General features: G+C 40.8%; 3 protein-coding genes across 5 annotated transcripts in view; all 3 read left to right on the top strand.

The window, feature by feature from the left end:
• The first annotated feature begins 6,773 nt into the window (after positions 1-6,773).
• Positions 6,774-21,368, top strand: stard10 (StAR related lipid transfer domain containing 10). The gene is made up of 6 exons (XM_083914610.1): positions 6,774-7,618; positions 15,643-15,790; positions 15,930-16,033; positions 19,045-19,165; positions 19,728-19,780; positions 20,371-21,368. Exons 1-6 carry the CDS (start codon positions 7,460-7,462, stop codon positions 20,575-20,577), a joined length of 792 nt encoding a protein of 263 aa, XP_083770736.1. The 5' UTR covers positions 6,774-7,459; the 3' UTR covers positions 20,578-21,368.
• A 3,113-nt stretch (positions 21,369-24,481) lies between these two features.
• On the top strand, positions 24,482-78,249 carry arap1 (ArfGAP with RhoGAP domain, ankyrin repeat and PH domain 1). Of its 3 annotated transcripts, none has more exons than XM_083913472.1 (34): positions 24,482-24,592; positions 35,902-37,055; positions 42,100-42,269; positions 43,867-43,955; positions 44,040-44,122; positions 45,660-45,788; positions 46,199-46,268; positions 46,702-46,822; positions 46,997-47,181; positions 47,536-47,642; positions 48,536-48,735; positions 49,602-49,687; positions 49,923-50,105; positions 57,621-57,795; positions 58,331-58,465; positions 58,972-59,107; positions 59,269-59,371; positions 60,179-60,371; positions 61,001-61,046; positions 61,372-61,535; positions 63,587-63,799; positions 64,981-65,086; positions 65,300-65,447; positions 65,993-66,076; positions 66,238-66,315; positions 66,509-66,626; positions 67,874-67,987; positions 68,069-68,214; positions 68,326-68,408; positions 69,291-69,350; positions 73,227-73,290; positions 73,556-73,631; positions 75,311-75,348; positions 76,337-78,249. In XM_083913472.1, the coding sequence occupies exons 2-33, from the start codon at positions 35,965-35,967 to the stop codon at positions 75,316-75,318; spliced, it is 4,764 nt and encodes a 1,587-aa protein (XP_083769598.1). In that variant the 5' UTR covers positions 24,482-24,592; positions 35,902-35,964; the 3' UTR covers positions 75,319-75,348; positions 76,337-78,249. The 3 variants fall into 3 exon arrangements, with proteins under 3 accessions (XP_083769598.1, XP_083769597.1, XP_083769596.1); XM_083913471.1 differs by having other exon boundaries at positions 76,332-78,249; XM_083913470.1 differs by having other exon boundaries at positions 73,556-73,714; positions 76,332-78,249.
• A 24,361-nt stretch (positions 78,250-102,610) lies between these two features.
• The window catches only part of pde2a (phosphodiesterase 2A), a 150,781-nt gene continuing 134,123 nt past the window's right edge, over positions 102,611-119,268 (top strand). The window contains exon 1 of the mRNA XM_083914479.1: positions 102,611-102,715. Within this exon, the coding sequence (XP_083770605.1) occupies positions 102,657-102,715 (59 nt within the window). The 5' untranslated portion in view covers positions 102,611-102,656. The remainder of the gene's footprint in view (positions 102,716-119,268) is intronic.

Below are 119,268 nucleotides of genomic sequence, written 5' to 3'. Positions count from 1 at the left end.
TTAAAATCTGAATCTGAATCTGAAGGAGGGTAGTTAAGCCAAACCATTGTATGGATATGGTATTTGGCTTAGATAATGATCGCGCAAATCAAGTATACAAGGTATTCACGACAGATATTTTTTTTTAAGTTGAATCCAGCTTGTTGTTGAAACTCTTTTGCGCATGCGTGATGTTGCCAAGCGCAATTTGTTCTTTTCCCTTTATCTAAAATATCCGCTGATCTACAGGATAACCGTCCTGCGTCTGATCTAAAGTATCTGGTTTCACACCGCGAGCACGTTATTGAGTCTCCTATATCGGGCAGGACAGAGCTGTTTTGGATTTCTGGTCCTTTCCCATATTGTAGGTTAAGTGAAAGGACCTCAGAATAACAGAGCACCGACTGGGACATTTGATGACACAAGCAGTTGCTTTGTCCGTGTCCTTGTTCTTAGATAGTTCATCATGGCCGCCAGATGGCATCAAAGCACAATGCTGCAGGATTACAAAGGCCATTGCAGGCCAATGTCATCATCATCATCATCATCATCAAAAGTCTTCAGTTTCTGGGATAAAAGAATGACTTGATAAAGTGGTTGGTCTCATTTAATCAGGAAAATAACAATTATACACTTATATACATATATGTGCACAGCTTTTTACATTTTAAGAGTAGACATTGCAACACAAATGCTGCTGTAATCATGTTTGTTTAGGTTCATTTTCTCAATTGCCATAAAATGATAGTTTGACTATTTTGAAGTGGGGTTGTGTGAGGTAGGCTGCTCGTCCATAGTCAGTGTGTTACCTTTAGTAGATGAGGAGCACAGCACTAGTTTGGAGAAGCAGACAGGAGGAGGCTTTTTTACTGTTGCATTCATGACTGCAGTATTACCACACACCATGCTCTAATTTAATAATTGGCTGTATATTATCCTACAGTGATGGTGCAGTTAATCCCTCAGTGCAGTATTTCCCTTGAACACATGCTCTATTCTGTGCACTTTTTATATTTTTACATTTTTGTATATATACTGTAGATATTTGTGTACTCATAGTGTTTCTGTATTGTGTGCTTTTATCTGTTTCGTGGTATCTCAGGTTTGCTCCAAACTACATTTTGTTGTACTTGTGTGCAGTGACAAATAACGTATCTATTTATCTATCTGCTAACTGAAGCTAAGCAATGTACTGCTGTGGACTGGGACAGCACTCTTAACATATTTAGTCACATAAGAAACGCACACTTACAAAACCTATATCAGTTTAAATACATGCTATAGATAGAATATGTCCACTGCGTTACCTTGTCTGAAGGCAAGGTAAAGCAGTGAAAGGTAAGATGACACCTATTAAAGGGACTATGCCTTAAAGGCCCAGTCTCATCAGAAATACTGTGCTGTCATTACAATATCAAACAATGAAATAATAATCAGTTCCTATCCTATATATATATATATATATATATATATATATGTCACACTGTAGGAAAGGAACTGATTATTATTTTATTGTTTTATATTGTAATGACAGCACAGTATTTCTGATGAGACTTGGCCTTTAAGGGATAGTGCCTTTAATAGGTGTCATCTTACCTTTCACTGCTTTACCTTGCCTTCAGACAAGGTAACGCAGTGGACATATTCTATCTATAGCATGTATTTAAACTGATATAGGTTTTGTAAGTGTGCGTTTCTTATTTGACTAAAATATGTTAAGAGTGCTATCTCGGTCCACAGCAGTACATTGCTTAGCTTCAGTTAGCAGATAGATAAATAGATACGTTATTTGTCACTTATTAAAGGGGTAGTCCCTTTAAAAGGTGTCATCTACCTTTTAAACACCAAAGTATCTGGTTTATATATATATATATCATCAAAACTGTCTGATTGTCTTTAAAATGGCAATGACACTACATTGTTAGAGAATCATGCTTCCTTAGGTCTCTGTAAGTCTCCCTGTTGGAACATGATGCTGCAGCAGATGTTAATGCAGAAAGCAATTTTAAAGCAAAGATATATCAGTTAATGAAAGAAAGACCCTTTCATCTAGTGGCAGGAACGGTGCAGACAGATTGTTTCCAGTTCTGATGAAGTTAGCACTATAGATACGGTTCCAGGGAAAAAGTAACAATATTGTTGAAATAGCCGTTTTCTTGTGACTGAAATACAATGCAAGCCAATCCATTCTGACATCTACAAGAGTGGGCTGCAATTTATTAGGCGTGAATGTTGTGTGCTGGCAATAGGCTCCCTGCGGCTCAACCAGTCATGAATCATAGAGGACATCGTGCTCTGCCATCATAAATCTACTGGCACCTTTACCGGCAGTCCCATCTAAATGTCAGTGTAGGTTTGCTTTTGTATACACCTGGCAGTGCATCCATTCTCTCCAGCAAATACAGCTGAAGTTACCCACTCTAACCTGTCGATATGTTTCTAAAGCTTTTGTAAAACTCACTTTCAGTATGGATCTCAACGACAATGGTATACTGTGATAGCTGATAATTGTGTCTTGAGACAGTGAGGTGCACAGTTGCAGGGACCAGAATGGTTTCGATTGACTCTGTTCTAGTAAGACTCCCGGAGTACCATTTTTGTAAAAAAAAAACAAAAAACAGGTAAACTAAAGTAGACAACTTTAATTGTGTTGAAATAATGCCTTGAAAGTAAGATGGGCTTCTTCATAATTTGCATTTAACTGACATTCTGCCTATTTTGCACTTTACATATTGTTTTGCTTTCTGAATAAATATTATTAACCTCAATTATCAGAGTATGGAGGCCTATTCCTGCCACTGTAGTCTTGTCATGATAATGAGAAACATTCATGACTCAGTATCTCATAATAATGACTCAGTATCTCATAATAATGACTTAGTATCTCAAATAATGACTCAGTATCTCAGAAAAATGACTCAGTATCTCATAATAGTGACTTAGTATCTCATAATAATGACTTAGTATCTCAAATAATGACTCAGTATCTCAGAATAATGACTCAGTATCTCATAATAATGACTCAGTATCTCATAATAATGACTTAGTATCTCATAATAATGACTCAGTATCTCATAATAATGACTCAGTATCTCATAATAATGACTTAGTATCTCATAATAATGACTCAGTATCTCATAATAATGACTCAGTATCTCATAATAATGACTTAGTATCTCATAATAATGACTCAGTATCTCCTAATAATGACTTAGTATCTCATAATAATGACTTAGTATCTCATAATAATGACTCAGTATCTCCTAATAATGACTTAGTATCTCATAATAATGACTTAGTACCTCAAATAATGACTCAGTATCTCATAATAATGACTTAGTATCTCATAATAATGACTCAGTATCTCAGAAGAATGACTCAGTATCTCATAATAATGACTTAGTATCTCAGAATAGTGACTCAGTATCTCATAATAATGACTTAGTACCTCATAATAATGACTTAGTATCTCATAATAATGACTTAGTACCTCAAATAATGATTCAGTATCTCATAATAATGACTTAGTATCTCATAATAATGACTTAGTATCTCATAATAATGACTCAGTATCTCAGAATAATGACTTAGTATCTCAGAATAATGACTTAGTATCTCATAATAATGACTCAGTGTTTCATAATAATGACAGTATCTCAGAATAATGACTTAATATCTCATAATAATGACTCAGTATCTCATAATAATGACTCAGTATCTCATAATAATGACTCAGTATCTCATAATAATGACTCAGTGTTTCATAATAATGACAGTATCTCAGAATAATGACTTAATATCTCATAATAATGACTCAGTATCTCATAATAATGACTCAGTGTTTCATAATAATGACTTAATATCTCATAATAATGACTCAGTATCTCAGAAAAATGACTCAGTATCTCATAATAATGACTCAGTATCTCAGAATAATGACTCAGTGTCTCAGAATAGTGACTCAGTATCTCATAATAATGACTCAGTATCTCAGAATAATGACTCAGTATCTCATAATAATGACTCAGTATCTCATAATAATGACTCAGTGTTTCATAATAATGACTTAATATCTCATAATAATGACTCAGTATCTCAGAAAAATGACTCAGTATCTCATAATAATGACTCAGTATCTCAGAATAATGACTCAGTGTCTCAGAATAGTGACTCAGTATCTCATAATAATGACTCAGTATCTCAGAATAATGACTCAGTATCTCATAATAATGACTCAGTATCTCATAATAATGACTCAGTATCTCATAATAATGACTCAGTATCTCATAATAATGACTTAGTATCTCATAATAATGACTTAGTATCTCATAATAATGACTCAGTATCTCAGAATAATGACTTAGTATCTCATAATAATGACTCAGTATCTCAGAATAATGACTCAGTATCTCATAATAATGACTTAGTATCTCATAATAATGACTTAGTATCTCATAATAATGACTTAGTATCTCATAATAATGACTCAGTGTCTCATAATAATGACTTAGTATCTCATAATAATGACTCAGTATCTCATAATAATGACTCAGTATCTCATAATAATGACTCAGTATCTCATAATGATGACTCAGTATCTCCTAATAATGACAGTATCTCATAATAATGACTTTGTATATCATAATAATGACAGTATCTCATAATAATGACTCAGTATCTCATAATAATGACTCAGTATCTCATAATAATGACTCAGTATCTCATAATAATGACTCAGTATCTCCTTATAATGACAGTATCTCATAATAATGACTTTGTATATCATAATAATGACTTAGTATCTCATAATAATGACTCAGTATCTCATAATAATGACTCAGTATCTCATAATAATGACTTAGCATCTCAAAATAAAGAGAAACGTCACATCAAAATAATTAAGTATTTCAAAATACTTAAACATCTTGTGAGAACACCCACAGATCAAATTGAGTATGATGGGTTTACACACTCCAAAATGAAAGGAGGGAGAGAGCGATGAAAATGTCACGACATAAAATGAATGAAAAATAGATGGGGACAGCAGGCAAGCAGAGTGAGGGACAACACATTAAAGGACATTTAAATAGTAGCCTTTACTGCCCCCAGTACGTGAGTTAGTTCAGGCTGCCTTGTTTTAACTGAAAACTCCAAAAGTGTATAAGGAAGCACAACAGAAGAGTCCCAGGCTGCCTTACACTTTTACACGTCAGCCAACAGGAGCCAGGCGCGCCCCCGCTGCTCCGTGAACTAACTAGTTTGCAGAAAAGGTTCGCGTGTACGGTGTGATAGCGCGGGTTGCGTTCAAGTGCTGTCGGTAATATGACAACGATAAGCAAAACACTAGCCATACAGGAGTTACCTGGGTGTTTAAACTGTTAGGGGAAACAACCAGCTTGTTATTATTGAATCATTCATAAAGTGCCTTTGAAAATAGAGTTTAAAGTCACTGTTAACATCGGCATTTCTCCCTTCATGGATGACATGCAATTCTAAAAGGCCATTTTTTTTACATTCAAAAATGTACCAAATGTGAGTCTGTTGCTAAACTTTCAATACAGATCTGCTTACAAAGTTTGATCTAGCCAGCACAACTGGCAGAATCAGTAAAGAAAGAAAGAAATGTTGTCTAAAAACAGTTGTGTACTCATAACTGGATAGATTTTAGACACCAATGTCTCATGACTGTTGGTACAACCTACATTATTTTGTCCCCTTTAACAAAATAGGCTTAGCAAACTAAGCCCAAAATGTTGTCTACAGCAGAAGTGTTAAGGGGATGACAGCTATAGTTAGCCAGCAGTTAGCTTTAAGTTTTATTCACATTCTGCAGTTTCACACAACGTTAAATTCATAGCTGTACTTTGGTGTGTAACGCTGTCAATGGAAAACAGTAGATAGGCGAACAGTCTATAAGATATGCTGACACTACCGTATGAAAAGCAATAATTGGCTAACGAGTTAAAGCTAAAAAATAATAGCTAAATATCTTGTTAATATGACATATTAAGGAGACTTTTTTTATGTTCTCAGCAATGTTTTTCCCTCAGTAAAACGTTCAGTGCATGTTTCCACGGGTCAAATGATGTTACACTGCATGAAACTTACACCCTCAAATTTGTGGGCGAGACTGTTAAGACCGTTCACTATAAATACAATTTAATTGAACTGATATATCCACAGTGGCTCAACATATTTTCACCATTAAAACTGCATTTGAAATGTCTATATCCCTTTGTTTATTCGCAATTGTAATTTTGAAACCAGCCTTTATCAACCCCTTACAATGTTAGAATATATCAGGAGAGACAGAACACAAGAATGACCCTGTTAAAAACTATAGGTCTACCTTTAAAGTGTATTCATGAGAGTCAGGTCCAACAACAACGTAAATACTTCTAAATGATAAGTGAAACAAGCAAGGACTGTAAAAAAAACCCAACATGTTTATCCAATTTAAGACGCAGGTTACAGCACAGCCAAATATGGCATGTGATGTCTTTGTTGTAACGCCCAGCAGTTTTAAATATATTTCAGCTCTGGTGTCTTTTAAATGAGCTAAATGAACTTAATTACATCAAATACGTATAGAAGCCCATTTACCTACAAGTTTTATTTATATTTAATGTGACAAATGAAGTTAAACAAAACAAAACAATTTTTCAGGCTGAGGTGAGAGATTTACAAGGCGCACCTAAAGGCAGCACGGAGAGGCGTTTCAAATGTAGCCGTCCATGCGTCGCCTGCCTGTTCAGCCTGATTTCTCCACCTCTCCCTTTTTATTTCTCACCGCATCTCCTCCACCACCACCACCACCTGCCACCGAAGCAGCGACGGAGAGCCGCTGCGAATGATTATAAGATCATAAAAAAAACACAATTGAGTGAGAGGAGGAAGAAAGACATAAAAGAGGGTGAAGACGGATAAAAAGGGAGACAGAAAAATAGAGAGAGAAAGGGAGAGATACGAGCGGAAGCCTAAACATATGGTTTGTCAGAAGAGCGGCTGTTTCTGAGGACTGCTGAACCGGGCTGAAACTTATCCAACCACCGTGATCAACTTAAAGGCACATTTGATTCGTTCATCTTATTTGATTATTATCATTTTTTACACTTGTTTGCCTTATTTTTTGCGTGCTCTCACCTGTGTGCGGCTGCGCTTGTGCACCTCTGTCTCATTAGTTTGTGCGGGGTGGATTGCGGCTGTTGCCTCCCCTGAACGCGCGCACTACACACGCACGCCGGTCATCACATCACAAGACGCGGTGCAGCCTCCAAACGCTTCTTGCAAAGGAGGAAATTGAATTAGACAAGTTGCGTTCCCACGGAAGAGGAGAGAACAAGATTGGCTGGCTCTCTCTGCGTCCCTTCATTTGTACCCCCCCACCGGCTCACTGTGTCTCCTCCGGGCCCAACAGGAGTCCCTCTGTTCTCACCACCTCTCTCTATCTCCCCCTCCCACACCCCGCCGGTAACAAGCCATGTCTGGACAGACTGTGACCATCCCAGACGACCGGGCTTTTGCCAGCTTCAAGGCGGAGTGTCTGTGCGAGGAAGGCTGGACAGTGACCCACAACAAGGGGGGCATCACGGTGTGGTCCCAGCAGCTAGATGAGGGGCAGACCATCCACAAAATTAAGGTGAGTGTTTAAGCTCCGCAGGTATGACACAGAAGAGGGCTAGAGTATATCAAAAATCCAACCAAGTATACATGTAATCTACTCACTTTCTATGGGAGGAAAAAAGGCACACTGCTGTATCATCCAGTTAACAAGGAAGTGCTTTTTTTTTTCTAAATTCCCATATGACTCAAACTGCTGACATGCTTTAACTGCTGCTTTTTGCTGCATGGTAGTTGCAGATGCTAACAGGGTTTAGTAGTTAATAGTCCCAGTATGATGCTCACAGTGTAATTGTTAAACCTGCAGTTTTTTATAGCACTTTTTAGTGAACACACTATGTGTTAGATTCACTCGTCTATTTAAAAATGTGCACAGTGGGGATGTAAATGTATGTTGCACCGCACACTATAAGACTGTAGAGAAGTGAGAGCCTCATGGAGGCAGGTTTGCCATTCTCACCACCATTATCCTCTGCCGGTGGAACTATTTTCAAGTGGAAGTGTTGAGTATAATACGTCAGCCTACTTCTACGGAGTTGGTGTTGCATACAGTTTTGTTATCCAGTTAACAGCACATGGAAGTGAACAAAAGCTGAAATAGTATTATAGACAATAGAACTGACAGTGGCTTCAGTTGTTCATTGGAGTTTTGTTATTGAGTGGTTACGGCTTCTGACCTTGTAGGATTTGCTGCCTTTCCTGGTTTTATACTCTAAATTGCATATGTACTTTGAATTTAATGACAAAAATATGCTGGTTAAAAACATTATTTGTAGATATTTTATTCACTTAATGATTAACCAGGCTTGGAACTGAAGTTTGACATTAATGCAGTAACACAAGGTGCGGTAGGTGGAGAGGGAGAAGAAAGGTTGTAATTCCGGATCATTGTTTAGGTAAGGTATTGATGTTACAGGCATGTGAAAGAACTTGATGAGCAAACTTTCTTTTCTAGTCAAAGCGCAGTCTTGGCAGTGTGACACAAATGTGAATGTTTGTCTTGGGAGTCGAGGCGGAGACTTTATCAATCAGGACTTTAAGGCCCCTTTAAGCCATGGGAAAAACTGCTGCATGTTAACACAGTATATTTGACCACACTCGTTATTACAGCTTTGTTAGTGTTCCAGGACAGAGTGCAAGAGGAAAAAAACGAATTCAGGCTTCACTTTAGGGGTCGGACTGATGACTGTTACGGACTGATTTTCTTGAGCCGATAGTAATTTTGCTCCATCAATTTACATCATAAAAAATACACAATGATGATAACAAATGTTACAAGTCTCAATTAAAAAAAAAAAGAACATTTATTGACCTTAAAAAAGGCGTCTCCAGCAACACGAAGCTGCCTGCTGCCTGTCTGTAAATAATGACAGGAAAAACAGCAGCCCGCATCGGCCAATGCCAAGACATGTAAATGCAAATATCAGCTGGGGGATGTATCGATCTATCACTACTTCAATTCATATTTGTTGCAAAAACATGGAGTAGTTTAGTAAGAGTAGTTTGACTTTGAACTTGTTAAAACACAAACTGAAGGTTTCGTACAACTTCTAGCTCCTTTTAAGAACATAATTTAAATCATCAATTATTTGATGTTGTTTGTTGGCTCAGGTGATCTGTCTTACCCTTGATTGCCTTTTAATATATGAAATGTGTATAATACCTACAGAACATCAATATATGCTCAGGTCAAGTATAAATACTTGAATAAATGGTGAAAGATGGTGCAGACAATGTGGACAGTGTGACATGTTCTGCGTCAGCCACCACGCGACACAAGAGGTGACTGCTCGTTCAAAACAACAATGGCGGCTCCTAAAGAGGTTTGTGTAGATGCTGCAGTAGCATCATCTTTATCAGAATTGGAGAGAATGTCATTGAAGGCTTTTTTGTGACAAAAAAAGTAGTTTTCTCTCTTCTCCTGATGGATGGTTCTGTGTAACAAACCATTTGACAAGTCACAGTTTTAGGGAGGTTGCTTCCACTTTGCCAACCTTTACTTTCTGATCTGACCTGACGTAAAATGTGATGACTGTAATTTACTCTGGGATCCAATGTATTGAAATGAAGCACTGTGTAAATCTGTGTGCATGTGTACTTTCCTGTTGGTGTATCCGGGTCTGAGGAGCATCAGTAAGCCACCAGGTGTTTACTTTGTTAAATAAAGTAGTGTGTATGCATGCATAGGCGTGTGTCTGTTTGGGTAGGTGTGTGCAGGGGCCACAACAGCTGCAGCAGAGGGATTTTCCCAGCTCCCCGTTGTATCTGTGTACCTGTGAAGCAGGGTCTTTGTGTGTTTGGTGTGTTTGTGTGTGTAGCAAAAGGACCAATCATCATTGTGCAAATCAGCCTCATTTGCCTGTGTGATTCCTCAAGGTATGCCCTGTGTGTGCAGAAGGAGAGGTCTATCATGTCTGCATCAGCTGTGTGTGTGTGTGTGTGCGCGCGCGTGCGCATGTGTGTGCGCGCGCGCGCGCGTGTGTGTGTGTGTGCACGTGTGTGTGTGTGTGTGTGTGTGTGCGTGTGTTTGAGAGGGGACAGGTGTGTTTCCTCAGGACAGCTCTGCAAACACAAAGAAGTAGAAAGTGCACACAGACACACATTTGGAGTCCGTGTGGGGCTCCTATCTCTACCTGCCACTTTATCTTTATGTAAATACGACAGTTACAGGAGCGTTATTTTGCATGATGCATTATTCTCTGTCTTTCCTTTTCTTTCAGTCTCACACACAGTAAATCTGCCACTCATTTCCTCCAAAGACAATAAAAAAGAACGAATTCCTGAATTTGTAGCTTGGAAAAAATTACATTTTTTCACTCTGTTATCATATTTAACACACAGAGGCACCGAATACACACATGCACAAATTCAATTCTATTCAATTCAGTACATGCATTGAATGGAGAGATATCAACGCAAGTGGGCTGCCCCATGGAAAAGAGTCTGAGGCAGCACCTCTCCAGCTATCGGTTCACACTCCATCCTTCGTCCGTACGGGGACTGGAACTGCCGACTTATCGGTTCCCAAGTCCTGAGTCCCATGTACTCAACTCTGAATGGTACAATCTTATTTTTTACCTTTTCAGAAAAAATGCTGACATCATTAGTTGTACTTTTGTAGGAATGTGTCGGTAGTACAGCTCTTCTACTTATAGACGAAATAAAAGCATGCGCCTTTGCTGATGCATGTTGAATGATAAACGAGAGACACTTCCTCTCTTCTTGTTTCCCTCTTCACTATAGCATTAATAGCAGTAAGTGATATATCCAAATCAGAGAGGGAGAGAGAGAGAACAGACTGGCAATCATCATTATCATTAGTGGCCTGATTATCATCAACCCCATTATTGTCGTAATCTTTGCCACTGCCGTATTCATCAATAATGACTTTAGTATCACACTGTAATCACAGCTGTAACCATCATCATCATCATCAACATCACATCATTTGTGAGCACATGACTCCGCACAATGCACAGTGTGTGTCAGTGTGTGTAGGTAGTTTGTGTTTACTCTAATAGTTTGACAAACTGTCAGATTTCCTGCACACGCACATACCTGAGTTTGCTTTCTCCCCTGCTGACACACAGGGAAGCCCGGTTTTGAATCACGCACACGCATCATGTATCGGCAGCACCCAGGGGGGCAGATGATGAGAGTTGACAGGTTGGAGGGACCGAGGGAGGAAAGGAAGGAAGAGAGTGGCAGGGAGAAAAGAAGAGTGGGTGGGAAAGGGAATAAGCGAGAAAATGATTAGTGGGTGGAGAGGGCTGGATGTGAAGGGGTCAGAGGTCATCAGTGGGTGCAGTGTGGACTCAGGCTCACCAAAACACACACACACACACACACACACACACACACACACACGCACACACACACACGCACACACACACACATACGCACCTTTTTGTCTCCCTCCATCTCTGCTTTGTCTCTCTGAACCCTCTCTCACCCGCCTCTCTCTATCTCCGTCTCCTTGCTTCATCTGTTGACTTCACTGAATTAGAGTGTAATAGAATTACGCACACATGTACTTACATGGCTGTATGTCTTCATTCTGCACTTGACGTCTTTTTCTCCCTACAGTTCTCTTCTGTCGCCTTTTCATTTGGTTTGCCTTCTTCCTCCTAATCTTGTTTCAGTTAGCCTGTGGATACAACACATTAATTATTGTCCTTGGTCTTTTCTGACCTACAGGTCCTCTGCCAATCTGTCTACTTCTGCACACACGGATATCAAATAAAAAGAGACCTTTCTGGTGCACTCTCATTGTTTACTTATGGTTGCCTTTCGTAGATATAGCACGTTTAACCTTTGCAGTTTCTGTTGAGGTACATCAACAAATATGATTTTGGTGCAGTAAACTTACACTTTATTCTGAAAGTCCTATTCTATTTTAAGTTTGGACTGTTCCAGTGTGGAGAGTTAATATTGAAGGGTCTTGATAGGTTAAAATGTTTTTGTATAGTTGCACTGTCGTTATTTGCTGCTCTGTGTGCCCTGAATTGCCCCCCGGGGACAAATAAAGTTTTTTGAATTGAATTGAATTGAAACAAGCCTTTCATTTTTATTTTTTTCACCAGGAATCATCATGCATTCCCTGTAATGTCAATATGCACCTCACAAACTTTCTCTTAACGCTCACAGAATCATTTCTGGGTGATAACAGAATATTTGTAAGAATTTAAACTATTGTTTTGGATAGAGTGACATTGCATTAGTAAAGGCAGAGCAGTATCAGATGACTCTAATCACATTTCAACTCTATTTGGGCCTCCTCGTGTTCTGGTTTCTTACTCAAAGTGCTGGAAACTTTACTTGCAGCCTGTAGTTAATTAGAAGTAGTTGTGCCACAAAGTCCTGCATTCAAAATGATACTTAAGTAAAGTATAGTATAATTAACAACAACATAATAATTTTAATGGATTCAGTTAAATTATACTGTATGTTTTAGAATTGAGGTCACAGTTAGCCATAGTGTTAGTGGACTGCATTATATTCTGCTCCTCTCTTGTATTTAAATGGACTATAAACACCCCTCAATATAAGGTAGTCCAGTACAACGCCACCTTTGACAAGACACCACTAATAATCACCTTGTGCAGTGCAAGGCCCAAGACTTCGGAAGGAAGTTGAATGCCAGAGCCCTCAGTGCGCACAGCACAAGCTGACCTTGAGGCTCCTGGTTGATTATAGCATGAGCTAATCACTAGGGCCCCCAAACCACTAGGGACCCCAAACTCCTTGGCATTTAAAGAGTGAGCTGACCACTAGGGCCCCCCAGGGCACCTGCAGTGTGAGGGTCCCTACGGTAAATTTGCATAAAGCAGAATACAAAGACAACATCAACAACACAAAAACGCAATAAAAATACAATGAATCACAGAGCTTGTGCAGGGAAATGGAAATTCTGAAGCATATTGCCTACAAGAGTGCAAATGTGCAGATTTGCAAATGAGTAAGGGAAGTGCAAGGAATGCAACCAGAGTGTTATTTGCTATTTAGCATAACAACGGCACTTGGGATGAAAGAGACATGGGACTTCTTCTCCTAACAGCCACCCTGAAGCAGCGTCCTGAGGGAAAAGGTTTACACTCCTCAGGGAGAGGATGGTTCTGGCAGTCCAATATAGAATGAGCCCTGCTTCGACCTGTCTGCCTATGTGCTTTTGTTTTCAGCATTCAGTCTGTATTTACCCGCTCTCTGCACCCAATCTACACTGCCTTGTTCTCAGTGAGTGTCTGTGTTTTGGGGGCGGGGGGGTGGGGGGTGTCATTTTTGATTTAGCACTCTCAGTTTTGTTCTTAAGTGTAGCTGGTTTGCGAAGCCCTGTGAGATTGTGGCTACGTCTAAGGCCATAAATTTAAATTATTTAAACAGCAGCAACGAGTGAGCATAGCCGTCACATAGTGATATTGTTCTACATTGATGTCCAGGTTGGATTTAAAGACGGTACAAATTTCTTGTAGTGGGTTTTGAAGCCAAAATGGGACATTGAGAGTTATAATGATATCTGGTCCCAGGACAATTAACTTCACTTAATCAGGGTCTTTCTTAGTTGGTGATCTCTTGGTGTGTCTGTTGCTCTCAACAATAAGCAAATGTTATTAAGGTGGTGTTGTAAATATTACATCAGCTAAACAACGCCAGGTTAGCATACAAACACTGAGCTGCTAGCATGATCCTCTGCCCTGTTATTTAACTCTTTCACTTGACAGAATCATTGACGAGTAAAGTATTTTTGCAGATCCACATCTGAACGAGCACTTTAGATATCAAAACAAAATGGCAAGTGGCTATTTTGTGGTGTTACACCAAAGAGAGCTATACGGCCAAATGTAGAGTGAAGTTGGTGGTCATTTTCAGAAATGTAGCCCTTGGGGAATGAAGGAGAGAAGATGGTGCAGATTGAGTATTTAACCCTCCTGGAGTGATTTGTAATGGGAGTTAAGATCATCTGGTACTAACAAACCACCCTCGCTCCATTTCTTTTTCATTTACTCTTCTTCTCTTGCTCTGTTTTTCTCTCAGCCTCTCTTTAGGCCTCTCACTTGCTCTTAGCGTCTCTCTTTTGGTCTCTCGTCCTCCATTGCTCTGTCTTTCTTTGTTGTTGTTATTATTACGACTACAGTCATTCCCCTTGGCAGTTGTAACTGTAGTAACAGCTTTGCTCAAGGGCTGCAGACCTCTCTTTACATGGTGTGTTTTCAGTGCCACCTACTCCAAAGATGGCAGGAGTCCCTATGGTTTCATTAATAAGCCGTGAAACACTACATCGTACTTGTTCCACATCAACAGTTGTTATTAGATTCTGCCTTGAAATGTATCCCTCGTATTTATCAGAAGGTTTTTTTAAAGTAGATTCTAGGACGTGTCGGTCTGTCTGTCTCTGTCCTGTCCTCCTCATTGTGTTGTTTTCCATAGGGCTCAGGTTTAGTAATGACTCATCTGTGGTCAGTGGCCTGTCTCTTCATTCTCTCCTAATTTTCTTTCTCTATCTCACTCACAAACATAAACACACACACACACACACACACATACACACTTTCTCTTTCTCTGCTCTCTGACACTGATACTCTGTGACCATCTGCTGTCTAATCGTTTACACGTCAGTTGTATGTGTGTGTGTGTGTTTGTTTGTGTGTGTGTGTGTGTGTGTGTGTGTGTGTGTGTGTGTGTGTTTGTGTGTGTGTTTGTGTGTGTGTGTGTGTGTGTGTGTGTGTGTGTGTGTGTGTGTGTGTGTGTGTGTGTGTGTGTGTGTGTGTGTGTGTGTGTGTGTGTGTGTGTGTGTGTTCTTTCAAACTGAACGTGTGCAGGATCCCTCAAAATATGTGTTTATACACATCCTCTTAATCTATTTGTTCTGTTTGCGTACATATAGATGTTGAATTTTGTGCTCCGGGGTTGGTTTTTGTCACACCCACCTTTGTCTGCGTGAATAGCAACAAACTGCAGCTCTCCTCAACAACAGCACAGTACTTTCCTGTTTGTTTGTTTGTTTTTTCATTACAAAGCTAATGGATTTTCTTACTTCATAGCTTACATTGGCTAGCCCGGAAACAAGGCAAATCTACCAAACTTATGTTTCATTTGTTCTGGCAGATAGGTCTGGCCACTCTCCCATACAGAGAGATTTCCAGCCGACCCAGTCCTGTGTGGACCAATCACAACCGTTTATTTCATGTGGGGCAGGTTTAGTCTGGAGGTCCCTTCAGCGCAGTTTCTCATGAAACTCCGATCAAACTGTTGCTGTTTTGTTGCTGTAATTATTTGTAGGTTTATCCAATTGGGTCCACAAGCATTTTGCTCTGCACCGTGGATACCACCCCTTGGAAATTGAAAAAGAACTGAGAGGGCCCACACTAATACACTTTTGCAATTGCAGTCTGGTGACTGGATAGAGCTCTGAACTGTTTTGCATAGTAGCATAGTAGTAGTTTTGCATCGCAGTCCAATAGCATGAGCTCAATAGATCTGGTTTTAGTCTTTGATTCAGTTTGTCTTTATTGTCTTAAAAATGAACAACCTGTCTCTCTTTCTCAGTGTCGGATGGTGTGCAAGGATGTGTCAGCTGAGACCATGTACGACGTTCTCCATGACATTGAATACAGAAGGAAATGGGACACAAACGTCAGTGAGACCTTCGATATCGGGAAGCTTACGGTCAATGCGGATGTCGGTTACTACTCATGTATGTTACACACTCCTGTGTAATCAAGTGTTCATTTGTCACTAATATGATTTGGGTCTGTGAAGGGAAGCAGAGACAAAGTGCACATTTATTTACAGTACAATGTTTTGTTCATCAGATTTGTCTTGTGTGTTAACAGGGAATTGTCCACATCCTCTTCGAAACCGCGACGTCATCACACTTCGCTCCTGGCTGCCAATGGGGAAAGATTACATCATCATGAACTACTCTGTCAAACATGCTGTGAGTACACACATACATACATTGTGGGTGTATACATGCTCAGCTGGGGTCCTGCTCATTCACCGTTTTAGAGATCTGTGCATATGTGTTCAAATGTTTGTGTGAAACAAATGGCCTGTTTGAAATGAGTGCACATTTGGTGAGCCAACATGAATGTTGATCCAGTTTAGCAAGATTAGAGGCGTTGTGCTGTAGGAAAAGCAATCCATAAATATTTGTGGTAAGGCTGCAATACAAAGCTGTGTGTGTGTGTGTCAGTCATTTAAAACAACAACTGCATACAGGAAGTACGGACAGTTTGGTACCCTTCCAAAGAGAGAGCACCCCCATACCTGCTGACCTTGATGCTTTTTCCTGGAAGAATAATTACTGTGAGCTGCCACTGCTTCAGTTTTAGTATAGGGTAGTTCATTTAATTCTGTTGAACACATTTAGTTTTTAGTTCATCTTCTAGTCATGCTTTTTAACTAGAGTAGTTTAAAATTGCCAGTAAACCAAACGGACTGATTAGAGAACGCTGAGACCACGTGAGTGGCTTTCCGTTTGGAATCAGGCCTGAAACCTCAGCCTTCACTTTTGCTGTGTTTCTGTGTTTCTTGTTCAACAGGAAGAAGGGAACAAGAAATATCCCATGTACACTTGTACTCATCACCCCTCTCCAGGGGTGCAACAGCAACAGATTAGTTTCATAATCGATTTATCTGCCACTTATTGTCCTGATTGTAAAATGTCAGAAAAAGTGCAATGTTCTAAACAGCTTGTTCCATCTGACAGACTAAAACCAAAATATATTCAGTTTACTATCACATTACATGAAGAAAAGCAGCAAATCTTCAAAATTTAGAAGCTGGAATTAGATCGTGTATAGGAATAAAAGAGACTTATTTTTTTAAAAATGTTTTTTATTAAATTTGCTGACAAGTACACAAGAAAAAGCATTACAGCCGTACAGTGTGTCTGCTTTAAATTGAAAAAAGAACAGAGACAAAAAACAACACGAATCCCACCATCTCTCCCCAAAAGAGACTTATTTGATAAATCGATTGTCACAATAGTTGCAGTTTTTGTCGATGCTCAACTAGTCAATTAACCAATTAACTGTTTCAGTTGTACCTCTCTCGATCTGTCTTTCCGTTTCGTTTTCTTTTTCTTCGTTGATTTTTTTGCTTTTCTGTCTGTCTTTTCAGTCTGTCTGTCTGTCTTTTCAGTCTCTTTGTCCCTCACTGTTTCTGTTTCTCAGTTTCACTCACTAATATAATGTTTACAAAAGGATAAGCACTATCATGTGACTTCCGCCTTCCCTTCCGCATTCCTGCCTTAAAAAGTGGTTACGAACATAATAGACGTTATGTGGGGGCTTGTGTGTGTGTGTGTGTGTGTGTGTGCGTGTGTGTGTGTGTGTTTGTGTGTGTGTGTGTGTGTGTGTGATTGCATAACTAACTGTGTTTGACTAGCCAAGGTCACTCTGTATAATCAGTAGAATTTGAAAGCTTCACTTGTGGAGTGCAACTCAAGGGGATCCTCAGTGGAGTGCTGAGTTCACACATCTGCCACCAAGAGTCAGTGCACTTTTACTGTATTTGACACAACGCTCATCTGCGATCTTTCCCATGATTGATAACAACTGCTGAGATCCAGCTGCCACTGAATAGTAAATGCTAACTTGTTCTTGCAAGAGAGGCCTTTATATTTATATTGGGGCTACAGCTAATGATTACTAATAGCTATCACTTGATCTTTTGAGCAATAGCCGCAATGACAGCATAGCTCCAGTGATGGCAGTGCTATTATTGGATGGTTGAAAATGTGTACTAACATCCATTGTTTTCATTGGATGGAGCGCCCTGACTTTGGTGATACCTTGACTTGGTGATTTTTTAGAAATACCTGCAAATCTGATGACATTCCCATCGGCCTCAGCTGTACTTTGTTAGTACTAATTAGTAAATGTTAGAATCCTAACACGCTAAACTAAGACGGTGAATATGGTAAATATTGTACTTGCTACACATCAGCAAGTTTGCATTGCAAGCATGTTAGCATGCTGACTTTAGCATTTAGCTCAAAGCACCGCTCTTACAGTGAGAGCAGCCTCACAGTAATCGTTTAATATATGAAATGATGAAATGAGAACAAAAGCCAGCTGTGAGAATCCAGATCCCAAAGTTATGACTTAAAAAGCTTGTTTTGTTTGACCAACAAACCCAAAAAACCACAAAGCTAGGTAAAAGTTCTGTCGATCTACTAATTGATTGATCAAGACTCCAAAGAGACACCTCAATGGTGACTAATGCTTCAAAATGTCTATAGTCTCTCCAAATAAAACTCAGACCATTATAATTACATTTCCCAGAAACCTGCAGATGTAATGTTTTATGAAAGCTGTCATCATACAGTCATCAGAAGTTCCTACAATGGAGCTTACTATTAGAGAAATGCAGGCACCAAAAATACGAGTCAAACGGTAGGGAAAATGTTAAAGCAGATTATTTGAAGTTCAGCTGACTGCTGCTCTGTGCGCTTCTTAAATGCCCCACAATGTCCCTGTCCCAATTAGTACAGGCTAACTAGTGCTGTACTTTATCATTACGAATAATAATCTTATATACAGTATATATAGTCAAAGGAGCCAGCAGTGAGAAGTGGGTCTTTATTGCTGTTAGTCACAGAGTATTGTGGACTGGATTTTCACACGAAAGAGGACTGTGAAGCAGAAAATCAGATTGATTGGCACCAGGACAACACAATACAGAAAAACATAATCCCAATGCTTACTCTGCACAAAGTATGTCCGGCGCTCGACAGATGGACACAAAGAACTGAAGAAAAAAAAAGTGTTCCAAGTCTTCTCTGCTTGTGGTGCAAATGAATTAAATCTGAAGCTACCGAAAATTAATGAAGATTTCATTTAAACTGGCTCCTTGTTGGTACATGCACTGAATAAGGATGTTAATACCAATGAGAATTTCTGTGTGTTTGTTTGTGTTCACATACGTGTATTGTCACTACAGAAATACCCACCTAAAAAGGACAAGGTGCGAGCTGTGTCCATTCAGACTGGCTACTTGGTCCAGAGCCAGGGTCCACCCAACCACTGTACTCTCACTTACATGGCCCAAGTAGATCCACGAGGTAACTAAAACACACACGCACACATGCAGACACACACACACACACATGCACAGAAAGGCAACAGTCCAAACACACAAGGACAAACACATGCAGCCTAAATAGAAGTACACTGAAGCACACAGGTACACACACACACACGCACAGGTGCTTCACCCATGCTCGTAGTTCTAATGAATGATTCATTCTCCTGCTTTTATGTCAAAAGGAGTCGCCATAGTTACCATATGAAGGACAGTCTATTTCACTCTGCCGCCTCGCTCTTTCCCTCTTCTCTCTCTCAGTTCTGTCTTTTTATATTCATTAATCCGTTTCATTAATTCACTTCTTTGCTGTTGCAAGTGTCTGAATGTCTTTAATCACTGTGTGTTGCAATGAATAGCAGGTTACAAACCTCCACTTTGATCCTGGATGACATGAGATGTAGTAAAGCAAACTTTAATTCCCTCTTTTATATCTTCTCTCACTCTCCTTTCCCCTCTCAATTCCATACATACATACATACTCATTCTCACACTTTTCTCCGTCTCCCTCTGTTCACTCTCTCTCTCTCTCTCTCTTGCAGGTTCGTTACCCAAGTGGGTTGTCAACAAGTCTTCCCACTACCTTGCTCCTCGCGTAAGTCTTTTTCAGAGTAACACAAATTCTGTGAGTGTGTTTTGTGTTTGGCGACATGTTAATCCACAGGTACTTCTATAATACATTTATAATATCACCTACACATTCCAGAAACATACTGTTTTCAGTATTTTTCTGTTTGAGGGTGTTTGTGCACTCGCTGAAAAATGGCAAAGATTCTCAGGAGAACAGCCTGGGATGGAGGCATCCCTTGATGATTGTCAAAAATAGCAGCTCGGTCAGATGCACAAATCCCACTGCAAATAACCAGATGTCTACAACACAATAAATACAAATAGAAAGTTCTGTTGGCTTTTATCAATTTGAAGTTATCAGGATTCATTTAAAAATCAAAGTATAGTACACACTGTAGATACATACAAATATCGCCATTTGAATGAGGATTTTTTTTTTTTTAATTCTACACACTATAGTTCATCCCTGTTGAGTTAGGTCCACTCTGCTTTATCTGAGCATTGGCATTGCATTCTAGTACAATCATTTCCTTTCTGCTAGCTGATCCATACAGATCCAAAACAAATAAAAGATGTTGCCATACTTGTGCCGTTCAGCTATTTTGTTCTTTTTAGGCAATGAAGAAGATACACAAAGCCTGTTTGAAGTATTCAGAGTGGAAGCAGAGACACAACCCTGGCTTCAAGCCATGGCTCTACCCTGAACAGACTACATTACCCAGCATCCCCCTCTCTGAGCTCAGCATCCAGCATGCAGAGAGCCTGGAGAATATTGATGAGAGTGCCCTGGCTGAGACCCAGGGGAGAGAAGACAGCGACTAACGCATATGCACACACTCACACAGTCATGTATTCATACACACACACACACACAAACAGAAATGCAGGGTTACATGCATGCCTGATACACATCCATAATTACACTTGTGTATATGTGATTCTATATGTAAGTATGTGTGTATGCACATGCAGTTGGATATGCAGGCATACGAACAGGCACATGTACATAAGCATTCGTGCACACAGACAAATTCATACTGTACCACCTCATACTCTAAGTAGTGTATGAACACACACACACACACACAGGCACCGAATACTACTTATTTTTTACATATTGATTGTAATCAGTAAAGCGGCTGTTAATTTGATTTTTCATGCCTCTTCAAGGGATATCAAACTTTTCTAATCGGGACCTATGCAGCTTATTATTGCAAAATATATTTTCAGTAAGATTTACTGTTGAAATGTTTACAGACTGACAGTGGACATCCAGCTCTCACTTAACCTATAAACAATGAGTTTCAAAATTATACTCATTTATCTATGAGTTGTAAAAATACATCATATAATTATGAACCTGTGTAACACATATGCATATGTACACACTCTCAGTTTGTATCCGGGGTCTCTCTCTCTTTCACTCCTTGTGTGTGTCCATTTTGTAGGAACATAATAAATATGCAGGTGTGCAGAAGGCAGCTGGAACCCCCAACCTGCAACCCTTTCACATGAACACACACAGAAACACATATACAGATTTAACACACGTACCGTCTGCTCCTCTAATTGAGAGATGTATGAATGTATGTAGAGTTTAAAAATTAAATACATATTCCTACAAAGGTTTTCAAATTTCAACCAGTGAGCCGAGTCTTTTATTTTCCTTTCTGTATGTGTGTGTCTTACATGCGTCAGTGCCTTTGCTCGAGTTGATGTCTGATGCTGTAGGTTTGCATGGTTGTGCTGATGCTTAAATAGGTATTTGGTTGATCTGCTGTAATTCACGCGTTCTTTCAGTGACACGAACCTACAAAACCGTTCCTTTTAAAACTGCACGGCCATGATTAGAACAGGGAAACACCATGACATGCAAAAAAATGATTTTCACTGTCTGGATAAAGTGTGCAAGTGTGTTTGTTTGGGTTGTGTGCACCCCTGCGCTCACATGTGTAGCATATGTGTGTACTGTGGCCTAGATCTGAATTAGGAATCCCCAATATGTTGGCATGGCAACTCTGAAATCAACTCAAAGGGAGACAGAAAGAGACAAGAGCTTGCCTGTCACAGAGGAAGTGACTTATTACAGGGTGTCCACCCCTTCTTCACTATGTAAGATTAGCCTACAAGAGCATGTATACTGTCAATGCACCACATCTACAACTGGCACAATTTGATTTCCCATGGTGGGTTGATTAACTCGATGACATGACACTTTGTAACATGCTCTCAAACACAGTATCATGGCTAAAAAAACGTGTTAAGCATATCGGATATGATACAATTATTTGAAAGTCTATGAAGCTATCCGTCTGTGCCCAAGAAAGAGGAACATACTGCACATGTAAATGTCATGCCTCAAATCTTTTTTTCTTAGCACGTCATCCTCTCTCACTCTTCCCTCTTTACAACATCCGCCTCTGCATATGCACCACCTAATAAATTATGAATGATGAAGGAAAGACGATGTGAGAGATGCAAAAAAAAAAGCACAAGGTGTAGACAGCTCTGCTGTGTTCTTTCCTACAGCTGCATTGACTGTTTATCCCTCTGCCCCTAACCATCCATCCATCCTCAGAGTCTTAATGAGGGCTTGCGCTCAGCCGTCATCATTATGTGCATGTCAGAGGAAAAAAGGGGGCTGCATGTGCACAAGTGTGTGAACTGCTCGTCTCAGTGGCATCCCTGTATTGTCTTCCCCCCGCCTCCGCAGCAGGAGGAGACGTATAAGCAGCACGATGGCCGGCATCCCTGTGTGTGTGTGGTTCTGCATATGTGTCACACCGCCACCCCCACAGCAACCCGGCCCACCAGGGCTGATAGCCTGGTGATGACTCATCACCACCCCACCTCCTCATCTCTGCTTCCTTCACCTCTTGTATTCTCCCCCTACTCCCTTCTTCATTGTCCCCCCTTTTCTGTTTCTTTTCCCTTCCTTTCATCCGCTTCCCATCCTGGCCTCTCCATCTTTGATCCTATTTTCTTCAGTTCTTTCCTCTCCTCTTCCCCTCATCTCCGTCTTTCCTCTTCCTCTTTTCCTCTCCCCCTTTTTACATTTTCTCAATTCAAGCCATTCGTTCCCCTCCATTTATTCCCACCCTGTGTCCTCCACAGTCTCCAGCGTGTACATATGTTACTCGTTTTTCTTTTCCCTTTTCTGCTCTTCTCACCTCCCTCTCATTCATCTTTAACTTTTAAACCGTGTTCTCTCCCTTTCTGCCACTACTCCCCTTTTCTCACCTTTTTCTTCTGTCATCTTATCTCCTCTACCTTCTTCAATCCCCTTCATCCCTGGCTAATCTTTCTGGCACAGTCCTGTGATCTTTACCCCAAGTTGGAAGTAAAATGGGTAACACGCTCCTAACATATTGCAGAATCAGTGTATTGTATCCAGGCTCCTAAAAGCTAAAATATTACCCTTTTACTCAATAGGTCTTTAGACTGACTGTAACATGAGGAAACTCAATATTGAATCACATATAGGACACACACAGAATCACACAGGCGGAAAATTATAGGCATATCTCCCCTTAAGCCATCTAAAAACATGTTTGACAGAGCATGCTTTTATTCCTGTGAACTCAGTGGAAGTGGAATATAATTAATGAATACATGTTTTATGTTTGGTGTATCATGAGGTACAGAGTGACTGAAGTTATCGGTTCCAATTTGGCCTTTTATTTCCTGCCAGCATCCTCCCTCGCCCTCAGTCGCTTTCATTTTGCTGACTCTTCACTGTGGCTGGAATGCAATCAAAGGATTCCTCTTTAATAATTTAAGGTCAATTTACATTCAACATTCTCTTTCTACGATAAATTCAGTTATTATTTTGTGCTTTTTTTTGAACATGATGCCTCTTTGAAATTCTCTCTCCATCCACGAGGCTCAATAATATCTCAATGGTGAGTGGTTGCCCTCTTCTGGTTCCTTTGGGAGCCTACAAGTAAACGAATCAACAGCCTGTCTGATTTATTATTGATCTCAATGCCACATCACCGCCACCTCCATAAAAATATCTTTTTAGTGCTGACAGTGCTGTTCACAGTGCAAACTCCATTATACCTGTTCATACCACCTGCTGGGCTCATGGACTGGAGTTGAATCTATGCAATAACATATCACACAGTTCACTGATTTTGTTAAAAGTATGTAAATCTACAAGTGGATCCAATCAAGAAATTTTTTTTTCTATTTCTATTTATTATTATTTAATTGTGTTCTTTTATCAAATTAATTAGCAAAAGGCATTGCTGCCCAAGTGTGTTTCCTGTATCTAACCTGTAGCCTACTATTTGTTCTGTCATGTAGTGTCCTAGTCAATAGTGAGTTCATTATTTATCTGATTTATTTGACAGTATTTTAATATTTTTGTAATAGAGGAATTTAAATATCTACTTTTGTGAAGTGTAATTCTTGTTACTGAGAAGGAAGCGGGATAATATCTAGTTAAAGGGCATTTTGCATTAAAACAGACTGGGCTGTCCAGTGTTTTTCAGTGGTCACATGACGGCCCTACGGAAGTTTTTGCAATTTTTTGCTGCGTCAAGTTAGCCATAATTAGCCAGAGGGACACCACAAACACATAGTTCCTAGCCTTCAAAATAAAACTCAGCTCAATTGAACGTCGACGTGTATATTTTATTTTGAAATTGTTCACCCCTTTTTTAGCTTTAGCTTGACACCGTCTGTGAGTTGTTGCTACTGCTGCTGCTTTTCATCCGTGTGAAAAATGTTATCCGCTACTCGGCGTCGCAGTCGTGGACGCTAATTTCACCGCAAAAGCGAAACGCGAGAAACATTTTCACTGGAGTTGAACACTCGCAAAGACTTGAAAAAGGTAAGTGAATGGCAGGAATTGAATTTATTTTTTTTAAGAGAAACTTTCCCACAGCAGCTGAAAAGAATAGACGCCTATTTGACAGCATAAAAAACCCACAAACACCGGAGTGGTTCAAACAGAAAATGTGTTGTCTAGGTTACAGTCGTGCACTGACCGTTAGCTTTGGTCTGCCGCGGGAAAAAAGAACGTTTCCTAAGCTGACGTTAAGCGAAATACATTCACCATAGCAACTTACTCCTGCTTAATGAAGTGATGCTAATAAGTATCGACTTCAGTTGGTTAGTGTTGTTTTGTTAGATGTTGTGTTGTGTTTTTCAGCATACTTCACTCTTACTGTGGTCAAAGCAGAGAGGAAATGGGGACTGCCCACGACGGGGTTGTTTATCCCCAGTGGAATGCATCATTAAGATGGTTACATGGGTTTATTGTCTTCTAAATAGTTTTTTTTTTTTTTTAGACAAAACATAAAGATGTTATAATTTGGTTCCCGTCTGTGGGAATATAGTTTATCATATGCTTTTAGCCCACATCATAATTTGGGAATCTGTTAGCAGGTGGACTTGTGACAGGTGGATCCAGGCCTAACATCTTTAGACCTAATGGGGATTTTTACATTCTTTAAAAAAAAAACCGCTTTATTCTAGGAAACATATTATAACATACAGAATTAAGAGATCCAGTGTTTCCATTCATAACAAATCATGCTTAAAAAGACATAAATACACCATAACAACCCCACTCCAGGAAAAAAACTAAACATAACCTCAACCCATACACCCACCCCCCGGATATACCTTATACAAAGTCAAGTAAAACTTAGTATAACTGTTACAGTTGCATTGCAAAATATTGTTGTAAAGTTAATTTCAATCTTTCTAAGGTAGGACCCATACTACTATAGCTACAATAGATTACACAAACCCACTTAGCTGCACAAGGTTGTGTTTTTTTTCTTATTTTTTTGCAGTCTAGGGCAGGGCAGGGCTTCTGTATGTGGGATTGTTTTTCAGAGGTGATAAGATGTGATCCGTTGTGAAACTGTTTGAATATGCTATCAGATAGACTTTTATTAAGTGAAGTGGAAACTGTGATAGTTGTTTTTCTCATCAGGTTATAATGTACTCTGCAGTAAGAAAATAAGTTGCAGGGGGAGACCCTAGAATAGAGTATGTTTTGCACGACTGGCTGGTTTGCTCAGTAGACCTTTACAATTGGTGAATACAATTATTTGTGCACAATTCTCATGGAAGCAGAGCCCCTGCACCATGATAATGATGTCTGTGGTGGTTCAACAGATGTTGTTATGCAAAGTAACACAGTTTTGAAGTGGCAGTACAATTAATTAAACTGTATTAGAGAAACTAAGTAATTATCATTCCAAAGGGCAACTCAATACAATGACCAGCGTAATGTTATTTTGGGATACTGGCAAAAGTAGCTATCAAACAGCATCAGGGCCCTACTGACTCTGTTTTGTCCTGTAGTGGAAACTGGTAATGAGTAAGCCTGTGACTGTCTGTTAAATGTGGTGTAACAGGATGTTGTTTATCAAGGCAAAGATATAAGTATCTCTCTACCCATCAACATGTGATTCTCGTGTCAACCATTATAAGATGCACAGTATGCTAAACTCCGGCAATTCAAATTCACAATCTTGATTTAGATGGATTGTACTTTTATCGAGGATGTAAGCTCTGAATTTTTGATCGGTCACTGACATCAAGTTGCAGCTGAAAGCTTTGTCTGTCCGTCGCTGTCTTTCTTTATCCCTCTTGTGTTTCCCACTTTTCTGGATTTTTTCCCCCTCTCTCTCTCTCTGTTTCCCTCTCCGTCTTCCTCATACACTCACATGATTACTCGCTACTGAATCACTCCATAATGAGGTGAGAGGAGGAGTATCTCACTGATTCAGAGGACGCATTAAACAGTCTGGCTGTAAGATTACACAGGCTGGATGAAGATCCCAGTCTTGCAAGAAGTTACTGCTGGAAGCTGTGACTAAAGTTGCATTAAATTCAGCTTCAAGACCATACATTTCTATTTACATTTAAGTGAAACGAACGCATAATTTAGTATTGAGTTTCCACAACTTATGAAAATGAAATAAGCTTGACGTGGAGGAATGTTTATTTCCACAAAGAAACACAGTTTTTTGTGGAAGTAGAACATTTAGAGAGTTTGATTTCTTCAACTTGACGTGAGTATATACACATATACACACACTCCTGTATATCTAGCTAAAACTAATACAGTAATACAACATTCCTGCAATAAATCCTACATTCATGAAGGATATCATTTCCAGTTTTTGTTGAAACTTTTTCATAGAGTTGTTGAATCCACTTTATTGTCATTTTGGAGGATGTAGTTTGTGGTTCTGTTGAAAAGAGAGACTAAATCATAGACTAAATATTCAAGACACCTCTCTATATGTCTCAGTGTAATTCATCAATCTTTCTTTTGTTCGGGTACAAGTCTTTAGTCAAAGTGATGGTATTATAATGCATTTTTCAAACCTATGCTGATATGCTGTCAGTAAATCTAAATCCTCGGTCGAGCAATACACAAAAATACACTTCAAGGAAAGGATTATGTTAATTTTAAGTCAATGGATTAAAACATCCTTTGTTATTCTTTTTATATGTTGCGCCTGTGAGCTGGGGAACGGACAGTAGAGAGAAACCGAAAACACACCAAACCTATTCTGTTGTAAGTTTGTGGTACTGCACAGTTTGTACTTATTATTAACTTAATATGAGCTGATGTAGGAAAACACCATGAACCCAAGAACTTCATACTCACTAAAGTCAAAACAGTTTTTTGTCACATGCTGATGTCTTTGGTCCAATTAAGGGACTCATAGGTTTCAATGTGAGGGTAGTTTGAGGTGCGTTACCATGGGAAACATCCTCCTGTGAAATATTTCACCCTGAATAGTTCGAGGCTTGTTCACTAGACGACATTGTTCATTTCTTTACTGGCAGGACTGAGTCACTATTCAGTTCTTATTGAAAGTGTGCTGAAAGCAGCAGCAGTGTGTCTGGTGGTGGATATATTAGTCATGTCCCATGTGTGCGTGCATGCGCGTGTTTTTTACATTAGTCCTTATAAGGTCAACACCTTGATAGAAATCTGAGGGTCTCAGGAAAATAAATCTCTCGTGGTGACCTTACTTGTCCCAGGGAAGTGAAGTTATGGGAATGTCAATTTTAGAAATCTGATACAGCAGCAACAAAGCATGCAGTTAATTTCTGCAACAAAAGTCACTGTGTGTGACCTGCCCACAGAAGTTAGCGTTTGGCTGTTGCAAATTTAGCAGGTGGCCAGAAACATGACTCCAGTAGAGCTAGACCAAGGGTGTCAAACTGATCCAGTAAAGGACCTGTGTTCTTGCTTGGTTGGAATGAAAACCTGCAGCCACACGGCCCTTTAATGGATCAGTTTGACACCCCTGAGCTAGACGGATAGAGAGAGGGGAGGGATAAGCATCAAAGGACCCTGACAAGAATCACTCTGGGTATGTTGGGGTTATTGTATATGCTGTGTGTCATAACCACCGGGCCATCAAGATGCCCTAAATTGTCGTCCAAGACATGTATTGAGCTTGACATTTTACAGTTAATAAATACACTTGTTCATGCCTACAAGTGGACACACTATTTATGGAAACACTGTTTCTAAATGTCTCAAACAACATTTTAGTACTGACAATTGCTGTCACTTATTGGCCAACATAGATATATCTGTGTTAAGCGAATATCTATGAATTTATCTATAAATGTCTAGTAAATAGGCAATTTTTTTTCATGTTATCTTACTTGCTGTTATTGTACGTTTCATGTTCAATTGTGCATCACTTGAGTCAACGTGAATATACGCAGTAAATATACTGGACTTGACCCAGAAGCTTTAACCCCAAATTTTGCTTGCTAAATATTTTGAACTTTGGATAGCAATGCTTTTCTCTATATACACCCTCCCCCCCTTCATAATTTCAGTATAATGTGAATTTAATGCAGTAAAATGTTCTGATGTATTTCCTGCACTGTCTTAACTCAGTATCAATAGACAGTGATTACCGTGACAGTCGAAGCAGTGTATGGTGAAAGTTAAAAGCTTATTTCACCGTAGAGCTGACATATTGTTTTTGTGTACTGTATCTGTCGTGGTCTAGGATATGATGCATATGGGTTTCAGCCTTAGATGTATCTCTCACAATAGCCTTGTCAGTCTTCTATACTTTTTTATTTTAGAGAAACTGATATTTTGTTGAAATAAATAAGACCACACTAATCTGTAAGAATGTCAGAGAGACGGAGGACTTTCTTTGTCCTTGTTTTACAACGGTATTTTTGTCAAAGTCACTCAGAACGGAGGTTTTGAATGCTCCACATTCTACATCATTATTGCAGATAACCAAAACTCATTTCCTTTCACTTGACCTCTGTGAGAAATGGGTTACGGGAAATTGTAATTTGTTTTGTAGTATTTCCCAAGACTACACAGTTGAGGGGTAATGTAGAAGAGACAGCTGGACATCGATTTGTCACTAGGTTACATAGGATAACATTATCATCCTTCAGCACCCTTTGCAAATTAAAACAGTGTTAAACAATGTTAAATTATTCAGAATATCAGCATGATGTATTAGACTGAATTACATGTCACTCATGATCTTACATCTGTGTCTCAGTACCCACGTAGAATTTACAGCATGAAACTAGTGCAGTGTGATCAGTGTATTTGTGATACTCCTACTCTGAGTGGGTATGACATGACGAAAAACTGTTGTGTTATTGCATTTCACTGTTTGGGCATTCAGCCAAAGTTGAGCACTTTTCTGGCTGTGTCATTTACATCAGAATATATTTCTGCCACCTATGAAGTCAGTATTTGGATCTAAATATCATGTTAATAAACACAGTTACCTCTGCAGCTACCTCAGAAATACCATTCAGTTGCGTCAACTTAACTGGAGGCGGTCAGAGCGAGGGGGCTGCAAACACTGCTGGCATCTTATTTTTCTGCAGTTGTCAAAAGTAGGAGATAAAAGGAAATACATTATACTTTTTTGAAAGTTTAATCTTCAAAAGCTTCACTGCAGGGGAACCCGTGAGCCTTATGTTAACCCTCCACAGACAAAGTGCTAATATTGCTCGCACTATACTCAGGCTTTGATATTGCACTCACACACTCACCAAGCTATTTTCAGCCATATCTGAATTTAACTGTGTTTGTAGTCGTATGTATACGCGCAGACTCTGGCTGTAGAATTAGAATAAAGGTCACAGTCTCAGTAACCTGCCTTGTGAAGAATATGTGAGAGGTATGAGAAATACTTTTTAGCCTTGTGACACAATGCACGCTGTTAGTTACAACCTTGTCACTGGATGTGTAACATCTACAGAGAGCAGGAGACAAGGCTGGTCATGTGTTTTTGGTGTCACAAATGTGCTAAGTTGTTGCTGAGGTCTCACAATAATTATGTGTTAATGTCAAGACATGTCTTTTTTACGTTTTGTTGCATTGTCTTAGAAATTACTTAAGGTAAACTCAGTTCCAGAGGTAGATTATATAGTACTTCACACTGAGGACTCTGACAGTAAGCAGAGTTGAACCTGACATCAACCAGCACCGATCAGTGCGAACAGAGAAAATGGAACATCCTGGTTTGTGTGTCAAATTGAAAGGGGATATGAGGCTTGAAGCACAATTTCTGAGGCCCACTGCCCCCACCAACTTTCCACGCACAATGTTATTAGGTGTGCTCTTGTTTTAGAGAGTGTGACCAGATCTGACCGGTGGGCCCCCACCATGCGTTTCCCTCCTTCTCATCAGTGTGTGTGTGCTTGCCTAGGCAACAGAATGCCCCATTGTGAAGGCAGCACAGAGACCCTGTTATGGGCAGCTTTCTGAGTGGGAGGGAGGGAGCGCAGAGAAGGATGGAGAGATGTACAGAGAAGGAAAGAGAGAGTGGAGAGCGAAATGAATAGCATGCGTAGCATAAAATGCTACTGCAGAAAATGAAATAAAGGCAGAGGAAAAATGAAGTCAGCAGTTGATGAAGAGATACACTGACTAAACAGAATTTACGAAGCACCTACAGTTTTCTGTAATTTAATGGGAGTTCAGGTGAAAGCTCTTTGTCGATTTCAGCAGTTAAAGGAACTCGTTGACATTTTTGAAAATGTGCTCGCTTGCCCTCTTACCGACAGAGGAGCCAGATAAAAAGATCAATATCAATTTTATCTCTCTGCATTTAGTACAAAGAGTGTGAAGTACAAACACAGGAAGTAGGTCTAATAAGGGTGAAAAAATAATCCTTACAACACCTCCAAAAATATTGTATCTACAGTACATTATACATTTTGGGTAGAACACTAATCGTTGGTACCTTAAAAAGTCGATTGGGTTTTGTTCAAAGTTTGGAAAGCTGGCAACGTAATATGTGTTATTCTGAGATATGGGATTTGTAACCCAGGTTCTGGATCAACCGAAGGATGTGGGTCATGAAAGTGAGTCCTTTTTAGAGGACCTCCATGCCTTTCCAAGTGAGACTGGTTAGCCCCACAGAGATCAAAGCAAAGGCAAAGTCATGTTGGCTGTTTTGCCATAAAGTTTGAACTGTATGACAGAATGTAAATACCAGAGGGGAACTGAGGTTTGTTAGTATTTCATCATAGTACAAGTTACGCTGCCTTATTTCTACACCTAAAGGATGATGGCAAACTGTTCACCAAAAAAAAAATACCCCCAGAATAAATTTTAAAGTGCTATAATAAAACACAGAAGCACTTTAAATTCACTGGATTCAATGTGTAATGTCAGGTTTATCTTTGAAGGTGGAAGGAAGTCTGCTGTGGGCTGTGCTGCAAAACTCAACTTCACTTCAATAAGCAGAAAATAAGGTTCCTCCTGCATCCAGTCTTTAAACTAAGCTAGGCAAAACATGTCGAGGTCCTTTATACCTTGATACTGGATGCTCAAAACGTCACTTCTCATCTGACTCTGAGCATGCTGTCAGAGAAGCGTTCATTTTAGTGTAACCTAAGATAAAAAAAACACCTGTATAACACTGGATTTTTAAGGCAGATGACCATGTTGTAACTACCATTCATCCATCCATCCACAACCGCTTGTCCCTATTGGGGTTGCGGGGGGGCTGGAGCCGATTCCAGCTGACATCGGGCGTGAGGCGGGGTTCACCCTGGACTATCACAGGGCACATAGAGACAAACAGAGACAGACAACCATTCACACTCACATTCACACCTACAGGCAATTTAGAGTCATCAGTTAACCTAACACATGCATGTCTTTGGACTGTGGGAGGAAGCCAAAGAACCCGGAGAGAACCCATGCGGATACGGGGAGCACATGCAAACTCCACACAGAAGGGCCGCCGTGCCGCACCCATTTCAATTCAATTCAGTTCAATTCAATTCAATTTTATTTACAGTGCCAAATCATAACAAAAGTTATCTCAGGACACTTCACAGAGTAGGTATGGACCACACTCTATGACTTACTTTTTGATTTACAACTTCATCCTCTCCTTTTGCGTCTGCCGAAAGTGATGCTGAAAAGTCAGAGGTGGAGTCAATAAAACTTACTTACTACTCACAATGCTACATGATGTAATGTTTATCAACCTGATTAATGTGTGTTAAATTCCTCACATCTGCTTCATACTGTAGAGAGTTCTGTATCATCATCTTTCATATTTTTATCACCTTTTTAAAAAATTGGAATAAGTTAGATCTGCTTTAAACTTTAGAAACTTTAGAGACTTCATTCAAAGCTACTGAGCGGCTCAACTGTGCAGAACTTTGAACCAGAGTTAAGAGGTTGAACTGTTGGTTGTTCACAAGAGAACTGTTTCATTAGTTTTTCTCACCCTCTATATTTGCATTTAACACTTGTGCCTCATAGTGTCGTAGTGACACCCACACACAAGGCTGATTCAGGGCTTTTCTGGACAAAAGCGCTGAGATGAAAAAATGCATCTGGTCAGAGATGCTGAGACACGCGGGTTAAATCTGTGTGTGCGTGTTCAAAAGTGTTTTTTGGACTCTGTGTGTTTCGTTTATGAGTAACTTTCAATGACGGCTGAAGACCAATCAGCCTGTAAATCATCGTGTTTCTGAGCGAAGAGTTCCCCAATTCAAAAATAGGAACTGCGTTTGATCAGAGAGCAAGATTCACCCTGTCCCTGTGCTCTGTGGTCTCTGCCCTGTTAGAGGAAACATTTGACAGGAAATGAAATGCCCTCATTTCAACACAGTCACACACAGCATGTCTCAGACTGGATAGTGTGGGTCAATGTGTGCTTGCTTGGCCTCCCTTCTAGCTACCAAATGAAATCAGGTGTATGTATTTTAATGTTTTCTATGTTGTGTATCTGTTGCTAGCCAGGCAACTAATGTGTCAGTGTGCTACTACATTCACAGGATATTCATGTGAAGTGAAAGAATATGCTGTCAGATTCTGTTTTATTATAGTTACATTTAGCTTTTAAATGTATGGTTTAACATTGTAGTCCTAAACAATATTATGCTTTTAAATGTAGACAGAAGTTCTTGTAATAAGTACATGCTATAGACCACGTACACTTTACAGTATACTGCCTTCATAAAGAAAAAATTATACAGAAATTTTACATAATTTAAGCCAATTTCCATTTTTTTTTCATTTGGTGAAATATGAAGTTTTGATCTCTGGAGCTAAAAACTTAAAATTTAAGTTAAATACATTTTCCAGTGAAAGAGGTGTTCCAGGCATGTCCAGCTGGGAGGAGGTCTCGGGAAAGGACTAGGACGAGAGATTAGATCTCCACACTGGCCTGGAAACGCCTTGGGATCCCCCAGTTAGAGCTGGTTAATGTGGCCCGGGAAAGGGAAGTTTGGGGTCCCCTGCTAGAGCTGCTGCCCCCCGCGACCCGACCTGACCCCGGATAAGCGGTTGAAGATGAGATGAGATGAGATGACATTTTCCAGTGGCGTATCATTGGACCTTATATTGAGCTGGACTGAAAAAAATGTAGAAGTACTTATGTTTTCGAACTCAGGCAGGTTCCTTGGTACAGGTGATATTTAGTATAGACACTCCTGCATTAAGCTGTGTGTTTGTGTTGAGGAAAAGCTGTCCTCAACATTCAGAACTTAAATACAGCGGTAAATAAATATCTGCTATGTAAAGATATAGTGGAGTAATAAATGAGCGAGCAGAGAATGAAGTCACTCTACCTCTGTGTTGTATTCTGATTTTGTCTGTTGTTTGTTCTGGTTCGTCTGCGTGATCATGTGAGTGCTTTGTGCATTGATATCAGACGTAAAACTTATATGTCTGATATCGACTTGTACGGTACAAGGTATTTGAGTTGGGGAACGGTCGGTGAAGAGTGGGCAACTTTTTCAATATTTCAAGTACAGCGCCTTTAATTATGTTTTGATGTTTTTGTCATAGTTCCAGCTGATGCGTCACAACACTCTGCACTGAGCTATTTTCTACAGTCAGGCAGGTTTGCATCATGTGAATGCCGGCAGCTGGCACTGCCTGCTGTTTGCTAATCAAGGCCCCGTTTTGTGACACAAGTGACTGCATGTGGAAACTTCAAAAAGAAATCCTCATACTTAGACAGTTGGAACAATGTCATGATATACATTATTCATATCCTCAGACATTGCATTAGAAAACCGAAACCTAGAGCGTACGTTAAGTGAGTGTTAATGGAACAGGATGGGGATGCCTTGTGGAAAGCTGATCTTGAATCCACTTAAGCAGCATTCAAGTGCGTGTTCGAGAGATGTAGAGAGATGTAGAGAGATGTAGAGAGATGTAGAGAGATGTAGAGAGATGTAGAGAGAGAGGTGTGGGTGTGGGTGTGTGGGTGTGTGTGTGTGTGTGTGTGTGTGTGTGTGTGTGTGTGTGTGTGTGTGTGTGTGTGTGTGTGTGTGTGTGTGTGTGTGTGTGTGTGTGTGTGTGTGTGTGTGTGTGTGTGTGTGTGTGTGTGTGTGTGTGTGTGTGTGTGTGTGTGTGTGTGTGTGTGTGTGTGTGTGTGTGTGTGTGTGTGTGTGTGTGTGTGTGTGTGTGTGTGTGTGTGTGTGTGTGTGACACTTCCCAGAGTGGCCTATTCTGTAATACTGCTACAGTACTGGCTGTATGTTGGCTGCTCAAAAGGAACTATCATTAAGTTAAGGAATTCTTAACATTTTTGTTTTTATGCTTGCACTGATACAGTGTATGTGTAACACATAAGATGGGAAATACAGCAGTTAACTTCTGAGTCACTGAAATCGAATATAAACATATGAACAGTTTCTGAATACGCATTTCACGGTTTGCTTAATCTGTTTAAGCTGTGTATAGACAGTAAACTAAGCAAATTGCTGTTATAAAGTCTTACCAGAATGACTGCACTGCTATCTTATATTTGCTATCTTACTGTCAAGGCATTAACACAACTTCCTCCTTTGACAGCAGTTTATCACACACAACTTTGACACCACTGTTTACAGTCTATAAATATGGTCAACTCTTAGATGTATACTAAAACAAATGTCATCCAAGACTGCACAATAAATCATTTTCTTTTACTGTCATCGCAATATCAACTTGCACAATAAACACATCACAAAAATTAATATTCAACAGTATTATCACATCTATCAAATCATGCAGCCCTATTGCCAGCTTGATTATTAATCCTCAGTATCTGTCTTTCAGGAAGTAACATTTTTTTTTATTTTTTTTGCACCACAACACATTTCCCAATGCAGGATTTCTCAAAATAGTGTAGTAAATAGGAAGTATTTTTCATCATTTGGTCTATAATCGGATTAATGTGACACTCTGTGATCCATTTTTAGGAACTAAAACAAAGTTTTCAGTTCAAATCAGGAAAAAAAAATTTCTTGAGCTGATGCATGCTTTTCTTTAATTGTTCCTCTTATTATTAGGCCCTTATTATAACACTTTGTCCCTTGTTCCACTAATCAGAAAATCCCCAGCTTCTCCAGTCCGCATACCAGTGTCCTTGGGCAAGACATTGAACCCAAATATGTTCCCCTGAAGGCTGCCATCAGTGTATGAATGTGTGTCTGGATAGATAGATTAGATTCTGATGAGCAAATGGCACCTTGCATTTGAGCCTCTGACATTGGTGTCTATGAATGTGCGAAATGTGGTGTAAAAACGCCTTGAGTGGTCAGAAGACTAGAAAGGCGCTATATAAGTACAAGTCTATTTACCATTTGAATGGATTACGGTTTTTTTTGTTATACTTTCATGCGTTTTCTCTTCCACAGGCAGTGTAAGCCATGATCTGAGCTGTCTGCATTTTCTCTGTGGACGTAGACTTGCCCTCCCACATGCTGCACTCGCACACATCCATCATGTCTCAGTCTGAATCCTGTCTGACTGTGTGGGACTGGTTATGTGTTCTTCGTCTGGAGCAGTATTCTGAAGCATTTCGGAGCGCCGGGCTGGCAACGTTGCGGCAGTGTCGCAGTCTGACGCAAGATCAGCTGGAGCGGATGGGCATCACCCTGCCGGGTCACCAGAGACGCATCCTGGCTAGCCTGAACAAAACACTTGGTAACAGTGAAACACAATCTGACACACACTCACACCTTGTAGAGTCTGAGAGAGATCAGAAATTTGAGGAAATGGGACAAGCCAAAGTGTTGCAGAGAGCGAGACCTGTGCCTATCCCAGTGGAAGAAATGGAAAGGGAGACAAGAGATGGAGAGACATCGAGACCTTCACCAAGGGAAAGAGAGAAACCAGTCCCCAGGGAGAGACAAGTGCCCAGGAGGAAAGAGGACAGTGGAGAAGGAGGAGAGACAAAGCCGGTTCCTGGACAGAGAAAAACTGCACCTAGAGGTGTAAAAGAGGAGGAGAGGGATGAAGGAATAGACGGAGAAAAGGAGAGGCCTGTGCCTAAAGAAAGGACTAGGTTTCGCTCTAGTGCTCCAGGTGACGTTGACCCCAGCCCACTTGTCTCTCCAACCTCTGACACCTCTTTACCCCCTGTCCCTCCACGAAGCACCCCCAACTGCCCTCCACAGCGCTTCACCTCTCCCCTGAGTCCTTCACCTCCTCTTCGAACCCTTGCCTCCCCCAAACTGGAAAGACATGCGGTGAAAGCTCCAGCTGTACAGAGCAGATCTGCATCCCAGAGTTCCACCCCCCCCAGCACACCTACCCATACCCCCACACATGCACCTCTCCACCCTCCTGACTTCCCCTCTGCCCAAACTAGGCCTCAGACACTAGCCCTTCAGCCGACTGCCCATCATTTGAGTAGTGATGGAGGAAGAAAAACTTCACCCATCTCCCCCGCTGCTTCCCACTGCATTGACATAAATGCTCCCCCTCTCCCTCCAAAAGCAGGGGCGGTACCTAAAGGCCCTCCACCAATCCCACACCGGTTTCCAGCACAGTCTCCCAGAACTCACAGGTAAGCCTAATATTTTTACTGGATATTTACACCACTTGGATCTGCTATCTGGACATCTTTTACAATGCTTGTGTTTGAAGAAAAAGGTTAAATTCCTGCTAAAAAAAAATAAACCCATGCCAGAGTAATTTGAAAAGTACCTGTATTTCTCACTGTGTACTTGTATGTGAGTTAACTTTGAGTAGTAGACTATTTAAAGTGTGAGTTTTAGTCATATGCTGTTCCTCTGACTATGTGCTGTGCCGTCCTGAAGGCAAAATGACAAAGAATAACGCAAGTAATTGTGAGTGTTGTGTGTTTGTGTGTGTTGTGTGTTGTGTGAGAGATACATTCCACTGAGAAATGGTCAAGAATCTCACTTCTGCATTACATTTAGTAGTTAATGGAGGACTGTGCTGCCACCTATTGGGCAAGATGGGAAAATGCAACTCTTAGCAAATTATGTAGCAGTTTAGACACTAAATATTTTATTGGTGACTTTTAAAGACTTCCTGAATTTAAAATTAGACACTTCCTGAAACTGAAAGGCCAAGCACATTGACTGACGGACCTAAAGCTCAGTGGCCTGTTGAATAAGGAAATAGGTGAATGAGTATTAAGTGTACATCTATGAGTGAGTTGAGCCTGTCTGTGAAGCTGCAGTCTGTTTTTTTTTTCCAAAGGCTCTGTGGTGACCTTTTTCTACTATTAATATATTCCTACATTGTATACAACATCCTGAATCTTGCAGGATTTAAATGTTTTGCACAGGTAATTTAACGAGGTTTACTTGTTTACTTCTTTGCTCTCATTCATTGTTTGATCTGTAAAAAGGCACAAAGTGTTTTAAGAAGCTCCACATTTTGTCCTCAACAGTAGACTTTTTTTATTCTACTAGTTTCACTAATGAGAATTTAGCAATCCTTTATCACCAGTCTGTTTGTGCACTTCCTGGTGATAGTATACAAGATTCGGAGTTCTTTCTTTTTTTTTTTCCTGTGTCTTGTCACCAGTAAGAGAAGAGAAACTTAAGCCTTTCCTCAGGCTTTGGAGTACTTCTATTACAAGCAACATGAGCATGTTCTCTGTCTGAGTTTTAAAGGGAAACTAGCTGTAGAGAGAGGGAGGAAGTTACAATGGAGATTGGAGAACTTTATTAGGCGGTTAAAAACTCTCCTCCTCCTCCCCCGCCTCTGCGAGTGACATAGAGAGGTAGAGAAAGTGAGAAACCGAAAGATAGAAAGACCAAATGATTTGTTACCGGGAACTTCCTTCAGACTTTTTGTCGTCTTTACCAGCTCACATTCACACACTCTCTTGTCGCTCTCGTGTTTCCTTGTCAGTGTGCTTTGTTGCCTCCTCCCATCTATTGGTTAACTGGTCATTTCCTCCGCCTTTCCCCCCTCTCTTCCTGTGTATGTGTGTTTAAGATTGTTGTATGTCATGGAAGAGGACTCCTTTTGAACATGTCGGGACAGGTAACATTTATACTTATCTCTGTCTCTTCTCACTTGGTACTTGTTTTTAACATATGCTCACTCCTTCTGATCTCCCTACTCACTCTGCTGTGTTAGTGTTTCATACTAGGAAGCACTTCGTTATTGCTGTGTACATGTTTTCTGCTGTGTTCTGGCTATTTTCTGTAAATAGAAATAAAGGTGCTGTTTGTGGAAATGTTATCCTGTTTCCCTTGACCAGAGTAAGGTAGTTCCTTTTTTTCTTTTTAATGATCCTGCGTGAGACCAGGCATTCTGCGCTGTCCTGGGGCCGTACAAGTTTAGGGAACTGACACTGGTATTGGTGTATACAGGTAGTATATCTGTGAAGAATACAAAACCAGTAAGATGGGATTTTTCCAAGACTTCCCCCGCGTGTTACGCTGTCATGGAAATCAGGTGTTTTCTAAGAGAAAAAGTATTCGCTTTACTGTTAGCGCTCTCTATTAGCAATGACGACAGATTGATTTTCAAACAGAGGTTATAAATAATGTGTAATGTGTCAGTGCATATAAAAGCTTGGTGCTGGTTTTGACATGCCAAACTGCTACAATTTGTTTGTGTTTAAAAGATAAAGACGGGGATGCCTTGCAAATATACACATATGCTGTCTTTAGATGCCTCTCATCTGTCTGCACCACAACCAAAGGGTCCGTTAACTATTGTCACTCGATCCAAGTATAAAGTGTAGACATCCGTCCAGAATAAGTTCACATGTACAGAGCGTGGGAGGAGAAAGGCGCAGTCATTGTTTCTTCAGCCTGCTGTCACCTATAAGCTAGAAGAGGGCAGGTTAAATATAGCATCCAGCTAGCATACCCTCTCTCTTCCTCTGAGAAAAAGGAGGAACTTTGTCCACAGGTCAGTTTCCCGTCATCATGTACAATTTTCTGGTTTATTATTAAACAGAGCTAATATATAGCATATGTATATTTACAGTCTCTAAATTATGGTTGGCTAATTTATAAATGAGTTTCATGTGCTGGAACCACAGCGCATGAAAAAGCCTTGTGGGGGCTGCCTCCTAATAACTGAGACTGTTTATATTTTATCAATGTAGGGATTTTTACAGTTGAAGCAGTCATGGTGTTGCCACCTTAAAGGGGGACTTATTATAAAAAATAACAGAGCAGTAATTTTCTGTTTAGACTAGGGATGGGAATTGATATGATTTCATTGATACCTATGCCGGTATGGATTCTGGTCTGATTCTTTATCGATTCCCTTATTGATTCATGATCACTTATCTGTGTGGATCAAAAAAGTGGGCTTCCACAGGTTTTCAGCATCAACGCGGCTGATTTATTATCTTTGAAATGAACACAGTGTAGATGAAATCAGAGAATTTTTGTTCAGATTTTCTTTTTTATTAAGGTTTTGAGTGGCGCTAATATTATCATAACGCCACTCTTTGGACCATTTCATCTTCTCCCCTGTGACTCTTTGTCTTTGTGCAAGTTTCCAGCAGCATATGGGCTTGACTTCATTGTTTTGCTATGTGCAACTGTCGGGAAAAACATGCCAGCACTGATATGAGAAAGGGATAAGATACCAGTTCTCAACTTGAACTGGTTTTTGATTGCTATCCCAAGTGTAGAAAGACAATTTTACTGAACTGTTTTTGAATATTTGACCTTAGCTGACGGTCCAACAGACCACACAGCTTCCTGTAACACTGGAGTAGGTTGTCTCTAAGTTAAACTGACGGTCAGGTACTGTTGTGTGATTGTTTGAAATTCTCTGACACGTCCTATTGTCCTATTATGCAAACCTTTCACATTTTGAACTAAAAGAAACCAGTGAATGTTTCCTTCCAGTATTTCACTCAGACATAATGACTTGTGAACTTCTAAACTGAAGATTTATTTTTGTAAACAAAGTGACATCTTTTGTCTTTATTTTTGGTCTTGAGCTGTTTGCTGTAGTGTGTGACTAATATCTCTTATGTCCTTGCAAGGATAAAGGTTGATCATTGTGATGATAACGAGAAGGAAATTCACAAAAAAAGAGGGAGGAATAAAGAGGAACTTTCACAATATTGGATGGATAGAAACCAGGCCTGTGTGCTCACTTTTGACTTTCCCGTCAGCCCTAGAAATAGTGCATATATGCATGTAGGCTGCTCACAATTGTAAGAATGAATCAATTTCACAATTTTTGAGCTTAGGGTTTCTGTCTAACCCTACACCTGACAAAAACAGTAAGAGATTAGTAAAATATAAAAACTAAGCAAAAAATAAGCAGCAAATGTAGTGTATTGTAATAACATTTTTTTAAATGCAGCATACATAGCCTATGCCTTTGTGTGACTTTGTACAGTGTAAAGGATATTGCGGATTATGAACATGCCATTATTAATAGCCAAAATACAACAATGTAAGAGATATTTAAGGATTACCCAATAATCTGCATGTAGATGCAAGGCACTGTGATTGTGTGCATTGTCTTCACATTCAAAACCACATTCGTAAAGTTGCTGTTTTTTTTGTTTTTTTTACAGTTTGCTTATCTGCCCTTTGTAAACCGAAGCTGTGGTAATGTTTAGTGAAACTATATGTAGTTTACTTGTGAAGTCAGGCCCAGGAAAGCACAGTCATATTGTTTGGTTTATAGTTGTCATCTTAATCCCTCTTAATTATGAATCATATTGAACCTACATTTCTGTATATGCAGTGGAGATATGTTTGAATGTAACTGCCGAAATGTTGTTTAAACCGTCAGCTTTATTTTGCAGCTTTATTGAACATTAAATACACTAAAACACCATAAACAGAAGCAGGTTAGCACTTAATGACATATCAGTTCTCAGACCTCGATAAGAAAGAAATATTAATTCAGTTTAGTAAGAAGCATCAATCACCTGTGACCTTAGTGGCTAATCAGAATAAAACAACTAATAAAGACAGGGCAGCTGTGTTCACTGTTTCCTCTGAAAGTAGTCATAATCATGGTCATTGAGATTGTTGGTGGTATTGTTAACATTAGAATGTTTCCCAAAGTATATTATACAACCGGTGTACCGGCACATCTCTAGTGCACACTTGTTTGTGTGTGTGTTTACAGCAAAGCCACAGGTATGCAGTGTTTACATAGATATAGGATCTTGTGAGGCAGGTTCAGACTTGCTGCTTGAAACAAAAACAAGGAAAACAGACAGTCGAGAGCAGAGGGACGCCGGTTTGTCATAGCTCTGGGATCAATTCCTATACCACAGAGGAGCTATCAATAATGTGGACTAAATCAGGTTACCACAGTCATTCCTTTTTTTTAAAATCCTTTTATTCATGCAGTTCGTAGAGTCTCTACAATCAGCTCTGCTTACATTGGTCAACTGCAACTATTTTTTCTGTAGCGCTGGAGTAAAATCTCTTTTTATTATGGAATGAGAAAAGACAAGACGAGAAGAAGGGGGTGTCAAATGGAGAAGGGCTTTCTTCCCTACAGAGGATGTATAGAATCAGCCGTCTGCTTGGGATTTTCACCCGACCCTCGATTACCATGGTGTCCGAGGACTCCTCTCCGGCTGTCCTGCACTCCGTTGACCTGTCCTGTACCCCTGTTTCCTCCAGCTCCTCTCCCACCAAGACCGTCGCTGATGAGATGGAGAAAAGCCAAACTCCACTGGTCCCACCCCGCATCAGGACACCCCAAAATCCAGAAGACGCACATCAATCAACTAAACCTGACACTCAGCCGGCTCTGCCTGCCCGGAGAGTCACCCAACCTCCTCATGATTCCAGTAAGTAGTACAATCAGCATATGAGCCCCCAACTGCTCGCTACGCCGATCCATTTAGCAGCCCCCTCACTCTGACATCTCTCCATTAATTGCATATATATAGCTCCTGTTTGTTTGTTTAATAGACGAAGTCTTCTTCTTCTTTTCTTTTTCTTCTTCTTCTATACTGCAGAGAAAGGGAATACCACGACTTTCATCGCTTTCTGTTAATTTATGTTTACATGGTGCTGAAATATTGTTTAAAACCAGTAGGTGCACAATATTTCACTCAACATATGTGCTTATAAATGTCTTCTTCCTTTTGGCAGCTTTGACTTTAGTACCAGTATTTGTAATTAAAAAGGCAGTAGCCTCACAGTGAAAGTAGCATTCTCACTCTCATTGTAAATGTCGTGTAAACACAATTATATAAATAAAATGGGATTTATTGATTGTGAGTTGACGTGATCTATGCTTGATGTCTCAGACTTCTGTTATAAGGTCATGCATGTGATTGGATCACATCAGCTCTGAGTTGGCTTTATGGAGTAGGTGGTACAGTTTTTTTTTAGGCTTACTTAGTGTCTCAATATACAGTAGTTGAACCCCAGTAGTAGCATCAGGACAGTTTTAAGAATTATGTTTCACCTGGATGTCAAATGCATTTGCTTCTTGTAGTGCTACAGATGTTGTCCATGCTTACATGGACCTCTGCATTTGTTCAACCGTTTGCAAGAGTGCAAATACTCTGGTGCTTAGTAGAAACCACCTGTAAACATAGTCTGTCCACAATATTTGCTAAAAAAAAAGCTGTTTCAACTTGATTTTGTTTAACCTATCCCGCATGCCAAAAGGGATATGACTGCTTAATATTTGTTATTTAGTGGCTCAGCCTGAAAAGCAAGTTCTTAAGAAGAGAGAGAGGGGGAGGGAAACTCCTACCACTCTGAATGGCAAATGGTATAAGCCCACACACTCTCAGCTGACTTTCCCAGACAAACATCGAATAACACAGCTAACACACTTATCCAGATAACTTGAGTAACTGGTATAATCAGTGCTGTTATTTACTTTCAGTCGTGTCTAATTCCCCTACTCTTGCTCTATAAGTGTTTTACTGTATTTCCCAGAATGATTTCTACTAATCCTCAATGTATGTGTGTTTATCTGTGGGTTGCATGTGAGCCAAGTAAAGTTTAAATAGTTCAACATCCATTGTGTGAATTTATTCTTTCTATATGTCTGTCCTGCCAGATGCATTTATCAGAATGGTTTTGATTAATAAGTCACCAACTGAAAATGGAAAAAACTACAATCCACCAAGTACCTATACAGGAAATACAGAGAGCAATAATGTTGCTGTTGTTCCAAGTCAGAAAAAGGGAGTCTAATACGTCTTGTACAGTATTGCTGTGTTAATTGAGGCTTCCAAATCCTTTTAATCAGCATCAATACAAATACTGGTACTGCTCAATAAATAGACAATAAATAGTTGAATATTTCTCTCACATCATATTGCGTCTCTTCTTTTTGTAAACACAAACCAGAAGAGTGTCTAAGGCATTACAACTCTTGTACAACTCAGTTTGTTCTCTTCTTCCGTTCCCTATCTCCGTCAGGGTTGGATTCACTCGACGATAATTCAGACGACTATGAGGATCCGGACTTGTTTTATCCGGATGTTCATCGACTGAACGCACCAGACAGGGTAAGTGAGACTGTTTCCTTCTTTTACAATCTTCTTACGCTTCTCCTCCTGCTCGATGTGAATGACGGCGGTCTCCTCCTATAGGATACGTCCCTGCATGTGCTGGGCCAGGCAAAGGGACGGTACAGTTCATTGTGCAGTGATGACGAGCTACTGGACGATGATGAGTGAGTCATGCATCAACACATATAAGCCATTTACACAGAAACTCACAAAAGCAGATTTGATCTCTGTAGTCAGTAAATCGCTGACCATGGTAATCGGCATAAAGCTTCAATGTGAGGTTGGGGTTTTGAGTGCTTACCAGTAATTAGATATCTTTGTTTACCCAACAGAATTGCTCTCAGGCTTCTTTTGTTCATTGAATATATACTTTGTGTTTTGTTTTGCTTTATCTTGAGTTTGTTTTGAAAAATACACTATACTTGAGTTGCCTGTGCCATAAAGTTATCTGTAGATGTTATTACATGTTTTACTAGTATAGTTTAGTGTAGAGGCCTAACTCATAGACAAGTTATTATGAAAGTACCCGAGAACTTGAAATAGAAACCAAACATGAATCGAGATCACATTACAAAACACTACTGTGTTTTTTGGAATGTCCACTTCCTTGACAATCTATTTCATTCACATTGCATTATTAACACATGACTTGTTAATACTTGTAACATTTGTTACATTATTAAATGCTCTCTGATATTGCCCTGCGAGGAGAGGAAATGTGCCCAAACCTCTGTGAATCATTCAGCCGTTGTCGCTTCAGCATTAACGGCTCATCCAGTAGAAATGGCAAAGACTGCTGCAAAAACAGTGTATTCTCTTTTTTTTTTTTTTTCAATGAATGTTATTGAATGTCATTCAGTTTGCTTGATTAAAACCAGCTGCTGTGTAAAATACTGTGAATATTCAGAGGAAAGTATACCTGAATGTAAATTAACTTTTGTTTGAAATGTATAATAGTAAAAGATTAGCTTGCTCAGCTTTCTAAGCTTTGCAGTAGTTGTATATACATAAATACGCATTTGACCTCAGAAAAACCTTAGTTTGGGGCCCCCCAGTAGCTCACTTGTTAAAGCGGGGCCCATGCACAAAAGAGTCCTCACAGCAGCAGCCCGGGGTGTTTGATTCCTAACCATGACACTTTGCTGCATGTCATCCCCCTCTCCTAGAGTATTAAAAAAAAGAAAAAGCCTTTTAAAACAGCAATGTCCCTGTCTTCAGTATCTGTATCAGCAACTATGTGAGTTCATCTAGTCGGTGTTGAATTGGAAGTTTGATACATTGTGCACTGACCCGAGATTCAACTCCAGATTGTTAGTGAAGTTTATGACAGATTGACAATTTGTCAACTATTTACATGACTGACCCGACGGAAACTTTTGAAAGTAAGTTTTTAATTGTAAATCTAGTCAGCAAAAGCTATCTTGTTTCATATGACTGTTAACACAGTCACCACTTGGATAAATCAGAAATAGAAACGTATTTATGTCCAGCAATGATCTTAGTCTCTGTAGTGACACAAAATATGTGCTTATCGGTTTCCTGGTTGAAAAGTTCAGTCAATGAGTAGTGACACTTTGACATGTGTTCAATATTATAATGAGTGATTTATTTGTTTAGAAAAGATTATTATACAAAAATGTCAAGTTTCCTCTTGTTTATATCGTTTACTAAGTGTGTGTGTGTTTATATACTTATTCCTAGCTCATGGCAGGGCGGGGGCAGTGTCTACCTGCCAAACACTGGCAGACTGGCTTCAGCCACTAAAGAGGACAGCTCTCAGCTTGCTGCTGTCATCAAGATGGGCTGGCTGGACAAGAATCCACCTCAGGGGTATGAACTACAACACATTCACACACAAGCTGAGGTGGTGCTATAAAAGGGCATCAGCCTATACTCTAAACAGATATCTGCAGTGTACATGACCTACATCAATCACTTACAAAAGATCAAGGTATGCTATCATGGTTAGGGCTGTTTTTCTACCTGAACCCATACAACTGAGCTTTTACGTGCCTTTCATTTTATTGTTCACAAAATTAATTAAATAATTTTAACACTTTGCATGGTGTATAAGGACCAACTAATAATTACAATAAACAGTAAGAATTTTCTTTTATGCTCAAATGCTTCAAAGTACTACAAAACTCTATGCTAGTTCCTCTTGAGTTACAGTAAAAGCAGTTTGTACTTCACGATTAAAAAAAAAATGTATATAAGTTTGCGTTTGTTCTCGTACACAGGGCCCTTTATTATCAGAGACGATGGGTAAAGCTGGATGTTGACTACCTGAGATACTTCGACAATGACAAGGTAACAACAAACATTACAGTAACTCCAACAGACTCCACATGATCACATTTGTCACTCTTCCTGAGAATCTACATCAAAAGCCAGATGCATGGACTACTGAAGCTTAAGTCCACACCAGCTGCGACCTATTACACCTATTATGCTGACTGCGGAAATCTCTTGCCAAAATAGTTTTCAAGCAGCTAAAGTGGACTCCATGTGTACATATTGTATATATGTATGTATATATAATATTGATTTTCTTTCTCCACAATTTGTAACGAGCAGGATGTAGTAGTATGAAGTATACCTGTAGTGAAACTGTGAATCTTATAGCCATGATCAATCATTACAGATACATTTATAAGATCACTCAACCACACAACTCCTGCTGTATATTAGCTATGGATCTGTTTAACAAAGCAGTTGTTGCTGTGTGTGGTGTATGTGGTAGGAGGTGTATTCAAAGGGGATCATCTCTACTGCCTTCATCACTAATGTGACCTGTGTGGGAGAGCTGAAGTTTGAGGTCGTCACAAACAACCGAACATTTATCTTCAGAGCGGAAAGTGAAGGTTTGTGGGTTTTGTCTGGTCAACTGTCTGCGTGCCTGCTGCCTACACCTAAAATATATTATGTTACTGTTGATAATATATCACATACACATTTTCTTATGCATGCACATACTGTATATCCATGCATGCATATTTTTCATGTTTATTTATACAAGTGTTTGCACTTCCATCCAGTGGAGAGAAATGACTGGGTGACTGTACTGCAGGACTGCACCAGGGGGCGCCATCGGCGCAGCACCATGAACCCCGGCTCACCTATGACCCCAGACTTTCAGGGCTATCTGGAGCTCAGAGGGTTACGCTCCAAACTGTATACCGTTGTTGTCTCAGATAAGGTCTTCCTCTACAAAAACATGGAGGTAAGGACACTCTGTGTGTGAGTGGAGCAGTGTGAACAAATCCCATAGTAGTAGTGTAGTATTTACTTTGCAAAATACCCTATAAAAAAAATCTGTGTATTAAATTGCACCAGAAAAGGTTTTGATTTAGTTATAAGAACACATGTGATGATCCATAATTGACATTCTTTACCATTCTTGTGTCATTATGTTCCAGTGCTAACCGATGAAGTGAATGACAAGGCTCACATTTCTGTTTAGCTTTCCCTTCACACAGAACAGTTTTAATTTAACAGTGTTATGCAAGTTTATCAAATCTTACATCAACTTACATCATCGTCTAAATTTAAGGTAAAACACGTTTTTTTCTTCCAGGACTATCGCATAGGAGTGGGAATCACATCCATTGAAATGAATGTAGGAAATGTCAAAGACACAGATCGTCGTGGCTTTGATCTCACCACACCTTACCGCATATTCAGGTACATCATGTACACTAAAATGCAACACACAGACTCTCTGTCAAGTGTGCACAGTAAACTCTTGACGTTGACATGTGCTTTGTGTCTTCTGTAAGCGTCCTATGCATACACATATTTTTATATACTGTCCATAGTTGGACTGATAATTACTTATTATTATTACTTATTACTATTATTACTTTATGTATGTTTTCCCAAGGATTTAAGTGCAAAGTGAATCATTGTAAGTCAATGGCTAGGTTGGCCTTGGTGCTAGGATACTTCTGGAAAATTAGATTATGTTGTTTTACTGAAAACTCCCACCGTCCAGCTATCCTTAGAGTCCTCAGCTGGACATCTTTGGAGAATGTGAAAAACTGTGTGTGTGTGTGTGTGTGTGTCTGTGTGTGTGTGTGTGTGTGTGTGTGTGTGTGTGGTCTTTTGGCTGACAGTGCACAGCCTGCAGTGCAAGGACTCAGCTTGACAGGATGGGGAAATCTGAAAAGGCTTGTGTATTTGTATAAGAACTGGTCTGTGAGTCAGTGTGTGTCTCAGTCAAAGTGTGCAATTTTGCCACTTTAGTCAGTTGAGAAGAGTGTGTATAAGTTTTAAGGACAGAGACCGACGTGTTGTTAGGCCGATGAAAAGAGGAAGGACATGCGAGTCTGTGTCAAGCAACAAATCTGTCTGTGTGTTTGTATAATTTCCAGTCTTGGACTCAAGTATATTTAGCAAAACAAGAGCAGAGTAAGAGTCAGTACTCAGTGGGCTCATGAGCATAAGGATACACACACAGACACTCACACACATCCGCAGGGCAAACACAGGCTTTCTCATTTCTGTCACTTGGTAGTTGTTATCGACACCATCATGTCGGTATTAACGCTCAGTCGCGTGTTCGTCTCTCTCCGCAGTTTCATCGCAGAGTCCGAGCAGCTGCGAGTGCAGTGGGTGGACGCCATGCGGGAAGCGATAGATGAGGCGTTGTCAAATAGCGAGGTGGCAGAGCGGATCTGGGCGGAGCCTAGCAACAGTCTCTGTGCCGACTGTGAGGCTCCCAAGCCGGAATGGGCTGCCATCAACTTGTGTGTGGTGGTCTGCAAACGATGTGCAGGTTTGTGTGTGTGGGGGTCTGTATTTGTGTGTAGTTTTGACATTGTTGTCAGTATGTCTTTGAGTATTTTCGTTTTCATACATGTCATTAGAATTTGAATTTTTTAAATATTTTGATGTTTGTTTCAATGACATGACAAGTGACAACCAATTAGCCTGGCGTAAAAACTCTCATCAGGGTTGTTTCAGTAGAACTTTTGTTACATGGTCTGTATTTACTAGTGACGGGGCAAAAATTGTTTTTATTGTGAATTGCGATTAACAACACCCCCAATGAATTGATCGTGGTGAATTTCCATTATCGGAACAATTGTAAATCTGTTGAATATCCTCACAAGTGACTTGCCCCGCGAATTGACTGCAGGTAGCTAGTTTCTCCTCTAACCGTAACACAACTGCCACGGCCCATAAGCAACAGTTAAAATAAAGTAGAATTCATTTTATTTGACAGAAAATCCTTCTTCCCATTTGATGTAGCCTATTGAAAGAAGAAGTAGACAGTGTTGTGCATGAATTCATCAACCACAACCCCGATCATTTAATAGGCTGTATGCAAGTAGAAATGTTACAAGTGGGAATTCCACGTGGTGCAAGTTACACTGCGATTTATTTTAATGACATGCTATGACTTCTTCTTAACTTCTTTAAAACGAGGGACCTTATGGTTTATGATTACCTTCTTTGGTTGTTGGTTTTTTCTCACTAAAAAGGCTAAAAAGGATGTGTGTCCCATCTGTGATTTGATAAAATTATTTGTATTAAGCTAATTTAGGTAATTATCAGGATAATATCATGAATCACAAATAGCTAGTGACATTTTCGTATATCGTGTATATATATTCGTATGTATGCGTGTGTCTGTTCCAGGAGAGCACAGAGGACTGGGCCCGAGCATCTCAAAGGTTCGCAGTCTGAAGATGGACAGGAAAGTCTGGACAGAGGAGCTTATACAGGTATACACGAACACAAACACTGAGGTAGCAGTTTATTAGGTACACTTGTATAACATAATACAGTCTAATATAATCTTTGTGAAGCTTAAAATGTCAAGATGTGTCAGGGGTTTTGTATTCAACTCTGTGGTAATTTCTGAGGCAGACGACAGCGTTCATCATGACTTCTACACACATGCCTACCCTACCCTTTTTAATGTGGAAATGCTTCTCCTAAACCCTACCTGTGATGCAGCTTTTCCTGTTGCTGGGTAACGAGCGGGTAAACAGTTTCTGGGCAGCTAACGTCCCGCCAAGTGAAGCTTTAATGCCCTCTAGCTGCAGCGAAGAGAGGCGGCGCTTCATCACCAACAAATACCGCCAGGGCAAATACAGGAAGTACCACCCCCTGTACGGAAACCAGAGAGAGCTCAACAATGTAAGTTGAAATCGCTGCTTTGATTGTTTGTCGTTGTGAACCCTCATGTTTGGATTTGAATATGCACACTGTCTTTTCTGTGGTTATAGAGATTCAATGTACAAAACTGTATTGGAAATTCCGTCCAAGTTAGTTAGTCAGCAGATGTTGAGAAAGAGTATTTCATATGCAGGGAGGATTTAGAGGCAACTGTGATGGTTTGTTTGGCAATCCACTAAATTGTCTTGTTATCCCATCATGGTGACTTCATCTGTTTATTCGCGTTCTGACAGCCGCAACAGCTGAATGTGGTATCGACTGCTCCCTTTGCCTTACCACATTTCTTATATATGCATCTTGTAGGGAGTTAGAGGCTTAATTGTGACTGGATTTTACACAGGCATATACACACACCATACACTACTGCTTCCTACTCAGACTATGACTAAGCTTCAAGGAATAAAGTGACCAGACTGTTCTTGTACTGACCTGTGAGACAGATTGATCGATAACAAACCTCTCATTAAGTCAGTCCCTTGGTAAACATTGCAAGAAAGGATTTGTGTTTTAAGCACATGGGTAAGTAACTTCATCTTTAAAGTCTGAAATAGGAAGTATGCTGTCCCACATTCCTCTAGTCAGTGACAATAAAGTACAGTAGACAGTTAATTTTCAGTGTTGGATGTTTTCTCCTTTCATGGCTAGAGTAGCTGATTCAGCCAAGCTACATTTGTCAATTCATCTCAAAGGGGAGCATTCAAGGTACTGATGTGAACTCACTGCAGTTTGAGTGAAACACAGGTCCCTTGATTGCAAAAGCAGCCGGAATCCCCGATTAAGTCCAACATTTAAAGCACAGTCTGCAAACTGCAGTAATCTTCAGAGTTGAGCTAAATTAGAGTAATTGGAGTGATATTGCATTGGTTTCAAACTAACTCCTGTGGATTCCTGGCTTGCTTCTGAGTCATCAGTGTTTGCAAAACATATAAGCTCATACAAGTGGTGCAGTAGAATCAGCCATGGCCTCTATGTCCAAGAGTGGCTGACATGCAAGAATTGAATCATTCACCCACTTTTTAAAAGTGAGCCCTGTCTTTCCGGCCCCTCTGTGCCTGTCATTCATGAGAGCGTGCTGAGTATGTGGTCCGGGACTGGACCCCAACAAGTTAGTCAAACTTGTGTTCTAATACATCCATGGGGTCTGCCATAGCCTAGTCCTGTTGCAGATACATTGTGTTGAGCACATAGAATGTATAAAAAATGGACGTAGCATCTCCGTCGAGGTCCGTTCTCTCAACTTGATCCAAGCGTCCTCGCCTACGGGAGTCGCCATCTTGTCAGACTTTGACTCCGCCTTATTTCCTCTTACCAAAAAAGGGCATTGATGTGACGTTGGGGGGAGGGAGATACGTCCATCTCCAAGGCGAAGTGAGAGCTGTCACTCAAGAGGTTGCGCTTCTATACTTTGACCTCCAATAAAATAGAAACTAGCCTGTTACAAAAAAAATTCACCCCCCTCAGTGTTGTCATGCAGATATGACCTAAACATACAGACTAGAATGTTTTTTTTGTACCAGGCCTTAAATAAGTTTAATTATGCTTTGAAAACGACCTGTTTTACATGGGGGTCAATGAGAAATTTCTCTATTGTGCAAACAACTACAGTGGACACTTTAAGAACTGCAGTTTTTGCACTTTCTTATTGGATCAACCAGGAAATCGCTGTGGTGTGGGCTTGGTCGAGCATCACAACCTCCGTCCCACATTAGCTCTTGAAACAGGCCCCCTGATGCTGGAGGCCACCACTGGGGGAGACATTACAATGAAGTCAGGAATTACAGTAGCTGCAGTCTACAGCCCTCTCAGGATGTACTACCAGCACATCTGTTAATAGGGGAGCTCGCAAAACACATACATCTGCACTGTCAACATGATGAAGTTGGTCATTAACAGTCAGAAGTGCACTTGAGAACAGTTTGCGAGTGTCTAGAGTCAGGGGTTTTACACTGCGCTCTCGCTGTGCTCCACTGTGTGCGGTAAATGTCTTAGTGCTTCAGAGCCTGCTGGGTCACTCATTAGCTGCTTAACCCACTTACCACAAACAATGTGGACTGCTCACACACACACAGAGTGTGTGAGTGTGAGTGAGTCACATTTGCACCTGACTGCGAGTTCTGTTTTTCCTCCTTCAAGCGTTCAAGTTTGTGTGTGTGTGTGTGTGTGTGTGTGTGTGTGAGAGAGTCACTGTGTGCAGAAGGAGATAAAGGAGGTTTTCTAATTGTCACACACACACACACACACACACACACACACACACACACACACACACACACACACACACACACACACACACACACACACACACACACACACAGATATATGTCCTTTTTCTTTTCCTTATTTCTCTCTGAGGCTGTCTCATAGGAAATGTGATCCGTTTTCTGTCTTTTTAAATGCAGAACCTTCAGTCATTTAAAACAGATGCTGCTCTACCTGTTCTTTTAAAATCAAATATTTGAAGTTCCTCAGCTCTGCGTTGCTACTCTTTCCACTTGGGTGTGTCTTATGAAATAATAGACTTTGCAATGTCTATGCACTTATTTGAAGAGGCTTTGACAATAAGAAAGTGTGTGAGTGTGATCATGAGCGACAAACAGAAGTTTGAGTGTCTCTGGCTCACATTCAGGTTTGTTGATCGAGTCCTGGCTTTTTATCCCTTCTTCTCCGTTTCCACTCTTTCTTTGTTTTTCCTTTTTTTCTGAATGTGACATCATTACTCACTGCTTTGGCTGGAATGTGCTGTAACTCCGCCTCTCCCTCTCGTCCCCTCCTCATTGTTTGGCTGCGACTGCAGAAGAAAGTTGATCTCCTCACTCCTGGCTCTTTTTCTTATCTGTAAGGTGCTAGTATTCCTCTAACTTTCTGCCAGCGTAAAGCAACACAAACTAGGTGGGCTTTTTTTCTATTTTCAACTTTGTGTGTGTGTCTGTTGTCAACTGACATTCAAACAGGAGAGTGATTTAAAGGAAGTGAAAACTTACAGGTATGGTTGTGTGTGCTGGTGAGCTGTCGGAGAGGGTAATGAAAGTGTTTTTGTGTCTGTATCTGTGTTTTTGTAGTTTATCTGTCAAGAATGTGAGTTTTTTTTAACGAGGGTAGGTTAGTCAAGTATAGGAATGTGTGTCAATGGACTTTGGATCTCTGAAGTGTGTGATCTCATTGCAAACGGACAATCACATACTTGAATCAACACAAACTTGAATGTGTTTGTGGGAAGAAAGTTTTGTCTTCAGACTTTAAGGACTGCTGTGCTGTAGCTCTATGTCATTGAGCACATAAGAGTTATTGTGTGTACGGTTTTCACTGGGAGTGGGCCGAGATACGTCAACATGCATATTAATGTGTGTAGGCATATTTCTGTGCCTTTTTTCTTTTGCATTTTTTTGTCTGTGTTGCTCTCTCTGTCTGTGCTTGTGTGTCCATGTGTTCTCTTTGTAGCAGATGATAGGCTCACCTCTGTCAATGGACATCATTGTCTCTCACTCTAGCCCTTCCTGCTTTGTACCCCCTCTCTCTTTGCCTCTCTCTCTTTTGCACTAGGCAGTCAACTATTGATGCTTTCTACAGGCTTTCATTCATTAATTAGGATTATAATGATTCAAAATGTTTTGGAGTGCACAAAAACTCCCAAATGTCCCAGAGAAACTCAACTTTTTTGGAGGACATTTACATTTTTCCTTTATTTCTTTGTTAGAGAGTGCAGAAGCCAAATAGCCCTGGGTGGAGTATGAAATATGATTGACAGGCATGCACAGTATGGCGTTGAGTTATTTAACACAGAGACTTGTTGGCAGTTTGAGTTAGGTATGGTCTCAAATAAGACTTATATTATCACACTTTTTTTCCATTTATTAAAACAGAGCTATCTGATTCCAAATATTAGATCACACATCCCATTCATGAGCACAAGTGAGTTTAAAGTGAATAAATATCTTACCACCTGGACAACCACAACCAGTGACTGATCCAAGTCTTCTTGAGCGTGTGTTTGTTGCTTCTATGCTGACTGTTGACAACCTGCATGTTATTGGTTACTAATTATAGCAAACAGACACAGCGGTAGTAGAGAGGCGGTAGTAAAACACTTTTATGGGCTTGTTTTTTGCAATTTTATAGTTTTGGAAAGTGGCTTCCATAGAAGAAGTGTTCCATCTCTCTTACCCTTCCTTTCTGTCCATTCCCTGATGGTGCTCAATCTTTTGTCTCATCTTTCTTCTCTTTTCCAGCTCAATCCTCTCTTTTCCTCATTCACAATGTAGGATTTAAGTCATGAATCCTTTTTCAATTGTACAGGGAGACAGGATCTGCTTTCTTCTTTATTTCCCAGTTCTTTTCTTTTCTACCCTTTTTTGTGTTTGCCTATCTGTTTTTTCCGCCACGCCATATTCATTCTTCTCTTCCTCATCCGTCTGGATTTTTACCTCTCCCTCCATCTCCCTCCACCGTCTCTTGTGAGGTAATAATGGAACATATGTGGATAACTGCTCTTTCTCATCTGGATTTAATATACGGATAATAATAGACACATGTAAATGTGTGTCTTTGATTGGACGTCCAATGGTTCTGCTAAAATGGACAAAGCGGGGTCGGCTGCATGTGTCCGTCCTCACATAAGAGGTCTGAGTGTGTTATGTTGAATTTGTAGCCAAGTACAATCAGTCTTTGATTAATGTGCCCCACTAAAATGCTTTCATCTTCCTTTCTCAATATTATTCTTTCTTCTGTGCCTATCATCTTTTTTTTCCTCCATCCCATATAACTGCAGAGGCCAGATGGAGGCCTGTGATTGTAGACACACCCAGATAAAATCTCTCTCCGTCTCTTTCTCTCTCTTGCTCTTTCTCTCTGGGGAAATTGGGTAAGATTCTTAAATTCCCTTCTCTTGTCTCTTTTCCGTGTGTGTGTGTGTGTCATTACATTACTCCCTGTTTCATAGGCAGCAGATGTTGGAGGGCGTGAGGTCTTCAAACACCCATTTCCTCAGCGCACGTTGTTCTGATTGGTGCACTTCTCTTGGCCAGAAGGCACATGGTTGGCTATTGATACATTACAGTACACTGACCTACATACAACATGGATTTCACATGTATGTCCACATGGTTTTGTTTTATTTTACTTAAACACACACACACACACACACACACACACACACACACACACACACACACACACACACACACACACACACACACACACACACACACACACACACACACACACACACAGTTATCAGTCTAAGGAATGTGTCATTATCACAAAACGTTATACTGTACTTGTTTGCAGGGCGGTACTGTTTCTAAACTGCAAAGTGCTATTGGTCAAATTACGATATATCACGTTATGGTTCGGCTTGTAGCACCGTGGCTAATGTTAGGCTGCAGCTATTGATCTGAAGTATTGAGTTTTGTGGCTTGTGATTTAAGCCAGTACAGCTAAACGAGACATCAGGTCGATGTGATGGTTAAAGGAGCGGTACTCGAAATACTGAAAAAAGTGGGCTTATCAGTGTTTATCAAAGACCAAGATAATGTCCTCAAATGTCTTGTTTTGTCCACAACTCAAAGATATTCACTTTGCTGTCATAGAGGAGGAAAGGAACCAGAAAATATTCACATGTAAAAAGCTGGAATCACTTGATTATCGAAATAGTTGTTGATTAATATAATAGTTAGCAACTATTCGATGAATCGGAGCACTAATGTTTTCAATGGTGGGAGTCAGAGAAATGCATTTTGTCTGTTTGTGTAGAGGTTTGTTGTGCAATCTGAAGCTTTGTTCTTTGCAATCTAAACAGAGGAGGGGCTCTGTCTGGTTATGTGTGACAGAGTGCTGTGGAATTTCTCAATCAGATCCAGAAGAGCTTATTGGTTTTAACAGAGGACAGACTGTGTGTGTGTGTGCGTGCATGTCTCAGCTGTAAAAACACTGCATCCCCCTCTCCTCAGTCATAACATTTTCACTATTCCGCCTCCCCCTTCCTTGTTCTTTAAATTTGGGTTTACAATATTTGGACAAAAGTAAAAGAAAAGGCAGTAGTTTTATCCTGGGCTGTCAGGCACATATGTCTGTGTTTGTTTAGCATCATCTGGTTTAAAGCCAAATAATCTCCAAATGATGATGGTAATACACTTCTAGGAACTTAATCAGTGATTCTGTGTTCTGAGTGTGAGAAGATTTCCCTCTTTTGACGTTATCAAGTTATCTGTTTGTTTTCTACTTACAACAAATTATTGTTTTTCTGTTTTTCCAAAGTTTATATTTCCCACCAAATCTGTGTGCATTCCAGCTTAACTTCTCTTTTGGGTCACATGACCTCATGTTGCACATTCACAGGTTAAAATCCCCTTGGATGTAGTGGATATACTGGAAAAATTCTCAATAGTTTCTTCAGTGAAATGGAGAATGGAAAAATAACAAATGTAACTTCTCAATACTGTTTGATCACATGGAGATTAGTCAAATGTAATTACAAAAAAAGTTTTTTAGACCAGTTAGCTTTCCATCTGCTCTTTTGAAAGGTGTTCACTTCACCTGTGCTCCTCTGAAATGAAGCAAAAGGTTCATGTGGACTTACAGACTGATCACTAGAAAATTCCTCCAGGTTGCTTTGTTATTAAATGCGCATTCAGCAGATTTAGAGTGAACTTTGGCAATTGGCACAAGACTTAAAACACTTATCATTATAATAACAACTGCTGTTCCTATAAATCCCCAAATAATTACATGAGTTTTTTATTGTCAGTACAGTATATCTGTTTTTCAACAATAACAAACTGCCTTAATTTCCACTGGGTAAAGTCAAAGCAGTGTGGACTGGTAGAGGCCCAAGTCAAGCAATCGGAGAGCTGATTACGCTGTTGGTGGTTGTGGATCAGTCAATGGCCTGCTGCAGATTTTAACCCGCAGACCTACACAGACACTGAGTTTGACCCATTTATACAGTCTATGGTTTGACCTCAGCAGTTTCCTTCGAAACAAAGCTGACAGAGGATCACATGACATGATTAAAGCCAGGTCAGCAGCTGCAGGACAATTTTGCAGAAATCATCAGTTTATAATCAGTATAGTATCATTCCTGTGCTTTTTTATATCTGTTTCTCTCTCTGTCTCACTCACTGCATCTCCCTTCCTCACCTTGCTGCTGCTTTCCCCCTCCCAACCAGACTAGGGTTTGCTAGCATTGCAGTAATGTGTCTTTCGTTTATCTTACCAGATAAAGGTTAAGTGTATTAGACCAGTTAAAATTTTTCATCCTAGTCAGTCAAGAAAACATACTAATTTGACTTATTTTGGACTTTTCACTGTATCTTAATGGTGTCTTTACATATAGTATTTGACTTAAGTGTGACTGCAGCATTCTGTACACTGGAAGGCCAGAGGCCACTGCACGCAACACACCATTGTCTTCATCTGTTATTTCTCTACATGAGGATTTAATCTTCTTTTGATTTTCTCCTCCTCTCTCCTTCTCACCAGGCTCTTTGTATAAATGTACAGTGCAGTGATGTGCTGGAGACGTTGAGCCTGATTTTCTGCGGTGCAGATGTAAATTGTTCAACTGGTATGGCAAGTTGGCCCACAGCTCTCTCCCTGGCCAACGCACACTCACAACCTCTACAGGCTGAGTTCATTAGCCTCAACCTCAACACAGGTGCAGTAAGATTGTGCATACACACAGCTTCATAAAACCACCTTAGTTTATAGTTGATCAAATCAGTGCTGTGTCTATGTGGAGATTGTCATCTGGGTTGGATCCATGCCAGTTAAGGGTAATATTGTTCATTGTAATTGATTTGTTTAGGTCAAAATAGATGAAAATTGCTCTTAAAAACAATTGCATTATATGTTCTGTAAGCCTGTTAATGTCTTTCTCGTCTGGCTGATAATACTGTCAAAATTATTGCGTGGAGAATTGAATGAATATTCCTTATATACTTTTTTAATGTGCCACTGTCGTACGGGCATTTGTTTTCCAGAAGTAATTCATTCTCAGTAATTCTCAAATGTTACATAACCACACACACATCCCTGTTATACCCAGGAGTGTATGGGATGTATAATGGTTTCCACTGAACTTTTCCAGATGTACTTCTCCTATTTCAGATAGTCTCCCAGAAGATGACTGCATGTTAAGCTTTACACAAGAACATTAATATACTTCTTTTGTTTGTTTGTTGCTCCTGCAGAGCTACCACGTTCAGAGGTGGGCGGAGGCATGGAGGCGGTACATTACTCAGCTCCACCTTGTGTGTCTCACAATGGCTTCCTGTTCAAGACTGCATCAATGGCTCGGGCTGTCACAGAGCGCAAGGCCAAAGAAGGTATAACAGACACCATGAAACACTAACACTTACTTATGTCTGTTTCATGCTTCTTGGGGGCGGAACGGTCCCTGCGAACATCTGGTTGTTCATATTGAATGCTGTCAGAGCTGCTTCAAGAACGGATCACTCAGCCATGGATGTATGATCTCCGGGTTCTGTAGCTAGCCAATCATTGCACCGCGGCCTGTGTGACTCTTTCCATATTGTTACAAAATCTTGGAGGTGCACGGTGCAATGCTCAGACCGCGCACAGTCGCCAAACAGCATAAGAAGCATAAGAAGCATAAAACAACTTTCGGGAAACGCTGATCAGCATTTTTCACCATTTTCTAACAACTTATAGACCAAACAGCTAATTGATTATTTGAGCAAAAAAAATCAAAAGATTAATCGACAATAAAATATTTGGTAGTTGCAGCCATACGGTAAACTACAGGTGCCGTTTGTAATCCCATGATTCCTCATATTGTATTTGATAAATCTTTATTTGTCCCTCCACATAGAGTTCAGTCGACGCTGGTGCACGCTAAATGATGGCACATTCAGCTACTATGAGAGTGATAAGAACTCCAACCCCAATGGAGCTCTGAAGGGTTCAGAGATAGTCTGTTTGGCTGTTGACGTGCCTGAGAGACATGGGTACACACACACACACACACACACACACACACACACACACACACACACACACACACACACACACTGATCTAGTCCCTCTTTATTTTCCTGTCTGAAATAATAAACATAGCTAAACTGAATCTGTGTCTCACTCCCTCCTGACCTCTCTTTTTAACCCTCAGGTACGAACACACCTTTGAACTCTACTCAGAGTCAGAGCGTCTCTATCTGTTTGGCACCGATGACCCAAACAGCCACAAGGAATGGGTCAAGTCTATTGCCAAGGTAACCACCAGAAACATATTAAGGTCTAGATGTACAAACGTAGATCCTTTTACTTTCCCCTCAGGTGGACCCTTCCAGGGGAAGACTTGACATAGTTACTGACATAGTAGTGAAACTGGAGAGCTCAGATAAGTGGAAGGTGTGCAGTTCCAGCTTTGCCAAGGTGGGAAATTCTGCCTTTCGGGTAGGATAGGGTTAGCTAATGCTGACTCGTTTCCTGTGTCACTTATTTTCCTTCTGAACAGCATTCTGTTCAGCTGATATAATTGTCAGCTGCATGAGGATGTGCAGCAACAGTTGCAGTACTTCTGCTCTGCTGTATGTGGATGTGAAGCGTGTGCATTCAAAATTCGGTAATTATTGTAAAAAACAAGTGGATGTGTCAGGTTTGTAATAATAATAATTATAACAATAATAATAATAGTTCATCAAATGTATATTGTGCTTTGCCAGGTCAAAGTCATTCAGCACCTGAAATATTAAACATATGGGCAATGCTGGACTGGCTGAATGAAGACCAAATGACTGTTAATATTTAACTGAACGTCACCAGACACATAAATGCCAAGATGGTATATGGACAGCACATCTATGGCTCCTGCATGTCTGTTTTCTAGCAATCTCCGATCCATTGAACTACTGCACAGGAGCTTTAACCTTTCTAACAATTTAATTACTATTTTATTTCGCAGAGGGATTCAGTCATGCACAGACTAAAGAGGTTAAATCATCGTAAAAAGACAAAGGAAACAACAATTAATGTGCAATGTATTACAAAGCCATCATATCCACCCTTTTTATTTGTAGAGCTTTATCCCGGCCACTGCAGAGCCGCTATTGAGGCTGGCTTTTGAGCGGATTGGGCGGCTAAAATGTAAAGATGGCTTGAACCTACAAACGTCCAAGGTGGGTTGGTTTGCTCTGGTGGGCTCCACTCTTCACGCCTACCTGGAGGACAGCCAGGGAGAAGAGATCCACCTCCGCAAACTGAACGAACTCTGTGAGTGAGACGCGTTAACACAAAATACATAGATACGTAAACACACAAACTGAACATTTACTGCATATGTACTGTAATCTGAACTCATACAGTGACAGCGTGAAAGGCCTCAGAGTTACAGCTGAATTTAGAAAATCAATATTCTGATTAAAATCGATCTTGAAGAATCCGATTTTGATTCATAAAAATAAAAATCAATCTCTCTTTTGAATTCTTGGTGTCATATGTAACTAGGAGACCTCAAGAATCCAAACTGAAAAAGTGTCACATTTTCAAAAGGGTCCCTTGACCTCTGACCTCAGGAAAATGTCACTCAAAACTCACTGACTGTAGAGTCGAACTTTGTGTTGACTTATTGTTGCTTTATTGTGTTCACGCTACATAAAAAATACATTAATGAAATCGCAATTCTTGATGTAAGCAATATGTTTAATAATGCACCATGTTAGAGGTTTCCTTACAGCATTAGTTCTAATCTCTTTCACATTCAGGCATAGTCTTCCTTTAAATTAGATATCCCATCATTACGAAAGAAACCAGAAACATACCATCATGAAATACAATAGTTTGAAACACAGACATACTGTGAAGTTTACTTAATATGATTTCTATGTATTTGTGTTTTACAGCGATTCAACAAGACAACGAGGTGCTCGTTCTGGTGGAGAGAGGAAGGTGAGAGGGCAGATTTGTTGCCGATTTTTTTTGTTACAGTGGTGATGCTTAAGGGAAAAATGAATGTTTGCTTCCGTGTTTGATTTCACAACCTGTCCCACAATGTCAAGCCACTTTAAACAGCGTACATTCAATGTAGTGATGTGTATCATTATGAAATGTAATCTTTATTGTGAAACATTAACACCAGTTTTGGTCTCTCTTCTACATTCCCTCCCCTTACTTACTCCCATGCTCTTTTTCCATCTTTTCTCCACTTGTTGAATGTTATTGTCCCTCTTTACCCCTTCCCCTCTCTCCTCTGCCCGCCTTTCTCTCTATTCAGAACTCTGTACATAGAGGGAGAGAGGAAGTTGGATTTTGCCGGCTGGTGTGGGGCCATCCAGGCGGCAGCGGGGAGTGGAGGAGACACACTGAGCCAGCAGCAGCTGACAGAGACAGACATACCTGTCATAGTACACAGCTGCATTGGCTACATCACGCAGTGCGGTGAGAGACATGCAGAGATGTTCACAGACGGGGACAACAAATGCATTTAAGGAATCACAGCGTTTCCTCCAAAACATACTTTGTCTACATACAAGAGCACATTTACATGCACAAAAACAGCTCTTTATCGCTGCCTCACATTTTTGCCTGCATTCACATCTGCAGTCCTTCTTACTGTTACTGTGTGTGCACACTTGGCACTCTCTGTGTCTGCGTGTCCTCATGTGACTATAAAAGCAGGAGTTTTGGCTCTGCGAAAGACCAATGGACCGCAGGACAACAAAACAACTCCACCCTCTTGCTGCGTTTATTTCCCTCTCTTTTGTATAGTTTTCTTTTTTCATCACTCTTCAACCTTTGTCCTTCTTTTACCTCCACCAGCTGACCTGCCTTCTTTCACCCTGACTAGTTTACTCTACTCACTGTCAACCTTTCTCCTCTCCCTTTAAACTCCCTTTTCCTCCTCTCACTCCTACATTTCCCCCCAGTTTACTGTATGTACTTGTATTTCCTCATATATAGGGCTGTGTGTTTGTGTGTGTGGGAGTTTTCATTTTGCTGATGCCCTCATCTTTCCTGTCAGGGACAGTAATCCCTCTAGTCAGTTTTCTGAGAAACCAGGACCTGAACTGTCCTTGTTCCCGCTCTCATGCCCTGGTCATGTAGTGGTAATTTAGCATGATATTTGATGTAATCATCCTTTATGTTGCGATCAAGTTTTTCAAACCTGGAATATCTGGTTCTAGCAGGTGATGAGAGTCTGTCATAAAGGAACTACATTGTAATCAGATCTCAGCTGAGAAATTTGACACAATCGGTTAAAAAAGGATTTTAATCATGACTCAGTGCTTCCTAAATCAGCCAACATAGAAACAGGACCAGAAGCCCTCTAGTGGACATAACTTGCAACGACTCATTCGAAAAGTTTCCCACCCAGGACACTTTATTTTTTAAATCAACACTTAACACACAGTGTATAAAATTGTAAGCATGTTGCTGTTCTGGCCCCACCACCTGTCATCAGCCAACTTACAGTAGATACTTTGCTAATTTGCTGATTGATGATGGATTACACATTCTTTTAAGTCATCGATTGGCAACATGCTTCAAAGTTTTAGCCCTCAGTGAACAATGCAGCAGCAGCATTTTGCCCTATTTCCTAAAACAATCTTCGTCAAAACAATTAAAGAATTTGAGTCAGAGCAATACACAGTTGCATCAGTATAGGTAATTAATCCTCTAATAACCACATCTCCAAAATAAGTCTAGTAATACCCTGCTTTTTATAGCAGTAGTTGCCAGGTTGCCGATGACAACTATTTCGAAACCACTTCTTTACATTTAAAAAAAAAGGGACAGCAAAGAGCAAAACGTGCACTACGACTCTTTATATCATGAAATTTTAACCCATGGACTTTTTATATTTGTAAAAGGTTCCTCAAGCTCAGTAAAGCGATTTTATAAACCTGTGACATAATCCCAATGTAAAGTTTATGAGTTGTGCGGGAACTCACAGGTGGGGCCAGTGGGAGAAACACTACCGCGCAGTAGGCTGCATATCAGGGAAGTAAACCTGAAAGCCCAGAAACTTTTTTGGCGTATGTGCCAGGCGAACAATTCTCATTGGACTAAACGGGGCACAATCTTCAGTCCAGCATGCTGGTCTTATAATACATTCATGGTTTACTTGTGTGTGCACAGGCATTTGTTTCAGAGACATTGGTGAAGCAAATTAACTTGTTAGACTACATTTTCTGTCGATATCGCAAACAAATGAAACAAAGAACCAGATGAACCAAGAAACAAAAAGGACATTTACATCTCATTTTCATTATTAGGCTGATGCATAACTGTTAACTAGTATCTTAATGGCTCAAAATATAAGGTCACCAAAGATGGCAACCAAAACCAAGCAACCAAAAGATGATGCCTGACTTTATACAATCAAGTTTTTAAATTCTGAACCCATGAAGACTTCTGAAAGGCCATAATCCAACAAGATCTTCTGTGTTGGTAACATGTTGTCTGTGTGTGCTTGTTTTTTTTCCCAGGCTTGACCTCTGAGGGGATATATCGTAAGAGCGGCGTGAACTCCCGCGTGGCAGCGCTGTGTGAGAGATTCCGTCGTGATGCTCGCAGCCTTTGTCTGAGGGAAGGGGAGCACCAGGTGGATGACGTCTCCAACACACTCAAACGCTTCTTCAGGGAGTTAGAAGAGGGACTGTTCACATCAGAGGATGCCAGCACCTGGCTCAGTTCTGCCGGTAGGATACACAAGACTGCTACTGCGCCCTGCAGTAATAGTCAAGCTGTGATTTGATGATGGGGCTTTTCACCCAAATCTAAAAAAAACTAATGTTTCCACTCACATAAAAATGGTTTCACATTCATTATTTAATATTTATTTATTTTATTTATTTAGAGTTTATTAAACCAGAAACACCTCATTGAGATTAAATTCACCTTTACAAGAGTTTCCTGGAGAGACAGCAGCAGCACATTACATAAAGTGTCATACATACAACATGTAACAATAAACAATTTTCTATCAGCATGAAAATACCAAAAATCTAAAACTCAGATCAACCTATCATAGATCATAGGGCAAGTACCTTTCTCTAACTCCTTCAAGCTACTTTTAAAAACCAGAGACCAGCTCCACTAGACCCAAATAAGAAAGCACTTTCTCATTTCAAGACGGTCGATAGGATAAGCAAGAGTAAGTCTTGGGAATTTCGATGGCAGCTTCTTGCATTTTTCAGATGTATAAATTTACACAGATGTGAAGAAAGCAAGTTAAGAATCACCTTGAAATAAGGACTTGCCAGTGATTCAATCCTAGCATACAGGGTGAGTGAGGGTCTTAAGATTTCTAATGAAAATCAGTGCTCCATGGTGTTCAGTAATGGAGATGTGAGGTGAATAAAATGGAAAATGTCTTGTTTTTTTCAGTATAATCCACATAGTTTTAACAGTTATGGGACTATTTTCTACTACAGAAGTAGTCCCAACGGACTTGTATTGGCTTATATCTCAAAACTTTTAAGAGAATAAATGATCATGAGGAAAAATTGTAAAAAGGGCATTTCACATCAAGAAAGTGTGGATAACTTTGAATCTAAATCAAAACTAAACTGAAAATAGAATGGAAGCAGAAAGATTTCAGACATTGCTGCAGCTATGTGTCAGGTGTCATCTCGTTGCTGTTTTCATACTGAACGCCTTACTTACATAGTTTAAGCAAACACTGCGTTTGTGTCCAAACACTACAGTAAATCTGTATCAGGAGGGTGTTGCTTTTAACTCGACTTTGAATCTCACTTATATTCCCCTTTCGCTAAAAAATGCTTTGTTCACTTTACCTTTTGTTCCCCTAAACTCTCTTTATATGTACTCTTTGTTCATCATTTCCCCTTATTTCCCCTCCCTCTGTTTCTTACTCCAGCCATTCAGGATGAAAGCGAGAAAATCTCCCAGTACCAGCAGCTGTTGAACAGACTGCCTCGTGTCAACAAGGCTACACTACAAGCTCTTATCAACCACCTCTATTGGTGAGAAACACACACACAAACACACACTGGAAGGCTGATGTCTTGTTATGTTTCCCCTGCTCTGGCTTCTATTCCAAGTCTTGAATCAGAGAGTCTGTGGTCTTGTTGGGGTAGGGACTGGTGGGGGGAGCAAGGGTTGTTATCATCTTTTATCTCTGTGCATTTCCTTTAGCACAAACCAACCCATGCATGTTTTCCCTGTGTGTGTTTCAGCGTGCAGCGTTTTTCTGAGCTGAACCAGATGAACCTCCATAACCTGGCTATAGTGTTTGGTCCTACACTCTTCCAGACCGACGGCAAGGACTTCACTGCTGGCCGCGCCATAGAGGACCTCATACAGCACTACACACTCATCTTTGAGGTCAGACTCACTGCTTACTGTTAGGCAGGGGAATGACTGAACATTTTGATCTCTAAGCTGATTCATTTATCTTTAGTGATCAGGAAAGGGCAAATACATCACAGAGTTCTGAGGGGTTGAGATGTCAACAAATGTGACATCTTATATTTTCTTCAGGATTAACCTCCAAAGAAGCAGTCACTCCTATTTTATTTTGTGGTGATGAGATTACGTTCTTAGAGCGCTTGTTGTTTGTTTCCGGAGAAGGAGATGGGAAATGTAAAAGGAAGTTAGTGAGAGAGTGAGGAAATAGATAATTATGGGATTGCCTCTCATGAGCTTAGAAGGAAATCCCTGCACCATTTGTCAAAATGTCTTCTGTTGAAAGACAACCACCCAGACAGAAGGCTTGCAATGAGGAAATAAAGAGGTTGGAAATACCGGCGGGGATTTCTGCTTGAGATCTACAGTAAAGATTGTCACAGTGCTGTAATTTAAGTATTACTGTATGTCAGTTGATGTCTTTGTTTGTGTGAGTGAGTTAATGTGTTCATACTATGTTGCAGGTGGATGAGCAGCAGCTTAAGAAGCAGCTGGAAGAGATCACTGTCATCATCCGAGTGAGAGAGAAACTCAACATGAAGTTTCCTGTGAGTCACACACTAACGCAAAACACTCATTACTTGCACGCTCATATGTCTTCACATATGCTACAGTTGCACATCTACGCATGCTGTTATTTGTTATCATAATGCTGTTATCCTTCTGTCTGACCTTTTCTGTGTGTGTTTGTGTATATTGTACACTTCAGAGTACTGAACCTGGAGGGCACTTCATCTGTACAGTGTACCTGGAGGAAAAGAAGGACACAGCAGAGCAACATGTTAAGGTGACCTGGACGTCACCAAATTACACAATATTGCTTCACATTTTACTTTTTTTGGTGCCCAGTTTTTCTCTTGTGTGATGTTGAATAATTGCTGTAGGAAAAAACAACTGGCTGCGTTAGTGTTCAGCCACACTTTTCCCCCTTTGCTGAGGAGAGTAAAACTCTGGAGTGATTGTGTTACTTCTACTCTCAGATTCCTGGTTCTATGACAGCAGCAGAACTGACCTGTGAGGTCCTGGACCGGCGTAACATTGCAGTTAAAGACAAAGAGTACTGGAACTGCTGGGAGGTCAGCGATAAGGAGGAAATGGGTGAGAAAGATGGGAAGACAGAGAAGTCACAACAGTTGACAGAAACCCAACTTTTCATGCCTGTTATGGCCGGAGGCATTATGTTTTCAGTTTGTCCGCCTGTCCCATTCTCGGGAACGCAATATCTCAGGTCTTAAAATGTGGCACAAATATCCACTTGTACGCAAGGATGAGCTAATTAGATTTTGGAGGTCAAAGATCAAGGTCGCAATGACCTCACATTATGCGTTTTTGGCCATGTCTCATGAATTTCTACGCTAACTATGAAAACATTTCACAGAAAGTAGGATAAATATGATGAAGTCTGTCCATTATTGTTGTTGTTGTTGAGTTGAAGATGTGTGTGAAGCCTCCATGTTTTGCCCCAAATTTACAGTTTTTTAAGAAATTATTAAAGTCGTCACTACAAATATATACAAGTCTGGACAGTTTGGATGTAAACTGCAGCTTCACTTGTTGGGGGAGGCCTACAACTTCTTGTTTGTTTTTTATTTTGTTGCTGATGTGGATTTTTTAGCCATATATGCGTCTGTCTTGTATACACATTGTGTACATTACAATATGTACTGATAGGCTTTATTTATAGCAACAGGAGTGTGCATGTGAAATTAACATGAAAGATAAAAAGGGCCTGCAGCGCACCAAAAACAATGACGCAGAGCTTGTGAAGTGTTCTCCACTCAACCCGCAGCATGACCTACTCAAAGTGACACACAAACTCCAGAGGCAAGAAGATCATTCTCAACAATGTGACTGTGTGTCGTGGTTTGGTTTGAGCCTGGTATGTGGGCCATCTGGTTCCCCACCGGGAAGCCTGTAGGTGGCTCATCATATGCCAGAAACACTCAGTTGATTTGGCAGATTTCCCATCATTGGCCGGAAAACTGACCTGCTGATTACAGGAGGAGATGGAGGAATAATACCCTGGAAAGGAAGGACAGTAGAAAGAGTGCGAGTGACGAGAAAAGCTGGAGGGAACACCTCTGTCACTCGACGACACTTTTGTATCACAATCACAAAAACTATATTTAGTTTGGTATGTTGGCGTAAAAGCACAAACTGTTTGCAAGGATGTGAAGCAACATCGTTGTATGCCAAATCTGCATTGTTCACTACAATAGAAACAGAAACCTTTTCATAGCTACTAAAAATATTGTTCTGTGTCAATCATCAGCCTGTCTGTTACGTAAACAAACGATTTGACTGTTTCCTTTTATGTGTTGTGTGTGTCACTGTGCTTCCCTCAGAACGTCCGCTGCACTATCAGGAACGAGTCTTACCCATCCTTCACTCCTTTGGGACCGACTCCCATCTGCTCATCAAGAAACACGTCGCAATGGAGGCGATGATGCTCTACTTGGGTAAACACACAAACCAACAGCAAACAGAATGATTCCCTCCGTGTCACTTTATTCTTAATAATCTCTCATTCTGCCCTCTAGCCAATAAAGTAGATGTATCCAAACACGGGATGATGAAGTTCAGAGAAGAGCGAAGCATCTTGGGATTGGGATTGTCATCTGGAAGTTTCCACGACCGATATTTCGTCCTCAATTCCAGCTCTCTAAGAATGTACAAGGAAGTCAGAGTAAGACTGACAGATTTACGCTAAAAAACTTTGACTTTCATATGTTCAGTTGTCACATTCCTTCACAGGCTCTTCACTATGTTTCCATCTCTCTCTTTCTCTGTCTCTCAGAGTAACCGTCCTGAACGTGATTGGCCAGTGAAAAACCTTAAGGTCTACCTGGGTATTAAGAAGAAACTCCGTCCTCCTACTTGGTGAGGACATGCAGTGTGACACTGATGTCACTTCCTATTCTCTTCACGTCTACTGAGATAGATTCTCAGTGGACGCTATATATATATATTAAAAAAAAAAGCACCAATCCTTTTCCCCAGATCATATAAAGTGTGCTTGTCTTTTTGTCTGGATATTAAGAATATGCTCTCCTTGCTGAAAGGTTCAAGCCTGGTTATTAAGTACGATGCATTTTAAATACACTACTAAGCAAAATGAAATATTTTTAACCTTGATTCAGATTTTATTTTAAATCTCAGTGCCTCTTAACTCTTTAGTTGTGTGACTAGTTTTGTCTCTGTAAACCGGTTATACCCTATGAAACCACCGGTGATGAAGATAAGCTAGAAGCATGTACAGTATTCACTTAAGGCGAGCAAATAATGCAAATGAAATGTCAGAAATAGTCAAAGGATATTTATAAATAAAATAAATTCACAAACTTTAAGAAATTTGATGCGTTTTAAGGGTTTGCAAAGCATTTTCATTTAACTTTCTTTTTTATCTGGACCAATGCTTTCAGTACCCCAGCACTTACTTCAGAATAAATCAATTTAATGATTATTTTATGCCTTTATTCAATAGGGATGGTGTAAAACAGGTACTGTGGGTAAAGAGACTTGGCCTATTTGGTCGCCTAGAATGAATCACTTTTTAAACTGTACATGAGTCTCTGTCACCAAACCTACTCACCAGCAAAAGCATGTCATAGAATAATCAGTGGCTGGACTCAAATAATTCATTTCTGATCTAGAACAGCTCATAACTTATAAACAAACTGACCACTAGGGGACAGCCTGAGCTCAAGAATCATAACCTTTGGGACATTTATAATTGTGCTGCTGTTTTATCTGTGTTTCTAGTTGGGGACTGACAGTCGTATGTGAGAGTAAGAAACAAGAGAAGCCAGAGAGACAGCAGTGGTGAGTCGGTGCCCAGTTCTATGCTGTATGTACGGCATGTCATTCTTTTATATTCAATACACAGCTGTCGGCACAGAGCTCTTACAGCTCAGGACAGTCCTGCTCATGTTGTCACTTTCAAGCATACATGGTTTTAATCCAAGTTGTACACTTCCATTTATCGGGATTACACCCTTGTGTCACTCCTTTGCCATACAACTTAAAGCATCATACTCAACTACAACAGCTTTTTATCTGTTTTGCAATAGTATGCAGGTCACGTCTGCAGTCCCTTTGTTTAGCAGGAACTCTAATTTTTCCTTTAGTGGCAGTGTGATCACACATTATGTGCATGTGAACAGCTAGCAGCTGAAAACAGGTCGGATCCCTGCATGAGAGTTTGGAGAAGGAGGCATATAAAAGGTCGCCTCCACCCAACAGGGAAACACACATGACTACACCTGTAACCATGCCTCTATTCTAATCTCTTCACATATACAGGTGTGTGTGTGTGTGTGTGTGTGTGTGTGTGTGTGTGTGTGTGTGTGTGTGTGTGTGTGTGTGTGTGTGTGTGTGTGTGTGTGTGTGTGTGTGTGTGTGTGTGTGTGTGTGTGTGTGTGTGTGTGTGTGTGTGTGTGTGTGTGTGTGTGTGTGTGTGTGTGTGTGTGTGTGTGTGTGTGTGTGTGTGTGTGTGTGTGTGTGTGTGTGTGTTAAAGTGGAACTCTACTCTGTCAACAGCAGTAAACATCAGCCCTGTTGTAATGGGACTGCTGTTCTCATAACGCCGTAGGCAATATCATCTCTTGGTTACGCTCCATCGCTATGCCGCTTACAGCAGAAAATACACACACACACCTGAGTGGAAGAAACCTTGAGGGAGGGAATGTGGAAGAAAGATAAAGAAGTCAGGGGGAGGAAGTGGAAAGCAGAGAGGCAAAATGTCACGCTGAAGGGGAGAAACTGTATACTAGGTAAGAAATTTTGCATTTGCTGCAGGTAAACGAAAACTTTGTGAGGAGAAGAGAGGTGAGAGATAAGGCAGAAAGTAAAATTATGGAAAAGTTAATGGATGAGGAGGTGTCCATGTGCTCTCTCACAATCTTACTTACCCACCTGCCCTTAATGTCACTTATTGTTTTTTATCCTCTTATTGCTCAAAACTCTTAACATTAATAAACACGTGTTAATTTTATCAGCATTTGTTTACAGTAGCTGTACTTAAGCTACTCTCTCCCTTCTGAATGGTATGTAAATTTCATTCTGTGTCTTTATGGGAGCCCATAATGATAAATGAGCAGCATTCATTCTTGCGCAGCTGATAATGTTCTAGTTAATTACATAGAAAGTAAACCTATTGTAGAATACTGCATTGAAGGTATGCGTGCTAGAATAGAGTGACTGTCCTGTTTTGAATCCCAACAAGCACTAATGAGCTCTGTTGGCCCTAATGATGCAGACTAGGGAAAAGTAGGCGTTGTGTGTGAGTTGTGTAAGCATGCGTGCCCAACAGCCATGTTTAGCATTGCAAAACGTATTTATCTGAGGTGTTCGTGAACATAAGCCGAGGGTCAAGTCGACGTTGACACCAATCTCATGAGACTTTGTTGTTAAGACAGAAACCGACCTTAAACAAAATTAATTTCTGGGGAAACATCCTAATCTGTGTTCACACTCACTTCTCCCATTGGAATCAATACACTCAGGACCTTCTGCTGTAGTCTCCGAAAGAGGCGGAGCCCCGACGAATCACACATGACACAGACACAGGAAGTGACTGCATGTTGAAACGTCTCCCTTCTAATTAAGCCCCAACTACAGCGACTTCCTGGTAGTGTTGCTTTCGTCAACGAAAATGATGACGAAATATCTTTGTCTACGAACCTTTATCACATGAGGAAAACTAGACAAGACGAAACGAAAATGCTGGGCATGTGACGATGACTAAGACTAAATATATAATGCAATTTCGTTGACGCTTTAGGGTTAGCCACTGGGGGTGTGCGTGCGTGTGTGCGTGCGTGCGTGCGTGCGTGCGTGCATGCGTGCATGCATGCGTGCATGCATGCGTGTGTGTGCTTTTAGTTCCTACCTGAGAGACTGACTCACTCTATAAGTACACTAAACTTTCCCTTGTTGGCCAAATACTTTCACTAGTTTTGTATTTCACAGAGCAAATCACACTGAACTGAATTTGGCATCAACATAAATTGGATTACTTATTCTAGATCCGTACATGCATGTAAACTAAAGATATGTGCATTGGTTTGGCTAAAAGAAAATGTTGGTTTCGTAAATACTACTAGGTACTTTTATTATATTGGAAATATAATTGCATTACTAAAAAGAGACTAAAACTAGACTAAATGTCATAAGTTTTCGTCGACTAAAACTAGACTAGACTTAAAGTAAAACAGTCAGCCAAAAACAACACTACTTCCTGGTTGATTCAATAAGGAAGTGCCAAAAACTGCAGTTGTCCGAGTGTCCAATAGGGGCAGGTTTAGAGAGACCCCATCTTAAAAAGGCCGTTTTCACAGCATAATTAAACCTATTTAAGGCCTGGTACAAAAAAATTCTAGTCTGTATGTTTAGGTCATATCTCCATGACAACACTGGGGGGTGAATTTTTGTTGTACCAGGCCGGTTTTATTTTATTGGACGTTAAAGGTTATGAATAATTAGGGACGTGGCCTCTTGAGTAGCAGCTAGCCTCTGGCCCTCACTTCTTCTCGGAGGTATACATCAGCCAGATGGACGTCTCTCCCTCCCCCCAGCGGCACATCAGCGCCCTTTTTTGGTAAGAGGAAATGAGGCGAAATCAAAGTCTGACAAGATGGCAACTGTGATTAGGCGAGTAAGATTGTATCAAATTGAGAGAAGTGACCTCGACGGAGATGCTACGTCCTTTTTTTTAATATACAGTCTATGCTCCTAATCCATACTCTCCGGTTAAATTAGATTATAGGAAAATCAGGAGGCTGCTGTTCAAAACTCTCAAATCCTGATGACTCTCAGATCTTGGAACTTCATCAACAGTTCAATGGAGACTTTATTTTAAGAGAGATCAAATGCATTTATGGACATGGTGCAGAAAGAAGAAATGTGAAGAGTCTTTGACCCCATCGGGACTCTAGTCTAACTGGTGATGATGTAGAGATGAAACCGGGCTTCTTATGAGCTCCGTGGAAGAAACCCAGGTCACTGGAGTTGAATGGGATGGAGGGCAGTCATGTGGATATTGAAAACTTTTGCAAAAATCAAAGTATCAAAGAAATATAAGTATAGAAAACGCACTTTAGAGATCTAATGCTGTGATGAGATATATATATATATATATATATTATAAGCATTATCTCTCTCACGTACTAGCCTGTTTAGTTCTCAGGTCAGTGTTGTGTGTTGTCTCTCAGTGGAGAGCCCTTGAATAATTATTGTAGTCTGTGCTCATAACAATAATAATTGTATAAACCAAGCCTATTTATTCAGCAGCGCAGCATGGCTGATGACTCGGAGGGCGATGTGACGGCAACCTGAGTGGCATGAAATATGCACACACACAGACATTACAAACACACTTTTCACAGGCACACACACCGAACACTGAAGGTCCTCATCAGCTTTGCTTTTGTTAGAAGTTTAAATTGGGAGTCAAGCTCAGTGTTTACGCCTGTGGCACCACCACCAGGCGCCATAGGAGAGAGTATGTCAATTTCAGTTAATATCTTTGACTACATTCATCCAAATTTCCCTCAGTCTCTGAATGTCTATCTGACTTCTTCTGTCCCCAGACCACACACACACACACACAGACACACAGACACACACACACACACACACATACAACCCCCTGATTTTTTACTGTCTCCCGCACTTTCTCACTCCTCTATTTATTTTCAGGTATCTCTGCTGTGACACCCAGTCAGAAATGAGGGAGTGGTATGCTACGTTTCTCAGTATCCAGGTGTGATCACACACACACACACACACACACACACACACACACACACACACACACACACACACACACACACACACACGCGCGCGACATTCTCTAACAATCAAAAATTCATAAATCTTGAGTCTTTTTTTTCCACTGGCCAATAATCTTAAGGCTTATGAAAAACACACGGTGGTGTGCATGGCACGATTGGATTGAGTATACATACTTTAAAAGCTCTTCTTGCTCCCTCTCTCCATCTCTCCCTCTCTCCTTTTCCTCATTAAAGTACGATGGCAACGTGTGGCCTCAGAACGGGCTCCAGCAGACACGAGTGAGCCGCGTGTTGCCGGATACGCGTCATGGTAATGTGTCACTGATACCGCTGCGTGGCAGTGAGAATGAGATGCGGAACAGCGTGGCTGCTTTCAGTCAAGACCCGCTTGCTGTGAGTGAACCTACCAATCACTGGGACTAATCTAGGACGAACCAGGAAGCTCAATCTAAAGCTACTGGCTAGTCAGAGACATTCATACTGAACAGGTGGCCCAATACTCACTGAAGACGTAAACAAATTTACACTGATACTACGGACTCAATTCTACTTAGTTTAAATATTTGAGATATATGTTTGGGCATGAAAAAAAGAGCACATTAATTGGTCTTTCACTATATGTCTTTTTGTTATTTAGTCCTACCAAAAGGAGGACAGGAGTTCGGGGGTTACACCTGTGCAGAATCAATAATCTCTTCTCCATGATTCATCTTTAATTTAATCATCATGACAGGATCTGGGTTCTTAAACTTACTGTTTTGACCAAAAATAGACAACATGTTTTTATGACCCTGGATTCCAGTGAGCAAGAGAGTAAATGACTAATTTGTGTCTATGTCTAAAAACGTTTAAGAATCCAGATGATGTGAAGAGGAGTAGACAACAGCATCTTCATGTTGTAGGAGGTTTGGGCTGCCCAACAAAACAGAAAAGAGTCATTCTGGTGAGGCCCTGCCAGAGCTATGCTTCAAAGCCCCACAGAAACAACAGAAACATAGAATAACACATCTGAAGTGAACAAAATATGGCAAAATATGGTCCAAGCTCTGTCTCACAGCACTGCTGCCATATCAGCTCGCAGAGTTGTATATTTGGCACGAGTTTGATGACAAGCATCACGACTGTTTGGTTTGTTGGATTACATTTCAAGCGCACTGACATAAAACCATACCTGTTCAACAACATCAATATCACCCTCTCCATCTGTTCGCTTATTTCCAACGAAAAAATCGAGTGCAGCCATCTAAAACCATTCACTGTGCACTCGCAGTCTGTGGTGGTAATAAACCAAATGTCCATGATGTAATGATGCAGTTGTCTCCTCCTGCTTTTTCTGTAGCCATCACATGCATCTCGTTAGTTTGCTCCAGACTGCAGCAGCACATAAAAATTCAACTCAGTCTGCTGGCACTTCCATTGGCAGGAACACAATTGCAGGGCGCTGTCTTGTTGCCTTCCAGATATTTTTCTATTGATCCTTGTCTTTTCAGTGTACCGGCTGGATACCCTGAAAAGTGTGATTGCTTTGGTGATGGGGCAGCAGCAGAAACTGGATTTATGCATGATGTTGTATGTGAGGGTGGAGGGGAGAGATTTACTGCATATTGATCCGTCCAATTTTCAATGTTTGAGTGACTATGGAACACTGATCGTGTGTGTGTGTGTGTGTGTGTGTGTGTGTGTGTGTGTGTGTGTGTGTGTGTGTGTGTGTGTGTGTGTGTGTGTGTGTGTGTGTGTGTGTGTGTGTGTGTGTGTGTGTGTGTGTGTGTGTGTGTGTGTGTGTGTGTGTGTGTGTGTGTGTGTGTGTGTGTGTGTGTGTGTGTGTGTGTGTGTGTGTGTGTGTGTGTGTGTGTGTGTGTGTGTGTGTGTGTGTGTGTGTGTGTGTGTGTGTGTGTGTGTACTTGAGTCCATCACTGTATTCACTTCCCTCTATTTTGACTCCTACCAGTGTCTCCATCTGTCATAACCCCTTCGATGTTTATCTTTCAGCTTTTTAGAGATGTTCGATAATGGTTGCTGCAAGACAGGTAAGACGATTCAAAGTGGAGAACTACCATTTTTAACATTTAATAAGTTTTGATTCATACGTCAGAAGTGTTTTCTGTATGTAGTGTGAACTACATCCACTCACTGGTCGATGTAAACATGCAAGTCTTCAATAATAAAACCAGTGCATGTGTATGTGAGTAAGTAGTAGATAGGAATGTATTCTGTTAGTTATTTTCTCTTTATGGTTACTTTTTCACTTTTATACCTATAGCTGTTAACATGCGATGAAATTGCACTTGCCAGCATGACAAAATTAATGAAGTAGATAAATGAAAAGGAAGTATACGAAAATACAGCTATAGCTCTTCATAAATGCCTCTAAATAGTATATAGTGTTGAGTTAGAGGGTTAATTAGTAATTTGGACAAGCTACAGAAAAATCATACTTTTCTTCAATTCATTAATTGTCAAAGTTATTTATTTACAGCTTCTAAAATATGTTTCTTATCTTTTTATATTCAGTATCTTTGGTTTATGTGCTGTGAGTCTCACAAAACAAACAATTTATAGTTGTAGACTTGGGCTCTGGGAACTTTTGATTGACATTTTTCCCGACATTTTACAGACAAATTAATCAAAAACAGAAAAAAAAACAGATTAATCAGCAATAAAAAAACAATATATGCAAATCCAGCAGTATTTAAGAGTATTGCTTCCCTATAATAAAGTTTAAGTGAAAGATAAAGCATTAAGCAGATTTGTCAGGCTGTGTATCTGCTCGCTTAACTGCTGCTTATTGAGTCCAAATCAGCCTCATATCTGGTTGCCATGACTTCGAGACTTATGTAGTCTGGATAAAAAGAAATTAAGCTTGACTTATCAAAGGGGGATGTTGTAAAACTAGTTTCAGGTGTAGGGATGAAGTAGTTTCAGTCTGCTGTAAAAGATTAGAAAAGTAAAACATTTAAGATGTGACAGCACTGATTTGAATGCCTAACTGTGGATTTTCTGTTCTTTAAAGGGCAGTCGACCTCAGGTGACCTCTGAACATTCCAGTGACATCATCATTCTGCGACTGTAAGGGCCTGAACGACGGACATTCATGTTGTATGTGGAATAAGGTCTTAGACTGCCACCTGCTCTCTCTGAATATAAACTGGACCGAAACGTAAATGGCCACGCAGGATCACATGTGAACAATAACCTACACTGGTTTACCTGCACAGATTCATTTTACTTGACTTGATGTACAGAAGAAGCAGCTGGGAGCAGTGACAATTTGACGGAATGCGATCACTCGCCTCCAGCTTAATGTGCGGCAAGTCTGCGCCCAACGTTTCCATTGTTCAGTGGCTTGGGACTCAATCACCGCATCGCATTACGGGACGAAAGCATGAAAGACATGTTGAGAGAAAGCTTAATTTCTTAAATGTGTTCCAGAAAAGTCTGGTTATTCTAGGCACTAGCATCGAATGCTTAGCCTTATTTTAAAATAGAAGATTGAGGTTTATCGACTTGCATTTGTATCTAAATCTGATTTATAGTCTTGCAATGTTTTCATCCTTCTCTGTACTATCGCTCAAACAACTGTCCGGATTTTCCCGCAGTTTGAAATTGTATAATTGCTATTGTAAGCAAAGCTGATGTCACATGAGACGGTGACCTGATTCTGACCAAGAGCGGGACCGAGAGGAAAAGCTGAGAAATGACAGTTGATGGATCCGTGCCCGTTACTCTGCAGCACATTTGCCTGTCGGTGCAAAACCTCTGTCAGAGATGCATATTTGTGCTCGTGTCCGTTGCTCTGCACAAGTGTACACAGTATGTCTGAATATATGTGCGTGTGTTGTGTCTTTTGAGGAGTGTAGGAAAGAGAGGTATGTGCTGAAAAAAACATTACTATGATTAAAAGAAGAAGGTCAAAGTTGAGGATTAAAATGGTCTTTGCCAAACACTGTTGGAATATGTGATTTTAATAAGAGAAGCACTTGATTTACTATTGTGCCGTTCGGAAACAAGATCACATTTCAAACCATATTCAAAACAATGTGTTTGGCCCTAGTCTGATCAGTAGTCTTGTCTCTCCCCCTGCACCTTCTTTTCTCTCCTTTCTCTCTTTTCTCCTCTCTTTAGGTCCTTTTCTGAACCTTGTGATGCTTAGATATACATTATATGTACATACATGGACACTTTTGTCATTAACCAACAGTATTTATGAAGCTTTAGTTTATGAAATAGTCACATTAGAATAAACCTCTCTTTTGTTCGCTATGCAGAGTTTAGAATCTTTGCAACTGTATATTTTAGTGTATTCATCAGCACAGGACGCAGAAGGTCATTGAAACATCTCCAAACACAATAAACTAATTAAATCATTATCTTCTTTCATTCTTTGAGCTTGGGTCCAAACTTGTATATATTTTGTCAAAAGGAGAGACATGAAACAATCTGTATTAGCTGTATTAACGGCTTCATACCAGCTGCATTGAATGCCACCATCTTCACCACCTTGTAGTGTTACCTGTGTGCCACCTGTTGTAAAGATTTCTTATTTATTTGGACAGCAGAGGACGCTAGATGCATTGTAGAGAGCTCCACCTCTGCTGGTGAGACATCATGACGTTCAGCTGAATGTTTGTTTTTAACAAATTTAAGCACAGACTTCAGCGGGAGTCGAGAGAAGACTCCACTCTGTGTAACATAATTACTCTTAATAGAAAGTATTCGTCCCCTGTGTGCTTTGTGTGTTATTGTTTTCAACATTGAATCACAGAGAGGAGAGTAGATAGTAGAGAGGGTATAAGAGAGAAAAATTAAGTATAAAAGCAGAGGGGAGTGAATTCTTTTATAAGCAGTGTATATTTTCTCTCAGCTTCTTTTCTCGTTCTGCATTTTACTGATTTTGCATCTCTGAAACTAATAAACACATTCAGCTAGTTCTGTGTGTGTGCGTGTTGTGTCTTTCTGAACGTGCATTACATTATAGTGCATAGTCATGTAGTTCCTCATCATCTTGGTAAAAGTATTTTCAAAAGGTTGATACCCTCCGGCTCTGCTTTGCCCTCGTGGTGATCCACTTGTTTTTCTACAGTGCTTTTATGAAATGAATGTTCAATCGCAGACACAGTCAAATCTGCCCTACAGGGTAACTTTGAAAACAAGCTGGGCTGCAAACACATTACACATGTACATGGGCTACATAAAAAGGGGCACAAACTTTAGCGAGGCCTGCAGGATTCATGCCAATGTCATGTTGAAGCCATAAAATGGAAGCCTATAGATGTGCTTTGAGGAAAAATGTCAAGAGAGTGTGTGTGGGTGGGGTACAGTGATTGTAGGGAGAGCCCTGAGGAGGTCTCCTGTATGTATGTGTGTGTGTGTGTGTGTGTGAGTCACGGTGGTCCACCAGCTCTCCGTTCATTCTTCTAAGCAGAGCTGACACATCAGGGTCACTCTGTACCTCGAGACACACACCACAGAGCCCTGGGAGGGACTCACACACAGGAGATCTTCACTATACCGTTCACATGCACACAAGCACAGGAGACCACCGGGGGGAAACACACACACGCACACAGGAGGATACTTAATCGCTACACACTCACACACATCAAAATGGCCTCTACTCCATAGGTCATTGCAGCAGTTGCATAAAGTGGAGGGATGACGACAGATGAGTGAGTGTTCAGAAAAAAGGGCCACAAATGGAAGACAGAGATTAAGCCCAAACTGAGGAGATGAGCCTCTGGGCAGACCTGCAGGGTGGCAGGGCCCGCCAACCGTCAGGACCTGCCAGCTCCAAAAAAATGAAATGTACATTTTCATTGAGCACAGTGTGCCACAAAAAAACAAAATAAAAACTATGAGGGACAGTGTCAGCCTCCCACAGATATCTGGACGTCCACCTGTGTGAGCCAATTTCCTTCCTTTCCACTCGGAGCACACAGCAACAAGAACAGCGTGAGTGAGTGACACTTAAATTGGCTTCCACTGCATGCTGTGCTGCATCAGCAGACGTGGAGGTTTCTGTGATGTGAAGTTCAGCCTGAACCAGGTGAGTAATGAAAAGCGAGTGTGGGTTTGGGTGCATTATGACAGACTGCAGTCGTTGTTTATTCAGGGGGAATGAAGACACAGTACTATAATACTCAATACAAAATGAGAGTCAACAGACAAACAACTAATGCGAGCCTATTAAGAAAAGCTGAACGGCAACATTAAAGGTCCCATATTTTAAAAAGTGTGATTTTCTTTTTTGTATTTATTATAAAGCAGGTGGAGGTACTGTGAAAGTTCCAAAACACTCAATCAACGGAGAAATGCACACAGCCCCGTATTCAGAAACCGTGTCTTCAAACGAGCCGTTTGGTCTTCTGTCAATTTATGATGTCACAGCTATACCGTATATAGGAAAAAAGGGTCGCTACAGTTCTTTTACAGTCTTTCCCCGGCTGCAATGACGTTGCAGAGACCTGGAAACGCTGACTGACAGGCGCTCAAACTAAGCATTTCAGACCGAATACAGATATATTCAGACAGTATGAGAAAAATAATGTGCTCTTTAAACATCACAGCATGTAAACATTTTCTAGTAGCAACCCAAAATACAAGTATGAACCTGAATTTGCATAATATGGGACCTTTAACAAGTAAAGTAATATTTATTGCAGTTCAGTTGGCATTTCAATACATTGTAAAGTTGTTTGTACTTTCCACGTTCCACTCTCTCTTTACTATCTATAAGTATTTGTATAAGATCATTGGTGCATCAGAGAAGTGTTCCTGCGTCATTCGGTGCGCAATTTATGTGTTTTAAATATATAAAGATGTTGTATGTGTTTTTTTCCCTTATGCTTTTAATGTTTTTTGTAAAGCACTTTGATTTATTTTGCTGTTGAATTGTGCTATACAGATAAACTTGCCTTGCAATGCTCCGTTCCTTGGGGACTTCTGAACACAACGCCCACGTCACCATGACGACCTGGAGTAAAATGGGTAAATATCTTAATTTAAGTGGTTTCTTTCTTCAATCCATTTTTCACTTTAACTGACATCTGGGGGTATATGTGAGAGGTTTGACCACTGGTGTTGTGTAATGAGGGAGCAAATAATTGTCATTTAAGGTGTGTTCAAACCAAACGCAAATGATGCCAATTGAGCAACAACTTTACATTGAAAATCAATGTAAATGGCGCAATGACACGCTATTCAGGCGGAGGCCGCGCAAATGAAGCGTCTGGAGCGTCTGAAGCGACGCAAATAAAGTTGAAAATATTTATAGGCGACATCGCGCCTCTGCATCCAATCAGCGACGAGTTCAAGCCGACGACGTCACTTCCCTCACGTACTTTTCCTTACATTCAGACCAACATGGACGAGAAGCTGTAGCTGTGTGTGGGCACCGGTTCTCTACGACAACACTGCCGTATTCTACTGGTACTGGTCAGTGAGGGGGTGGGACTCCCCGGTAAGGTTTGAAGCTATCTGAGGCCCTTGTTTTACTACGTTGCTGACCGTTTTTTTCTATGAAATGTTAGCATCAGTTAGGACTTGCTGAGGAATACCGCCCCCGCTCCCCCCGGGCATCAAGCAAGACAAGTGCGAATGATGCAAATGAGCGAAAGACGTGAATAGTCAAGCGGCGTGATACAAGCGTTTGAAGCGACTGTATTCGTGTCTGGCGTGAATGCACGCTTACAATGGAGCCTGTGAACTTGTTATTGCTGTGTTGAATTTGACTTTATTCATCTCCAGACATGTTTGGAATAGGGAATTGAGTTTGGATCTCTTTCTGTTCATCCAATGGTCTTAAAAAGTGAAAAACGGACCGTCTGCAACTCCAGCTATCTAGCATATTTTTAGAATTTAACATTCAAAAATGATTTATCTGTCATACCTTTTGTCCTTCATTGCCCCTTTCTATATCCATCTGCAGTGTTAGGCTGCATGAGACATCAGTCCAGATTTGGTTAATGACTCTGCCTCCGGTGCTTTCTTACCCTGGCAGCAGAACCTGATGCCACCGTCTGTAAAACTTTCCAATCCCCCACTGATGAGCTTTAGACAAGTTCTTCAGATATAATTGATTGGACTTGTTTGTTCGGTTCATATTCTTTACACGTTTTCCCCTTTTTGAACCTAATCATTTCAGCCTCAGAAATCTTCTGCTGTGTTGCCAAGGAAACCAGCCAAGCAAGCCGCGATCACATCAAAGGTGTTGAAAAAGCCTTACTGTCAGAGGTCATACTGTATTTTATTTAATGTCATACCTCATATCAGTAGGCTCAGGCTGTACTCGAGGTATAAAGCTTCGTCAGGAGATTCACGCGTTTCTAAATTAGCACGGGCCTTTTCTTTCTAGTCTTTTTGACTGAAGCAGCTGTCAGGGAGATTAAAAAGATGTGAAGAGACGTGTACAGGTGAGAGGGGAAGCACATCAACCTTCTGCCAAGCCTTTTGTCTTTGGATCCTCGAACGACTTGTCATTTCTACGTGGTCTCATGGGAGGGCGTATAAATAGCACGCCACTTTTAATGACTTTTTGCGTGCATGTCTACGCATATTAAGCTTTTCGCGTCTCATTTAACGGCCGTCATTTCAGCCATCCTTCACATGAAATATTGATTTAAAAAAAAAGCTCTGACAGAAAGCTCCACCCCTTCGTATTTCTCCGCCAACTTGCGTGGGTTTTCTCTCAATGACATTTGTGCGTCAAATGACAACACCATCTCTGCACAATACAAGTCAATTGAGACTAAATGGCTCGAAATGACACGCAAAAATCATGAAATGCAATGTTATTATACGCGAGATGACTTGAGAAATGGCGTGTCATTCATGCGCCTTTTGGTGATACCAGGCTGGTCATTTTGGTTAAGATAATGAGAAATGTATTTTCGTGCACTTGGAAATTACTTTTGGGGGTTCATGCAGAAAGAAATGTGAATCTGTAGTTCAATCAAAAGTAAAATCTCATCTAAAGGCATAGCACTAATGTGTTTAGTTAGGATGGTGCAGTATCTTGACAAGTGAGGCCGATTAATGTCATTGAGAGATAATCGGCCTACGCCAACGCCTGCGCTCATGGGGCTTTACAAAAAGGCTGCAGACACATCAGACAAAACTATTGTATGAGTCTCCAGCCCCCACTCCTACTCCCCACAAGTGAAACATTCATGAGATCTGGAAAAACGCAAGTGTAAATGTGAAGCCTTGAATTTTTGGCAGACAATAACAGTGTTAAATAAATCCAATTGTATGTCTCATTTGTTATTATTATTAAATTGTTGATGATATTGGCATTATATATCTGTGCTCTCCAAATATCTGCAGTAGACCACTAATCCTGACCACTGTATCAAACATGTGAAACTCTTTTCTGGGCTCATTTTCTGCCTGAAATCTTACATTGCCTATTATTGAAATTGAGGTGAACATCATTTTGACCTTAGCAAAAGGACTTTTAACGTTTTAAAACAAAGGTCGGGAGCCACTTTCCTGTCCCCATCACTGTACTGAAGAGAATGCCTCGTCATGACGGTGGGGAGAGCACAGCAGCTGGAGAGATGAGATGGAAGAGAGTTCATCCCCAGAGACTCATGAGCAAACACTGATGCAGAAATGAGCCAAATTATGTTTACACAAGACTGTAATTAATGAATGCAGTAGATCATTACATCAAATCCCTCGAGTCAACATCGAGACGCAAAATATTGATTTGAATTTAATATGTTTACATAGACTTACTGTATATTTAGACTCGTATCTCATGTCAAGAACAAGAAATGGAAATGGCAAAATTGGTGTTGAGCAGTAATATATCACCACGGAATGAACTCTCACGCTCTTATTTGCTCCTAATAAATGTCGAAATAACAACAGAATAACTGTAGGTACTTTAGAGGGACTAAGGTACATTAACCTGTTGCCTCTTTATACAGTATGCCAATGGTAGACTTTTCCACAACACCTACTCTCCCTGAACGCTACATTCATCACAGCTTGACTTGATTTTAAATATGTATTTTATAGCCATTGGATAGTTCATATAGCTACAGACATTCCAGTGTGGTTCTTTCCTTTGCGACACCTGACCTACTGGCTGATAGCAAGTACTGATCTGATACCTGATCTAAAAAAAGAACCATATATTGTCATTTAGTGGCCGCTGTATACTACTGCCCCTGTTTAGGTGTCATATGACTTCTATTATTGTCTTATGGGCATACAGAGAATGAATGCCATAGATCTTCCTTTTATTATCTAGTTTGACAGCCATAAGTATGTATAAATATACTAAATAAATTACTTTAGCTGTGTTAAAAGTGGATCGATATTACTGATATTGGGACAACTCTTATATGGACAGGAAAACATGAGACAAAATCCCTGTGTGGAACTAAATCAGGCATATTGCAGTGTATATGGTTGTATTATAAATTGCAGGACCCCCAACTTGACCTTAATTGAAGAATCATTAGAGCTCAATAGATGGCAAATATCCAAATTTGGTGTCTATGTCCAGTCATCGAATACACAGAAAAACACAAACTATTCACAGTTTCAAACTTTCAATCACCTTTAAAGTAAAACAACAGGGACGAGGAGTCCTTAAAGTGCTCAGAGACATGGAAATTTGAGCATCTACAATCCCACGGCCAATCACACGATCAAAAGTGACTAAAGTTACTGAATGGACTGTGAGGTGAGATTGTTTTGTCGTCAACAGACGGTTTCTGATGTGGGTGGGGAGAATCTCAAATCTCGGAGAAGCCAGTATCTCCAGTTGTTTCAAACAGCAAACCCCTGGAACAAGAGACACACGAACGCTCACACGCACACACGCACACGCAAACACACACACACACACACACACACACACACACACACACACACACACACACACACACACACACACACACACACACACACACACACACACACACACACACACATACACACACACACACACACACACACACACACACACACACACACACACACACACACACACACACACACACAGACACACTGCCTGCTCTCTCCTTCAAGATGCTACGACAGCTTACAGGAACATGAAAAAGGCACACAGCCATAAAGCCTGCAGTAATGCATATTGTGAAGCTGTTTTATTTGCTAGTTCTGACACCAAAACAATGCTTTCCTCAACCCGCTCTAAAGCCTCAGACGTCTGTTTATAGCCCCGAGGCGTGTGTGTGTTTGTGCATGTGAATATGGTCCTTATAATGCCCAAAGCCTCTGCTGCAGGCTGCAAATGAAAATGGAGTTGAACTTGTGATCCTAAGAAGGTACGATGGTCTGCAGCGCCATGAGGAGCATCTCTCGGTTGGATGCAGCTCATTTCCCTTTATACATTTCATTAACACCTTGTCTTGAGTCACCTCCAGCTGACTGGAAAACACAGACACAAGCCCGCACACACACACACACACACACAAACACACACACACATACACATATACACCATCTTGTCCCCCCTTTCTCTCTCTTAAACACACAAACTGACTTTTGCGTCACGCACACACTTCCTGAAGCACCTCTATACTGATTACCGCCCTCCAGCCCCTCCCTTCAAGTTTATCACCAATTATTGGTCCTCCTGGAGACACTTTTTTTAAAAAGGCCCAGCTCCCTGTCCCCATGGCAACCGCTCCCCTCCTATCCTTTTCTGCACAATCAACCAGACAATGGCTGTCTAGGTAAGGAGGAGAGGTACGAGGACCAAACAGACCTTTCACAGGTTTGGTGTGCTGATTATTTTTGGTCAGTGTCTGTGTACTCCATCTATTCCTGTGTTTGCTTTCTTTCTGTTTGTTGCCTATTCACCTCTAAGGGACAAAACATATTTTAGACAGTCACGAACAAACCTGCAACAAAAAACACGGATGAAATTGAAAAAGTCTTTGACATCATAAAGACAAATTACACTGCAGATATCCATGTCTCTTGCTAATGACGGATATTCAGCAAGACTGTGTGCTCATGGTTTGTCTGTTGCATTTGGCATTATTAAAAATTTAAAGCAACAGTTTGACATCCTGTGGACTCTTTTTTACTTTCTTGCAGAGAGTTAGCTGGAAAGCCAGCAGCAGTTAGTTTAGCTTGGCACAAAGACTGGAAACAGGGATAATCTTTATCGTTTTTATTTTACCTTTATTTTACCATGAATTCTTCTGAAAAATCCCTTTTTCGAGGGTTAACAGTCACAGATTAAAATGACAGTGACAATACATGGCAACATAACAAAACAGCAGAAAAGAAAAGATAGGCAATACACACGTCATACATACAAGAAGATACTGAATCCAACTCAGGTAAAATAAGTGCAATTTTCACATACATGGACCGTTTGAATTGCTTAAATTTCCCCAGGGACACTAGGCTTTAAAAGGTAACATAGTTTGCAGATTATTCCAAGACCATGGGGCAAAGCAGGAGAAGGCTTTTTTCCCTGACTCTGTCCAAAGTTAACAATACCTGCATCTCTAAAGCTCATTGATTAATTACTTTATATCTTTTTGTTTTTTATCGGTGCAAACTTTACCATTTTACCAGGAGGTATGTGTTCGATTATCCACCTACCAGAGTTGGTAGGTGGATTTTTTTCAACTTTGGATAGAGCCAGACGAGCTGTTTCCCCTTGTTTCCAGTTTTTGTGCTAAACTAAACAACGTCTGGCTCCAGCTCCATATGTACCGTACAAACACATCCAACTCTGTGAAAGGTTGGTTGAGTGATGGCTGACAGTATAAAACATAAATGCCTTTCTGTTCTTTTCCTCTATATGTTTGTCTCATACCTGCGTCAGTCTTCTCCCTCTACCTGTCTGTTCTGATCTCCGTTTTTTTCCATCCTTCACTCTATTCTCCCTCCCTCCTCTTCTTTCTTTGACTTTATCTTTCAGTCTGCCTGTTTCACACCAGCGGCAGACACAGAGAAATTGGAGAACATTTCGTGTCTGACACTCAGCTTATCTCACAGATAAAATCACCATGGAGGGACTGAGGAGGAGGAGAAGGAGGAGGAGGAAGGGGAGGAGGTGTGCGTGCAGAGATATAAAAGGTAAAAAAGATACGGGAGGGAGAGAAGACTGGAAAGAAGACATGTGGTTAAGGAGAAATGAGGTGAAGAACAGTTCAAAGGCGAAGAAAGAGAACGTAGGGAAGGTAAAAAAAAAAGGAAACAGTGAGGATGTAATAAAGATACGCAAACACTATGAAAAAGAACCTGAAAAGAAGGCACCACAGCGTGAACAGTGAATTAAGATTGTGTCAATTCATATTTACGACTGTTATTTTTCAAAAAATTCAAAACCCTAACAATCAGGAAAGCCCTGAGCTGAAATCGATGAAGGAGGAGAAGACGAGCAAAGGAAGAGGAAGGGAGTGGTGAGAATGATGGAGGAAGGGAGGGCCTGGGAGACAAGTGCTAATAGTAGATTAGTCACTCTAAAGATGCTGTGGGCAAGTGCACCACCAGTGTGTGTATGTATGTGTCCGTGTGTGTGTGTGTGCGTTCGAGAGAGAGAGAGAGAGGATGTGCACAAGCCGACAGACAGAGGAATTTGCCCCTTAATCACTGTACTGTTTAATTAATCCTGATTGACTTGATGAACGCAAACACACATTAAAACACTAATACACACACACAACACACACACACACACACACACACACACACACACACACACACACACACACACACACACACACACACACACACACACACACACACACACACACACACACACACACACACACACAGTGAGAGCTGCAGGGCAGATGATGTCAATGTTTTATTGTAAAGGCAGCTGCAGCAGTAGTGGCGTCATCTGTATGCTGACTGACACGTTTTCCTCCTGACACAATTGCGTAAATAAAACATATCTCTTTAAACATTTTGACAGTGAATCTTTTTTTCTCATCTGTGTCATCTCCCTCTTTTCCCCCCTCTTTTTCTCCTCCTCCGCACAGATTTCGCAGTACAGTGTTGTGTTTACGTATTTCAGTGACGTCTTAATCCCCTCTCTGACCAGGCTTTCAGGACAGCGCCTGTCATTACAAACTCATGTTGTGTGCATAAACTGTGATGAGTCTTTGGAGAAATGTGTATAAAAAGGATGCATGAATGGTACAGCCATAGAAAAACCTATGGAAATCAGATTGTAACCCTTACCTAAACATAAAAAACACATACAAGCTAATGCAGTGTGGGACACTCTACATTTGGTACCATAAATACGTCACTGTTTTGTGAAAACCATGTATCTCGGGTTTAAAATGCTTTATTTAGCCTTAGAAGTGTGTGGATTTACTCAATTCACAAAGTAGCACTTGATCCTAAATCTCTAAAATAGGAGATACAGTGACTATATGCTTTTTTTGGTAAGGGACAAAAAATGAATGTCAATTTATCCCTTGCTGAATGACATTTTGTTAAGACCCACATTTCAATCAGGAGAGACGATTAAATGAAGTAGAAATAATTGTTTAGATGATGTGATAATTAGTCTTACATAAAGTCTCAGCGTTTGGACCCAGCAATGAGATTTTGTAACTGAGGGGCGTCTGCCCTGAGCAGCAACAAGATAAGTCCCCCCATGGAGTCCAGACACCAGTGGTGGTGGCTGATGATTTAGATGAGACTGATGAAGCTGATGAAGCTGATGAATCTGCGAAGACTGTCTGTGATAGAGAGGTGGAGGGGCACTTTCACTATTTGTGACAATTTGAACTGAAATGACCGCAGACGGCAACAGAAGAGGAGAACAGATTCAAATAGCATAACAGCCGTGAATGTACCGCACACGTAACAGCACGAAATAATGAGAGATGATGACTGTATCTGATATGTGTCTTATAATAAACACGTATAGGGAAGCATAGTGATTGCTTGGTGATATTTCTGAGCACCTGTAGGTCGCAAATGTAGTAAAAACTGCATTCAATGAATGAATTCTGAATTTACAAACACATTTCTATGTGTGCGTTTCTAGATTGTGAGCCACGCCACAGTCCTATCTATGCATCCTTCAAAAATGTAAGTCCACGCATACCTGTGTGGATTGCATTCATATGGCCAGTGAGAACAACGTAACAGTGGTTGAAAAATAAAGACATGAGATATAAAGATAGACACTGCATAGACAAGGGAGGCCTTCGTGTTTCATATATGTCCACACAGTCAGGATAACTAACCCCTCTGAGCACAAAGCAGCATGGGTTCTGTTCAGAGAACGAGAAAGAAAATAGAGAGACTATTCGGATGATGTCGCTACAGGGCCTTATCCTGTGTGTGTGTGTGTGTGTGTGTGTGTGTGTGTGTGTGTGTGTGTGTGTGTGTGTGTGTGTGTGTGTGTGTGTGTGTGTGTGTGTGTGTGTGTGTGTGTGTGTGTGTGTGTGTGTGTGTGTGTGTGTGTGTGTGTGTGTGTGTGTGTGTGTGTGTGTGTGTGTGTGTGTGTGTGTGTGTGTTTGTGTGTGTGTGTGTGGAGTCCTGGGATATGCTCTCTATGTTATGTAAGCTGTTTGGGAAAAGGGCTAAACTCTGCACACAGTAGGGAGGGTGGGTGGTATCAAAAAAGACAATTTTCAGGGACTAAAAATAACAGATTGTATCCTAAAACACACACGCAAACGCAAACACAAACACACACACACACACACACACACACACACACACACACACACACACACACACACACACACACAAGCTACTAGTCCTAATTCAACAGTCTGTTCCCTCCAAACTTTCTTAATGTGCACATGACTTTGTTTAATCCTCTTTTCTCTCTTCATTTCTACAAAATCACCACCCTCATCTTGTTCTCTCTCTTCCGACTTCAGCAATCGTTTCACAGTGGCAGTAACGGCAGTGTGCAAGCACATAAGGTTCAGTGCTGTAGGCTATGAAGCCACTAAGCCACAGAAACATTTACACTTTGCCAACAAATACCACCATCTGTGTGGACCGATGCTAGAGTGTCTGTGTAGCGTGGTTACCCATGTCGCTCTGCACTTAAGGGATCATTTCTACTTTTATTATTTTATAGGCCTACAGATGATACATGGGATTAAGAAGTGTAAAAAACAGAAGAGACTAAATTGCTGTAATGGTTGGTCTTCAAGTATTTAAATTGGATTAGGGTAGATTTAGGCCTTGAGAAACAGAAATTGGTTCCTCAAAAGTGCTCAATTTCCCCCCTTTTTAACTTTCATGATTTTATTTTTATACGTATTTAATGAGCACTGTTGAAGGGAGCCTGAGCTCCAAGATTTTAATTTCAAATAATTGCTTCTCTGTAATTATAGTGCATATGACATTAAAAAACTTGAAAGTGTGTGAAGTTAACCACTACAACTCCCTCAATGAGACACTGTGCAAAGTTTCATTTATTTTATTTTGTTTATGCCTACTTTTTGGTTAATTTCAGCCTTCAACAGTATTAATCTGTGATGTTCAAAGGGGTCTGAATCTGATATCAATTGCTTCTGTTGACACACACATACATATCGGAAACCACATTATTCAGGTTTAGCCATTGGTTTAATATATCATGCTGTGATGAATGATCTTTCTGTTTCATCAGGAAGAGACAGTGACTGTTCTGGACATGCAGGCAAAATAATGCTGGACTGTAAATAAATTACGTGGATCAGAATTGACGTATTGAGGGTTTAGCTGCAAACACATAGAGGACTATCTAGAATGACTTCATCTTTCATTTCCCTGCATACTTGATGACAGAGAGCCTGTATGGACCCTGGTCAAGAGCTCTGTCATGGAAGCAGCTGCATCACTCTGCGGCCAGAAGGTGGTCTGGGCTTAAGCCGAAGAGCTGAAGGAGGTGCTGACTGAACCCAGAGCTCCCAGGCTCAGGTTGGCATGGACTCGGCAGAGAAGAACCAGCAGCCCAGAGAGGAGCAGGTGCATGGAGATCACAGAGGTCGATGGATGAGGACTTCTGAACAGTTACATTCCAGTGAGCGTAAATGAGCATTTGCACCTGGAGCACTGTCAGTACTGTAGCTTTATTTAATATTATTTAAAAATATAAGAATACTAGCAACAATATATACAATATTTTTAAATGTACACCTTTCAAATTCCTTCTCTTCCTGCCCTCTTGTGCTACTGCCTGTGTTCATTACCCACTCTCCCTGTGTATTTAGCCGTGTGCTCTCCTCTCCTTGTGCCAGTCCCTGAGTTCTACGTTCCAGCCTTTCGTGATTAAACCAAACCTTGTACTTTGTGTTTTGGACCCTACTCTTGCCATGTGCTTTTTGATACGTCTGCCTGAGTTTTTGGACTGAAATCTGTGTACCGACCTGTTTCCAAGTAAATATTTTTGATTCTACCAGTCTGTGAGTTGAGATGTGCTTTTGTGTCCACTCTCTGTTGGCCCCAGTGTTACAGGATCACACAGGGAGGGGCTACGATCAAGCATGATTACTAATTTTGCTTGTAAGGAACACGAGTGCTATTGATACATTCATTGACATGTTGATTGATAGTTAATTTAAACAATGAATGGAAAACAGGTGTGTTGCTGAACTGAACAAAGTGTAGCATCAATTAGACCAGTGTTTTGGTAACGGGTGAATGTAATTCATGTTTGTTTGTTGTTTACATGATTTTGGAAATCTAATCGCATGAGTTTGGCTCCATGACAAGCAGCAGCAGTAACAGCGTATGAATGAGCATAGAAAAAAGGTTTCCTACTGTTATCAAAGAACCATCAAAATGTGTGTGTGTGTGTGTCTGTAATTCCCAACGAGTCTGTTGTGCGTACATGTGTGTTAATATCTGAGAGGGACTGTGTGTGTGTGTGTGTGTGTGTGTGTGTGTGTGTGTGTGTGTGTGTGTGTGTGTGTGCTCTTTCTGAAGTGTATTAATGGATAAGCACAACTGTCATATGATTTTCTTTAATTCATGCTGCTAAGTCAGCCAGCAGCCATCTGGCTGCCCCTGACACACACACACACACACACACACACACACACACACACACACACACACACAGTCCCTCTCAGATATTAACACACATGTACGCACAACAGACTCGTTGGGAATTACAGTCGGAGGGCATGTCAGAGAGAGGTTATTATGACAGTGGACCATAACTCCCAGCTGAAGGAGCATTCAGACGGTTCATACGCTCTCTCTCTCTCTCTCTCTCTCTCTCTCTCTCTCTCTCTCTCTCTCTCTCTCTCTCTCTCTCTCTCTCTCTCTCTCTCTCTCTCTCTCTCTCTCTCTCTCTCTCTTTCTTTCTCTCTCTCACACACACACACAAACCACTGACAGAGTGATGAGAAACTCCTGGTCTCTTTTTTGCAGGCCTGGGAAATAGAGTGATTTATCACGTCCTATTTTTTTTGTCTGTCTTCGAGGCATTTGTAAAACCATCCAAGTCTCTTGAATGACTCTCAGGGGCTGTAAGTCCACTAAACCTGCTCAGTCCATCGAGGACAGTGAGAGAGGCACAATTAAATAAACTCAAAAGCTAGACAGTGTGTTCCTGGTGATAGCTGGGCTAACCCCTGCAGGGTTCAAAGACTAATAATATATTAAAGCCCTGCACAATATGTGATGCTGTGCCCTAAAAAAAATCTTCAAGCTGTTCTGTGTGACACAAGGGAAGAGAAGAAGAGAATGAAGCCTTGTGCTGTGAAAATGATGCTCAGCACATGACGAACCGTGGTCAGCTGGCTTTGTGCTGACATAACACTCAAACACTGAAGGTTTTGTTGTTGATGTTGGTGATTTTTCCACAACATAGCCTCAAAAGTTTCCATTTCAAATGAAGTACTGTATGACATTGCATCGTTTTATGTTGCCTAAGGACGCCCGCTCCAACACAAACCAGTGAGTCAACAGTTTACATTTTAGGGACTCTTTAATCCAGAGTGAGAAATGATCCTGAACAGGTAGAGCTTCAGCGTCTCACTATTGAAAGAGTCTGTGACCTTGCTGTATGTATATATCCTCCCATCCCAAGATATCAAAGGACTAAAATCATAACGATGATTAGAAAAACTGTGTAGCATAGAAGCTGGCATTTACAGCAGTAGTGTGTAGTCCCAGTGACCTGCTTTGAGCTTTAATTTTGCACAGTTTGATTTAGTCTGAGGCTTGATTTGCAATGATGTTTTTAAGTCCTTTTTGGGGCCCTGGTAAGTTATGCATCAAAACTGAAATGATTAAAACATGCACACAGAAAACAGTTCACAGCAAGGAGTTGTATAATGTTGCACTTTTCTCAGTGTATTTGTTCTGTGTCTGCTGATATGATGTAATTAACTCGATGTTCTCCAGTGTAGTTAGAGGGGGCAGAGTAATGTCAGCACAAGTAAAGATCATGAAATACCGCATGCACACGCACTACATACAGTTAACATGTGCAGTCTGTATGTGACTGACTGCTGCAAGCGCATGAAAGTATTTCCAAATACATCCTGTAATTAAAAACAGGATGGTACACCTCTGTTCATTACAGAGGCTGATGAAATTAACTTTAACCATAATGTAATGTAGAACCAGTGTAGCCCAGCTATCTGGACTATTTTACAAAGTGTCTTCTGCTGTGTTTTTAGCCCAGAGCTAGCCGGCCTTGAACTGGAGCAAGGCAATCCACATGTGGAGGATGAACACTCTGAGAAGGGGTTTAATTAGTTTTGGGAAAACTCAGCCCTGGGCTAAGGATAACACTGGGCTACAACTTGCTCTGATAAAACAGCAAAAGATCAAGATGGCAGTGCCCATAGGGTTTCCAGTTAATGCTGCGTTTGGATGGCTGTGAGAAGAGGCTTATCGTGGTGGAAATGACAGGAAGAAAGAACAGTGGAAGGAAGAAGAGAGGGGAAGGAAGTAAAGGAGGAAGGAGAGGGATTTTGGACTACGGAAAAGTATTAAAGCGAGCACAGCAGGGATGAAGGGAGGGGAGCACAGACAGAGAATGCAGAGGATTAAGATGAGGAGTGATAGATAGAAGGAGTAAGAAATGTTTAGAAAGCACTTCAGCTCAACAGGAGCTAATTTATTTCCAACAATTCCTTACCCCTAAGGCTACATCTATACTTCCACACTATTCGAGCCCCTAAAACAGAGACATTTGGAAACTCTAGGTATGTGTTTTAGCCATGTGTTAGACTTTTGATTCCTTGGTTTTGTGTTTTCCACCACTTTACTTCCTCATACCCATGTTGTCGTTGGTCTAAGCAATGACATCTCTTGTCTTACTTTTCCGCATTGCTGTTCTTCCTCCATAGTATTTTCTGTATTTTCCCCTGCAAAGTTATCACTATCTGCTTCATGTATATGTACGCACGCACGTTTAGGCATCAAATAGATGGTCAGCACTGTTGCCTCACAACAAGAGGGTTCCTGGTTCCAATCCCGGCTGGGGCCCTTCTGTGTGGAGTTTGCATGTTCTCCCCGTGTCTGCGTGGGTTTTCTCCGGGTTCTCTGGTTTCCTCCCATAATCCAAAGACATGCACGTGTTAGTTTAAATGATGACTCTAAAATTGCCCGTGGGTGTGAATGGTTGTCTATCTCTGTTCGTCTCTATGGGCCCTGTGATAGACTGGCACCCTGTCCAGGTAGTACTCCGCCTCACACCAGATGTCAGCTGCGATCGGCTCCAGCCTGCGACCCTGACAGGGACAAGCGGTTGAAAATGAATGAATGATTGATATAATAGATGGAGATATTTTTATGGATGGAGAAAGTTTGGGTTATAAAAATCTGTATTAAAATGGAAATGTAGCAGTGTGAATATAAATATAAGAATAAAGGTTAATATAAGAGTTTTCTGGTGTAGCTAGGGAACATTAAGCAGCTTAAGAGGTTTCCCTCAGGAAAAACAGGTAGTTATTAAAGGTAGACTTAAATTCATCCAATACCAAAGAACTAAAACTAGAAACATTCATGCGATAGGATCACACCAGCTGCGATCAGGCAAGGGGCATAAAGTTTGTTGGGTAATGGCCCTATCCCTTCTTTCTACCCCCCTACCTCTGGCTCCGTTGCTTGGACCGCACCCTCTTTTGATCTCAACTACACACCTGTAAAGTTTCGTGACTGTATCTTGCACATGTGCAACGCTATCAGGGTGATGAAATCTAGCCGCAGACAGAAACAAATACTCAAAACCACCTCTGTATTAGGTACTGCTATGGTAGGTCTCTTTGCCATGATGACACACACAGACACACACATACACACACACACACGCACATACACACACACACACACACACACACACACACACACACACACACACACACACACACACACACACACACACACACACACACACACACACACACACACACACACACACACACACACACACAGACTCAGCACCCTATCTGCTGGATGTGTTAACTGTTTGATAACATGTCAACCATATCAACTTATGAGGTGATAAAACAGTATGTCAGTGCTGTATTTACAGGTTGTATCCTGCAAAAGTCAGTTAATTCAGGATGGGCACAGAAAACACTGCTGCTCATTAAACAACCTGACACCGCGTGAGCAGTACAAGTGAGGGATGAAGTGAAAGTGAAAGGTGCGGGGCTGTGCTGAGCTGTTTGTCAACGTGCTTGGTAGGATTGTTTCATGTCAACATCAAGCGCTAACACTGTCAAGTAGATCAGGCGGAGATGTTTGTTTGTTTTCTTTGAGAAAAGGAAGTGGGCGTTAAGCAAGGCAGATACAACCAATTAACACACACAGAAAAAAAATCGTCCAACTAAGAGCAGATAAATCTCTCCATGCGAAGGACAGGTAAGGACATGTGGCTGCATTCCACTGACAGCTTTCAAGACTCATTAATTACCTTATTATGCTTTTTGTCCTAATACTCCAATATTTCCAACCATATTGTCACTCCATATGTCTGCTGCAGGCACTATAGCTCAAAGGGATGTCACCAAACACTTTCTATGTGTCGCAGCCGGTTGGAAGATGGCATGATCGCTGATATTATGGCTCAACGGAGAGCTATTTACCAACCGGGCCACGGGCACAGAAAGGATCATAAATAATTAAGCTTCTGTTCAGTCGGCACTTTCAAATTCCAGGAAGTATTAACGATCGGTAGATCTGACCGCCTATAAATGTCAGTAAACACTTCAGGTTGAGGACAGAAGCTCTAATCAGGATCTGATGTAATCAACTCAAGGAGCTGATACGGGGGACACTCTGGGGAACTCAATCAGCAGAAACCGTGACACGGTTCCTTTTCGCAGCGCTGCTTTGTTGAGTCACAACAAGAGGATTTTATTTTCACGGTCACTAAACTTTTATATTGGTGTCAGGGGAGTTGTCTTGCCATGCTCTGCTCTTATCTGGTTCGCAGACCTTGATTAGACCTTGCTGTGAGACACTATGGATAAGCACCGAGTCTGGTTGTGATATTGATCCCAGAGCCGTAAACTGAAGCACATATCACACTCTGTCTGGCTTTTTATTGCCAGAATAAAACACAATATAGTTTGATTGTTTTTTACATTCATAAACCTATTTGATTCAGGCTCACAGGGGCGGAATTTTAGTCTTATGTAACAAACTAATGAGTTTTTAATGAGGAAGACTGTTCAGGTTTCACATTAATGATCGCTTCAGTTTCAATCACATATTATGAGCATAGCTGTGGTGGCTGGCTGCTTCGCTCATCAGTCTCATCTTATTTACAGCGGCAGCTCCGCTCAGTGTGTTTGAGTAGAGACTGGAACAACAGGAGCTTCGCCTCTCATAAAAATAAGCTTCACTGCACTTTATTGCAGAGCACTGGTCACATTACAGCTGCTGTCTCTTACTATCCCTTGTTACTGCTCAAGCGTTTTTGTTTTGTGAGTACTGACAGTAAGTTGGTTTCTAAGTTTGTCCACATGGCGATGTGTGAGAGATCTAGCAGATTTTGGTCTCAGGATTTTGCAGTTTTTGTGAGATTATTGCAGCAATACCTGCTTACTGGCCTTGTTTATTGAAGAGGAAGGTTTCACTAGACTGGTTTCTGTTGTAAAGGTACAGTGTCTGGCTTGTTTAAGCTAGAGGGTAAACTGAAAGCTATCTAAATTAATGAAGAGATTCAACTGCAAATTAAAGTTGCCTTTTATGAAATGACAATGAAAACAACAATGGATCAGCTAAGCTAATGGCTTGGCTCTATGGATGGCCATGTTGGTTTGTTGTTTGGTCCAGACTGAAATACCTCATCTACCTCAATTGTACTTTGCTAAACATCAACGTGCTATTGAGAGCGTGTTAGCTTGTAGCTCAAAACCATGGCCATCTTGGCAGTGCCTGACCCTGGAGGGTACCTATGTTCCCCGGGTCCTATTTTACCCGCTTTGTATGTGAATGGGGAACATCGGACCCATTTTTAGGAGAAAGGTCTGATGCTCCCTGCTTTTCACAGAAAGGGTCTGATGTTCCCCGTTCTGTTATATTTTCCACTATCAATGCCAAATTCCCTGGCAAATAGGCTGATGCAGACCCTAACACTACCCTCTAACCCTGACCCTAACCCTGGCTCTAACCCTAACCACTAACCCTAACACAATGCTGAATTAAATCAGTGGAGGCAGAGGCTTACGCAACCAGGAGACATCGGACCCTTTTTTCCCCAAAAGGGTCCGATGTTCCCTGACCGGGGAAACCCCCTGACTCCGCCTAACCCAGGCTAATCTGAAAAAGGTGCAGTCTACAGTCTTTTGCTAGTGACAGCACCCACCTCTCGCTCAAAGTGGCCAACAATAAGATCTTTAAGCCTCAATACATTTTAAAAGTGTTAGTTATATAAAAATATTCCCCCTGAATACAGTTGAAATAGGCTATGGGGCGACCAAAAACGTTTTTTGTACCAGGCTTTCAACATGTTTATTTCCACTGTAAAGTCGGACATTTTAACATGGGTGTCTATGAGGATTTACTCGAGTTAGCTTCAAGTGGACATTTAAGGAACTGCAGTTTTTTGGCACTTCTGTGTTGGCTTCATTTTTCAGGCCCAGGGGCAGAGGCAGTAGTGTGGGGAATTGGCTCAGTGGCGCCCCTCTTTCTGACTTTTCCCTGACCTGTGACCTGGCTCTGATGTCATCCACCAAGGAACAACAACACAGTTGCTTGTCGGTCATTCTCTGCACAAGTTAGAAATGAACTAATGTGAATTACTGAAGGAGAAATGAAACCAAAGCAATCCAAAAGCCTGCACCTGAAGATGCTGCTGCTCCAGGTGACACGAATGTTAACGTCACAGGAACTTCAGGAAACGACTCAGCTGCGGTACTGAGGACGAGCCCGGTGCTATCATAACGTCACCTGGTAAGTGACAGTAACATATGCGTTATCGTTAATGTAACTGTAACAGCAGGGGATTGTTGGAATATTGTATTGTATCTTGATCTAACTTCACTAACGTTAGTGTGGTGGATCAATGAATGCGGGGGAAATGGAGATATTGTGTGTGTGTGTGTGTGTGTGTGTGTGTGTGTGTGTGTGTGTGTGTGTGTGTGTGTGTGTGTGTGTGTATGTGTATGTGTACAGTAGTAAACAGATTGGCTGTCATCTTAAATGTTACAATATGGCAATGTTAGTTATCAACAGTTTTATTGTCAGATAATTAACTATTGAAAGAGTGAAACATTTTTCATTATTGTTAATAATAGTTGCACTTTTAAATGTACACTAAAAATGACTGATACGTTGCTGATAAAACCTGTGCTCCAGGGACCATATTCATAACATCTAAGGCTAAATCTAGCTCCTAACTGGCTAAGTTAGATGATTGTAATTAACAACAGTTTCCTCCCACAATCCAAAGACATGCACGTGTTAGGTTAATTGATGACTCTAAAAAATGCCCGTAGGTGTGAATGGTTGTCTGTCTCTGTTTGTCTCTATGTGCCCTGCGATAGACTGGCGTCCTGTCCAGGGTGTACCCCGCCTCACGCCCGATGTCAGCTGGGATCGGCTCCAGCCCCCTCGCGACCCCGACCCCAGGATAAGCGGTTGAAGATGAATGAATGAATGAATGAAACAGTGAAAAAAACAGTCCAGTCTCCCAAACTGTAAATGTCATTGTGTTGCTTATAATAAATGGACATATTGTAAACTCTCAATTACATGTAGATGCAAACTGCATGCATTAGTGAGTGTGATGGTGCTTATGGGGTGTCGGTCTGGGACAAGCGAGTATGAGGCCACCAAAAATCACAGTACATCACTACAGACACAACACTTTTATGTACGTAGTGCATATTTATTTAAGTTCGGATCATTTATACTGGTTTTGTGCCGAATTAAGTGTGTTTTCGCTCCGGGGGGTGCACTACCCAGAGGTCGCTGGTTGTTGCACAAATGCAGTCTCACAAAACTGCTAGCGTGGCTCGAGACTTATAGTCTTGTTCATATATACATGCAACTTTAGATAAAATATTTACCTCCTCCTCTATTTTATCATGTCTGTCCAATATGGAAGATCTAATATTTGACTTTTTGATGAAAGCAATAACTTAACAACAAAGTTAGTGTAATATCACTTTCAGTTCAGTTAATTAAAAAATACAAACAGCTGCTGATGTTAATTTATTGATGCCAGACGAGTGCACTTGAAAAAAACACTGGTAAAAATACTTCCTCCAGCTGGTGCTGAGTGTCCAGATTGCGGACATTTCTTTGACCCGAGTCCCAGCGGAGGATCGGTTAGTGCCCACACCGACTGATCTGAAGCTGCGGGCCTCAGGCACACAAGTTCTGCTGCACACACACACACACACACACACACACACACACACACACACACACACACAGACACACACGCGCACACACACACACACACACACACACACACACACACACACACACACACACACACACACACACACAAATACACGTTGAGGCACAGCTGAGCACCATAGTCAACACACCAGATGTGACATGCACACACACACACACACACACACACACACACACACACACACACACACACACACACACACACACACACACACACACACACACACACACACACACACACACACACACACACACACACATTCTCAAACTTGACATGGCAATCATAAGGTTCAGAGACTTCCACGCTGCCACAGCTCTCCTCTCTCGACTCTCTCCCCCCCCCCCCCCCCCCCCCATACTCCCTTATTCTTCCTTTCCCACATCTCTGTTGTTCTTCCCCTCCATGTTTCTTTGTCTCTTTCTGTCTAATTGACGGCTCCTGCCGGGTGACCTAAGAAGCTTCTGTTAAAAATGCAGGGCTTCTCAGACACATTGCATTGTCCCTGTGTATTTTCTAAATAAGTACTTCATAAAATTAGGTGCCACATGCCTCAGACAGGCTGATCTTCATCTTGGGTCCTAATTACCATCTTTTTAAAAAGCTTTTTTGACATACTGTAAGTTTAAATATGATGTTCCAGCACAATCTACATCAAGATGTATTTATACATAAAAAACTATGGGGATGGACAGAGATGTAGGGATACATTCACACAAGCACCACAGATCTGATTTCTGGACTCCTTCTGGTCTTTGTCTATTACAGAGAGATAGGTCTGGCTTAAATCAGATTTGATCTGTTTAGACAGTGATATGGAAATCATCCACAGGCCACAAATGATAAATAAACACACTTTTTGTTGGGGCTTGTAACTACCATAGAGGGCATTGATATAATCTCTTCTCTTTTTTAATGTTTATGCATATTTGTCACACAAAAGACACAATTAATCAAATAAAGGACCTGTAATATAATCAAATATAACACTTTCGAAGAGGAATACCACATGTATACCAAAAATGCATCAACAGATTAATTAATGTATATCCCTGTCTAAATACTGTACCAATTGTTTTGTGCGTTTTAACTGAGTAGTTCCCAACATGGGGTTAGGACCCCTACAATGGGTCACAAGATGATAAATATATATCATTTTTTGGACTTTAAACTATTGCACCTTTTACCTCTAACAATTAACCCAATAACTGATATGGTAAATGGACTTGTACTTATATAGCGCCTTTCTAGTCATCTGACTACTCAAGGCGCTTCACAGTGTCTGTCACATTCACCCATTCACACTGACATTCACACTGATGGCAGTGGACATCTACATACCATCTAATCTGATCTAACCATTCACACCACATTTACACACCCATGCGCAGCACGGGGAGCAATTCGGGGTTCAGTGTCTTGCCCAAGGACACTTCGACATGTGGACCGGGGGAGATGGGGATCGAATCCACCAATCTCTCGAACAGAGGACGACCGACTCTGCCACCAAGCCACAGCCGCCCATTTCCATTAAATCTTGCATTCATATTACACAGTCTTGAGACATAATCCACCACAGTGACCAACCACCAGGTCCATTGCCATCCCTCCATAGCATCAGATGTTCCATGAGACCAGGAGACCTCTGAACTTTCTGTAATAGCCTGTCAGAGATACTATTGTTGTTACAGATAAGTGATCTGGCGTAGTACACTGTAAACTGCTGTGCAGTGCAACATACGGTACGTTCAGTGTGTTGTAGATAGGACTTTTACACAGCAGGCATTATGACATGTCAGCACAGGTGTAATTGATAACATTAATAATGTTGACCTTTAAATTGGAAGTGCCAGTTCAAAGTTCATTGTGTTGTGAATATTGGCTAATATCTTGTACTGAGAAACATTATTAATGTCAATAGTTGCACCTATATTGTGACACGAAATGACACTGTTTTTGGTTAAAATCAGGAGCAGGCCAATCAAGCTACCGTTTTGCACAATAAACTCAAATTGCTATCTGGCGAAATAGCCAAACCGTAGCAGTACAGAAAACACAGCCATGGAAACGTAGTACTCTGTGTCAAAAGGTCAAAGGAAAACATGAAGCTGCAATTTATAATCCAAATGTTAACACAAGTGTAGCCCTACCACCAAAACTCAAAGCACATAGAGTATTAATGTTTCGCAGTATTTGGATTAACACTAGGTCTATAGAGGACCTGCACAAGCGCACAGGTGTTCACAGTTATGGCTGATTAGCCCTCTGCGGAGATTAATAATGACTGAGATGATGATGATGACGACGAAGAACAGAAACAACAAACCAGTGTTTGGAGAGTGACAGAGCTGTCAATCAGACACCGTTTGCACACACATACTCACCATCCTTGAGCAGAGGTCTAATCAAGTGAAGGTAATTGAGAACACCTGTGTAGGTGATGTGGCTGTAGGCTACAGGGGGGTTGATATTTTCTGATGCTTTGTTTACGCAAAATACTGATTTTTCTATTTGTTTTATGTGCACGTTGTCCAAAAAGCCTTGCTTGGTGTTTAGAATGTAAAACATGTGATATCTGAAGCCACTTGAGGATATTTAAAGGCAGCAAACATTTAAAAGGCTCTTGTTTCTGTAGTGAATCCCTGCTGCTCCCTTGTGTGTACTGGAAAGGCCATATAAGGCCAGAAGATCTCTGTTGGACCTTGAGACCTCTGTCCCCGTGATAGACACACTGAAGTCGAGTACAGCATGTGGTTGGATAGTGAAACCCTGCAAGTAGGAGCATAAAATCTCCTCTGTTTGGGAAGGGAGAGGAAACAAGTTCAAGTGTGGTCCCAGATCTACAGAAAGCAGGAAGAAGAAGAAGAAGAAGAAGTGAACATAGAAGGAGTTGTGTGAAAATGCGCAGCTGTGGTGTTAAGAAACACCGTGAAAGTTGAATCTTCACAACAACACTACTTTCATTTTCACGGATGACTTGGTGATCACGGGAGAGCGGGCACGACCTGAGGAAGATTTGTCTGTGGCGCACGCAGAGGAGTTTCGTGCACGTGCGGTTTGACCGTGGATGTGTCCATGTGGCTCCGCGGTTAAAGTACCAGCTGAGCGCGCTCTCTCTCTCTCTCTCTCTCTCTCTCTCTCTCTCTCTCTCTCTCTCTCTCTCTCTCTCTCTCTCTCTCTCTCTCTCTCTCTCTCTCTCTCTCTCCCTCTCTCTCTGCTCAGTCGTGTTATATCCTCGCTCAACATAGCTCGAGTATCACTTACTGGGTCCCGACCAATCCCCGCGCGCTGTCAGAGCTCGAGAGGAGACAGCAGCGGAGAGCAGACCGGAGACACACAGACAGAGGGGGAGAGAAAGCGAGAGGAGCACACACACAATCATCCATCCATCGTCTATTATCCTGCTTCACCCCCGTCCCGGCACTCAGACAGCCCCCCTTCACCTCCTCCTCCCCCCTGTCCTCCTCTCGCCCGCCAGGTCCACTTGACTGCAGCTGTTTGGGTAAACCGGGGAGGCGCGAGGCAGGATGCGCGATGGGACAAGCGTGCGGACACGCGCTCCTCTGCCGTAGCCATCCGCCGTCCTCCGAGATGTAAGTGTGTGTCTTGAAACTACTGTATGATGGGTCGAGTGTGTGTGTGTGCGTGTGTGCGTGCGCGCTGTGTTTGTACCTTAAAGCTTCTTGCTACTTCGTCATACAGCGCACGCACAGTGAACGCGGCGCGTTAGCATTGAGCCAAACACAGACGGGTGAAGTAGTAGCTTATGGTGGTGAGTGTGACCTGCTGGGTGTCATAACTCCCCCTGACAGCTTCAGTGAAGACCCAAGGTGAAGCGTGCAGGTGGCTGTCAGTTTAAACTGGTGTGCAGCACCTCCATTATATCACTATGTTCTCATAGTGTGTTTCCTCTGCTCTACAGAGAGTTTATTGACCTTATTGTGCCTTTGTATCTGATATAGGCTATTCTTCCTTAATGGGGCAGATAAATTAGGTGCTTTAGCTCTCATGCATTATCTCAGTCTTTATGTTCATATGTTTATGTAAGGAATGACTTTTGAGCTGACCACCTTATCCTAAAACACTGTTTGGCTGTTGCAGCCTCACAATCCAGTAAAAAACACTAATATAGCATCCTTTATAAGGGTTGCATAGGCTACTGTAACCAATGCTTTATAGATCAGGTGTAAGATATTGATAAGCAAACCAGTCGGGTTGCCAGGTTGTGGAAAATTCTCTTTGATGGATTAGACCAGTGGCGATTGTTCTAAGACTGCAAGGGAAGCTCAGCTTCTCCTAAAATGTCACCAGAAAAAAAAGTGGTAAAATATGTAATGCTATGTGTACATTTCATTGACTAAATACGCGCTAGAAAACCTACTTATCACAGGTAACCGGCGCAACTTCCTTCTCATTCATCCCCACAGCGCCACAGTGCTTTACACAGGCGGACGCTCAGCTTCTGCTGACTTCAATGGGGAAGCGTAGAGCGTTGTGTTAGGCGATTTTTTTTTCCGTCACTCTATGGTTTTTTTCCCCCAACAAGCAGCGGCAGCTGTGGAGCTTCACTAACACTCACGATCACTCACACTCACAGGCGGTCACTCTTCACAGTAGCCTGGCGCAGCAGCTCCAGCTGGGCCAAGGCCGTTAAACCAGCCTAGCTCTTCTGGCCATTGAGAGGACACTGATCAAGTCCCTGGAAAAGACACGTAGTTGGTATGACAAGGTCACAGATCGTTTTCTTGAAAAGGAACGAAGAGTAGAATTTACATATAAAAAAACACATTTATGATGTAGGCCCGAAAAATGAGCTTCCCCTCCTTGAAAGACCTGCAGCCGCCACTGGATTAGACTTACCTTGTGGAATAGGGCTGCACAGAAGCTGCACCAACATTAGTTTATTATGAACTTAGAGTATGGGCTGAGATCTTCTATCCTGATGTATAGATTATTCATAGCTCAATATCGCAATATATCACAATATACTATGTTGATGTGTAGCATGAACAAGGAACATAACGTAGAGTGCCGTCCAAATGGCGTAAATATTGCTGTAACAAAGTTTGGCAGCTTTTAAAAAAGAAATGCAATAGAAACTGATTAGAAAAATATAAACGATAGACATTTGGCTATCAATTGATGATATACAGTTAAAAATGTATATTGTCTTATCGCCCAACCATATGAACCTATTTGTATTGTAACTGATTATCAATATATGTGACTGCTTTATAATTATAGACCGTTAGAAGGAAAATAAGATAAGATAACTGATCCTTAAAGCGTTAGTATGTGATTTATTGACCATTAATAACGCTGTCTAAAGAGTCCCTTATTAGAAGGTGGTACCGTTGTTCACCAAATTTGTGGGTTTTAATTTTATTTTTTTACATAGACTTGCCCCTTATGTGCAGTTTTCTTCTTTGAAACTCTAAAAATGCCTCATCACAGAGCTTGACACCCGACTTTTTTTCAGCGTGAATGTTCGTTCTTGACCCTGAGGCTGTTTTTCTTGTTCATGAAAAGTTGACATTTTAGAGATAAGTGATTTTCACAGGACAGCAAATATGTGCCGCGGATCAAAGGAGGCTGACACACTCATTATTAGTGCAATAAAGCAGCCCAGCATTGCATCCTATCTATGTGAAGCAGAGAACGTGTTTCTGTTGTTCAGTCTGTGTATGTTTGTTTATCTTCTCTCAGCGGCACCTGTCTGGAGGGAGAAAAATGAACTTTAAAATTTTAGCGCCACACTGTTCAACTAAATGTTGGCTTTTAAAGTAGAGCCCTCATGATATTGAAACAGGTTTCTTCTGTTTGAAATTAAAGTTTGCCATGTAAACACATAACGCCTTCTCTCCAGTGAACTAATGCAAGACCCAAACCGGTCAAACAGTCTGTGTTCCCTCCCTCTCTCATTGCTGACGAGCATTATTTGTGGATAATAACATTGTGATGCCATTACACGCTGATTACACAGAGACATTTCCCTCATATCAAGTTTCAACCCCCTTTTTGTCTCAAAGTTGGAAAATCCTCATTTAATCTGCTCCTCCTTCATTATTGGATTAAATTCAATAAGGGAAATCACTGATGGATAATGGCTTTTAGTCACCTATCAAAGCTTGTCTGAACAGTCTAAGCTTCTTACATTGGCCGTTTGTAAGCCAGTCTAGGAGAAAATAACCATAATTGTGGAGGGATAATAAATCTGCCAGGTGGACTCTCTGACATACAATTAGTTTCAGTAGCTGGTCTCACCTGCTGCTCTCCTGCTTGCTTAGACATCAAGACCTTTGGTAATCAGTTAAGGTCACAATGTCATGCCTGTACTTGTTGGGATATTCCCCTCGTGTGATTGAGCATTGCGGTCAATGAAACCAAGCCAGAGCAACATCCCCAGCCTTTTGTTTCCATCATCATGATGGTTTTTCTGGCATCTTGGATGGTAGCTTTGAGAGCCAGTTATTCATCAGAAATATTGAACCAAGCTCTGCAGTTTCAGAAAGCACATCCATGTATTCTGCCTTAGCTTTAGACCTCCATTCCCCCCTAGTTGGTAATGTTTGATGTACAGTAGTGCTGGGCGTTATGGCCAAAATCATCCGTCCCGATATATATCACGATATAGCATGTTTTCTGCTAACTTGATAAAAAGTTGTCCATATGAAATAAACACATAAGCCTTTTATATATATATATATATATATATATATATATATATATATATATATATATATATATATATACATACTCCTTTATGAATTAAATACTCTACAAATTAAAAATATTTTCTCATTTTATTAAAGACTTTAGTGCAAGGATAAGAGCGTAAAGCGTCGTCCAAATGACTGATAAATATATTAATAAATATTTCTGTAACGTGATGGAAACTATATATGAAAATATATATATAAATACACGAGAGACATTTTGATAATGTTTTGATAATGTATATCTTCATAGCTCACGGCCCTGGTTTGCTGCTCTGTTTCTATGTTGCTGTATGTGGTTTTTAACAGCCTTTTGTGGATCACATTATATATACATTATCATATTCAGTCCACTCTGGTTTATCTTGCATCATTTTAGAAGCCAAGAGGCATCGTCCTCATAATCTGTATTGGGGTGTGTGTATTTGTGTGTCAGTGGTTGTGCATGTGAATCTTCTTCAGCCAGAAAAATATTGCAATTTACTGGATTGACGCCAGGAAGTCAGATCCCTTAGCCTCCTGCTGAACACGCACACACACACACACACACACACACATGCACAAAAGTACACAGCAGCAGCAGAGTTGTAACCTGATTCCTGTGTGTATGTGTGTGTGTGAGTGAGAGAGAAAGGATGCTGACGTTGCACTGTTATCATCAGTAATGGGCTCATCAATACTAAAATATTCAGAGAGAGAGAGGGATAGAGAGAAGAGAGAAGAGAGGGGCAAGAGAGAGAGATAAAGTGAAAGCAAAGAGCAAGCAGAGAGGAACCATTGTGAGTTGTTTGCATGTGTTTATATGTGTGTTTGTGTCTACAGAATGTGTATGCTTCAGCAAAACATTTGGTTTAAAAGTGTTCAATTCACTCATGTATTGGCTTTTTGGAGGCCATCAGTATATAATAGATAATTCAATAATGAAATAAACAAGATCAAATATAAATCAAGGAGCTGTACCATGGTAAAAACTTCCATGTTCTTCATTTGATGTGCAAATTAAGCACCTAATTATTTTTGAAATACTGAACTGAAAGAATATTTGGTTGCATGCTCCCATTAATTATCTGCATGAATATTATGAGGCAAAGCTTGGAGTCCGTGAAGCACTTCCAGCTGAATCATCAGTACAAAAGATGAGCAAGTGTGTCGAAAAGCTCTATAATAAATAGTCAAAGGTCAAGTCAACTCTTGGCTCCAAAACAGACATTTGTTCCGTGAGAGACATTCAATCGCCAGTACTAAAATTCCACTGGTTTATGATTAAGCTTTGAAGAGCTTTGATAATATATTCAGCAGTTTTAATCAAGTAATTTGGGTATTCTGGGTTTGGGTCTTAAAGGCGTTCTGAATCCCCTATGGTTCTAATTTCGCCTCTGACCAACCTGAAGGAATAAACTCTCTCAACATACTATAACATAAACTTAGTATCATCAAATTGCTCATCAGGTTGCTCTCCTGGATTTCAGTAATGTCAAGGTTATCACTGAGCAGTCTGTCTTGTAACCGAGGGTCTTGAAGGTTTTTACACATATGACTGACCACCGAAGGGGATCACACACTAGGCTACAAGATCTTCCACAAGGTTGCTCTCCAAAAGTTATTTGTGTGGTGATTTGTAGAGTTGAAACCAAGGAGTAATAGAAATTTAGGGTTAGGGGTTGTCACAGGTCTTTACTATTCATAGCCTGTGACCTCTAAGTGCAACAACAACAACTTTGGTCTGTTTTGCAAATGCTACACATACAGTAAAGTTTCCATTGTTACAGGAGAACCCCTCCCTCAAGTTTCCCCTCAACTCTTCGCTTGCACTCTCATTAGCTGTGGCTCCCAGACACACTGAAAGGAATCCGGGATTTGAGAGCAACGACTCAATGTCGATTTACCTCTGATCTGGGGCTTTTTTCGAGGAGCTCCATAAGTGGTTGGCCAGTGTAAAAAAACAAAAGAACCAGTCACAAGTCATCCCCTGTCCTCCTGAGTCACACACACACATGCACACACCACTCCATCCATCCAGTCAATTAGTAAAAAATGTTTTAAAGCAATAGGAAAATTCCTATTGTGGACAGACCTGTGATACTGTGTAATGAAGCTGAATAAGCATCATTGCTCTGATGGAAGTCCATACACCAGGCTGGTAGGAAAGTATACATATATATTTTAGTGAAATCCAAAAGGAAATAAAAACATGTCCACGTAGCTCAGAGCGGTATGAGCTCCATTACTGCTCCACATTCATCCAACTCAATGCACTCAATAAATGCCATAACAAGGCTTGTATTTTAGTCTGTATATGTGTAGTTAAGCCAGAGGGAGGAAGATGGATGCATTCATTTAGGGATGCCAACAAGCTGTTAAACATTAATGTTAAACAGAGTGCAATCTATGTAATACAACTCATGATCACTAACAAAGTGGAAACCCATTTTATTATTAGCTTTAGCTAAACATTGTTTGGTTCTCCTTGGTTTGCCTGGTAATCAGTGACTTCCTGTAGCCAATATAAATCAGTGTGCATCTCTAGCAGAAACTGTACGCCCCGTAATTGAGATGTAAATGGAACAAATATGGAGTCAAGGAGGTTTAGTAGACAGTCTACTCTGGAACAACTTCATGTGGCCCAGCTGTTCATATTTATTAAGATAAACTAATTAGACAAACAGAGATTAAAAACACACATGCTGTTTTTCAGTCAGATTATTGACAGTGTTCTAGTCCTTAGATTTTACATAACACTGACATCATCGTATACAACTGTGAGCCAGGATCATTTTATAGACTAAAATTGAGACAAAAGATGGTAATCTGATAGTCTGAGGTAATCTGAGGTAATGGTGCCATTGTATATTGGCATATGATGTACATGAAGAAAGCAGTTAGAGAGCTAAGCTTTACATTTTCACCAGCCAAGGACTAGTTGGTCTAGTCTCAAAAACGAGACATTCTGACATGCTTATTATATTCAACTCTGACATGAACAACCTCAGTGCATAAATATAATCAAGTTTGCTTCTAATGGAATCGCTTTTGTTACAGCCAGTACATCTCCAGGCTGGACCAAGCTGAAACAGTACTACTGTGCAGTATCGTATGCCTTCTCTGCTGTTTCTATTGTGGGTCCTACACAAGAATAGAAGACCTGGCCAGCTGGTCACTTGTAATGGCTGTTTCTCACACCTTATTAGGAAGCGTTATTTTAAAGATGGAGGCTAGAATTACAGTTAGGTTTAAGGTTTCACATGATTAAAGCTACAGCAGGTTTAGTGATGGAGGAAGGTTTGGATGAACTACAGTATTTGGCAGTCATGCGAAGAGCACAGCTCCAGGGAGTGAATTTAAGTCAATACAATACCATCACAAGTGTGTGTGTTTATGTGTGTATGAGCTTGGAGGTGTCTCGGGGAAATGAGCCTGACAGCTCCCATGGTTCCCAGCTTTGGCTCCAGCAGCTCCTGTCAGCCTTCTTATCTCTACGGACTGTTGCCACAGACAGGTGTTTGTGTGTGTGTGTGTGTGTGTGTGTGTGTGTGTGTGTGTGTGTGTGTGTGTGTGTGCGTGCGTGCGTGTTGGTGTGTGTGTGTTTGTGTATTTACATGTGTGTGTTTGTGTGTGTTTACATGTGTGTGTGTGTGTGTGTGTGTGTGTGTGTGTGTGTTTACATGTGTTTGTGTGTGTGTGTGTGATTCTGTATGGCCACATTTGTGTTGCTGTCAGTAATCCAAGGGACAGACACAACTGTGTGTGTGAGTGTTTTTTAAGGTGTTTTTGTCAGCTGCAACACCGGGCGTGTGTGTGTGTGTGTGTGCGCACTCTCTTAAGAGATTAAGGTGGGAGGTGAGGCAGCTGTGGTTGGGACACAGAGCTCTGGTTTAATTAAACATCTATCAAGCACCCCTTTGTTTGTTTGACGAGACCTCATTGATAGTAGAGGTGTATATGTATAAATATGTATGTGTGTGTGTGTGTGTGTGTGTGTGTGTGTGTGTGTGTTTACTTGTAGCCTATGGAGTAAATAACCCTTAATAAACGTAGCATAAGTGGTAGCATACAGCGAATCAGGTTTGACATGCGTTTAGCTCGTGCAGTCTTTGTGAAGCAGGTGTTTAAGGTTTGTTGTTCTGGTGTGACCCTACGCTGCTTGAACGCATTTGCCTATTAGGTTTGAAGGTCAGTGCAATTTCAGTCTGAAGAGTTACATCTATTTAAGTTGGTGTAAGTGTAGCTTTACTCTCTTGTTTTTGCAGGCAAGCTGTGTGTGTCTTTATTTAGACGGTTGGAAAAATCGCAGGGAGTGCAGACAACAGGTCTTTGTTACGGTATGGAAATAGAGAGGGCTCTTATCTTAGAGTGTGTGTACAGGGTTTATACATGGATGTGAGAATCGCCCAGCATCTTCTTTCTTGGAATATTTTCCAATAGTGTTATACTGTATGTTGAGTAGAAGTGACTATTTGAAGAAACAGCTGAAAGGAAGTGGGAGATTAAAATGGCACAAGATGACTCTGATGCACAAGATGAAGTAAATTATTTATGAATGTGAAACTGACAGACACAAAAACCCCTTTTACAAAGCTCAAGTTTTCACAAGTTCTCAGTGTAGCGAGGAGAGATCACGTCTCTCACATCCTGTTTATCATTTCCTTACACAACAACATGCTTTTTGTGCAGGAAAGCGTAACAAAATGGCACCGTGGTCACCGACTCCTATGACTGTTTCAGTGAACTGATTTCATGTTGTTGATGTTGTTGTTGTGGCTTGCGACGTGTCTTCACTTTTTTGTAAGTGTTAGTTGTTCTTTTGTTAAATGTTTTTATTGCTGTCATGCTCTGCTGTTGTATATCCACTGTGTTTTTGTTGCAGCTGTGGATGTTGAAGATGTTTTCTGTTGCTCTTTCTGCAAATGTTTTCTGTTGTACTCTTTTGACCATGAATCTTATTATTACAGTCAATGTTTTACTGCTATAGATTTAGTTTTTTGTTGGCTAGAGTTTTATTGACGCTCTCACAGTAGTTTTTATTGTGACTATTATTGTCGTATTGTTATGCTCAGTCTCTACAGTAGAGCAGCAGAATGTGCTCCCGTGCTCCGGTTCCTCTTGCCCTGACTGCAGGGCTTTTTCTTATCGATCCGCTCTATTGATTAACTCACACAGAGATAAAGCCACTGATGCGCTGTAAGTGTTGAATTTGTGACATTCAGGGGTTTTATGATGCTTGTAGTGCTGAAATGACTCGTTCAGCATATATAAACATGCAGACTGAAGAGACAGACATACGGCACACATCCACAGACATACTCTCAGCTACGCACACACACACACACACACACACACACACACACACACACACACACACACACACACACACACACACATACTGTTATTTACTATATACTTTTGTTTTTCTGTCTGAAGGCTACCATGTGTCCTGTATTTTGACTCCGCAGCTATTTTTATGCTGATTGCCAAATGGAAACATGGTGATGATTGTTCTGATCACGTGGACACTAAACTATTGACTGTTTTTGCTGAGTGTTGTGTGTGAGTACTTGTTTGTTTATCTCAGACAGACTAACTCTCTATTCTCTTCATCACCTCATTTGTGTGCCATGGTTTCCATCTATCCTTCCTTTTTTATTTTGCCACTTCTCTGTCCCGACTTTTCACCCCCCAGACAGAGAGGTAGAGAGCGAGACAGGTGTGACACAGAAAGGAAAGGGATGCTGAGATGGCTTGATAGATGAAGGGCAGGTGTTTCATCAAAAGAGTGGTCCAGGTTGCTTGGCAACTAATGGTGTCACAGGTTACCCTACATATAGACGTATTATATTCCATCAGTTTTCCATGTTTCCTCTTTTAATCTGTGTGCTTATGCGTTTTTACAAGCATGAATCAGTACATTTTTCATGTATTGTGTATTTACAGTACTGTACATGTTTGTGACACACATGCTGTACATACAGTATTTACTGGAAGGTTTTCTTCCTTTTCTTACAAACAGACACATTAAATGTTTTACCAAGATTACTTTTTGTGGATACATTTTGTTGAAGACACAATGTGTGATCCAAATTTAAACAAAAGGTTAGACTCAAAAACCCCAAAACGAGGACTTTCTCCTAGGAGACCACAGTTCATGTCCCAGATGAAACCAAAAGTCAATTTTGTTAATTTATGTGCATACCTATATTTTGTTATGTAACAAACATCTTTATTTTAACATTATAACCCAAACAACAATATTTTCCTGAACCTAACAAAGTAGTTTTGTAGCAATCAACTACGTTAACGTGTTGTTTAAAACTGTCACCGTAATCCCTCAGGAAAACCATTGATTCCCTCAAAAAGAGAGTGTGGTTAAGTTCTACGGGAACGTATTTTTGTTGTAGACAGGTTTGTGACATGAGACACTCTAGTCATCTAGTCTTGCCCTGACTGTATTGGGTCTAAAACCTCATCTTGGTGTAAACAAAATATTATAATCACATGCTGTGCTGAATTTCTATTGAAGTGTGTGCAAACAGAACTCAAAACAAACACAAAAATTATTTCCCCCAGATTTCCCATGGTGACTTTGCCTCTTCTGTCAAACCACCCGTCTAAATCTGAAAAATATCCAATTTATGAATAGGAGATGAAACTTACAAATCCTCCCATTTGAGAGGCTGGCACCAGAAAATGTTTTTTTCTTAAAAAAAAAAAGAAAAGTAGTAAATAATTATCTTCTTCTATGCTGAAAACTCTTCTTTAATTGTGTAAATCCTAAAGCGGACAGACCGAAGAAAAACCTTATTTGATTCTGTACATAAAGTATATTAAATAAATACTTCTACTACTACTACTACTACTACCTCATACTACTACTACTTCTACTACTTTACTTTACTTTATAACTTTTCAAAACATTACAAAGTGCTTTACAACAGGTAAAACAAAGGGCCAAAAGATAAAAGAAAGAAAAGTCAAGCAAGCACACAATCAACTCGTTAAAACTTGTAGGAAGAGCACGAGGCAGTTATCACGTTGTTAAAATGACAAAGAATAAATAAAGATAAGGAAAATCCTGTTGCATTAAAACAGCTTTGAGATGGGATTTAAAAAAGAAAATAGAGTAAGCCCAAATAACATCCTCAGACAGAGAGATACACAGCTTGACCACAAAACCGTGTTGAAAGATCTCAAAGAGAATGTAATCAGAAACCCCACCATGTAAGGCTTTGCATGTAAGCAGCGTGATCTTTAAACCTGGCCTGATCCTGACAGTCAAACGGTGTTGGTTTGCAGCCTGGCAGCTGTGTTTTGAAGTTGAAGATGGGAGATAGATTTTGACCTTTTTGATTGGCGTGAAAAGGAATTGCACTAATCAAGACGCCGAGAAACATTTGCGGGGTCGGAAGAAATGGATTTTTCCACTGATGAAGGAGAGATGACAGTCAAAAATTACCCCCATAGTCATAGTGTGCTTGATTTTGGAAGCGAGGCATCGAAAGAGTGCTCTTGGTGGTGCAAGGGAAGTCTGAGGTCAACAAAAATCTGTTTGTTATTCTGCAACACAGGCCAGGATACAGTGAACTGTGTTGACTGTATTGAGTTTTAGAGAGACAGATACCTAAAGGCAACATGGAGATTATAAACAGTATGAGGCCTTGCATTGATCCCTGAGGAATACCACAAGTAAAATACGTGCAAGAAGACAACTATTTTTATCTAAATCAAAAATGCAACATGTTAATAGATTAACCTGATAGAAATGAAAAGTTAGAAATGTGTTATACTGTACATACAAAATTAGCTGCAGGCAGTACAGCAGCAACAACTGAAGAATACTGAAGAATAGCATGAATATGATTACACTGTATTCTTACGGGAAAACAAGGAGGTATGTTGAGTTGAGCTGATGAGCTGCAGATAGACTCAAAGAGCTGGGATCGTACACAATTGAGTGAGTCACACTGCAGTGGGAGACCAAAGACACCAAGGAATGGCTCTCCGAGAAAGCTGATGGGTTTTAAAATCACGGGATGGAGATTATGTAAACTCAAAACCAACTTTGTTTACCACACTGTCACAAAGTGCTCTTGACAGCCATTTCCTCAACAAGTTCCACATACACATGAACAGAAATGTTAAGTGCTTCTACCAGAGGCCTATAAATTGCACAGTAGAGTAGTAAAAATCAAGTCACGTTGAGCTGTGGCAGAGACTTGATGCATTTACCTAAAGCCCAGGATTTGTAAGAATACTGTCTTTTACACATATAAAGTCATTTCAGGCAGCAGGAATATTTCCTGTCTAAGAACGACTCCATACACACACAAAAAATAGATGGCAACCGTTTAGTCTGAGCAACAATAAGCCTGTGATGTATTCTGAATAATTATGATGTATTTTGTATGGAGGGAGGTACATATAATGCCAAAGTATGTGGTGTTACATAATTTGAACGGTCCATTGAGTAGTCTATTGATATTCAATGTGTGTGTGCGTGTTTGTGTGTGTGTGTGTGTGTGTGTGTGTGTGTGTGTGGGGGGGGGGGGGGGGGGGGGGTTGATTTTGATTCTCTCCGTTGGCAATCCAGCCTGGGTTAAAGCTAATAGGTAACATTTTGTAAAACATCATGCAAAACTTATTTTCTGCTGTATTTTTGGCCTCCATCACAACTCCACAGATAACCAGCACATGGTGAATTTACACCCACAACTATATTCTATAATTTTCTGACCTCCACTACATTGTACTACAGGCATTGTGCTACATGTACTGTGACTTTGTTGGTTAGACGTAGTGTATAACATTTAAGTACACATGCATGCAACACAGTGGTAAAGAGACCATAAACTGCTCCCACACAAACACACAAAGATTGTCCTTGACCCTTGCTTGTTTTCCAGTAGGAACACACTCTGCCCTGAGCCACATGTGTGTTAAAGAAGAAATTACACACATTAATGCAGGCTTACACACACACACACACGCACACACACACACACACACACACACACACACACACACACACACACACATACACACTTACATGCATATGCACTTTCAGCCATCATTATTTGAAAGTCTTGCAGAAGTGCTGGTCTGGTTGGAGGGGTGGACTTAATTTGCATTCAGACAGCATTTTCTCAGTCTGATTGGGTGTTAAAGCAGCAGCCCTGTTATATGCTGATTAAATGCTAAGAAGCATGCCCCACTGACAATTTCTGTCCCCGAAACTTATAACCTCTAAATGATAACACACGGAGACAAACACCACTAAATACACAAACACACAGATATACAAAGATGCAAATGCTATTCTGCAGTGTGATTACAGTTTATGCTCAATTTACTGCCCTGCTGTCATGACAAATAAGAGTCTCGGTGTGTGTTTTTTCTCAGTTCATTGACGCGCGTGTGTGTGTGTGTGTGTGTGTGTGTGTGTGTGCATGTCTGTGTGTGTGTGTGTGCGTGTGTGTGTGAGAATCTGTCCGACAGATTCCTCTTCATTCTACATTTATCTGTCAGTATGTCTCTCCCTATTTTCTGCATCTTCAATGACCCCAACTGGTCACCTTTCACACCTGTCATTTCATGCCGCTAGTCTACACATAGATGCACGCAAGCACACACGCACACACGCACGCACGCACGCACGCACGCACGCACGCACGCATGCACGCACGAACGCATGCACGCACGAACTCATGCACGCACAGACAGTAATAATTGCCTAGAGGAATTTTTCTGTCTGCCATTCCGCCCTCTTCCTTTCTTTCTCTTCACTTTCTAAAAACGTCCCTTTCAAGTCAGCTCGAGCAAAAAATGAACAATTTTTACTGCCAGCAGGGGGTCTAGAAGGGATTTACTGTATGTGCTGTTTGTACATGCATGTATTTATGCATGTCTGCACAAACATACTCTAAATGTACTGTATATCCATGTGCACACCGCCGTACATGAGTGCATTGGAAGAAATAACAGAGACATGTGAGAGAAGTCTGCGTTCAGTCCATTCTGTGGTGTTTGGGTTGTGTGTGTGTGTGTGTGTGTGTGTGTGTGTGTGTGTGTGTGTGTGTGTGTGTGTGTGTGTGTGTGTGTGTGTGTGTGTGTGTGTGTGTATTTACAAACAGTGTTGGGATGATGCATGTATCCAGATGTGTGCCAACGTTCTAGTTTGTTTTCCTCCTCATGGGGCTGACAAGTGTAAATGTAAGTAGTAGTTTTGGAGATGTCTCCAGGAGCAGTCTTTTTCTCAACATCAAAGTCACTGTTAAGAGTTTGTGTATCTTTTTCTGACATGTGCTCTTCCTCAGAAATCTTCCTCACGTTGGAGTGGATTGATGTCGAAAAGAGGGAACACTTGCTTTCATCTCTTTTTTCTTTTTCCCATCTTCCCATAATAATTTTAGTTTTTCCTTCTCTCTTCACATCAGTCTGTTCTCAGTTGTTTTCATTCTCTCGTCCTGACTGTCTGTCTCTTTTAATCCTCGTCTTTTGACTTTTTGTAAGGATGAGATGTTCTGTGTGTCGTACCGTCGTCTGTTTTTCTCCGTCGTGGGATTGCATTGGGGTAGAGCTGGCTGGTCCCTAACAAGGCAGTCTGGGTAGCTACTTTGATGTTGCCAACAATTTGTTAGTCAGTAATGAGGAGGTGGATTTAGTTCTGATTGGAGTGAGCCTTCTTTGAATCATAGTCCGCCTAATGTTTGTGGATGGTGTTTGTGCTGTGTTGACTTCTTATTTTCTTTCACCCAGTTAATCATACCACTTGCTTGATCCCTGATAGGCTGGCTGTCTGAAAGAGACTGTTTTCTGGGCTGCAGTGGAAGTTAGAAACTTCTCAATTAAACAACACAGTTGCCTAAGTAGAACCTCATGCTCGTACCTGTGTTTTTCAAGAGCAGCTGCACTTATTGAAAAAAAGCTGAAAAGAGAGCCCACCATGTGTGCCGCCTCCAGTGTTTGATTTTTTTTATTCTGTATTGAGGAGATACTCATTTTCTTTCTCATACACATCTGTTTGCACACTGGTATATTATGGGGAGCACAATCAGACTGCATCCCTCAACGTGAGCAAGACATCATCATAATGTATTGACTTCTTAGCTGTGAAACAAAATCAGCAAAAGTCAGAGATGACACGTTCATCAAAAGAAATTTACTACCACGGCCAAACCATTAGTTCATAAATGAAATAATGAAATCCCATGTAAGTGCCACTGAAAATAAAACATTTGAAACTCAGGCTTCAGAAATGAGTTGTAGGTGTCCGCTGCATTACTGATGCAGAAGAACATAAATATGTACTTTAAGCAGCGATGGTTGAAGGCTGACTATGGCATTCCACTTTGTAATCTTGACAATTCTTGACGTTGTAGTCCAGCTGTGTTCTACTGCAGAACCCACGTTTGCAGTACCCAATACATTAAAGAGTTACTAGTAATGGCAAATCTTCAACTTGCATATTAAATAATGTAAGATGTTACCTTGTTACGTTGTTAATGTAACCTTGAGTTGAGTGGCTCCATGGAAACTGGATCCGTAGACCGGTTACTTTTAAGTTTTGCCGTCGTGCTTTTGTGGTAGGCTAGTTTGGTTTTACAGTAGACACACAGTACAGAGTTTTGTTTAGTTTCAGCTTGAGATAACCTCAAACTTTGGGCACTTTCTGTTGTTTTCTCTGTGCTGTCTCTTCTCTCTGCCCCTCGGCATTTTCTCTCTCTACCTCCATTTTATAATCCACGTCATCATGTCCACCATGGACGTGGCGTCCACAGCATAAGTCTGTTGTGTAGCCCCTAATAATTATTTTACCCAGTATCGTTAGAATGTCGTTAAAATGTCCTCAACGGAGAAAGGCTGGTCATATAATGTGTGCGTGATGTATGTCCTACTGTCCTTCCATCCACCATCTCTTCTTTCTCTTTCTCCTGCTTTATTCTCTCTCTCTTCTTTCACCTCCTCCATTTCTTTGTTCTTAACCTCGGTGCTTGTTAACAGCAGCCTCTTCTTTTAGTCACAACTTTGATAGATGAGACAATTGTTTTTTACTTTTGTGAATCAGGGCGATGAAAGTTTTTACATAAGTGATTTTACTTACCGTTTTTTTTAGCCATGTATTTTTTTAAAGGAGCTAATTAATCAATGCATGTTCAAATGATCTCCACCCAGAATTCCTGTCCCTGTATCCAAAATGTTATGGTTTCTGCTGCTTGAACACATGTTTTACAGTTTAGAGTACCAGGATGCAATGAGCTGAGAACAGGGGTGTCCAAACTTCTCATGCCAGGGGATGCATGAAGAAGAAAAAGCTACAAGCCTTTTGATATAAAAGATTTCTTAATGAGCGAGCTTTAAGCCCTTTGTGTTGTACACTTAAAGCTGCAGTAAGATGCTTTTATCACCATTCAATTTTACTCATCAGTAAATATCAGAATACAGATACTGGGCCGTGGACTGTAGACTTGCTTTCAGGCCAGGTGTAAGCCTTGTAGTGGCGGTTTGTCAGTTGTCTTGGACCTCAGTCTGCTGCTGTTTGCTCACATAGGGCCAAATAAACTGGGAATGATTTGGCAAGGTGCCTCAACTGTGGAAATCCCAGTAGAGGTCTGCCAGTGGGAGCTGCATCACATCACATCACATCATCACATTGCATTTCAGAAAGCTCCAACTGTCTGTCGCTGGTCCTTCCACATCCACAGAGAAAGGATTTATGATCAGGGGAACGTCCTTCTCAATGACAGGGAAATCTTGAAAGCGCTGGTCCAATTTTGTCATCAGTAATGTGAACACAGTCACATATCGTTTGCGAAAAAAGAAATCATTTCTGAAAGAGATGGGAAGTGTGCAGCATTGCTGCCGCTTATTTGTATATCAGAAAGTTGAAGCTTCACAACAAATGATTTCATCTTCTTCTACTTGAAAGCTTCTGTTCAACATGTTCAGATGTCCAGTGAGATGTGAGGTCTGCCAAACACTCAGGGTTTCTGGGGTCAACAATGCTGTGACCTTTTCGGACTAAAATCCCAGGTAAAAATGACCTTACCCCACGTCCAGTTCAATTGAATTTTATTTACAGTACCAAATCCTAACAATAGTTATTTCAAGACACTTTACATATAGAGTAGGTAAAGACCACACTCTATGACTTATTTATGATTTACAGAGACCCAACAATTCCCCCATGAGCAACAAGTCGCAATATCTTTAATAATAATAATAATTATTATTATAATTATTGTTATTATAAACAGTATTAATCCAGCAATTGTTCACACAGTGGCAAAGAAAACCTTCCCTTTAACAGGCAGGAACGTCGAACAGACCCAGCTCTATGGAGGAAGGCCATTTGTCATGACCGGTTGGGGAGAAGAAAAAGAGAGAGAAAGAGACAGACACAAAGACAGACAGTCCCCACATTAAACTAATCCTGTCCGAAT

Source organism: Echiichthys vipera (genome assembly GCF_963691815.1).
Source record: "Echiichthys vipera genome assembly, chromosome: 5".
Classification (NCBI taxonomy): Eukaryota; Metazoa; Chordata; class Actinopteri; order Perciformes; family Trachinidae; genus Echiichthys; species Echiichthys vipera.
This window is presented reverse-complemented; position numbering and strand designations above follow the sequence as displayed.

Bases quoted from the DNA above. Each gene is read 5' to 3' on its own strand.
- stard10 (XM_083914610.1), top strand. From the start codon at position 7,460: ATGTCTGGACAGACTGTGACCATCCCAGACGACCGGGCTTTTGCCAGC. The intron at 16,034-19,044 runs GTGAGTACACAC...TTGTCACTACAG, and splicing joins ACTACTCTGTCAAACATGCT to AAATACCCACCTAAAAAGGA. The intron at 19,781-20,370 runs GTAAGTCTTTTT...TGTTCTTTTTAG, and splicing joins CCCACTACCTTGCTCCTCGC to GCAATGAAGAAGATACACAA.
- arap1 (XM_083913470.1), top strand. From the start codon at position 35,965: ATGCTGCACTCGCACACATCCATCATGTCTCAGTCTGAATCCTGTCTG. The intron at 58,466-58,971 runs GTATAACAGACA...CCCTCCACATAG, and splicing joins AGAGCGCAAGGCCAAAGAAG to AGTTCAGTCGACGCTGGTGC. The intron at 61,047-61,371 runs GTGAGAGGGCAG...CTCTCTATTCAG, and splicing joins GTTCTGGTGGAGAGAGGAAG to AACTCTGTACATAGAGGGAG.